The 133,592-nt window shown below is 53.0% G+C and overlaps 1 protein-coding gene and 1 long non-coding RNA gene across 2 annotated transcripts; both read right to left on the bottom strand.

Annotated features, from left to right (window-relative positions):
• Positions 1-16,081: 16,081 nt before the first annotated feature.
• Positions 16,082-22,630, bottom strand: LOC110578289. The gene is made up of 3 exons (XR_002480171.1): positions 22,612-22,630; positions 20,299-20,359; positions 16,082-16,101 (listed from the first exon to the last, which is right to left on the bottom strand). It is a non-coding gene; the product is annotated as an uncharacterized LOC110578289 (long non-coding RNA).
• An 8,420-nt stretch (positions 22,631-31,050) lies between these two features.
• Positions 31,051-67,011, bottom strand: NFAM1 (NFAT activating protein with ITAM motif 1). The gene is made up of 6 exons (XM_021687764.1): positions 66,910-67,011; positions 51,285-51,614; positions 49,766-49,878; positions 42,398-42,493; positions 33,891-33,998; positions 31,051-32,515 (listed from the first exon to the last, which is right to left on the bottom strand). The coding sequence occupies exons 1-6, from the start codon at positions 66,977-66,979 to the stop codon at positions 32,456-32,458; spliced, it is 777 nt and encodes a 258-aa protein (XP_021543439.1). The 5' UTR covers positions 66,980-67,011; the 3' UTR covers positions 31,051-32,455.
• Between the last annotated feature and the right edge of the window lie 66,581 nt (positions 67,012-133,592).

The raw sequence follows: 133,592 nt of genomic DNA, 5'->3' as shown, positions 1-133,592 counted from the left end.
CCCATCTTCCAACCCGGCCCCCCCGGCCCGGCCCCCCCCCCTGCCCGCCCCCCCCCCATTCTAACCAGCCTGCTCCACCTCCCTGCCTCCCCATCACCTCTGTCACCGGAGATCAGAAACTTGGCCCTCAGGCCCAACCCAGCCAAAGCCAGCTTGGTTTGACCCCATAGTATTTTTTGTTTTTAATTAAAAATAATTCCCAACATGTAAAAATCGGGAATTTCCCCATAAAAACCCACATTTCCAGCTTAGTTGGGAAAAGAGGAAGCTCAGGCAGAAGCCTCCCCCCACGCCCCCCACTCTTGATAGACCACTAGCCTGCAGTTCTCCCCAGTCCCCACCAGGCCCACCTGCCTGGCCCCAGAGGCATGTGCTTTCTCTTGCTTGGAGCCTTTCATACCCCACTGCCCTTGCAGGTCCCTCTCCATAGGAAGCCCACCCCCACCCCTTAAGGCCCCTCTTTTGGGAAACCTCCTGGCACTGCTGCATCTCCCTGGGGCCACCCAGCCCCTCCCTGCTCCCACAGCCCCCCAGGAGGTAGTGGCGCCTGCCCCGCCCTGTCTGATTCCTTGCTGGCTGGCACCATGGCCCCTGCGGCTGCGCTCCTGCCACAGGGCTGCTGCTCTCTGGCTGAATTCTCCCTCCCATCCTGGCTCGGGGCCTGGCCCACAGTAGGCGCTCAGTAAGTGTTGGCTGAGTGGCAATCAAAGAAGAACGGGGGATTGGGATTCCGCTAGGCGGCCTGGGCCATGGTGGGCACAGGGCACCAGTCCCTGCAGCTGATGTTCATTTTAAAAGCCTCAAATGTTCATTCAGGGTGGCTCTTGCCAACCAAGGAAGCTAATGATTTCCACGCTTCATTTTTCTCCACCTTAATCCCACTGCCAAGGCTTCAGGGCCTCTGCTGCCACTGCCCTTAGACTGGCATCAAATCCCTCCCAGAAGGTGCAGTCCACCTGGGGAATGTCCAGGAGGCTCAGGGAGGATCCAGCTGTGCCTCCCTGATACCTGTGAGGCCAGAAGAAGCCTCAGGACCACAGGGTCGAGGGTGGCATCTGGCCAGTGCCCATGGGAGGGACAGAGTCACCCAGAGAGCCCTCGTTGGCCAAGGCAGCTGTGATGACTCCCCAGGGCAGGTTCATCCAGTATCCCTTCATCCTGCCGCTTCCTGAGCAAAGAACGGGGGGGGGGGGGGGGGGGGGGGGGGGGGGGGGGGGAGCGCGAGGGGGGGCGGGGGAGCAGGCAAGAGCCACACGTTTGCAGCCGCCAGACACACAACAGGTTTCATTAAAAACGTGTGTCACAAACCCAAGCAGACACCAGGATCCCATTTTACAGAGAAGAAACAAGTTCAGAGAAGATGACCTTGCCAAGGTCACAGGTTGGTAGGATGCTAAGCCAGGAGCCTTCATGGCCCTCCAGAGTGCCCCTGCCCTGCTGGAAAGTGGGACCCCCTCAGGGCTAGTTCCAGAGCTAAGGACTGGTCTGTAATGGAGGAGATGGCAGCGCCTGGATCCCAGAGCTGGCTCTGAGCAGTCCTCCCTCCCAGAACCTTGCACATCTGGGCAAATGCCCAAGACCCTATCTGCCCCACCTCACCCCCAACCATCTCCTGGCCACAGTGGCCCAGCCATGGGCCCTCTGGGTGAAGGGGCCAGAAGGCAGGCCTAGATCAACAGCCAGCAAACACAGGCAAGTCAATCACAAAACACTTTTCTGAGCCTCAGTGTGCCCATCTGCAATATGGGAGAACAGCTAAGCCTCTGGGGGTTTTTCAGGGGCACAAATAAGACAGCAGATGAGGAGGCAAAGAGGAGAAAAGCCAGGAGGTTATGTGCTTGGGTTCTGAGGTGAAGTGGCCTGAGTTCCAATCCTGACTTCCCAGCCTCCCAGCTGTGACTCACCTGTTCAGGGCCTCAGTTCCCTTCTCTGTAAAAAGTGTAGGGCAGATCATAGGAAGACCAACTGACTTAAGAGACTGTAATGAGCCTGATGTGGGGTGATGTGTGTAGAACCACTCAGCAGAGCCTGGCAATCATAAGGCTCAAGGCTTGTGACCTTTATGAGGGAGACAGAAGGGAACGGTTAAAAGTGTGGGCCCTGAGGGGTTCACATCCTAGCTCCACTCTACCAGCCGTATGGCTCTGGGTAACCTCACTGGGCCTCAGTTTCCCTGTCTGTAAAATGAGAATATTGATGGCAGTTCCCATAGCATTGAGTTGTGCTGGGGATTGTCTTAGCTCAGATCCGGTATTCAGAATAGCCTGGCCCTGGTAAGCCTCAAACAGCGTTAGCTCACTTCTCATTACTCTCAAGATGAGTAAAGACAACCAGTCCCAAGCTCAAGGAGACTCCCCTGTTTGTCCTTATGAGACCAAGGGCGTGATTTTCAGCAGCCCCCCACATTGGCCAGATGGGGAACACCTGACCCCCATGGGCCCCTTGACTGTAGGCCCGGGAGACTGCTTAGGAGCATGCATGCCTTGGTCTAGTGATTGGCAGGTCATGGGAGGACCAGCTGAACCCCTCAGGATTGTCCCAGAGGCCATGGAGAGGGGCCCACCTGGAAAATGGGCACGGGGACCCTCAGGAAGGACTTTTCTGCCTCTCTCCCCAACTTCAGCAGTTCCCAATCCTCCCATTTCACTGTCTCTGTAGTAACAACCGGTATTTAAAATCATCTTTATTCTGCTGTGTATTATCTGTCTTCGCCCTCCCTCCCTCCACAAGAGGAGGGAAGTTGTGTGAGGACAGGGATTCTGATTTGTCTTGATCTCTGCTGTACCCCCAGCATCTAGAGCCGTGCCAAGCACATAGTAGGTGCTCAACAAACATTTGACACTGGAGAAAAATTCTCAGATGGTAACATTTAGCTAGAAGGGTAGGAGGGCAGGGCCCTTCTGCCTGTGGGCAGCTCCCCTTCCCAGAAGACCACCCAGTGCAGCCACTGTGCCCTTTGTGAGCTCGGTCCCCTCGCGGTGGGGGTTGGGAGGCCTGCGTTCTCCCCCACTGCAGCCAGGAAGCGTGTGACGGTCACTGCAGTGCCACCGGGCCTCTTGGGTGAGGGAGGGACCCGGGCAATTTTCTGGCTCACGGCTCATTCCAGTGCTGTCTGGTGACACAGACGGGCCCGCAGGCCCAGGAAGGTCCTGTTCCAGCAGATGCAGGCTGGGAGTCCTGCCCTGCAGCCCAGCAGGGCTTGTGCACCCCCAGGACTGGAGGGGCTTCCCAGCTGAGCCCCAGGAGGTGATCTGGGGGCTGGGCTCCCGCCCCCTCCCCAGCCACAGCCCCTCACATGTGCATGGCACTCCCCCGTTACAGTTTACAAAGTGCGTTCACAGACATTATCACATCGGCTCCTAAACGCCCCCTAAAAACCACAATAAATCTCTCGCTCTGGCTCTGGAGCCCACCGGCTGCTGTGTAATCAGTGAGCAGAGGGGCCTCAGGGCCCAGAGCCTGCCAAAGCTGAAGCCAGCAGGGGTACAGGGGGGTCCACGTGGGTGGGTGGCAGGTGGCGGGTGGCAGGCCCAGCTGGGGCGCTGCGGGAGGGAGGAACAAGTCCTCAGGCCCAATCCTGCAGAGGAGAGAAGTGCTGTCTGGGAGAGCCAGCCAGTGGGGCTCGAGGGGAGAGGTTTACAGGAGGGAGAGGTGGGGCAAAGGTGAGGGAGAGGACCAGAGGGTGCCTTAGCACTTAGGAACGCCATCAGGGAGGTGGGCTGGTGGCCAGGCACAAGGGGCGCAGGGACAATCAGCCCCAGCCTGGCCTTTGACTTGCTTCTCTTCACCCCCTAGATAACAGCCCTCACCCAGATCCCCTGTGTGCCAGGCCCTTGTGCATGCTGTCCTCTGTCTGAATGCCTTTACCGCCTTCTTGAAATCCTAACCCTCCTTGAAGGACAGTGCAGAACCCCCCATTTGTCGGTCCCTCCCCAGCTCCCAGAGGCTACGCCTCAGGCCCCCCCCCCCCAGCTATGCCTGGTCTTCCTTTCCCTGAATTGTCAGGCCCCATCTCCTCTTTGTACCTTTTGTGCCCCTGGGGGCAGTGAATTTGCAGTGGCCGAGACCCCATCCCCACCCCTCACACCCTGCACAGAGTCACAAACAATGGCATGAGGCTGGAGGGTCACTGGCTGAGCAAACACCCAGCCCAGAGGGTTGTAGGAGGTTGTGAGACCCCCATATGACCGGCCCAGCAAGCACAGCCCCTGTGTTCTCTGCCTAGCACCCAGCCCTGGGCAGCCACAGAGAAAGAATCCCCCAGATGTCTAAGCCAAATCAGCCAGCAGCCACGGTTAGGTTTTGTGTTTTGTTTTGTTTTGTTGGTTTTTTTGTCATTTTTTTACCATTTCCCTTGATTCTCAAAGTTATAGGAGCTCAACTTACAAACTGTGGAAAGTTCATGAAAGTTTAAATAAGCAGGGTGAGGGAGGGCCTAGCCCCAGGGGGCTGCGGCTGCCCTGGCAGGCGTCCCTCCCACAGCACAGTGCAGCGGGGGCCGCTTCCCCGCCTTCTGCTGCCTGTCCATGGGGTGGGCATCCGGGGAAGCCGCGGGCTCGACCTCTGGGCCGTGGAGGCGGCCAGCCTGTCGCAGCTGGGGTCGTGGCCGTGTTGAGCGGGTGCGGACAGGTGCTAGCTTCTCTGCAGTCACCTCTGCGAGGATCAGCATTTTCCCTTTTCCTTGATATGAAAACCAGCTGCTGGGCCGGGGCCCAGATGGGTGGAGGCACCATGGTCCCTGGGAAGTGTTCGCCATGTGGTGTCTGAAGTGGGTCAAGGCCGTGGAGGCAAGGGAGCTGGAGGGGGAGGGTGACTCATGGTGCAGATGCCCACCCTTCCGGGGGATAAGGGAGCCCCTCCGTGAGGCCCAGGGCACAGACCTTGGGACTAGGAGTGTGGAGCTCAGGGAAGCCCCAGGGCCTTGCTCCTTGGCCTGGTGTTCCACCTCATTTCTCCCGATAAGGGAGTTGTACCCAGAAATACAAAGAAGTCTTACAACTCAACAATAAAAGGACAAGTACCCCAGTTTTTAAATGGGTAGGGAATATGAACAGACGTTTCTCCAAAGAAGATATACAAATGGGCGATAAGCACAGGAAAAAATGCTCAACTCATCAGTCATTAGTCAAAACCACAGTGAGGGGACGCCTGGGTGGTGCAGTTGGCTAAGAGTTTGAGTCTTGGTGTCGGCTCAGGTCCTGATCTCAGGGTCGTGAGATCAAGACCCATGTTGGGCTCCACACTAAGTGCGGAGTCTGCCTGAGATTCTCTCTCCCTCTTTCTCTGCCCCTCTTGCTTGTGCTCTCGTTCTCTCTCTCTCTCTCTCTCTCTCTCAAATAAATAAATAAATCTTAAAAAAAAACACACAATGAGATACCATTTCTCACCTACTAGACTGACTATAATCAAAAGGCAGGCACTAACAAGTGTTGCTGAGGATGGGGAGAATCGGAACCCTCATATACTGCTGGTGGGAATGTCAAAATGGGGAAAACCACTATGGAAAAGGGTATAGCCATTCATCAAAGGTTAAACAGAGAGTTACCACACCCCCAGTGATTCCACTTCTAGGTATATACCCAAGAGAAATGAAAATACACATCCACACAAAAACTTGCACGTGAATGTTTATAGCAGCATTATTCACATTATTCATAATAGCCCCCAAGTGGAAACAACCCACATGCAAAATGTGGAAATGTGGCAATGGAATATTATTTGGCAATAAAAAGTAAGTACTGACTTTTGCTACAACATGAATAAGTGAATCTTAAAAACACATTATATGCTCATGAAAGAAGCCAGACACAAAAGATCACATATTTTCTGATTCCATAATATGAAATGTCCAGAGCTGGCAGATCCATAGAGATGGAAAGTAGATCAGCGGTTTCCAAGGGGGAGGGGGGCACTGCTAGTGGGCACAGAGTTTCTTTGGGGGATGATAAAAGTGTTCTGGAATTAGATAGTGGTGATGATTACACAACCCTATAAATATACTAAAAACCACTGGATTGTACACCGGGGTAAATTTTATGGTATGTGAATTATATCTCAATAAAGCTGGGTTTTTGGTCTTTTTTTTAATGGTAAGGTCCCCACAGGGCCTTCTACCCCATAGGCCCCCAGGAGTTGGTCTATCCAGGCTCAGCTCCTGCCCCTTCCAAGCTGCGTTCCTGGATAGATGGTGGGGTGCCGGGCAGTGGCTACCCTGATGTGGGTGGGCACAGGACTCTGCTTCCTCCCATGGGCCCATGGAGGTTGCTTCTTCCTGAAACATTCTTTCCCCCACTCCTGCTCATCCTCTGGATCTCAGCTAGGAGGGTCTGTACTGTGTGCGCTTTCCTCAGAGCAACGGGAAACCATGAGGATGAGGAGGATGGCATGCCAGACTCAGGTTCTAGAAGGATCCCTTTGGTTCTTCTGCAAGGGATGGAACAGCAGTACAAGGCTGGAGGCGTGAGGCCAGGAGGAGGCCATGGAGAGACCTGGAGTGTAGGCCTGGAGAGGCAGGGCCCAGCCTGGGGCAGAGGCTGCCCAGGTACAGAGAAGGGACATGCTGGGGAGGAATTTGAGAGCCAAAATTAAAGTGACTTCAAGATAGGGGACAGGGAGTCTCGGATGGCGCCGGGTTCCAGCGGTGCAGAGGGCTGGGTGGGGATGGGGCCAGTTCTGAGGTGGGAAGCACTGTAGAAGGAGCACGTCTGCTGTGAGGTTTTCTGAGGTGGCCAACTGTGGAACCCCAGCAGATGGCATCAGCCCCACGTCCAGATCCAACCAGTCACTCCCCACATTCAACCCCCTTGATACTCCCATTTTCTGGGTTAGGTCTCTATACCCTGCACTGGCCAGGGCCACAGCCTTCGCACTGGTCCCCAGCTCAGAAACCATCAGTGGTTCCCCACTGCCCTCAGAACAAAGGCCAGAGGCTCCAGGGGGGCCCACCTGGCTTTGCAGCCTCCCCACACCCCACACTCGCTCAGTCCTCCTCCACACACTCCCGCCACCCCTGCCTTTGGGTATGCCATGTTTCCACCACCTCTCTGCCTCCTTGGGAGCCCTTCCTCCGTGAGCCTCGGCAGCATGGGGCCCTTGGCTCTGCCAGTCTTTTCTGAAACACAAACCAGGAGGCATGACCTGACCAGGATTTCCAGTGATCGTGACTTTATTTGAAGTGACTTAGAAAATATATTACCATGAAATCATGTGTAGTCACAAACTTGTTGCATGATCTTGAATAGGAAAGAACTAAGAGTATCCATGGGTCTTATTCTGTCCTGTGAAGTTGCTTCGAGCCCAGACACACTGCATGTCAAGTCCACGAGAGCAGGGACCCCATCTGCCAAGTTCTTGGATGCAGCCCCAGTGCCTGGGGAAGTGCCCGGATAGTTGGGGTGCTAAGGAGGGGCTGGGAGGGTAGGAGGAAGGACAGTAGAAGGACAGGAAAGAGAGAGGGAGGGACGGGGAGGAGGCCAGGTAGCTGTGTGGGTAAATGGATGGGTAGGAGGCTCAAGTGCACAAGGTTCCTATGGGCGCATAGACCACTTAAGCTCAGCCCCTAGACCAGAGTCCAGAGAGAATGGCTCTTCCTGGGGCTGAGCTGGGATCCATGGATCGCCTGGGGGCACAGAAAGAACCACCTCATCCCAGCCCACTCCCTGGTCTCCAGCCTCCCTGAGGGCCTCCACTGAGCCTCTAGGCCTGGCTGGCCTCTCCAGCAAATTGACCAGAACTCTCTGGAGCCATCCTTGACCCGTCTGCTTGCACTTGCACACACACTCTCCCTCTCTCCTTCTCTTCTCTCTCTCTTTTTCTCTCTCCCACATCCAATCCATCAGCAAATCCTGTTACATTATTTTCAACAGCCTCCTATCTGGCTCCCTGGCTCTGCCCTTGCCCCTCCCCCAGTCTACTCTCAACTCAGCAGCCAGAAGGATCCTTGTAAATGGTGAGTCCAGGAGGCCTCACCATCTGGCCCCCATTTCCTCACTGAGCTCCTCTCCTACCGCCTCCTCCTCCCTCACTCCCCTCCAGCCACACTGGCCTCAGCCTCCTTGCTACTCCTCGACTGTGCCAGGCACGCTCCCTGCTCCACACCTTTGCCCTGGCTGTTCCCTCTGCCTGGAATGCTCGACCCCCAGAGAGCCATCTGACTCACTTCCTCACCTCCTTGCCATCTTTGCTCAAGTGTCACTTTCTCTATTAGACCTTCCTTGGACACACTATTTACAAATGAAAATAAAAATCCACCCCTTGTTTCCTTTTCCTGTTTTATTTTTCTTCTTAGCACTTATCACTCTGGACCAAAATACTTTTTTACTTCCTTATTATGCTTTTTGTCTGTGTTCCTCCATGAGAAGGTGATCTCCATGAGGGCAGGGGTCTTGTCCATTGCTGTGTCCCCAGCACTGAGCACAGGGTCTGCCAGGCACAAATGAGGTGCTCAGTAAACATTTGCAGAATGAATGAATGAATCTCTGGGGTCCAAGCTTGCTCTTACTGGGCTGGTGTGCCCCAGGCCCAACACCCATGCAGGTCCTCATTGCTCCATCACTGCCTTTCCCCTTGGCCACTGACTGATTTAGCCCACCAGGGGTCACTTAAAGGTCCTGAAGTCCCTTGGGGACTGCCTCCCCCACCCCCAAAAGGGCTGCCCATGCTCTCTCAGAGGCTGATAGGATGGGCATAGCCAGGGGTGGCTCCCAGAGTTGAGTTCCAGGGAAGACAATCCAGGGCTGGCCCATCCTGCACTTGGTTCAGAACCATTCATGCGGCCCCTTCCCCGGCCGGCCCACGTGGGCCCTAGCAGCCAGGACTCCTGTGAACACCACCACTTCACAGTCTCCACTCTCCTGTCCTGCCTGAGCCTCCAATCCAGCCTGGCTCGCTAGACAGAGTGGACAGAGTGGAGCTGCGGGGTCACCTGTTCAAAGAGGTCACGTGAGCTGCCCAAGGCCCCCGGCAAGGTTCCAGGCTTCCCTGGTGCTGAGCCAGATGAGATGGGACGGAGTGTGCCGGCTCCTCCCTAGTTACCCCCATGGCACAGGGGACACTGAACTGGCGGTGGGGAGTCTCCAAGCGCCATCAGACCCCAGGAGGGGTGTGCCAACTCGAGCTTCAGTGCTAACAGCTCAGGGACTGAGGCCAACCAATGGATGAGCAGTGACAGCAGGTTTGCGGTTGTAGACACGTGACTCTGGAGACTCAGGGAACTTGTTGGCTGTGGAGGGCGCATGTACACGTGTGCACGTATGTGTGTGTGCATTTGAGTGTGTGTGCGCGTGCGTGTGTGCAAGTATTATAGGGCACAGGGCTCATGAACAGGCAGATTGCCATGGGCCCCCAATCCGTGTCCCCTCACCCCAGTGCCTCCAAGAGGGTGGCCTGGAGATGAAGAAGGGCACCCAGGAAGGAGAGAAGGTCTCTGGACCATTCAGCCCGGGGGCATAAGAGGACAGCATCCTAACCAACACACAGCACAGCAAAGTCAGCCAGACCCAGAGGCAAAACCCGATTCAGCTACCCCACACTGGTCCTCTAAGCCTCAACTACATTATCTGCAAAATGGGTCTCATAATTCCCACATCACAGAGTAGTCGAGATTAAACAAGATGATGTAGGTATCCAATACATGATAACTATTTAGGTTGCTGGTAGTTTTATTAGAGCTCACATTTGAGATGGAGAACAGGCTGCCCATTTGTTCCAGAAGCTATCCCAGAGCCTCCTTTCTGCCTTGCTGTGAGCAGGGCACAGGACACAAGACCCTGCCCTCAGGGGACTCGCAGATAATAATGAGGCGTGCGAACCCATGGGTCCCAGTTGGCTGGCTTTTGGAGGCAGTGTGGTTTCCTGCTTTATGAGCACAACCTCACTTAATCCCCTAGAGAACCCTGTGAGTTGGGGGCTGCTACTGCCATCCTGCAGATGAGAAAGAGAGGTGAAGTAACTGGTCCGTGGTCACCCAGTAGACGAAGGGCAGAGCCAGGATTTGGGTGGAGGATCTTACCACCACACTCAGGCAGGACAGAAAGCTGCGCGCTCTGGGTCGTTGCCCAAATCGAGAAAGCACCTGAGGCTGTGGGAGCACTGGGGAGGGAGGGTGCTGACTGGGGTGGCTCAGGAAGAGACTGACCCTGTAAGCAGGGACTTAAGGCTACAAAGGCTGGGACAGGAAAAGGGGAAGTGGCCAGGCAGAGAGGGCAGCCTGAGGCAAGGCCCAGAGTGAGGAAAGAGCCGCCAACCCTCCCTGCCCAGATCCTGGCTCTGCCCTCCCAGCTGATGCAGCCCACTCACACCCTCTTGCCTTTGTCTATGCAGCCCCCTGTGTGCATGCCATCTTCCTTCTTCCCTCCAGGCCCAGCAGTGGCAGGGCAGGATTTGAAAACAGACCTGTGCATTTCCGGCCCAGCCCTGCTCTGCCTCACAGAGAGGGAGAGACTTAAGCCCGAAGAGACTCAGGGTAGGGCGGAGTCTGCCTGGAAGAGCATGGTGAGCAGGGAGGAACAGACTGTGCAAAGACATGAGGGCAGAGTCTGGGTTGTGCCCTCCTGCCCAGCTCAGAGTCCCCTCATCACACCCCAGGGCTCTGAAGCCAATGCTGCTCCCACTGCCCTGCCCAGGGGATGGCAGGCCATAGACCAGGAATGCTTACACCCAGGGATAGAACTCCGGCTCTCATACTGCTCAACCCAGTTTTTTCCTCTCCCTGAAATATGGCCTTCTCTCCTGTGATGTGAGATCATAGGCCCCACCCCAAGAATTATTCAAGAGGAGGTGAGGAAAGTCCCCAGGCCAGAGTATGTGCTCAACGAACAGCAGTTGCTTGGAGCATCGTGACAGAGCCCATCTGGGTGAGAGTTCCCCAGCTCTCTGGGTCCTGGCATTGAGCCACTCCCTAGGCCAGGAACCAAGCAGCTCTGGAGGGGAGGGAGGCTCTGAGTTTAGCCTGGGTCGGTCTGTAATTAGAGCAGTGAGGTTCTTACAGAGACAAAATGTAAACCCAGACTCTCCTGGAGGCTGGGAAGTCTGTGGTAGTAAGGGGTCTGCTCTGCCCTTAAAGCCATGTTTTCCAAAGTCACTGTGGGGACTCCATCCCCATACTGTGTTACTCCGTCATGGCCCAGCCCATCTGACAGATGAGACTGGGAGGCAGATATCTAGGGCAGTTCACTCCTTACACAGACCCCTCGGCTCCCCAGACAGAGGCAGGGCTGGTCAAGTGGCCCCTTTCTCACTCTGACCTCAGAGCCTGGCCATTATAGAAGTCTGGGAGTCCCAGGAGGGGACAGTGGTACTTACTGGGCACCTTCTTTGGGTGCTTTACAGTGCTCCCAGACTCCTACTACCTCTGACAACTAGGTCTTAATATTCCCATTGAACAGCTCAGGAAACTGAGGCTTGGAGAGGTCAAAAAAATTTGAACTGCTCAGTCCAACAGCCCTTCTGACCTTAACCTTTCCTCCCACCAAATGCAGAGGTTGTTGGAACTCCAGGGATGATGGGGAGCTCACACCAGCAAAGATCCCATCTTGGGCATACCTGAAAGAACATTCTTCTCAGTGTGAGCCGAAACTGGCCCCCTGAAGCTCCCACCAGAGGCCCCAGTGGTCTGCTGCATAGGGAACCAGGCCCTCTATCCCTGAGGCAGGCTTTGGAAATTGAATGTAGCAGAACACCACCAATTAACCAGCATGCCTCCCTTGGACAAGGGCTCCTCTCTGAGCCTCACTTTCCTAAGCTGTACAATGGGGATAACAACAGCCCCTGTGTGAGGGGTAGTGGTGAGGCTTCAGGGGGTTAACAGGGCTGGGAATTTTCCAGGAGCAACCAGAGTCTCATCCAGAGTCTTCAGAGAAGCTCCAGCCAAGGAAAGAGGCTCAGGGGGCTTTCCAGAGGCCTGACTCACCTTCCCCAAAGGAAGGAGTGACCTTGATCAGGGCAGCCTCATGGTGGGGTGGCGGGGCAGGACTCAAACTTGGGGCCTGTCATGATTGGGGATTTCACCCGTACAATTGTTTTTGTTTGTTTGTTTGTTTGTTTTTAAGGAAGCACTACGCCCAACGTGGGGCTTGAACTCACAATCTCAAGATCAAGAGTTGCATGCTCTACTGACTGAGTCGACCAGGCACCCCTTGCCTGTACAATTCTGGCTCCCCCAGACCTGGCACAAGCTCACCTGCCCCACCCAAAGGATGCGGCTCAGTTTTGTTGAAGGACAGCAGAGCTTGGGATCAAGTAGATCTGGGTTCAAGTCCTTCATCTGCCATTTACCAGCTATTTGGTAACATACCTGCCGGTCACCTCTCTGCTCTGAGCCCTGGCTTCTCCAGCTCCAGGAAAGGGCCTGTCTCTCAGGGCTGTGGTGCTCAGCAGGGTGTGAGGTCAGAGCTGGCCATCCCCTTGAGTGCAGAGACAGGTGCACCCCAGGCCCCCACTGGGGACAACCAGTCCACTCCCATCATTTGTCGTCCCTGCCTCTCTGTTCGCTGAGGGAGGCACTGAAGAAATGCAGCCCGGAGACAGGCCCCATGTCTTTCCACATTCTGTTCCCCCTGCTGCCATTCTCTTCCAGGCAGACTTCTCTCTACCCTGGGTCCCTCCAGGCTTAATTAAGTCCCTCCCTCTCTGTGAAGTAGGACAGTGCTGCAGGAAAGGCATGTGGTCAGGAGTCTACTGATGGGAAACGGAGCCCAAGAGAGGAGAAGCAATGCGTCCAGGATCACACAGATGCAGAGGGACAGCGGGGATTCCAACTCGGGCTCCCCCTAACACGTCTCCAAGCAGCACTTAAGACCTTCCGCAATCTGTCCCCTGCCGGCGAAGCTGTGCACATACATACCCGATACATTCCCACCTTGGGAAACGCCAACTTGGAAAACCCACCAGGTTCTTGTTGACCTCGAAGGCCCCACCTGTTCTCCTGTGCCCTCCCAGCCCTGTCCTCAGCCCCTGGAGTGTACTGCCCACCTGTCGACCCAACCCCCCTTCCTCCAATTCCTCTTCCCCCTCTGGTCACCTCGTGTTATCACCTCCTTCAGGAAGGAACCTCCGACCATGGGACCCATTTCTCCTCTGAGCTCATTCCCCAACACCATCCCACTCCACCCACTTTGTGATTTCTTGCTTGGTGTCCGTCTCTCCAAATGAGGGCTCTGTGGGTGGGTGGGATGGAGTGGGGGGGGGTGGTTCTTGTTCACATGTGTCGTCTCAGCACCCAGCACAGAACCTGGCATGGACCAGGTGTTCAAGACTTGCTGTTCCTGCATAGCATCCATCCATCTATCTTTTCATTCAGCAGATGCTTATGGAGAAGACAGGCAGAGCCCTGCTCTAGTGCAGTTAGTTTCCACTAATACATGTGTATATTGTAAAGGCAAGTGGGAATAAGCACTATGAGGAGCAACAGTGCAGGGAAAGGACAATAGAGTAGGAAAGGGATGGGGGAAGGTGGTAAGGGAAAGTCTCTCCGAGCAGGTGACATTTGATCAGATCTCTGAAGCAAAGGAGAACGTGATATACACATCAAAGGAAAGAGTATACCAGGGAGAGGGAACAGCAAGTGCAAAGGTCCTGAGGTGGGAATGCACATGGTATGTTGGAGGAAATGCAAGGAGGTCAATGAGGGGTAGGGATGGCAGGAACTGAGGTTAGAGGGGGGTCAAGCAGGGGGACAGAGGCAGGACTCTGCTTTGACACTGACTTAGCCATTGCAGGGTTCTGGGCTGAGGAGTACAGAGTTTGACCCAAGTTCTACCAGGATCACTCCGGCTGCTGCACCGCGAACGGACGCCAGGGCCCAGGGAAAAGAAGGAGATCCACGAGGAGGCCACTACACTCATACAGTGGCAGGGGACATGGTCAAATTGCTGATATATTTTGAAAGCATAGCCAGTGGTATTTGCTGATGGATTGAATGAGGGAGGAGTGGGGGGGGGCGGAGAGGAGAGAAAGGGAGGGGAGGAGTCAACAATGTTTGCAAGGTTTGGTGCTTGAGCAAGTGCACGGAAAGTGGAGGTGGCGTTACCTGAGATGGGGAAGATGTGATAGTGGGGCAGGTTTCTGTGGGTGACCCCTGAGGCAGAGGGCTCAGCGGCCGTCCACACGGAGATGTGGCAGAGGGCATCGGCTGCATGGGTCTGTAGTTCAGGAGAGAAGTCCAAGCTGGGTATGGGCACCTGTCATATGAGTCTCCATGTTTTGCACATAGCAGGTCCTTAGTACATGGCTGCTGACCTGGCCTGCAGGGCCTTGTGGGCAACACAAAACTGGCCACAGCCCCACTCCTGGCCTCTCGGGGAGGTAGACAAGGGCCCTGGGACCCAGCACAGAGCCACACCCTGAGAGGGACACATGATGACACAGTGGGAGGGTAATCTAGGAAGCTTCTTGGATGGGGTAGTGGGAGAGTCTTGGCAGAGATGGGACAGGCATTGGAAGGCAGGTGCTCCAGCTTCAGGGGTGAGGTGGGAAACAGGTGGAGGAAGGCTCAACAGAGCCAGGGGGGCTGGGGTGAAGTGGACGGGTGTAGGAGCCCAACCCCTGGCTCCAATTTGGGCTCTGTGACCTTGGACAAAGATCCTTGACATCTTTGTTTTTGTCTCTAAAATAGGAATAATAACCATACCCCCTGCATACATTGGTGTGAAGATCAAACGAGTTAAGCCATGGAAAGTGCCCCCAAAGAAAGCAGTGGCAGGTGCTCAAAAAATGTGACCTACCCATTAGTAGCTCGTCCAAAGAAGGCGGTGTCCTCCAGCCTGGGAGGCCCGCTGAACGAGGGCAGAGGACCATGCATGAGCCCCAAGTATGAGGTACCTGGGGCTCAGATGAGGAGGGGAACTTTATTGCCTTCAGGCAATGGGGACCCATGGAAAGTTCTGTGCAGAGCGATGAGGAATGTTCCATTCAGTTCTTGATTATCCCCTACCTGTGCTCAGCTTGACACATCCCCTCCCATTCCAGGCCCAACAGTCCTACCGGTCAACCTGCCTGCAGGGCTCAGGGGCACATCTCATAAAAACAGCTGAGGCTTGGTGATCCTTTACTATGTCAGTCCTCACAATGGCCCCATGCATGAGGTTGGCCTTATTATCATAATGCAGATAGTAGCTGGCCAAACCAGGATGTAAAGACTAGAATCTACACTGGCTTCCCTTGGCTCCAAGGCTGTCCCCGGAGCCCTACAAAGTGGCCGGGCATCAGGGACTCCACAAATCCAGGAGGCGTGGCGGGCATCACACACCCAACCCTGAGCTTCCTTTAACCTGGGCCTGCAGCAGGGGTGAGCTCCCTCAGTCTGGAGCTATTTCTGAGCTCTGAGGCGTGGCGGGGCAGGGAAGACAGTGGATCCCCTGACTTCCACGCTGCCCCTTAACTGTCTGCTCCCCTCTTGACTTTGTCCTTTCAAAGAGGTTTTTCATCCCCCAAACCGCCCTGGCTCCCTGTTCCTGGCTCTGCCCTGCCGAAGGGACACTGAAAAGCAGGCTTAACTGCATCCTCTTTACAGTTTCCCAGCCAGAAAAACCCAGCAGAGGGAAATACAGTGTTTGCAGACCAGGTCAGGTCCAAGGTCACTCTATAAAAATGGATTCCTGGAAAAACATAAACCAGCAATTTACCCCATGAATTTTATTGGCCTCAAAACCAAAAAAAAAAAAAAAGCCCACCCAAACAAACAAAAAAACTACCCCATTTGAATAATGAAGGGAGATAAACCATTCCCAGTTCCTCTTTTATTAGTGAATAAGGACACACAAAAACTCAACCGAAAGCGAACATGCAGCATCAGGTCTGATTTATTAGACGCTTTCATTTCACAAAAACCAGCATTTCTATTAAAATAGGATGATATCCAAAAGATCTGTTTGCTTAAAAAAAAAAAACAAACTGTCTTTAATACAGGACAAGGCTTAGTTTTATTTTTTGTTTTTTTTTAAACAAAGCTCACATTCTCCTGACTTCACGCCTGTTACTACAGCCAGAGGGAAACTGATTTCAGAATCCATCTGATATGTCGGATTTCTTTGTGGCATCTACTTCATCGCTCAGCAGCCAGCCATGATGTCATAAGCCCATCAGATTTCCGGTAGGGGGGAAACGCTGGGGAATTGGAAAGAATGGATGTTTCTTACCCGTCAGGAAAGGGGGAGGGGGGGAAGGGGCTGGGTGTGTTTGGGAGGTGGGGAGACGGGAGGCAGCTCAGTGTTTGTGATATTTAATGTCAGGCAGAAACCTGAAAAATCCAGCCACCCAGATGTTTTCTAAATATCCAGATGTCTGGCACTGAGCAGACCACGCTCCCCCCGCCCCCCCGCACCTCCCATCCCAAGAGGCACCCGACGTTTCAGCTTTGACCTCAGGTTTACAGTGAGGGCATGCTGCCAGGAGCCCTACATCCTCCAGGCTGCCCACCCTCGGGGTTGGGAATTTTTTTCTAAATCTTTACACATGGATGACAGGAGTAACTAGGTCCAGATTTTTAAAAGCTGTTGAAGCAGTGATTTGAAAAGTTCAGTCCCTGGAATTAGCTTCCACAGAATACACTGTATAAGCCAAAAGGGAGGAAAGAGATCCCCTAGCCAACACTCACACAAACATATGTGACTCTTAAGCCATAGGGCTTAAAAACCCAAAACAAAACCAGTGAGTCTGAGAATCGAGGACTCCAGACTGACACCGAGAAGCGATGAGCCCTCCCCCAGGAGCACGCTTCCCCCAAATCAGAAAAACACCAAACAGCTTTGTTCTTCCTGACAAAGCCCCTCGCTTCCAAGGAACAGACAGTACCAACAAAAGCACAGGGTAGAACTAATTTACACTGAGGCTTGGGGCTTCAAGGAGTCATAAAGTACAGAAATGGCTTTGCCGGGGAAGCTGCCTCTCTACAGCTAGCAACGGGGACCCCCTGGCCTGGGGGAGTCCCACAGGCCACAGACAGAGTGGCGTTCAGGCTTCCAGGCACACACGCCCACTGAGGCCACCACCGAGGCCTGTGACATCACGGCTAATTGCTCCTGAAAATGAGCCAAGAACTGCAGGCCCCTGGGGCCCAAACCCTGCGGCTTTGGCTTCGTAGGGAGCCAGGAGGAGAAGCAGCCGGGAGGGGGGCCATCTCCAATTAGAACCGAGCGCTTGGATAATGAAAAAGAGGGTGGCCAAGGGGAGGGTGTCTGGCAGAGGGCTGGAGGAGGTGAGTGGGGGCTCAGGGATGGAGCGGGGGAGGGGGGCTCTGTGGCCCCATCTCCTAGAACAACCTCTATGCTTTTCAGATGGGGAAATTGAGGGCCAGGAGTGGCTGAGTGGCCCGCCCAAGGTCACCAGGCTAATTAGCGGGACAGCCTGTACCGGGGAACAGAAAACACAGGCCTGGCATTGCACAGCTCTTCCCTGAACGTTATCTAATTTAATCCTCACAACACCCTGTGAGGGAAGGATTATCATTAACCTCAGTTACCAGAGGAGCCAATGGAGGCGCAGAGAGGTTAAGTAATTTGCCCAAGGTCACACAGCTTGTCATCAGCAGAACTCGGCCTGAACCTCTGAGTTTCACCAACTCCAAATACAGTGCTCTTTCTGCTGGGTGGGGGAGGGGGAGGGGGGGAGGCGGTTAAGGTTTAACTGGGAGCAGTGAATCTGATTTAAATACATATTTAAAATGCTGGTGATCCCCACAGAACAGAAGGACGTAAATCATTGCAAATTAATTTTTTAAAGCAATTCCAGTCCGGAGGGCTGGCTGGCTGGGTGGGTGGGGAGGCCGCTTTTATTCGGTCCCTGCCAGAGCCTGAATAAAGCATGCAGACATTCTCTCTAGCCGTGCATGGAGGCAACTCCCTGAAGTGGAGGGGGGGGGCGGCTAAAAGCTTTGTTGGGCATCTGTGAGAGCATAATCTGCCACAGGAAAGGTGCCAGGCACACAGGTCTGACAGAGCCAGGGGAGGGAGAAATTCACTGAGTGTGGAAACTACGAAAAATAAGAAGAGTCGATCCTAGGAAGCCTGAGTCCTACTTTCCAGCCAGGAGTTTCAGTGAACGGTGGGGAACCTGGGCAGCTATCTGTGGCCCAGAGGCCTGACTCTGGGTCAGACAGGTGCCACCCAGGGTCCCGTCCCCTCCAGATTGGGGGAGGAGCGGGGGAGGCCATGCAGTTACTATGGCCCTGTGCCCTGGCCATCCTGGGGACCCTGCTGGCCACCACCTTCTCCAGAGTAGCATTTGAAGGAAACCAAGCCTCCCAGAGCTGGGACAGAGGTTGGACTGGGGACTAGGTTGGTCTGAGCCCAGAGAACAGGACAGGCACCTGTCCTCAGGCCTCCCCCTCTGCAGGTCCCTTCCCTTCCACTGGAACAGCCTTGGAGCTTCAGTGGGCCATCTGTGCCAGGCCTCTCCTTGCTCTCTTCCTCACTAGGCCTGCTGGTTTCTTTTACCTTATTTCAGTGAACTGCAAATGGGGTGTGGAGCCCGGGACTCAGTCCAGGGAAGGAAAGAGAAAAGTTTCTGCCATCTGAATGCCCGACCTGGCTGAGCAGTTTATGTTTTTCTGGGGAAATTCTACCCATCCTTTATTCAATTTGTCTACTGTCTACCCAAAAGAGATTCGGGTCCTGCCTTCATGACGCATTTGATAGAGGGAAACAAACATTAACCCAATAATGACACAAAAATGTCCATGGAAGGAATGGTCCCCAGACTATGATAGCCTGTCAACAGGGGAAGTGTCAGGTCAGTGAGGTCAGGGAAGGCTTCCTGGAGGAGGTGATTGGGGCCCAAAGTTTGAGGAGCCATGAATCCCTCTGACTCACTGTCACCTCTCCAGAGAAGCCTTTCCTCACCCAAGCTTGCTTCCCATTCCCATGCCCCATTCCCTTCTGGACTATTATTCATCATCTGTGTCCCTGCACTGGTGTGGAAGTCCCAGACTAGGTCTGCCTTCTTCACCACTGAGTTGCTTGTGCCTGGGATGTTTGATGACTACTTTTTGATCAAAAAAATACACATGTGCAAAGGACCTGTGGTGCAGTAATCAGAGAGCCCAGGAGGGTGTAGGAGTAAGAATGGGGGCAAAAGTCACAGCCAGCAGTGATGGGACTGGGCCACTCCAAGAGCCTCCCTGGATGTGCAGCTATCTCTTCCCTCCTCTGAGCTCCCTTAAGCCTTCCCCCTGTGGCAGAAACTGGGTTTGGGGGTCTTCCTTCTCCTACAGGAGACTGTCACATAGGTACTCCCTCCCACTTGATCTGCCCCAGGCACAGCACCCCTGGGGATCAGGTAGGCGGGGACTAGCATCACCTGCCCAATAGGCTTCCTCCCCACCACTGCCTTCCCTCCTCCATTCATTCCCTCTCCTGGTGCTGAAGGGTCCCCCAAAGCCACAGCGGGAGGCAGATCCAGGAGTCCCAACCCCACACCCAAGTCCCATCTGCACCCCCCCCCCCACTACCACGCCTTTCCCCTCACTGAGGCGGAAGTGACAGGAGAGAAGGAGCTCGGCTCCGAGCTCGGACCAGACCGGGTTTGAGTCCCCTCAGCGTGTGTCGTGTCGGTAAGCTGGCCTCTGCCCCTCAGATTCCTCCCAGGTGAACTGGAGAGACCCCGGGCTCCAGCGGGCACAGCGCGGGCGCTTTGGGAACCTGTCTGAAAGGGCGAAGTCAATCTCCTCTCGTTTCCCTCCCGCGCTCGGTTCAGCTACTCCCTCCCCGCCGCCCCCCCTTCCCCACCCCGAGGCGGCAGCTGGGGCTGGGGCGCGGGGGTCCCGCACCGCGCCGACGGGCGGCGAGCTGCGGACACTCTCCGGCCGCGCGCCCCGGGCCCGGCGCCGCGCTTCGGTCTGCGCCCGGCCCCCGGCGCGCCTGCCCCGCGCACTCCAGCAAACTTTCCGCGGCCGCCCCCCGCGCGCGTCTACACCGCCCGGCGGCCCTGCGGCGCTCCCCCTGCCCCACTCGGCGCTGCAGGGTGCCTCGGTCAGAGTCCGCGTCTCCACGGTCTCACTGCCGCGAGTTACGCGGACTGCCTTGACTACCTCGGGATTTCGCAGGCGCCTCAGCCGGACCGACTGCGCCCGTCTACACCGCCACGGCAGCCCCCGGGTCACTGAAGACTTCTCGGCTCAGGGGCCGCGCGTCCACGTCGCCTCCGAGATGCCCCAGCTCCCGGACCGCGTCTACACCGCTCAAGGCTCACGAGGCTCAGAGCGCGACCCAGGACGCAGACCCTGCGACAGCCGCTTAGTGAGCGGGATGGTGCCGCGATTTCTCCCGGTGCCCCCGCGCCCCACGAAGCCGGCCGGGGGTTGCTTACCTTGCCCGCGCCCTCACGCTCCTGTCCTGGCGGTGCGATCCCTTTCATACATTTTGCAATACTGTCGACAGCGAAAGAAAATATTATAAATCCTCTCCCGGTCACGTGGCTGTCCCCCAATCTCCCCGCTTTCCTCTCTTTTCGGCCTTTGAGACAATACTCGGCCCCAGCGGCCGGCCGCTGGCCAGGGCGCTCCAGGCAGGCGCTGCTGGCCGCGGCGGGGCGGGGCCTGGGCGGGCGGGGGCGGGGCCTGGGCGGGGCGGGGCGGGGCGCGCGGGCTCCAGCAGCCCTCCCGCGGGAAGCCGGGGCCCTGCTACAAGCGCTCCTGTACCAGCTCTGATTGGTCGGCCGGCCGGCGACGCTGAGGCCTGATTGGCTGAGATGAAGAAGCGGCTCAGGCAGTGGGGTGGGGGTTGCGGGTTTCATTCTTTGCCTTTTCTTTCCTGGGGCCGCCGCTGCTCTTTTGGGCCCTCCTGAGATCCGCAGCCTTTTCATCGCTGCTTCCGTGCACCCCATCATAACAACCACCCGAGTATAACTGCAATTCTTTGCCCTTGGCGACCAAATAGGTAGCACCCTGAGGTCGGGAAACTGGGTTTGTGGTGCTCACCCGTGTATCCCCCAGGGCCTGGAACACAGGATGTGCTCAAAATGTTGTTGATTGAATCAATGGGAAATGCGCATACAGGTTTTTGGAGCTATCTTTAAGGCTGGTAACATCCCTACAAAATGGTATTATTATTCTCTTTCAAGAATGGGGAGACTGGGGCGCCTGGGTGGCTCAGTTGGTTAAGCGACTGCCTTCGGCTCAGGTCATGATCCTGGAGTCCCGGGATCGAGTCCCATATCGGGCTCCTTGCTCAGCAGAGGGTCTGCTTCTCCCTCTGACCCTCCCCCCTCTCATGTGCTCTCTCTCATTCTCTCTCAAATAAATAAATAAAATCTTTAAAAAAAAAAAAAAAGAATGGGGAGACTGACGTGTAGAGAAATGCTGTCACCTGGGAGTGATGGCTGAGCTGATACTGGGACATGCTTACATCACTGGACCTCAGATATCTACACAGCGATGCACTGCAGAGTGTCAGGGCCTCAGTTTCCCATCTGTCAAAAGATTAGATTGATCAGAGGAGAAAGTGGTTTGGAAGGTTATTTCAGTGAATATGCTGTAGGTAGCACTGTGCTTGGCAGTGTGAATGAGACATCTCTAGCCTCCATGTTAAATTCTGGGTCCTCTCCTTTCCTGGCACCCCTTCCCCCACAAATCACAGGGGACGTTAAAAGCACTCTGGTCAAACCAGGCTATCTCACCCATCTCTGAGGGTTTGGGGGCATGTGGGAGGATTTTTCTGGGGGGAGCCACAGGGAAACTAACTTGAGCAGGCATGCTATTCTGGGGGGAGGGGAGTCCTTGGGAAACCCCACTCCATCCCAAACTGGTCCTTTTTTTTTTTTTTTTTAAAGTAGGCTCCATGCCCAGCATGGAGCCCAACTGTGGGGCTTGAACTCATGACCCTGAGATCAAGACCTGAGCTGAGATCAAGAGTCAGGCATTTAACTGACTGAGCCACCCAGGTGCCCCCCCCCCCCCCGCCCCCAGGCTGGTCCTTTTGATTGAAGGGCAGTCTCTGAGATGGGATAGAGGAGAAGGTTTCCTCTGATAAAAGAGGGTGTAGGAGCTGCTCCTGGAGTTGGGTGAGAGCATTAATTGACCAGAGAAATGCTACCTAAGATCCTGGATGGCCAGGTTCAGGTATGCAGAGGAGCTGGCTTGGAGGCACAGGGAGTTCTCCCAGTGTCTCCGTCTTCACAGGCCCCCTTATAAGGACACCAGTCATTGGATTAGGGCCCACGCTAGTCCAGTATGACCTCATCTCAACTTCATTACATCCGCAAAGGCCCTATTTCCAAATCAGGTTACATTCACAGGTTAGGATTTCAACATCTCGTTTTGGGGGACACAATTCAGCCTGCAACAAGGCTCAATGAAGAAAGAACACTCTGGTCAGAGGGGAACAGCAACAGCAGATTATCCTCCTAATGCCCACTGCTTTCTGGGGTCTTATCTTCAGCTCCCCTCAGTTCCTGGTACCTGGCAGCTGCTTCTTCTGAGTCAGGAGAGAGCTGATCCTCTGATACGAGGCTTTCTCAAGGCTCTCTTTCCAGCAGAGCCCGGCCTGCCTGTCCCCCCTCTTCCTGCCTGCCTGGTCCCCACCCCCATCCACATCTCACATATGAGATGGACAAGGACAATAAAAGCTGTTTCACAAGCGGGTGGTGATTAATCGCCAAGTTAATTAAAGAGGCAGTAATTACACTCAGATTTCAGAGGAAGGAGCGATGTCTTGGGCAGGGATGGGTGGTCAGCCTCGGTCTCCCTGAAGAGGTGGGGCTGGAAGACAGAAGGCATTTGAAAAGACAGGAAGAAAAAGTGGGTACTTCAACCATAGCTGTAATGTTTTATTTGACAGAGTTAGGTGGCGGGCTCAGACATTAAGCTCGTCTCTGTACTTTTCTGTGTCTTTGAAATATTTCATTAACAATAACAACAACAACAAAATGGCAGGAGGGGTTAAGTTTGGGATTTACAGACGGCCTCAAATACCAGTGTGTCCCACTTTACACAACGGAGAGGGCCTTAAAATTATGTGTAAATCGAATCCCGTTTGCCCACCCAGTACATCTTAACATCGGCGATGCTCGATCTTCATTTCTGATTGATTTTCCCTGGCAGAGGCGCAGAATTCTTTGCTTTAAGTGTCAGGCTCTCTCTGTCAAGTAGTTAATGACCTATAAAGCACTTAAAATGTACTGGAGGAGATGCTATTTGGAGGCACCCCGTGGTGTACCCTCTTCTATTGTCAGTAATCACCCCTCATTTATTTGCTCTTATTGGTTTAGAATTTGCTGTCGGGTTTCCCTAAAATGAAGCCCATCAGGAAAGATCCAATTCCATATGGGCCTAGATGGGTGCTGGGGTTGGTACCCTGAGGCAGCAGCAGCAGATGAGGGAAAGGGCCTTTCCGTAAGAGCCCTTGACCATGGGTGCACTGGTCACCTCTTGGCACACCTTCCCTGACTATCTCCGCAGCTATGGCCACCACAGCCTTCCCAGTTTCTGCTCACCATGTGTCTGCTGCCTCAATCTGTCCCCTGAGTCCTGATCCATTCTTTTGGCTGCCTTTAGGACAGCTCCTCCTGGTTGCTGCCCGGATTTCTCCCTACACTGGTGCTCCACTCCTGTACTTCTGGAAACTTCAGTTTCCTCCTCTGCCATGCCCCAGAGCCGGTGCCTACTCTTGGGCAACTGGAAGATGACACCAGCCTGGCAATGTCAGTGCTGGGAGTGAGAGAAGAGGTCCAAGGTTGGCGTAAACACAGAGCAGCGACAGAACCTCCAGGGTCGGAGCTGTGAGGAGCAACCACAAAGAGCACAGAGCAGGGAGGAGCCACTGACCAGGAGGCCTGGGAGGCTGAATAGGCCTTTCATTCTTTTTTTTTAAAGATTTTATTTATTTATTTGACAGAGAAAGAGATAGTGAGAGCAGGAACACAAGCAAGGGGAGTGGGAGAGGGAGAAGCAGGCTTCCCGCAGAGCAGGGAGCCCCATGCGGGGCTCGATCCCAGGAACCCGGGATCACAACCCGAGCCGAAGGCAGACGCCCAACGACTGAGCCACCCAGGTGCCCCTGAATAGGCCTTTCTAGAAGGGAAAGCATATTAGTTTTCTATGGCTGCTATAACCCAGTTACCACAAACTCAGCGGCTTAAAACAGTGCACATTTATTCTCTAACAGTTCTGAAAGCCAGAAATGCAAAATCAGTTTCACCAGGCTGAAACCAAGGGGTTGGCAGGGCCACGCTCCTTCCAGATCTTTGAGGATAATCTGCCCGTCACCCTTTCCAGCTCTAGAGCTGCATTCCTTGGCTCATGGCCCCTTCCTCCATCCGCCTCCAAAGTTGACAGGGTAGTAACTTTAAATCTCTCTACTTCCATCCTCATATTGCTTTCTGTCCTCCATCTATAATCCCTCTTATAAGAACACCTGTGGATTGTAAAAACCAGGATAATCTCCTCATTTTAAAATCCTTAATCACATCCGCAGAGTCTTTGCCATATAAAGTGGCATTCATGGGTTCCAGGAATTAGCATGTGGACATCTCAGGGAGACCCACTGCTCAGCCTATGGCAGAAGGCAACTGAGCAAAGAGGTTCAGATCACGGGCTCTGAAGTCACTTCTGGGGCCTGAATCTCAGCCTTACCACTTGCCCCCTGTGTGGACTTGGGCAAGTTGCTACATCTCTCTGATACTCTGTTTCCTCATCTATAAAATGGAAACAGTGCCTAGCTCCAGACGAGAACGTAGTAAGCATGTAAGCACACAGTAGGCAGAGAGAACTCCATGAGCCAGAGCCTGGGAGGACTCTTGTGTAAGAGGGAGGGAGGAAGGGCAGGACGGGGGGGCAGGGCAGGCTGGGCTGGAGGGCTGGAGGGCGGTGGACTTGGGCACCATCCCAGGGAAGTGTGTGCGTGTGTGTGTGTGTGTGTGTGTGCGCGCGCGCGCGTGTGTGAGCACAAGCGCATGATGTGTGCTCTGTGCTCTGTCCTGCAGGTCATGAACAGGGGACACAGAAAGTGTTTAAACAGGGCAGTTTGGGGTTTTGTTTTGTCTTATTAAGATATAATTCACATATCATGAAATTCACCATTTTAAAGCGTATACAATTCAGTGGCTTTTAGCATATTCACAAGGTTGTGGAACCATTACCATTATCCCATTCTAGAACATTTTCATCACCCCATAAAGAAACCCCATACCCATTAGCAGCCATTCCCCCTCCTCCAAGGCAGGGCCGGGTTTTTTTGGAGCATCTTAAAGTTCTCGGCAATCTCCCACTCCAGGCTTGAACCCAGGGAGAAGACAGAGGTGCCCTGCAGCACTGAGCTGTGGGTTGGGAGCACCAGCCATGGGACCAGGCCAGCCTGGGATTGTCTCTCTCCTCAGCCTCTCCCAGCTTCCTCACTGTATCCTGGGAGGCAGGATAACCCACCGCACAAGGCTGAGGAGGGCCAAGGTGTGGGAGCTCAGGGCTCACTTGGTATCAACACAGTTAGCATTTTTATTTCTGGACCTGGTCACTCGGTTCCAGAGTCTCCTTCCCTGCCCCCTGGGACTTGCCCCTGGCCAGAATTTTCCTAACAGGTCAAGGGGGCAGCTCTCCTGGCTTCACTCCCAATACACAGCAATTGAGGGCTCCTGCCCACAGGAGGCAGTCGGCCATGAGGCTGATGGAGGCAGGTGGGAGGCATTTGAGGTTGAGTCCAGAGAGGTCAGAGAAGAGGGACTTTTTAAGGCCTGAGCAGCCCTGAGTCTCCCCTACCAATCCAGCCATTGTCTGGGTGGTTCTGACCTGGCCAGGAGATAAGGAACCAAAAGGGGCTTCTTCAGTGCTCCCACGCTGCACCATGCCACGGGATCAGTGCTGCTGGCTGCTCGGAGGATCCCAGGTCCTGCATGGTCAGGGCTGTCTGGCTTAGCCTAGAGGCAGCTGAGGCAGGAGGAACGGCCATCTGGTGAGGCGAGGGACAGTGGTCAGAACATTGCTGAGCCGGCTAAAGCTTCCCCTGGCAGTGACAAGGGCTTCTGGGATCAATTAGCAGAACCACCCTAACAGGGCTCGCAGCCCCTGATGCGAGCTCCACAGGCACGTGTCATCGATCGGAGCCTCTGACAGCTTTGGGAGCCGGGAGGTGAAGCCAGAGGCCGCTGCTTGCTCTCGCTCTCAGCTCTCGCCTTTCTCTTTCTCGTGTGCCTGGGCCTCCAACCACTCCACATGGAGCCTGCCCCCTCCCGTCTGCCTCGCCGGTGCCAGACTTCCAGACCCTGCACGTTCATGGCCTCACCTCTCCTGGTACGGATGGAGCACCATATCTGTTTCAATTTTCACTTATATAAAATGGATCACGTGCTAGAGATCACTTTCTGGAAACTGGAAAATAAAATCATTCTTCCTCTTTCAGTAAGAACGGGCACTAAATCGCCAGCAAAGGAAAAAGTTCACTTATTCTTTTTTTTAAGATTTTATTTATTTATTTGACAGAGAGAGACACAGCGAGAGAGGGAACACAAGCAGGGGGAGTGGGAGAGGGAGAAGCAGGCTTCCCGCTGAGCAGGGAGCCCGATGCGGGGCTCGATCCCAGGACCCTGGGATCATGACCTGAGCCGAAGGCAGACGCTTAACGACTGAGCCACCCAGGCGCCCCAAGTTCACTTATTCTTTAAACAAATGGCTCTTGAGCCCCTCGTATGAGTCAAGCACAAGGAGAAACACACAGCATCTTCACCATGCTCAGGAAGTTCGGAGTCTGCTGGGGGAGATGGCTGTGTGTGAACCGATTCAACTCAAGGAGGTCGGAGCAGTGAGAAATGGATGAACTGCTTGGTGGGGGAGGAGGGTTGAAGGAAGGCCTCATAGAGGAAGTGGCATTTGAGCAGGAATTCCTCAGGCAAGGAATGGGGTGAAGGGCCTTGGGACAGAGAAAATAGGAGGAGCACAAGTTCAGAGGTGGTGAGCTTGGCATCTCGGTGAACTGCAGCTGTGGGTGGGAGCGTGGATGGGGCTTGGGGTGCCTGGGCCAGTGGGAGCTGGTCAGAAACAAGGCTGATGGACTCCATGAGGACAGAAGCATCTGTCTCTTATCCCAGTCTCAGCACAGGCACTGGCACAAAGTTGGAGTTGGACGAGTGTTAAAACAATGAAAGGGTTGTAAGACCCCTAAGTACAGGGCTGAGGAGTCAAGGTTCCACCCTGTGGACAGTGGAAGCCACTGTGAGGTTTTGCACGGGGTGTGAGGTAGGGGTCCAGCTTCATCCTTTCGCATGGGAATGTCCATATCTCCCAGCACTAAAAAGCCTGTTTTTGCCCCTATTGCATTATCTTGGCCCCTTTGTTGAAATGAATAAATGTGAGGGACTACAGGGTTTTGAGAGGGGAGAGGCATGGTCAGCTCTGTGCTATTGAAAGATCAGTTTGGTGGCAGAGACTGGGAAGTGACAGAAGGAGAAGGGGTTGAAGGGAGACTAGATGGGTGGGCTGGACCCAGGAAGGAGGGGGAATTGGGGAGAACAGCTGTCCCCTGATCAGCCTGGGGCTCCTGTGGGGAGCTGTGCCCTGAACCGAGGCCATGAGCTCAGCCAGCCTGGGCCACCCAGGCCTGCCTGTGGCACTCACCAGGGAATCAGAATGGGGTGGGCGAAGGGGCACAGAGAAAAAACCTGTGCTCCTCAGGCCCTCAAGGTCCACAGAGTGGTAAACTTAAATCCTCTCCAGATACAGCCATTGGAAGGAGGTTTTCAGGTAACGAAAGGGTTGTAAATGCAAAACATTGCCAATTACAGCAGCATTATCCTGGATTAGAAAGTTTCCAAGAGGCGGCTCACACCTCTAGGCGTGTTGTGCCCGGAAATTTCCAGGGGAGGCTAGGGATCCAAATGTCTAGGCTGCCTGAAGCCAGGCCCCACAGTGTGTGCTGTCTGCTGGGTGGGCCCAGCTCCACCAACCTCTACAGACCTGCCTTCATTTCCCCGCCAAAGATAGACTGACTGTGGGGAAGAACGACCCCCGCCCCACCCCCTACAATTCTGAGCAATGTAAGGCTAACAGTGTATCTTTGGCAGAAATTTGTCCCTTCAAGGACTTCCCCAGCCCTGGGGGCACTGAGTCTATCTAAGACACTTTGTGCAAACCCCTCCCCGCTTCATCTGACCCATGGAGTCCGAAAGACCACACACGGTGAAAGCAGCCCAGTGCTGCCCTTTCTGGGCTATATGACCTTCAGCCCCTCTCTCTCAATCATAGTTTCTGCTTTGGTAAGTTGGGGAGAGAAGCCCCCCACCAACACTTTGCAGGGTGTTTTCAGGATTAAATGAGAGAGTGCAGATAGAAGCCTTGAAGAATGGAAACAGTACACACTCCGTGCGTGACTACTTGGCAGTGTCTGCTAAAATAGTAAATGTCCACACCCTGGGCCCCAGCGAGTCCTTTTCGTCATTTCCCACGGAGAAAGTTCTGCAAATTATGTCCAAGGATATTCCCTACAGCACCTTCTGTGAGGCTGGAAATTGTAAACAACCAAAAAGGCCATTTATAGGGCCCTGGTTAAATTAGGATCCATGGGTACTGTGAAATCCTTTGCTGTAATTAAGGAGTCTGGCAGCTTCTGTGCGCTGTCACCGGCAGATCCCCACCACGTGGGGCTGCATGAACAAAGCAAGCACAAACAACACCTACAGAATGATCCCATTTAAGCTTTCAGAACCCCGCACAAGCACTATAAATTGTCTATGTTCAGATATATGCATATATGTATGTGGATGCAATGAAAACAGCCTGAAAAAAAAAAACCACACCCCAATGACCCAGGGGTCGCCCCGGGAGGGGCCTGGGATGGAGACTGCGACTGGCAGGAGCATCAGAGGGAATTTTACCGTCTGTGTAGCCCGCTTAGATAAACACACAAAATGCCAAGAGCAGAGAGTAAGGGCCTGACCGGCTGGTGGTCAAGGCTCACAGGCCAAAATTAGGACCGCAGGTCAAGGAAGGAGCCTAGCAAGGAAGGGGGCCCAGCGCCTCCTGCTGGTGCCCCCGACTCGTGGAGTCTGAATCTGGGTGTGAGGACGCCCCTCAGGTGGGTAAGTGATGTCCCCTGGCCTTGTCAGCCTGGTTGGGCTGGGGCCACGGCCCACCTCTCCTGGGTGAGCGGTCTGCCAAGGAAACTATTGAGCTACATAAAAATCCATCCTGGAAATCCCAGAGGCATTCTTAGAATGAGTGCGCCTTTAAATTAGAACGTTAAAAAAAAAAAAAAAAAAAAAAGGCAGAGTTGCCCATAGCTTGATTTCAGGCTCGTGAGGGCTGGTGGCCAAAACGCGGTGGCTGTGCTGGGCCGTGGCCCCCAGGCCATGGTCCCGCAGTACTCGCTGTGTCGGGGAACCCCAGCCCCACCGAGGTTCTGTGTGGAACCGCACGTGTTCCCATGGAAACTCTGCTTCGCAGAATCCTCTGGAAATTGTTGCTGAGGAGGGGCCGCCGCTTCCCACACCTATTTTGTGTTCCTGGGTTTGGTTTCCAGGGATGATTTTTCTCAAGCAAGCACCGAGAGGAGCAGGGGCAGAGCGGGGGCGGGGCTGGAGGCTGAAGACGGAGGGAAGGGGCAGCGCGGGCCATTGCTGAGTGGCTGCCCCAGAGAGGCCTTCGGAGGTGGAGGGTGTCAGGAGTAGCTGAACCGTTTCAGACGCCCAAGGCTCTGCAGGGGGTGACCTGGGAGGGCAGGCAGGCTCTGCTGAGAGCCAGTAGGAAATCCCTATCTGAGCCAGGAAGGCCAGATTGAGACCCTGACAGGCCTGACTGCCCCTCTGAAGGGGTGCCTTGGGGCAGGGTCTGGGTGGGAAGAAGCGGTGCCCGGGGCCTGGCCCTCAGGGGGGGGGGGGCAAGGGGGGGGGCTTCTGCCCACCCTAGGCCCGGGATCCACCCTCAGGATGCTGCCATCCACCCTTCGGGTCTGAGGCTCCCCTCACCCGGGTCTGACCTGTTCCCCCTCAGATCCCCCTCCCTGTGGGGGTGACAGAGCCTGGGACCCCATCCCCGGAGGGACACCTGCTCCTTGTTTAGCGGACCCCCCTCCACACTGTTCTGCGATGGCCTGTTTTTCCTGGAGGATGAGTGGAGAGGAAAATGCACACCCTCTGAGCCTCTGTAGGAGCAGAGTTCCCCATCTGTCCTCTCTGAGCCACACTGAGTGGTCTTGTCACTGCAGCCGAGGCTCAGGAGGTCATGGCTGCTGGGAGGTGGAGCTGGGGTTCAAGAGAGGCCAGCAGCCACCCAGCCCCAAGGGGCTCCCAAGTACGGTTCTTCCCTCCTCCGCCCGTTCAGAGTCCAGAGTCCACACTAGCCTGTCCTCAAGGAGTTCAATGGGAAGCCCTCTCCATCCCCTCCTCCTCCCTTACTACCACCTGCACCCCCTGCAGGAATCTGCCACCCCTTGCCCCTGCACCAGCCCATCGGGCTCTCAGTCCTGCAGGTGAAGGGACAGGTGCTGTCTTCCTTGCTCCACACTGGGAGTCCCAGGATGTTCTTACCCCACCCTTCCACCTTGACCCTCCTCCTCCTCCCTGCCTCTCTGCCTGCTCCTTGGAGACCTCAGCACCCTCCCAGTCTTGCCCCCAACCAGACTTGGCCACTATGTTGGCAATGGCTGTGGGTACAGAAGGGGGACAGGTTGGTTCTGAAGGGCCTCACAGGCCGTGGGGAGGAGCTAGGATTTTGTTCCCAGTGAGGTGGGAACTGTAGAGCACGGGGAGGGATGTGATCCCATGCAGGTGGTTTTTTTTTTTTAAGATTTTTATTTATTTCAGAGAGAGAGAGAGAGCATGAGCAGGGAGGAGGGGCAGAGGCAGAGGGAGAAGCAGGCTTCCCGCCGAGCAGGGAGCCCGATGTGGGACTCGATCCCAGGACCCCGGGATCATGACCTGAGCCGAAGGCAGACGCTTAGCTGGCTGAGCTACCCAGGCGCCCACAGGTTGTTTTTTTTTTAAGATTTATTTATTTATTTGAGAGAGAGAGCGAGTGCATGGGAGAAGGGCAGAGAGGGAGAGGGAGAGAGAAACTTTAGCAGACTCCATGCTGAGCGTACAACCCAATGGGGGGCTTGATCCCACGACCCTGAGATCAAAACCCTGAGATCATGACCCCGAGATCATGACCTGAGCCGAAACCAAGAGTCAGACGCTTAACCGCTTAACCGACTACGCCACCCAGGCGCCCTGATCCCATAAATGTTTTATCTGGATGCCCACAAACTGGTGGCCTGGTACTGCTCAGGGCCAGAGTCGGGGCCCCTCATTGTCCCTGGACATGTTTTGTGCGCAAGGGCCCCTCAAGGACCTCTGGGGCAGCCTGGGGGTGGGAGGGAGGATTTTACAAATGAGATAGTAGAAAGCAGCAGGGATGGGAGAGAGCAGGGGAGGGAAGGAGCAGAGCCCCACAGCCTGGGTGATTCCCCACCCTCAGCCCGTCTGCCTGTGAAATGGGTTCCAGCAGGGCTGCTGAGAGGGAGAAATGAGCACTTGAAGCCGCAGAAATGGTTCTGTTCAAGCATCGAGGGGCCGCCATCTGCCTAGGGCCTGAGCTCCAGCAACACCAAGGAGCCTTCCACGGGTCGGAGGCGCCCCAGGCACCAAGCCCTGCAGCCAGACTGTGTGAGGGAGGAGGGGGTCCTCAAAGCCCTGGGCCAGGCGCACAAGGCCGATCAAGAGAGGAGGGGGTTGGGGTCCAGGTAGGCCAGACTGGGGCTCTGGGGGACTGGGCCTCAGTGGGGGGAAGGAGGAGCAGCTGAGGCCTGGAGGATGGTAGCAGAGGTGACAAAGCAGTGAGTGCAGATGGCCAGGCTGATGGGAAACAACCTTGGGGTTCTTGTTGGGGGATGGAGAGCTTCAGGAGGTTCAGCCCGTCAGCTCAGCGTCTCCCCATTCCCTGCCCCAAACATGCCAGGTCTCCTCCCTTGCCCTCCAGTTTCCAGGCCCCTAGCCTGATGTCCTCCACTCAGACACCTCCCTGGCCCCTAGCTTCATCCTCGAGCCCAGCCCAGCCTCTGCACAGCTCCCGTCTCGCCCACAACCCCTGCCTACCCCTCCTAGCACCCTGCTCCACCTTGCATGGCTGCCTTGTGCCTTCGACCCAGCCGGGCAGGGGCCATTTTTGTAATTGTTCCTTTCTGTGCTCACTCACTGCCGGGAACCTCCTGAGGAGCTCGTGGCTGGTCTTACAGTCTGTGGTACAGGCTGGTGCCGAGAGAGCCTGTGGATCTTGAGAGAGTGAGGAGGGCTTGGGGAGGGGTGGTGTCCGAGAGAGCCCATGGAGACTGGAGGATGGGCTGGCAGGCTGAGGGAAGAGCCTGGGCAAAAGCCAGATGCAAGATGCTCAGTGGGTGTGGCTAGGGCACAGAATGGGGGGTAAGGGGCAGACCCAAGGCCGGGAACACCTTGAATGTGGGGGCAAGGTGATGGGGCACCCCGGGGGCCTCGCTCCTGGTGTGGGGCCAGTCCTGTGGAGGGAGGGGCTGCCGTGGGGCCTTGGATCTATGGGCCAGTGGAGCTCGTCCTAGAGGTTTTCATAGACCATGTTAAATTTGCTGTCATCTGTAAATCCGTGCAATTTCTCCTGGGAAAAGAAAGAAAAGAAAGAAGGAAGGAAGAAAGAGAAAAACAATAGGAAGAGAACAAAGTTGCACTAATTTAGTTTTAGTCAGAGGCCAACAGACAGCTCCCTGCACGGCTTTGACAGGGAGGCCTGTCCTTGTCCCCAAGGCCACCCCGCCAACCTCTTCTCTCTCTATTCCGCCCACCTTGCTCCCTGCCCCCCAGCGCCTTGGGCCTCCCCACAAGCTCTTCCCTCTGTCTGGGGGGCTCCCCCACCCCCACCTGCTCCCCAACTACCTCCTACTCACCCTGCAGAGTTTGGCTCAGTGTCCCTGGGAGCCCCCTCCCCTAGCCCTAGTCGGGTGCCTCTCTGCAGCACAGCCCTCACAGGGGGCTGCAAATGCCTCTGTTTGTTGGGTCAGCGCCTGTTCTTGCAGACCCAAGGCTCCCGGAGGGCAGGGCCACATCCAGCCATCCTGGCCAGCCCCACAGGACTTGGCACAGGGCGGACACTGCCTAGGACGGCCCAGACATCCTTGGGGGTCTCAGCATGGGGAAGCCCTGTTTCCAGTCAGGGCCAAGTTCAGGGCTGAGTATAGAAAGGGCTTTGAGAAGAGGAGAGTCCACAATGTCATCCTGGGTCCCCTGGGCTGGGGAAGGCCAAGTACCAGCCCCCTCACTTCCTGACGCCTCTTCCAAGGTGTCCGTGGACCCACCCACCAGCCGTGGGCTCCTGTACCAGCTTGCTAACCCCTTGCACTTTATGGTGCCCAAAGCTCTGGTGCAGACATTACTTAAGCCGGAACTCATTTGAATTCAGGGCAGCTGGTTTTGCAGGAAAGTGTCACTCATCCCCTTAACAGATGAGCAAACTGAGGTTCAAGAGGGAATCACAATCAGGTGATATGCCTTGGCCCCCATCTTGATGAGAACAGAGGCCGGACCGGGCCAGCCCAGACTCTAGCTTCCACCTCTAGCCAGTGTCAGCCTGGGGACAGCTAGAAGCCTCACAACACCCCCTGCCTGGTTGGCCGGTGTAGACACTGCTCACCCTGCAGAAGCGCCTACTGGTCCCAGGACATTTAACCTTCCTGGCAAATCTCTGAGCGGAGTGCAGTTACAGAGGGAACTCAGGCTCAGAGGGGAGCCCCCTGGCTGGGGTTGCACAGCTAGGAAGGGACAGAGCAGGGTTTCAGACTCTCCAGTCCTCCTAACCGCTGGGCCGCCTGTCTAGGGGAGAGGGCTCGGACTCAGCCGCAGATGGCTCACTCCTGTGGTCCTATTTACCCCCATTTTACAGACGAGGAGAAGGGGCGGATGGAGTCAGAGGAGGAGCCAGGCATGCTGGCCGCCGCCCGCCCCCCCCCCCCCCCCCCCCCCCCCCCCGCCCCGCATACCTGGGAGAGGAGGCTCTGGGTGGTTGGCAGGCTGCTCTGGGTGGTTGGCAGGCTGCTGGCCTCGTTCTGGATGCAGGAGTAGATTTCAGTGTCTCTGTGCTGTAGGGCCTGTGGGAGAGGGCGAGGGTCAGAGGAAGGTGGACCGAGGGGCAGGGACAGGGTCCCAGCAGCCAGGCCTCCCTGTTCATCACCCCTGCCTGCGAGAGCCCAGGGAACAGTCGGAGCCCTCTGGGCCGCAGCCTGTGAGGGGACGGCCACGTCGCCCCGCCACGTCGCCCCGCCACGTCACGCAGCACCACACCACACCTTGGCACCTGCCCTCCTCTCTCGCAGAGCCACCTTGCCCTGTCCCTGCTCGTTCAAGGCGACTCCCCTCTGCGCCCCCTGTCGCCTGCCTCATACCATCTCGAGGCTCTACTAGAGTCCTGTGCTCAGCCTGGGTGGGCCCTCTCCATCCTTCTACCTGGCAGCAAGAGGAAGAGCCCAGGCCCACTCCCACGGTCCCATTGTCCTTAGGCCACCCATCCTCCCCTCTAGGACTCCTTCGACAGCCCCACCCCGGCCTGTGCCCGCAGATGACTTAGGCACCCACTGGGGTCACACACCTCTCCCATCAAGCTGTACCTGGTTTGCCTCTGGGCCACCAAAATGACAGTTTGCTTGGCACATTCAGACAATGGCCCCATACAAACTATGAGCTCCTTGCCCACCGGATTGCGTGTCTTGGGGCCACGCTCACTCTTGGCCCAGCTATGAGCAGCCTGATCAGAGGCCTCAGGAGGGTAGAAAGAACCAGGCTTTGAAATCAGACAAGACTAAGCTCAGCTCTCAGCTCTGACACCTGCCAGCCCAGGGCGGCCCCTGAACCTCTCTCCATCTCCCCATCTGCGAGATGGGAATAATCATATTTCTCTTGCAGTTTCGAAGCATGATTAAATGAGATATTGTATGTGAAGGGCCCAGCTCAGGGCTTGGTAAATAGTAGGCGTTTAATAACTGCTGAATGATCATCAGTTGAATGATCGTCAAGGGGGAGCCTGATGCTTCCCTCCCCTCTCTGCGGTCACAGCCTGGACCCTCCTTCAGACTCTGTCGGGCACCCGGGTCCCGTGCGAGGAGCAAACGCCGTTCTTTGGAGTTGTCAGAGCAGAGCCACCAACAGCCTAAGCAAGAGGCAGGAACCTTCCCTTCCCGCGTGTACTTGTCATATGGATGCCGGCTGGTTGCCAAGGAGGTGGTTTCCCTGGCAACAGGCAAGCAGGGGTTGCCGAAGCAGGCTGGAGAGACAGGTGGTGCTCTGAGGCAAGGGGAGGGGGTGGGGAGGGGAGGAGGGAGGCGCTGAGAGGTAGCGGTGCATGAAAACCCGTGTAATAAACCATTGGCGCTTGGGAGACCCTCACTTCAAGGGCATCACACACAGAGACAGCTCGGCAGCCCTGGGGATCAGTTCAAGGGGCCCTGAGTCAGAAAGAGGGTGGGTCTTGGGAGAGGGGCTTCTGACCTCCCTCCGGGTGGGGAAGGGAGCAGGACTGCCCTAAGGAGAAGCCCCATCTTCAGTAGAAGACTACGTCCAGGGCCTGCTCTGGCCTATCGGGTCTTCACACCTGCCCGGCGTGCCAGCAAGCCGGGCACGCAGAATAGACATCCCGTTGCTCAGCAGCCCTGCACCCCCACCCCCTGCCCACCTGGACCTGGAGACCTGTATAAGGCAGCCCCTCCAAACTGGACACGTCTGATCACAGAGTGAAGGGAAGAAAGGGCCTTCTCTGACACCTCGGCAGGGAAGCAGATCTGGGGTCCCCCTTCTCCCTCATGTCCGGCTCACATGGGCTGCCTGTCGCACATTAGCCCAGAGAGGCTGGGAGATGTCTCAGGTCACACAGCCTCGTGGTGGTGGAGCCAGGATTGAGACTCGGGCCTCCTGCGCCAGCTCTGCATGCTCCCATGGGGCTGGGCAGTGGCTAGGGGATCTCTGAGCTAGTGAGGAGCACCGGGCCCTGGGACCCCACAGGCCTCTGACCCATGCTGGTGGCTGGCCATGCCGAGGGCGGGAGCAGCTGTGGGGCTAAGGGCAGGGGAGGCTGCAGAGGCTGCGGCCCATTAGCAGCTGCGGAGTGAAGCCTTTGACAGGGCCTGACCTGCTGGGCTGCATTTGCATTCAGGGGGTGACCCGCATCACTGGGCTGTGACATGCCTGGCGGCCTTGTCAACGGGACACCCTCTGAGGCTCTGCACCGGACCTTCCTGGCCTTCCTTGGTGGTGATGGGAACTGCCTCCCTCAGGGTGTGCTTGTTGGGAGAAGACTGCCCTGGCCTCTGAATGGGCTGTGCTGGGCTGTGCTGGGCTGTGCTGGGCTGTGCTGGGCTGGGCTATGGTCTGGGCTGGGCTGGGCTGGGCTGAGCTATGCTCTGGGCTGGGCTGGGCTAGGCTGTGCTGGGCTGGGCTGGGCTGGGCTGTGGTCTGGGCTGGGCTGGGCTGGGCTGTGCTGGGCTGGGCTGTGCTGGGCTGGGCTGTGCTGGGCTATGCTCTGGGTTGGGCTATGCTCTGGGCTGGGCGGAGCTGGGCTGGGCTGGGTGCAGCTGGGCTGGGCTGGGTTGGGCTATGCTCTGGGCTGGGTTAGGGCTCTTTGTCTGGGACCCAGGACCTCCAAGTCCTTTGCCTCCTGCCGCTCCGTGGGGAACAGCACTGACCCAAATGGCTGTCAGCCCTGGCAGAGGTGTGAAGTCAGTGGCGAAGCCTCTGTCTAGCCCAGCTGAAGCCAAAGCTGCAGTCAGCTGCTATGGGCCAAGACCTAATCTGAGGGTTCTAGACATTGGTCCCCCTGTAAGACCCACCCCCCTGCCGTGACCAAGGAAACACAAGAGCTCACTCTCGTGGGCACCCACACACAGAGACTTGTACAAGGCACCCCGGGGGCGGAGGGGTGCAATTTGGGGGTGCTGTTCGGAAAGGAGCGGCACTCAGCAGAGAAGAAGTAGGGTAGGGTCCTGGCATGTCTGAAGGGAGCCACCCGTGGTGGGCACCGGAGTCTGGGAGGCAGGGCTGGGGTAGCCATCCAATGAAGGCTGCTCGTCCCCTGGAGAGCCGGCAGCAGGGAGCCCCTGGAGGCTCCTCAGTGGGAAGCGACCGCACTGGTGGTGTGTCAGTGAGGACCCCCTGCCGCAGTGAGCAGGAATGAGGGCAGCAGGACAGCCAAGGCTGGAGCAGAGTTGAGGGGAGGCATCCAAGTGCCGCTGAGGGAGAGTGACCCCACAAAGCTGTGCCCCACGTGTGCCGTGGGGTGCCCCGGGGTGCCCACCCTGAGCCCAGCACGGAGCCCCACGGAAACCCAGGCATCTGGAAGGTAACAAGGGCCCTCCACATGTCCGTGCGGCCCTTGACTGCTGAGCACCTACCGTGTGAGACAAAGCACAATCACGAAAGTAAGAGGTGGCCATAAGGGCTATGGAGGGACACGAGAAGGAAGACTGGGAGGTTGGGGCCATGGAGGGGGTGCGAAGCTTGCAATTTTAGAGGGGAGCTCAGGAAAGACCTCCTTGTGAGGTGCTGTGGGAGCAGAGCGTGAGGCGTGAGGGAGCGGCCCGTGGACGGCTGCAAACGGCAGAGGGCGCGGCCAACACCAAGGCCCCACGGCGACGGCGATGGCGACGGCATGCCTGCTGCTTGGGGAACAGCAAGGAAGCCAGCAAATGACAGGGGGAGATGGGGCTAGGGTGTGGGGAGCTCGAGAGGTTCTGTTGGGGCTCTGATGTTGACTCTGGTGAGGCGGGGACCTTCAGAGGCCTGCAGCAGCTGTGAGAATGTGCCCCACGGAGCTCCAGCTCCAGGGACCAGGACTGACCAGGGGTCCCAGCTGCTGGGCTCTGGAACCCATCCTCATGGGTGCATGGAGGCCAGAGGCCCTGTGCACAGCGGGGATGCCAGCACAGCCTCCCACCCCAGGAGACAGAGACTCCTCTGCCGTGGGCACTCCTGGGCCTTGCTGAGCCTTCCCTAGACTGCGTGGCATCGAGGCTTCCTCGCTGCCGTCCTTCCCACTTCCCTCACTCAGGACCAGCTCTGCTTTGGTCTGACGGCTCACCCAGCCTTCCCCATTTTCCCTCCTAAGTGCTTTCCCTAAAAAGACAATTTCGGGCTCACCCCAGCTTGGTGGCTGCTTCTCGGAGGACCAGGACTCAGCAAGGGCTCTGAGTGAATGGAATCTGTGCTTGAGCAAAGTCACTCTGGCTGCTGCCCAAGGGCAAGAATAATAATAAGCCGGCTGGGGGACGCCTGGGTGGCTCAGTCGGTTGAGCATCCGACTCTTGGTTTTGGCTCACAACCCTGATCTCAGGGTTGTGAAATTGAACCCCTTATTGGGCTCCATGTTCAGCACAGAGTCTGCTAAAGTTGCCTCTCTCTCTCCCTCTGCCCCTCCCTGCACTCTCCCTCTCAAATAAATAAATAAATCTTAAAAAAAAAATAGGCCAGCTGATCAGAAACCAGTTAGAGGACACCAGGCAGGAAATGGTGGTGGCTCCCACCAGCATTAGCACCGGAGGGGTGTGAAGGGGTGGGGAAGGATATGCTTTGAAACAAGATGTGCTGACAGTTAGGGATAAAGGGAAGGAAATGACAACTTCAAGCACTCAGCCTGAGCAACTAGAAGGATGGAGCAGTCAGTCCCTGCAATGAGGACTATGAGTAGAGGCCCCTGGGTGGGTAAAGAATTGGAGCCTGGTCTGAGAGAGAAGGCGGTGACTCGAATGGAATGACTCTGGTGTTCAGAGGATGTGTCTGGCTAGAGACAAAAATGTGGGAGTTGTCAGAATGTAGATGTTCTCAAGCATTGAGGTAGAATGAGATTCTCCAGGGAGGGAATGAAGATCAAAAAGGAAGGGTCCCAGGACTGGACTCCGATGTTTAGAGGTCAGGTTCCACTGGTTCCTAAGAAAGAACCAGTGGAAGGAAGCTAAGGAGGCCTAGTGGTGAATCGGGGGCGGGGGCATCAGGAGGGTGTGGAATGTTCCGGGAGCAAGTAAAGAAAGTGTGTCAAGGAGGAGAGAGAGCTTGATAGTGTCAGATGCTGCTGATTCATCAAAGAAGACGAGGGCCAGGAACTGACCGTTGGATTTAACAATGTGGAGGTCGATGGTGACCTTGAGAAAGAAGATTTTGATGAATACATGGGCAGAAAGCCTGACTGAGTGGGTCAGAAAGGAGAGAGAAATACTGAAGACTGTTGTGACATTTCTGTTATGAGTCGTGGAGAAAGGGCAGGTCGCCAGAGAGGGATGTGGGCTCAAGAAATACAGGACAGAAGAAACTGTAGCATGTTTGCAAGTTGTAAATGCAATATCCTATTGTTAAGCCCTATTTTACAGATTATGGAACAAAGACTCAGGAAGTTTAAGTAACAGAACCTATGAGCAAAAGAACTAGGCTTTGAACCCCAGTCTGTCTGACCCACTCCAAATCCATGCCCTTTAATAGATCACTTTTAAAAAACAAATTGGATTGGCACAGCTTTTTTTTCATGTCACAATATGTCATGAGCATTTTCCCACATGAATAAAGAATAAAATTTGATATAATTAAAAGGAGAAATAAACAAATCTACAATCATTCGGACAGATTTAACTCACTTCTCTTAACATCTGATGGACAAAAAAAAATCATAATAAGGTAATGAAATATTTTAAACAACATGATGAACAAACTTGACCTAATTGGTGGGTGCCTGGGTGGCTCAGCGGGTTAAGTGTCTGCCTTTGGCTCAGGTCATGATCTCAGGGTCCTGGGATCAAGCCCTGCATCAGCTCCCTGCTCAGCATAGTCTGCTTCTCCCTCTCCCTCTGACCTCTCTCCCCTGCTCGTGCTCTCTCTCTCTCAAATAAATAAAGTCTTAAAGAAAACAAAACTTGACCTAATGGACATACATAGAACACTTAGTCAGCCATGCACAATGCAGATTCTTTGCAAGTGCACACAGAATACAAGCTGGGCCACAAAGCAAGTTTCAAGACTTCAAAGGATTAAAATCATACTGAAATATTTTCTGATCACAGTGGAATTAGCAAGAAATAAGAAAGAACAACGACTAAAAAGTAATTAAACATTTGAAAATGAAGCAAAATACTTTTAAACAACCTATGGGGCAAGGAGGAATTCTCAACAGAAAGTTTAAACTGAAAGATAGTGAAAAGACGATATATCAAAACTTGTGGGATGCAGCTAAAGCTGTACTTAAATGGAAGTTCACAGCCTTTAATGCATAGATTCGAAAAGAAGACAGATTGAAAATCAATGATCTAAGTATCCATCCAAAGAAAGTAGAGGAGGAATGTACAAAAATCCTTTTCCGGAGGCTGGGAACAAGACAAGGATGCCCACTGTCTCCCTTCCTACTCACCATCCCACTGGAGGTCTGAGGCAGTGAGAGAAAGGAAGAAAAAAGAAATAAAAGTATGAGGACAGGAAAAGAAGAAATGAGACTTCCATTATTCATGCGTGTGACATGAATAGACTGAATTCATAGAAAATCCAAAGGGATTTGCAGAGACCTATTAGGATTAATGAATGAATTCAACAAAGTCACTGGATATAAAGTCAATATACGAAAACCAATCATATGTCTACATACCAGCAATAGACAATCAGAAAATAAAAGTGAACTGGGGACATCACCCGTAGCCTCAATCCCTAATACGAGGATCAGTGAGGTAACAGGTGTAGACTCCTACTGCAGTGCCTACATCATAGGCACTCGACAGAGGCTCCTGACGTCATTATCCCTGTCGTTAATGCCATTCTTATCTGCTTCCCTTCACTCCTCTTTTCTGTTCTGAAATCTCTTAAAGCCACCCTGCAACTCTGCAGGGCAGTTGAGCCTCTTCCCCACACTCCAGAGAAGTCTGCCTGAGCCTCAGAGAAGTCTAAACACAGGCGGGGAAGACGTCCCATGCAGGAAGGAGTGAGTCTCTTCCATTAAAAGTGCTCTCGTAGAAGGATATTTATTCGTGTAGAAAGATGTTCGTGAGATACTGTAACATGAACAAAAATAGCTGTACTACTCCAAAAAAAAAAAAAGTGCACGTGAGTGCGTGTAGGGGTCTTTTTGTGTGTATTTACAGAAAAAAGACTGGAAGGTATAGAAGTCAATGTTACTAGTATTTATCCTGGAAGATAGGCTTAGAATGATGGTTATTTTCTTTATATATATGCATATGTATATGTGTATATATAGTATATAGATCTATAGATATATCTATCTATATCATATATATTATATATATGTGTGTGTGTAGGTGTATATATAGAGAGAGAGAGGGAGAGGGAGAGATCTCACGTGTGTGCATGTGTGTGTGTGTGGAGAGAGAGAACTGTTTTTATTCAACAGCTGACACCAGAATTCCTCACAGGGAAAATACCATGAGTTTCTGGGAGAGAAGAGAGAATATGGGGAAATCTGAGGCCACGTGGGAAGCAGTGGCTGGTGGAAATCCCCAGGGCGGAGGGGAAGGCTGTGGCGACATCCCCTTTGCCTCATCCCCATCGGTCCCTATCCTCAGTAAACAGGGTCATATTCTGAATGCCCTCGGTGTGGACTCGAGTTTCGTGTGTGTCTCGGTGGTGGGGACAGGAACGGTGACAGCACGGACAGGCAGAACCCTCGTGCAGGGGCAGCCCTCGAACACGCCCCCGGGGGACCCCGTGGGTCCCCGGCAAGGCTTCGCACCTGCCAGGCGTGGAGCCAAGATCCTAACCTGGTGGCTCTAGAGCTCGAAGAGTTAAGACCCCAGCTGACACCGGGTGGCATTTATTCTTCACTTTCTCTACAATGAGCATATGCTCCTTGCGGAACTAAAACACACAGAACTGAAAAAAGAATGTTCATCACCCTCCAAGCCGCTGGGCAGAGGGGCCGCATGCTGGCTGGTGGGCGGGCTCACACCCAGCACACCAGGCTGAGCCTCCCCCAGGTAAACGGGGAGACAGGTGCAGCGGCAGGAAATGCTTATGACACGACATCCCGGGCCGGGCCATGTCTCTGCTTGAGTTTAAGGATAGAAAACAAGGTCTGCGTGTGGGGGGAGGGGGGTGTGAAGAATTGAGAAACAGTGAGTTCGTTAGGGCTTCTGATGGTGCCTGACCTTTTCCTCTTTCTGTGATTCTTGTTGTTGATTCTTGTTCTGTGATTCTTGTGTAATCAAAACAGGAAGGGGTTGGTGAGCTGGTCAACATCATTCGGTCGGATGAAGGAACTTTCTTCATCCCTCGCTGCCCCTTGTTCCAGAAGTGGAGGGGTGAGCTGGGGACGGGGGGGGCCCCGGGGGCACCTCACAACTACATGCCGGCCGGGGGCCAGGGGCCACACACATGTTCGTCTTCACAGAAATTCCACCACGTGGAAATTCTTGTCCCCAGTTTACAGACAAGGAACACGGCTGGTACGTGACCCAGCCAGGGAACCGGGCCCTGCACCAGACCTGAGACAGGCAGAGGGAGCGCAGGCCCCGAGACTCACCATGTAGACGGATTCGTCCGGAGGCTGCTGCTGGCTGTGGGCGCTCAGGTCCGAGCCCCTCTGTGCGGGGTGCTTCTGAGGAGCCTGCATCCTTTTCTGTGAGGAAAGGAGTCTGTCAGGGCCGGGGATGGGCGGCTCCCACCCCACAGACCCCACCAGGGCAGAGAATGGCAGATTGCCAGGAGGCCCCTCAGCACCTCCTCCCCACCCTCCCCAAGGAAATGTGGCAAATGCCTCCGAGACCCACATCACGCCACTCATCTGCCCGCACAGACCGGAAATGGTAGAGACCGCCACGAGGCCTCGCCCACGGACGCAGTGCCTGGCTCAGGGACACAGGGCCAGGTGCCAGGGTGCCAGGGTCCCCGGCTACGGAGCTGACTGCTGGGGGTGGTCCTGAGCAAGTGCCAGCCAGGCCAGATGTCTGGTCCGCCTCTGCCCCTGCCCCTCTCTGGGCCTCAATTTCTTCAGCAAGGAACCCTCCTCCACGAGACTGTAGCAAGGATTCAGGGAGGTGACGAGGGGATAAGTGCATGGCCCTCAGGTGGCACATGGTGGCCCTTGGCTGACTAACACACCCTTGTCGGCCACCTCTGGTTAGCCGGGTGGTGTGAAGAGGTGGACGCCGGCCCTGCCTTCCTGGAACTGAGGACCTAGTGGGGACACGGATGGCGAACTTTCAGTTTGACTAAAGCACGGTTCACGCACTGACTGACAGGACAGAGCCCCTGGCACACTCTGGGGGACAGATGCCTCACCTGGCAGAAAGGGGTGTTTATTTTTTCTAAGATTTTATTTATTTATTTGAGAGAGAGAGAGGGAACACGAACAGTGGGGAGAGGGAGGAGAAGACCCCCGCTGAGCAGGGAGCCGGATGCGGGGCTCGATCCCAGGACCCTGGGATCATGACCTGAGCCGAAGGCAGACGCTTAACGACTGAACCACCCAGGTGCCCCAGAAAGGAGTGTTTGAAACCTAAAGGCTGAGGAACACCTTTGGCAAGAGAGGGAGGGGAGGCAGAGGGACCAGAGTACCAAGGCCTAAAGGTCTCGAGGAACTTAAAGACAGTCGACGTGGCCAGAGAGAGGGGGAAGCTTCCCGGGTCTGGGGCCGAGCTAACAGCGTGGCCGGTGGAAAGCATCTGAGCGGCTCGCGCGGGAGTGGCCAGGAGGGGCCGGCGTCACAAAGCTCTGCTGGTGGCCGTGGAGGCGGGGGCGCTGGGCCCCTGGGGAGGCACCGGGCTCCGGGCGGCGGGCAGCTCCTTCCGAGGCCGAGGGAGGCCTCCCGGTCCCCCCCCCCACCTTGTGCAGGCACCACACTACCAACCGTGCGGCAACGACAGCCTCGTCTCGGGGCAGGAGCTAATTCAAAATCCTGGCTGCCTGCCCGTCCCCAGCCCGTGTACTCAGGATTAGCTCACAGGCAGAAGCCAGAACCACCCCGGTCGCAGCCCGATCGGGGCTCGGGAGAGGGGGCCTCCCCGGATGCCAGCCGGGGCTCGCTCCGAACGCACTGCCTGCCCTATCTCATGTGCTTCTCGACAAGCCTGCGAGGCGAGTCTTCATGTGGCCTCTGTTCCACACTTGGGGACCAGGAGGCTCAGAAAGCGCAGGAGACTTGCCTGAGGCCACAGAACCAGCCGTGGCAGAGGTAGGATTTGAACCCAGGTCTGTGTGATTCACCAAGATGCTGACCTGACCGTATCTGGAGTTTTCGCCCCTCTGTTTTGTACGAACGTGTGGGTCTCATGGACAGTTAGATAAGTGCTGGCCTCCGTATGGCGCTTCACAGTTTACAAAAACCCCCTGAGACTCGCTCTTAGCGTCATTTAATTCTCTTTATAGCCTGAGGAGGTAGACTTCACAGAGGGGTGAACTGAGGCCTGTCCAGCTAGTCGGATGACTGCCTTTGGGTGGAACCCAGGTGTCCTGTTCCAAATCTAGTGTCCCTCCCCCTCACCACCTGCTTCCTGAGGCGTCTGTCACAGTCAGAGGCCACGGCTCACCTCAAGACAGCTGGGGGGCTGGTGCCTCTCCCTTTGCTGAGCCTGTCGGCCTGGACACTGTCAGGGCTGGTGGGTGTGAGCTCGTGGGCAGGGGCTCTTCTGGACCCTGTGTTGAGCAAGCCAGGCCCAGCCTCGTGGTCCTTCTTCTGACACTGGTGGGGCTGCAGGGAGGTAAGTGCCACTGTGGGGTTGTGGGAAGGAGCGCCATGACTGCCAGGGGGCTGGGGCAGACTTCTGAGGGCCCGCCCTGTCTCCCGAAGATAGGAGAAGAGTCTGAGAAAGTGTCGCAGGCCACGGAGACAAGGCACGGGATCGCGTGGGGGCAGGAATATCACACGTCAGGGACATGCTAAAGGATGGACTGTCAGATAGAAAGAGGCCGATGGGAGTAAAAGGTGAGAGCAGATGAGCCGGGAGGCTGGCGAGCGCACTGCCACAGAAGGCAGGGAGATGAGGCCTGGGCTGTGGCCCACAGGGGCTGCCCCCCTTGAAAAATCAGACGGGTGCATTTTGTTGCAGGGGTGAGGATGCTCCACCCCTTGGAGCCAGCCTTGCCCTCCCTGGGTGCCTTGTTCCCTGCCATCAACATTTGCCCTTCCGATTGTGATTTTCAAATGAATAAACCGATCAGTGTGGCCACCAGCAGCTCAGGAAAACTGTAGAGCCTCAATTTCCCCCTCTGTACAATGGGACCAATACTATCACCTTGCCCACCTCACAACCTGGCCACCTGGGACTCATCTTCCAAGTCTCAGCGCTCACTTAACTAAGCCATGCCTCCCGCAACCATTTAGCATGCGTCAGGCTCCCCCCAGCAAGGGGGGAGACTAAGCCCCTGCCCTCTGGGGCTTAAGTTATGGTGGGGGAAACAGTGACAAACAAGCACAGATGCAGGGAGCAGGGCTGGAGGGGACACGAGTGGGAGCAGGGAGACCTGTATTTGGGTGAGGAGTGAGGGAAGCCCTGGCCTGGGGGATGAGGCAGGGTAGAAGGGGCTGGATCCTAGACAGGCTGTGTGCAGGGCTTGCTGTGGGGGAAGACGGAGGAGCCAAGCACAGCTCTAAGGCTTTTGGCCTGAGCATCTGGGGACATGGCACCATCTGCCTAGGCAGGGCAGACTTGGATGCTATGGAGTGGTGCCAGGGACAGTGAGTGCCAATGCCCGTGGGCCTCACATGGTGGACGTGGTCTGGGGCTCAGGGAGGGGCCCGGGCAGCGTCAGGGGTGAGGACCATCACCCCAGGAGCAGAGCAATCACCGGGGAGTGTACAGAGTGGGGAGTGCTCTGAGGAAGGGGCCTGAGATTGCAATGAGCAGAGGCCGCGAAGATGCAGGTGATCAGCACAGGGCTGCCCAGGGGTCCAGGAAACAAGGGAAGAAGTGTGCAGGGGAGGAAGGTACCCTTAGGGGATGAGGATGGACCAGCCATCAAAGTCAGAGGCTGCCTGCTCTGGGAAGCCAACTTTGATCCATCCCCAAGCTGGGGGGGCAGGTGGGGAGCCCTCTGGCCTGCTCTCATGGCAGGAATCGTCTGCCTTTTCTGGGCCAGTAGCTCCCGGCTTCCATTCATTTATCCGCAGCTGCCTGGGCTCCTAGGGTCCTCCGTGCCTCCTCCTCCCTGGTCTTCTCGTCTTGGCCCCCATGGCCTGGTCGCTGGCTGGGGGCCCCCCTGCGTGCTCTGTTCCTGCACTCAGTTCACACCAAGCTGGCCTGCGAGGGAAGGGCCACAGGGGCCCGCCCAACTCTGGAGCGGCATCCACAGGGTCCGCATCCCAAATTTGGATCCAGTTCCAGGGAGCTCTGGGGACTTCTCTGGCCTCTGGCCTTCTGAGTTCTCTCTCCTTCAAGGCCAGGCTCCTGCCCCAGCCCTCCCTCCTCCACGTGCAGGGAGGGAAGACAGGAAGCGTCTATGCACTGCACTCCCACTGTGGGTCAGGCATCCAGCTGGTGCCTCCCAAATGCTGTCTCTTCCCCCCGCTTTCCAGGTGAGGGGTGAAATCCATCCTTAGCCCCATTTCTGGAGGAGGAGAGCAAGGCTCAGAGAGGGCTGTAGCTTGATGAGAGGGCAGGGGCTGCATCTGTCTTGCTTTCCACTGTGTCTGGAACTTAGCCCGGCGCCTGGCATGCACTAGAGACTCAGGAGCTATTCCTGGAAGGAGAGAGGCTAGGAGCCGTTGAAGCTGTGCAGCAGGGGGAGGGGCCAGGCTCGGAAGTCAGGCCGGGCTGAGTGTTATCCCCTCCTCTCCTCCTCCCCAGACTTTACTGAGCACCTACTCTGCGCCGGGTGCCTCCCTGACCTTGCGGGACCCCGAGATCCAGCCATTACAATCCTGTTTTTGCAGAGCAGCTGCTGAAGTGAAGGCTCAGGGTCAAGGTCTTGACCTGACCCGGTTCTGCCCCTCACCTGCTATGCTTCATACCCACGGGAGGCACCTGCGCCTTCACTCGTACAAGCCTGGTGTGGGGGTCCACAGCCCGAGTGTCCTTCACCACCTCTGCCTGACGCACAGTCTCCGTGTCCACACCCAAGTCCCACTAGATGCTCAGTAGTCGCTGAGTGACAAACAAGTCAAGAGCCGTCCTACCGGGGCACCTGGGTGGCTCAGTCGGTTAGGTGTCTGCCTTTGGCTCGGGTCATGATCTCAGGGTCCTGGGATCGAGCCCCATGTTGGGCTCCCTGCTCAGCGGGGAGTCTGTTTCTCCCTCTGTCTCTGCGGCTCCCCCTGCTTGTGCTCTCTCCCTCTCTCTCGCAAATAAATAAATCAATAAAATCTTAAAAAAAAAAAAAAAAGAGCCGTCCTACCTGCTACCGTCACGGGAAGAGCACCAGAGGTGGGGGAAGAAATATATTGGGGATGAGAGCCAAGCTGGGCATACAGTAGGTGCTCAGCACATGTTGGTTGATGGAGGGAAAGTGGGCCTACTGGCGGGTGGGTCTCTGTCCTAAACCTGGGATTCAAGGGAGGCCCAGTGGAGGGTTTCCCATCATCTTCTTGTCTTCACTGCTCAGTCGTCCCCGTGACCAGGCCAGAGGCAGGGGGCCAAGGTCCCCCCGGGACCTCATAGCAGTGCCTGCTCCTTGGGCGGAGCAGAGTGGACTCCCTCTGTGGTTTCTCAGCAGAATGAGCCAAATTAGGAACCGGTCACTCCAGGGTCACACCCCACATCTGCGGTGTCCCAAGGCGGATCACAGGACAGAAGAGGAACTAGAGGGGTGGCTGAGGCTGTCACCAGGCTCCAGCTCACAGATGGCAGGAAAGGCAGCCTCCAGAGTTTTATGGCAAATCAAGTGGCCATCTTCACCTTCTTTTATCACCTTGGAGCCTTTTCTGGAAGAGTGATTATGTCTGCAGCCTGAGGCAAGGTGGGAAACTGAGGCCCAGGTCCAAGTCCCAGGCCTGCCGTGTACTAGTCATGTGGCTCAGGCAAGTCCTTCCTCCCGCTGACCTTGGGCTGCCTCTCCCATTCTTCCATCCCACAAGGGGTCTGCCAGACACTCACCTCAGTGGGTCCTGACCTGGAGGCGCCCAGGCTGAGTCGCTCCCTTGTAAGCAGGGGGCTCTAGCAGACTGTGTCACCTCCTCAGCAAATCTCACCAGCTCCACCTTCAGCCTCTAACCTGCCTTGCTCACCACTTCCCCAGAAGTGCTGTGCCTCGGTCACCTCTGCCTGGACTAATGCAGTAGCCCCTCACAGAGTCTCCCCCTGCTTCTCACAGGTGCCGGAGGGTCCATCGGGATCAATCTGATCCTGTCCCATGTCTCCGCACGCCCTGCAGGGCCTCCCCGCTCACTTAGAGTAAATCCAGTCAATGCTCCCTGAGCTCAGGCCACACCACCCACCTGGGGTCTCCCTGCAGTTCCTGCCTCAGAGCACCCACACCTGCTGTTCCCCTGCTGGACACACCCTTCCTAACGTCTGCCCGTCCCCCTTCCTTCCAGGTGCGGTGTGGGGAGGCCCTCCCTGACTCTATTAAAACCTGCAAGCTCCCTCATTCCCACACTCAGTACTCTCTTCGCTTTGCTGTATTTTCCCCCAACCCTTATCACATCCGTTATGCTACTACTTATTTATATGTTTGTTTATGGTCTGTCTCCCCTCAGCTGGAATACAAATTTGACGAAGGCAGGGATTTCTTGGGGATCCATTTTAGTCATTGCTATAGCCCTGGGGCCTTAACAGGACCTGGAATTCAGTAGGTGCTCAATATGGGTTGAATGAGTCAACACATGAAATCCCATCTCAGGGGGCCCTTCCCTGGGAGTGGATAGGGACCGGCCCTTTGGGTGCGGGGGCTGAGCCTCTCTTGACCCAAGGAACCCCCATGGTGGTGCAGAGCCCTCTTCCCACACTCAGGGCCTTTGCTGACTGAGCTGCTCCCCAGGCTCGGCCCCTATGGCTGCCAAAGAGCAGAGGAGCTCTTGGTCCCTAGATGGTGGGGAGCACTGGCCCGGGCTGTTCCGATTGAGGCTTTCAAGGAGCCAGGACAGGGGTCCAAATTGCAGCCTGGGGCCCTGACAGCCATCTTTGCCCCCCCGAACTGGCAGAACCTGACACCCACTGGGTAATGCATTCTTCTGCCCAACAAACATCTACTGAGCACCCCCCATGCCTGGGCATGCACAGAGCACGGAAACAAGCTCACCTCGGCCTCTGTCTTCAGGGCACTTACTGCCTGGCAGGGGGGGCAGGCATCGAACCACCACCCACAGGGCTGGTGACAACGAGAGTGACAAGAGCCCAGTGGGGAAACAACCCTCCCTGTGTTGGTCCCATTGCAGCCCGAGCAGGAGTTGGCCTGGTGCCAAGCTGGACCAAACTGCCCCATCCACCTGCACTCCAGCCCTGACTCTGCCATGTGACCCTGGGCAAGTCACCACCTCTCTGGGCCTCGCTTTCCAGAGTTGTAAAATGGAAAGAAACGTCCCTCGCAGAGTTACAGTGGGACACAGAGGAGAGCATGGGGCAGGGTGCCTGGTAGACAGTGGCTCTTAGGAAACACTTCGTCCTCCCATCTGGGGTGCTGGGGATCCAGAAAACCAGGATGGTGCCTCCTAATCCAAAGAGCTAGAAATGGGGCTTGAGCCTTGCACCGAAATACTCAGGAGGACCCGTGGCCTGGAAAAGGCTGACGGGCCCTGGTTTCGTGCAAGATCCACAGGACCCGGTGGTGGCAAGCTAGCCTATAGGGGTGGGTGAGGGAGGGGTCCTGGTGCAGGGAGGCCACGAGGAAGACCCCCTCACCGAGGCCGACTGCGACGCTGTGCAGGGCAGGCAGACGGCCCCTCCACTCCTTGGGAGGCACCCGAAGCCACAGTGAATGGGCTGGAGGGGCAGTGCTGCTGGGCGTGCGCATCCCCTACCTTCCTCCAGAGCAGCAGGGCTGTGACCAAGATGCTCAGCACAGTCAGGACGCCAGTGAAGCAAAAGAGCAGGAGCTGCTGGGAGCCCTGCGGGGGCCGTCGGTACCCCGTGTCTAGGAGGAGGGCAGGGAAGCAGAAGGGTTAGTCACCTGATGAAGGCTGGGGCACACCCCACCCCGCCAACCCCCAGGCCCCCAATCCCTACGTTCTCCTTTACCCAGGACTCCACTTATAACACCCCCCCGAAGGAGTCCCCCAAACCCCCACCCCTGCCAAGGTGCTCATTCCCACACTGGCTTTTGGCTAAGCCCCTTTCTAGGTTGGCAGCCTTGATTCTTGTTAAGGGCAAGGAACACATCTTTTGCTTTTTAAGTGTCCCTGCCTCGGAATGAATTGGCCCCACTCAGAGCTGCCTGTGGGACCCCGGGCGAGTCGCGTCATCTCTCAGGCCTTCTGTTTTCCGCATGTGGAAAGGTGGTCACGTGGGCAGGTGTCATGCGGGTGGGGGGATGGGTTTGGCCTGGGCCTAGCAGGTGGCTGGCCTGCACCAGGGGAAGGTGAAGGGCCCAGCCCGGCCCCTTCCCTTGAGCCATCCATCCTTTTATCCCTCCTTCCCTCCCTCCCTCCGTCTATCCATCTGGCTGGCAAAAAACTGCCAAGTGCCAACCACGTGCCAGGCACATCCGTGTCTGTTATTTATCAAACATTTCCTATTACCAGACACCAGCCCTTGCACGCAGGATCTCATTCATCCCCATAAAAGCCCTTGACGGGCAGGGTATTGCCATGAAGCCCGGGCCCCTAGCCACATCCGGGCCAGCCCAGCTCCACAGCGTCCCCAAATCCCAGCCCCTACTGGTGGGAAACACAGAGACAGGTCAGAGCCTCATGGCTTTGCCGATGATAACTTTTTAGAGTCATCACTCCTTTGGGGATGTGATGAAACTAGGAACCTTTCCCAGAAACACATGCATGAGCCAAGTGCTGCCCCTGACACACATGTGCGTGAGCCCAACTGTGCATGCACCCCCCCAACCCACACGCACACGCACGCACAAGGTGCCAGAGACTTCTCTCAGGCACCTGCCAGACGTGACCAGAGACGTATCTGCATCCCAGGCTTCTGCCCTTCCCAAATGAAGGTAGATGTCAGCACACCTGTGCAGCCAGGGGCTCCCCGAGGACACTTGTGTTTTGCCAAATCTGATCGATGAGGCAGATATGCCCCGCTTTATTTATTCATTTTTAAAGATTTTATTTATTTATTTATTTGACAGAGAGAGAGAGCGAGAGAGGGAACACAAGCAGGGGGAGCTGGGGAGGGAGAAGCAGGCTTCCCACCGAGCAGGGAGACCGATGCGGGGCTCGACCCCAGGACCCTGGGATCATGACCTGAGCCGAAGGCAGACGCTTAACGACTGAGCCACCCAGGTGCCACCCAGGTGCTCCTATTCCCCTCTTATATCCTGTGCCCCAAATTCTGCTGTGTGAAACCTCTGGGTCCTGCAGGAAGCCTCACCTCTGACCAGGATGAAGACGCCTTTGCTGATTCTCTGGATGTTTGGCCAGACCACGGAGCAATAGTAGGTACCAGTGGCCGATGCATTGGGCAGCCGGGGGGTGACCAAGCATCTCAGAGTGTGCGTCTGGTTCTCGTTGCCCAGGTCGGGTGGGCACTTGATCTGCTCACTGGGGCTCTGCTGGTTCTGGAGGTCCACAAAAAAGTACAAGGCTGTGAAGTTCTTGAGTCTGGGGTTGTCTGGGTAGGTGATTTGGCAGTCGAAGGAAATGGCCTTGTTGGCCAGAGAGACCAAAATGGGGGCACCAGTGTGGGTCACCGACTGCTTTCCTGCAGGGGAAGAAAAAGGAACGAGTGGGAGCTTACCCTCCGGGTCTCTTCAGTCCCTTCTACCTCCTCCCGAGGACCTTGGCTCACACTCACACCTTTCATGCAGTCACTGTGTGCGGGCACTGTGCCAAGTGCTTTACACAGAGAACTCTCCATCTCCCAACACACCCAAGGCAAAGTGTGTAAGAGCTCCACTTCACAGAGAGAAGAGCCCGAGGGTCGGGCAGGTCAAGCTGCTAGCTTTCGCTCTCTCAGCAGGGATAGAGTAGAGCTACAACCCTGCCCAAGGCGGGCAGACTCCAGACCCCACAGTCCTAACCACTCTCCTGCTCAAAGGCCAAGAAGCCACATTGGATAAAAGCCCCAGTTTGGGAAGACCCAAAGCTGCTGAAGGATGAGAAGTAAAGAGGAAGGAGGCAGGAGACAAGATAAAGAAACGCTTCCTGGCAGGAAGAAGAACTTCTCGGCAGTGGACACACAGAGAGGAGCCATGGCTCCCCCCAGCCTGAAGGAGGAGGCATGCCAGGCATCAGGAGAGACAAGCCTTGCCCTGAATCGGAGCTCGGAGAAGAATTTGTCAAGTTGTTGTAGACTGTAACGAGCAATGCCCCAAGAGCAGCTTTCCAACAGCACAGAGGTAGCCGTTGGGGCCACGACCAGGACGTTCGATGACCGTTACAAAGGCAGGTACCTGTGGGAGCCTCCTCCCTCCTGGACACCTGGACACCCCTCCTCATCACAGGCTCCTAGGAAAACAGTAGCACCTGCCCGGCTGGGCCTCCCACCCTCCGGCAGACTCCCGGAGGCACACAAGCCCCCTCAGCTTCAATATGCCTCGTCCCCCAGCACCTTCCTTCTCCAGCAGCCGAACTGTTCTAAATTGAGGTCGGCAGCAAGCAGCCAAGAACATGCCGGCCAGGCTGTTAATCAGGAGAAGATCACGCATTTGAGTTACTCCGAGGGAGCTGCCAGATTTATTTCATTGGGGAAATAGAGGGCCCCCTGCCCGGGGCCTGGTGTGAAGCCAGGCTGGACTCGTCTCTGGGCTCTTCCGCTGAGCCCTGCACTGGGTCCCCAGGGGAGGTGAGGCCAGGGCCTCTGGAAGACTTGGGGACAGGACAGAGGTGGCCCTCTAAACCAGTCAGCCCCCTGAAGCTCCGGCCACACTGGTATTTTGAGCTTCCTGTTGAGTAACTAAAGAGATCGCCCCTCCTCCAAAGAAGGAAAAGCAGTGTCATTTCCAGGCAATGGGCTGGATGTCCCAGCGGACCGGCTTCGTTGTCCTGCATGAATATGACGATGCTCACACCTGGAGGAGCCCCTGGGCTGGGACCCAGGGCTCTCCTCTGCTGAGTGGGGCGGGAAGGATTTCACAGGTCCTTGATGTCTCTGGGCGCGACTGCAGGATGGTCGTTGTGGCTTAACTACAACACTATGTTCATACTGTCCTAAAAACAAGGAGCACTGATTCAGGGCTGAAGCTTGCCTGGGACACGGCGGCCAGGGCAGGGGTGCGGTGGGTGGAGGAAGGGGTCATTGCGTGATCCCGGGTAAGGACAAGGGGCCAAGGGCTGAGATGGACTTGATTTGCCCTCCCCGGCAAGGCCACACTGCAGTCCTTCCCCCCTCCCAAAGGGCCACTTCCTGTGCGCTGCATCCACCCCTGCAGGCACCCCTGCCTGGGACTCCCACCTAGTCCTCCAGACTCAGCTCAGGACCCACTCTGACTTCGAGCCACATTCTCCTGTTTGGCACTCCAGGCGGCCAGTGCTCCCTGCTGGGGGTTGGGACGTGGGAACCTGACCAAAACCACCAGGAAAGTGACCACACCGGGGCTGGCACTGAGGGCTCTCCTCCCCCCGCCCGGGGCCTCCTGCTTCTCTTCTTCTTGGTGTGTCTAAGAGGCCTGGGGAGGCTGGGCGCACTGGCCATACTATAAGGCTGTTTGTCCTTCCTGTTTGTCCTGGCAGGAAGCCATCCATCCACTTGTCTCAAGAAATTGTCTGCATTTGAGGTATCCTTCTAGAAAAGGATGGAATGTGTTAGTGTGATTAAGCCAATCTTTACAATTTGGGGGAAATCTTTAAAAATAGATGACTGTCGTTCCGTATGCTTCCAGGATTCGTTATTTTAAGGTCAGAGGTTTAGGATCATGACCATGCATGGCCCCGGCTTGGGTCTGCCCTAGAGGAGAGCCTCAGACCTCGGGAGAAACCACAGTCTCCGTCCGAGTGAGGAGGGAGGCAGTCTCTGTCGATGGGGGAAGGACAGCCAGTCTGGGGACAGCAGGTGAAAAGCAAGGAGAAGGAGGCCTGCCATTGCCGAGAAGGAGACTGGTTCTGGCCCGATGGTGCATCCTATGGCCTCCACCGCCCCTTCTTTTTTGGGGGTGTTGGCACCCCAGAGCCTGGACCACCGCAGCCTAGCTCCCACCCCCATCCTGGACCGTCCCTCCAAGACGCCCCCTCTGGGGTGCAGGCTGGTCCAGCTGGCTGCTAAGTACCCCCCCATTAGGGTTCAGTGCTACAGAGAGATTCATAGTAATTCCTGTGTCCACAAATTGCTTGCGGATACCATTTGTTTACTCCCACGAACATTTAAGGAATACCAGTTAGGTCACAGGTCCTACCCCCGGCCTGGAGGGGCTCCCTGCCTGGCAACAGGGAAGCAGAGGGAGCCAGGGCTGGGAGGGCTGGTGGGAGGGAACCACTAAGCCTGTCTAGGGGTGTCGGGGAGCGACATGCTGGTGACCTGGAGGTCCGTTCATCAGTGAACGGAAAGCAGGAACACACATGGACAGCAGGTTAGAAATAGCCCAAGGACAGAAGGGCAAGAAAAGATAAAGAAAGCATACTCTGGCTGGGCATGACACAGGCCCATGTCAACTGAACGCCACGACAATCCTTCGAGACGACATCTGCAGTCCCACTGTGCAGACAAGACCCGAGGGGGTCTTAGAGGCCCGAAGCCACAGAGTTCCTAAGTGGTGGAGCAGGATTTGAGCCCAGGCTCGTCGGTGCCAAGGATGTGACACCAGCCCCCCGGGCCGAGCCGCGGGGTCAGGGACACAGTCGAGCGTGGCCTGGCACAGGGCGGGGAGCACTCACCATGGCACACAGCACAGGGGACATCAGATGCCGAGGACAGGGGTCCGTCAGATTCCTGGCACAAGTCACAGCTTATCCCAGTTTTAGGCCAGGTGGCAGCATGACAGAGAGCAGGGGTGCAGAGAGGCTTGGAGAGGGCTGCAGGGGCGCCTGGCCTGCCCTTCGGGCACCTGCTTCTCACCCCAGACCCAGAGGGGCTCCAGCGGGACCCTCCCAAAGCTTGTGGCGTGCCCCCTGAGTGCACGGGGATGGTGCAGTGGCTGGTGTCCATTGCACCTGGTGGTGGCTGTATCACCATTTGTCCCTTGTTCAGGCCAAGGCAGCAGGTCTCCCGTGGCACACGGTGGGCCGGGGCAGAGTGAGCCGGCCGGGGGATCCTCTTAGATTCTGCTCAAGGGCCGCCAAGAGGGGCACACAGCCCAGGGAGGAGGACTGGGGGGAGGGGGGACTCGGATTCCTGGGGCTGAGGAGGGAGGGAGAGCCATGGGAGGCCGGTTGGCACACCCCAGTGACCCACGGAAGTGCCCGAGGGGGTCCGCTACAAACCCTGCGAGTGCCCGGGGCACAGGGCCAGCTATCCACAGCCCCTGACCAGCAGGGCTCCTCTGCCCTCTTCCTGCTCTGTCCCTGTCCCTCTCCACGCAGCTGACGCATGGGGAAGGACCACCAGGGAGCCTGGGGGGAAGAAGGGAAGAGGGCCCTCCACCCCTTATTCTCATACAGGTCCCAGACTCCGCCTCCAGCATGCATCAAGTTCAGCCTTTTGGCTGTCACTCTGGTTGGCGATATGAAGAAGCAGGACTTGGTTTTGACTGTGAGTGACCATAGGGCAGAGGCGCCGGAAGAGCTCAGGCTGGCTTGGCTTTCCGTCCAGGTGCTGGGGGACGTGTCCCCGAGACCAAAGGCCTAAAGGGCCTCAGGAGCAACACAAAGTTGCTCTTCGGATAATTCTCCAGGAGGCGGGTGAGTCCTCGGCGCGGCCTAGGGCAGGACGGGCCCAGGGTGGAAAGTGTCGCCAGGAGCCTGGTTTGTTTTCTGCAGGGAGATGGATTCATTCAATTCGCAGAGCTGCCTGCCTGAGAGGGAGAAGGGCCTGGAGGCGGCCATGTGCTGTGAGGGCAGAGATGGGGTAGGTCAAGGAGGGGATGAGAGTGAGGACTGCTGGGCCTCCCACCTGCCCGAGTACACCCCTCTTTCCAGTGCAGGTCGGAGAAGAGAAGAACTGTGAAGGGCAGTTCCAGGGGGAGGATGGGAGAAGTGTGAGCCAGAAGTGGGGCACCCCTGCCTGGAGGGTCAGGTCCGTGGAGGGAGGAGCGCGGGGAGCAGGGCCAGCCCGAGATGGGATTGGGAACAAGTTGTAGGACGGTGCCTGAGAGGACACTGCTCCCCGGGGCCCCCAGCCCAGCCCAGCCCTGCCCCAGAGCTTGGTTACTCATAAGGCATCCTCGAGCCCCCTGCCGCCCGCCCCCCCGCCCCCGCCCGCCGCAAGCACAGAGAGTTCCACTGGACAGCACGGGCGACACCGCTTTGCAGGAGAGTGTTTTGAGGGATGGCGTGTCCTCCATCCCTCACTTCTCAGCAGCTCCAAGGACTGCTAAGAAGTCTGGGACCCTGCCAGGAATATGGGGTGTGGGGGGCTGCCTGGGAAAAACCTAGTTTCTTGAGGCATCAGGCCTGGGTTTGGACCCCGGTTCTGCCACCCAAAAGCTGTGCAAACTTGGGCAGGTGGCTTTCTTTCTCTGAAGCTTGGTGTCTCCCCTGAAAAAGAGGAGAGCAACAATGCCAACCTGACCGGGTGGTCATGGGACGAAATGGTCCCGGGAACGTTCTGAGGCAGCCACACGGCCAGGCTGCCTTTCCCCAGCGACAAGAAAGAGGCAAGGAAGTCAGAGGAGTCCTGAGTCTTCGCTGAGTCTAGAAAGGCAAATGCCAGCCTGAGCCTTCTGCCTAGAAAGTACCAGGCCCACCGGGCAGGGCACACGTGACATGGGGTGGCCTCCACACATGACAGCCTCTCTACCGCCTTGGGCCCTGGCCCGGCCACAGGGGAGTGGGTGACCCCCTGGGCTGCAGACCCCGGGCCTGGTGCACCAGGCTCCCCTGCCAGGTGTCCAGTGTGCGCAGGCATGGAGAACCTGCCCCCCCCAGCAGCTTCCTCCTGCCCCCCCCTTCCTGCTTATCTGTTGCCCTTGTTGGGAAAGATTTTGTCTACTGCCCACTGGCGCCAGATCCTTCCTTTTCCAGTTCTTCTTTTGAATCTGTGGCCACTTGAACTTCAGTCTTGAGAGCTGGTTGGACGGGCCCCACTCCCACCCTGGCCCAGGGACCCCATGCCAAGTCCCTGGGGGGAGGGATTCACAATCAAAGAACTTGCCCAGATGTAGGAAGGATGCCCACCCTATCTGCCCCCCCGCACCCCCTACACAAAGCACCCTGCATCCACCTGACAGCTCCAGAATCCGGGCTCCTCTCCCTGCGCCCCCACCCCGCCAGAGAGCTGCCTGGCTCCGCTGCTTCCCAAGGAAACCACAAACCATCTTGCTGACCCTGCTGGGGTGCCCCAGCAGAGGGGACCCAGGAAGGAGACTGAAATCACTTTACATGGTGAGGACAAGCAGTTTAAAAACATAGAACCATGGAGCATTTTGTGGGTAATAAGGGTGCTTTTTGTGACCTGGTTTCAGGTATAGTCAGACAGCTGGGTTCAGACAGGGTCGTGCTGTAACGCGCATTCCTTAACTTTGGGTCACCTTTGGGGCGCCGGGTGGCTCAGTTGGTTAAGCGACTGCCTTCGGCTCAGGTCATGATCCTGGAGTCCCTGGATCGAGCCCCACATCGGGCTCCCTGCTCCTAGCGGAAGCGTGCTTCTCCCTCTCCCACTCCCTCTCCCACTCCCTCTCCCACTCCCCCTGCTCGTGTTCCCTCTCTCGCTGTGTCTCTCTCTGTCAAATAAATAAATAAAATCTTAAAAAAAAAAAAAAAGCCACGTGATGATAAAACGCTACTGTCCCTGGGGGCACACTCCCCTTTTGCAGAGGAGAAACCCGAGGCTCTGAGAAAGGAAGAGGTTTGCCCAGCAGTACAGCTAGTCCGTGGCGGGGACGGGATTTTAAGCGGGGTCCCTTTGGGTCCTTAACCGCACACTCTTCACCGCTGCCCTATGCCGCGATTTAAAATCGGAGAGCAGGAAAAAGAAAACATCTCTCAAACAAAAGAGCTGCGCCCCTTTAAAGGGAGCTAAACATTCAGAGGCCATTTCTCTAGATTTGGGTCATCTAATAGGCAGACACATCAGGCAGCCTATGGGATCTGGGGACAAAGGTCCTCACCAGAACTGACCTTGCTGCTTAAGGGGGACAGCCACTGATGTCCAGCTCAAGGAGAGTCTGTGGCTTCCAGAGAAGAAGCGAGTGGTCCCATGAGCCCTGTACAGACTGGTCCTGCCGCAGCACCAGCCGTGTGCCCAACGGGCCAGCCAGCGCCCCTCCTTCACTGCAGCGAAGACATCCCCCGCCCCCAGCATCAGGCACGCCCTCCCTCCCCGCTCTCCCCAGCTGCCCCGGCCTCCTCGCGGCCCCTCTGACCCACCTGGCCCAGGCCTTGGCCCCAGCTCTTCACTCTGCCTGGAACTCAATCCCTTCTGTGGCCCCCAGCATCAGCATCGACAGCCAAGGGTGTGAGTCCAGACGTGCTGATCAAAAGTATCCATCCCCCCGTTAGGTCGATTTTAAAGGAAAGCACTTTGATTCTCCAGCTACAGAAGAAAGCAGTTCCCACGGTCCTTATTTTAGGCATGGGGTTTTGCCCTCCAATTTAATTCTGGCATCTCTCAGAGCCATGCCTTTTTTTTTTTTCTTTAAGACCCATCTGAAGGGCTGCTGGGAAGCCACAGATGTGGGGCTGCTGACTTTATCACAGGGCTCTGGCCAGTTGCCTGAGCATGAATCCCAGGATGCCACCGAAAAACGGGGGAGTCCTTCAGGACCCGCGCATCAAACACAGCGGCGCGTGGCCAAGTGGCTGATTAGGGAGAAGCGTGTAGCAGGCGTTGGAAGGCAACCTTTGAACAGAGAGTGTGTATTATGAGGCTTTTAGTGCTGATGCGCTCGGACACTGCTATCAGACCGGCTGTCACATCTTTCAACACCTCCGAATTACAAAGATGCCTAGGGATGTGGCTTGCCTTGGGGGCCATTTCCACAGCCTGTCTGCATTCTGTTCTAAAGCCTCCAGACTCTGGACCCTGGGTGCACTGTGGCCACGCGGGGACAGTGCAGAATGTCAAATGTTTGGTCCCAGAAACGTAGACGCTTCGTGGGTATTAACTGGCATTGGTATGGTCACCTCTCCTTCAGCTGGTTTGAAAAGGCAAGTTTCTCCAACTTTGTAGCTCGTTTGAGGGTGTGGCCTACGACAGCTGGAGACTCAGTTTCTCCCTTTATACCCTCCTCTGCCCTCAAAGAAGGGTGTCGGGATGGGGTGGAGATGGCGGTAGGACCAACCAGGGAGAGTGAGGGACAAGGGAGGTCCTTGTCCCTGGATGGGTGTAGGAGAAACGGAGCGAGGGGGCGGACCCCACCAGGGCACTCCCTTGCAGTGGGTGCTCACCCAAAGTCCTGCCAGGGAGGGCCAGGCCCTGCCACTGGGCAGAGCTCACTGATGAAGCTGGAATGTGGGAAGATAAAGGGAAGTCACAGAGCCCGCAGAAACCCAGAGCAGGCCTCCCAACCCAGCTGGGAGGGGGGCAGAGGATTCCAGGAGGTGTGACCCTTGGATTGGGTCTTTGTTTTTTTAAATTATAATTCTTCAGCCGCCCCCCCCCCCCGCATTATAAAAGGGAAACATGCTCACTGTAGGAGTTCTAGACACCACAGAGAACGGTCCAGAAGAACATTGAACTTGCCCACCATTCTGCCATGCTGACATCATGGCTGTGGACATGGTGATGAGTCTCCCACATCACGTTACCCAGCTGGACTTTGACGGAAGAGTAGGAGGCAGCCAGGTGGGGGAGGGGTGCAGAGAGGGGGGTTTAAGCGCAAAAAGCTCTTGGATGAAGCTTCTAGAAGTCTTGAAACAAGATACCCGCCATCATTGGTAGTTGGGGGACTCAAAAGGTGCTGTGGAGTTGTAAGGTTTGGGGGAGCTCAGGGAGGTGGAGGGGGGGCAAATGTTGACCTAGAAACCCAGGGGGAGCTTCTGTGGGCTTCTGGATCAGGGATTGACAGGATCACATTTTGTGTTAGAAAGATAACAAGAGAGGGGTGCCTGGGTGGCTCAGGCGGTTAAGCGTCCAACTCTTGATTTCGGCTCAGGTCGTGATCTCAGGGTCGTGAGATCCGAACCCCGTGTCAGGCTTCTCTCTGGGCATGGAGCCTGCTTAAGATTCTGTCTCTCTCCCTCTCTCTCTGCCCCTCTCCACCTCGAAAGAAAGAAAGAAAGGAAGGAAGGAAGGAAGGAAGGAAGGAAGGAAGGAAGGAAGGAAGGAAGGAAGGAAGGAAGGAAGAAAGAAAGAAAAAGAAAAACAAGAGAAATACTACAGAGTCTCAGTCTTCTTCAGCTGCCTAAAACCCTTGCATCAGTGATTCATTCTGAGGGCTTGGGACCCCTCCCCCTCCAGCCTCCTTTTAAAATATAAATGCTTCTGGCTGTCAACACACTAACCCTTCCTATAGAGGCCTTCGCCAGATCACTTTTATCCTGACTTCTCTTAATCTCTATGTCCCCAAAAATCCGGCACCCTCCGGGCACAAAATCACTCACTGCCCTCTATCCTCCCCAGCCTCTTCCTCCCCAGCCCAATGGCCAGCCCTGTCCCTGTCCCCTCCCACGGCAAGAGGAGGTCAGCAAACATCTTGGAGGCTAAGCTGTGGCTCCCGCTGCTTCTGGCCTTGACCCTCACCTGCAGGTGCCTCCCTCTTTGACCTTTCCTCCTCCCCTCAGAGCTCCCCAGCCAGCACCTTCTCTCTCTGCCCTTTCTCTGGCTTTTCGCACAGAGCCCACCTCTTAAGGTTGGGTACCTGTTCCTGGTGCTGTCGGCACCCTCAGCTGCCTCCGTCATGCCCTTCGTACCTCTGAGCTCCTGATGCTCAGAACCACAGGGGAACACCCTGGCGGGGCAGGGCTGGCCATTGGGTTTGTCGGGGGCATGGGAGAGTGGGCACCACAGAGAAGGTTGCCAAGTTTGATCTTGACCGACAGGTTGGAGTCACCAGGTGGGCAAGTGAGAGGACCCCTTCCAGGAAGAGGAAGCGATAGGAGCAAAGGCTTAGGGGCAGACAGTCATCCAGCATGGCTGGAAAGTGGGCTGTGGGAGTGGGAGGCAGGAGCCAAGAGGCAAGGGTCGCTCAGGGCCAGGGGGCGGGAGAGGGTCTTATCTAAACCCACTGCAGCGAGGGGCCAGCTGATGGCCGCGAGACAGTCTGCTGCTGTGCTCCATGGGCCCACGAGGGATCGTCCTGGTATGTAAAGGTTGTCCGGTCCAAAAGAGGGGAGTTAGTGATTCAAAGGGCATGCACCCCGGGGGGCGCTTGGGTGACCCAGTCGGTTAAGCATCCAACTCTTGATTTTGGATCAGGTCACGATGTCAGGGTGGTGAGATCGAGCTCCTGAGTCAGGCTTTCTGCTCAGCGGGGAGTCTGCTTGAGATTCTCTCTCTCCCTCTCTCCCTCTGCCCCTTCCCCTGCTGGAGGGCGCACACACTGTCTCTCTCAAATAAATACATAAATCTTCCAAGGGCAGGGATCCTTTTAAATTTTTAAATTTTGATCTGAGTTGCCAAGTGGCCTTCAGAACTATGCCGTGGACCCTGTAGCCGGGGCTGTAGGCAATACCCCTGCTGACCGAGAGGAGCTAGCCTGCCTTGCCTGGGGTTATGCTCACGTGGCGCCCCCTTCCCCTAGCCCACCGGCGGCAGGCACAGATCTGGCCCTGAGCCTCAACGGGGCTCTGGCTTCTGATCGCACTTTCTTCCCCACAGCCCATGCAGTCCTGGGGTGGGGGGAGCAGGTACACCCCAGCTTCACCACACCTCCCCTTGCAGGCACCCCGTCCCCATGGTTGAGGCCCCACGGGCCCTCCCTGACGGGTCCCAGGTGCCAGGTCCCAGGGCCGCTGGTGGCCCTGGATGTGCCTTCCTGCTCCCCTGAGCAAGAGGCCTGCATTGGAGGGTGCCGAGTACCCCGAGAGGGAAGCGGGGGATGAGTGGTCAGGTGACTTGGCCAAGTCTCCCACAGCTCAATCCCAGGCTGGCCAGACTGTCCTCCCCAGGGGGCCAGGAGCTCCCCCTGCCAGTTGCACACCCACTCCTTTCCCCTGCCCCTCTCCAGCTTCAGGTCACCCCCCTTCCCTTCCTCGGCTTCCAGCCCCCACCCCAGCACCCAAGGCCTATACTCCCACTGCAGCCTCTAGATCCACAACAAGGGTCAGATCTCCGGTGCCGGGGCCCATGTGGACACAGCATTCCTGGATCCACACTCTCATTCCCAAGACATGAGGGTCTCCCTGCTCCACCCATGCCGAGAGGAGCCCGAGGCCCAGGCCCCCCGCCATACCAGACGGACCCACCTCGTACCCCTGGACCCACGTGCCTCTCCTGGTGGCGTCACATCTCCACCCCGCCCTCTTGGAACTCCTCCTGGGGTTGTCTGTGGCTGAGGAGCTGAATCCACCCCGCTCTCTTTGGTATCTGCTGGGCATCCCCTGGGTGCCAAGCTCCGTGCTAGGAGTCGAGGATTCGAACCAAGAAAGTGCACACGTTTCCCGCCCCCTGAAGCTCACAGTCCGCCCAGGCGGGCAGACAGCTTGGGAAGAAGCAGCCTCCATGGGAACATGTGCTCCCAGAGGCACTGAACAACGTGGGCCTGGGGGCCACCCAGGAGTGCCCACAGCTACAGACATCGAACGCCTAAAATGTCGATCACAGCTAAAGAAATTGCAATACATTCCTTCAGTGGGACACTCCACAGCAGGGGCTGACAAACGTGCTCCGTAAAGGGCCAGGTAGTAAATATTTTCCGCTTTGCGGGCCATATGGTCGCCCTCGCAACTGCTCAACTCTGCCGACGGAGGCTGACAGCAGTCCTAGACGGTTTGCGAGTGAATGAGTGTGGCTGTGTTCCAATAAAACTTTATTTATGGACACTGAAATGTGTATATTGTATCATTTTCACGTGTCGTGAAATAGTCTCCTCTTGATTTTCTTCCAACCATTAAAAACATAGAAAAAAAAAAAAACCTCTCCTATCTCGCAGGCCATACCAAAAGGCAGCGGGGCTGGATTTAGCCCCCCAGGGTCGCTGTTTCTGATCCCAGCTCTTCAGCAACGAAAATACACAAACTACAGCCACGCAGGCCACTGGACAGATCTTGCAAAACGTAACTTGGCGTGAAAGAAGCAGGTCGCGAGAAGAATACACAGCATCACTCTGATTATACAAAGTTCAACGACAGGGAAGATGAATCCATATCGTTCAGGGACACATACTGAGGGATAAAACTATAAAGAGATGGCAGGAAGCAATTGCCCCGAGAGTTGGGATGGGAGAGAGGGGTGTCTAGGTGGCGGCCGGGGGGACCAGGGGCTCTGGAGCCCTGCGGTGTTCTCTGGATGGTGGTCACACAGCACTTTGTTTTATATTTATTGTACTTCTCTGTATAGGTATTATAGCTCACAACTTAAAAAGAGAAAGCAATGATAATAGGGCCAACTGGAAGAGCATCTGAACCCCTACCTGACAGGCATTTATAATCCACCTGGAATAGAGCCCAGTGGGATTCGGATCCCACTGCTCCGCCGAGAGACCCTCCCCTCCAGTCAGACTGAACCTCTCTCCGTCCCCTCCCCCTGGCTCTGCCTTCTGGCCTCCCAGTCTTTATTCCCGCTGTGCTTGCCACCCACCCACCTGCTCTGCCTCCTCCCCCTCTCAGCTCCCTTGCCCCCGCCAACACTCCCCCTGCCCCACCTCCAGCAGAGAGGTGCTTCTCTCCACCTGGCTCGGAAGCTCTTTACTGGGATTAGACAAAGATGAAAAGCAGAGGCCAATCCCGACAGAGGCTCGGAGCTGCAGGAAAGAAGGCAGGAGGCTCCTGAACATCTTTTGGACGACAAAGGGAGCAGTGACACCTGAGTCCAGAGCAAAGGGGGAGGGGAGCAAACCTGCATCGGTAACTCTCTCCTTGGGTCATGTTCTGTCATGTTCTCTGGGCAAGTCTCAGCGTTTCCACCAGGCTGAGTCGGGGTTGTTCACCTCCAGGTCTCCCCCCACCCCAGTGCCCAGAACTGGCCCTCCTCCATGGATATTTGAGAAATAAATAGAGCCCAGAGTTCTGGAAAGGCCAAGAAGAGAAAGGGGACTGACATTTGTTGAGGACACAGAGGCTCAGAAAGGTTAAGTAATTTTTTTTTTAAAGATTTTATTTATTTATTTATTTGAGAGAGAGAGAGAGAAACAGCATGAGAGGGGATAGGGTCAGAGGGAGAAGCAGGCTCCCTGCTGAGCCGGGAGCCAGATGTGGGACTCCATCCCAGGACTCCGGGATCATGACCTGAGCCGAAGGCAGTCGCTTAACCAACTGAGCCACCCAGGCGCCCAAGGTTAAGTAATTTGTCAAAGGTCACACAGCTGTCAATGGAAGAAGGTAGAACTTGAACCTGGGGTCTGCCTGGCCCCAAAGCCCTCGCAGGTGACTGAAGCCTGGTGGAAACAAGGCTCGAGCAGATGTACAGCTTCTCCCAGGAAAGCTGAGTCTCAGGTTTGCACGACTCACCTCTGGGGGACAGCAGTTGCCCGCCAGACCACAAGTGGCTCCCAGACCCTTTGAGAAAAGTGGAATTCTCAGAGAGCTCAAAAGACTGGAGGACAGCAGGGCTGAGTCCCGGCTCATGACAGAAGGAGGAGGGCTGGGAGCAAGAGAGGTCCTGAGACACCAGCCCATAACGTGCCAGACGCCCCTGGCAAGGTCAGAGAGACCCCAAGGAACCTGTGGGCTCGCTAAGACATCCACCTGGCCAACTGGATCTTGACTTTTGATTGGCTCTGCTAGCCCGGCAGGTAGCTGGCGTTCTCTGAGCCCCGACCACGTGCCCCAACCACTCAGGCTCAGGGTGTGACACCAGGCAGGTACTACTATCGCACCCATTTAACAGATGAGGCAATTGAGGCACAGAGACATTAGGAACCTGCCCAGGGTCCTGGGGTGAATCGCAGAGCTCAGATAGAAAGTCAGGCTGAACGCCCTGGTGTATGGACTCAACCCTGCATCACACCGAGGCTCAGGGAAGTGGTGCGCTGTCCCTGGGCTGGACTTCGGCGACAGAGAGAGCCAGGCACCCGCAGGGCAGGACCAGGAGTGACTGTGTTGTCTGCTGCTCCGGAATGTTCTCGGGGACCACGAGGGTTTTTCACCTCTTGTGAAAGAGCAGAGTTTCTATTTTGTACAACCTTTACTGCAATACTGGGGGGGAAATGTGCTGTATGTTTACAGTTGAGACTGTTACAAAAGCACTTCTCACCGCAGCATCCCGCAAAGTGTCATCCACTGTTACCCGGCTGTGCTGGGTCCCTTCCGGGGAGGAGGAGCCACACAAAAAGAAACGATGAGAATTTGAGGGATATTAAGTTAGAAATGACCGAGTCCGACGCACTGTCACCAACAAACTGCATTTCCTCGGGACCATCTCTGCACCGGCCATGGGGGCGGGGGGTGCAGGAGGGGGCACAAGGTGTGCAAGATGAAAGGAAATGATGTCACAAGGGGCCCGGCCCAGGAAGCCTGCAGTCGGTACCACAGCCAGCTGTTGTCTCCTGGGGGGAGGGGAGTGACATTTTCTATGAGGAATATTCTTTACAAAGAAGGCGCCTGGGTGGCTCAGTCAGTTAAGCATCTGCCTTAGGCTCAGGTCATGATCCCGGGGTCCTGGGATCGAGCCCCGCATCGGGCTCCTTGCTCAGTGAGGAGCCTGCTTCTCCCTCTGCCCCTCCCCCCGCTCATGTGCATTCGTGCACGTGCACTCTCTCTCTCTCTTTCTTTCTCAAAAATAAATAAAATCTTAAAAAAAAGAAAAGAGCTGAGAGGAGCCCTGGAGCCCACTGCCAAAGATCCTGGCCTGGGGTTCAGGCTGACTTGGGACTAAACCTGACCTCCACTCACCCTCTAGGTCTTGGGCAAGCTACCTGGCCTCCCTGGGCCTCAGTTTCCCTGTTCTTAAGTGGTGCTGGCCGTGACAGCACCCCAAGGGTGGCTGGAGGGGGGCTGACGGTGAGAGTAAAGCCCAGAGCAAGTGCTCAAAGAAGCTAATTCATGATAGTAAGAAGAGCCGTTATTGTTTATGGTATAAACGAAAGGCAGAGGATGAAGCAGAAGTGGGGGGCAGCCCCCCGGAAGCCTCAGAAAAGTCTGGGTGAATAGGAAGCAAAGCATCCAGGCTGCACAGTGAGGTGGGGGGACCCTGGGAATCCCAGAGGGCCCAGGGATGCCCTGGGAGAGACTGAGCTGGAGGGACCGCCTCGTGGGCAGCCCTGGAGAGACACACTCCTGGGGGTTCCCTGGTCTGGATGAACGTGCCCCAAGGCCACACAGCATGAGGCCTGGCTTGGATCCAGGCTGCCCTGTTTCTGAGGGGACCTGGGACCAGCAACGGGGGCATGGCGTTGGCCCCCGGGGAAGGCATCAGCTCCTGTTGCAAGGTGGCCTCTGGTTGCACGCCAGGAAGTGGGGAGTGCCACCCTCTCTGCAATAGCGACGATTTTGTGTCCCAGGGCACAGTGCTCCTGGGGGCCAGCCCTCGGCCGCCCCGGTCTCCCCTGCTAACATGGGGAACAAGGCCGAGGCCGGCCCTGCCGCTTAGCAGATGCAGATTCCGGGGCGGGGAGGGGTGAGCTCCCCACCAACCCCACACCAACCCCGCCTGCCCTTGGCCGCAGCAACGCCCACCCGCCGTGTCTGAGGGCCAGGGGTCAGGCTGGCAGAGGAAGGCTGCTAACACGGCGGTGGCGGAGGAGGGGGGGGGGGAGGCGTCAGCGAACCATCTCCCCGATCCCCGGAGGCTCTCCCTGGGAAGTCTGCAATGTTCAGACACAACCGGCACACCTCCCGAGACAGGTGCCCAGGACTCAGCCGCACGGGCGGATGAAAGCCGCCCTGATGTGCCAGCCAGAGGGCTCGCGGGAAGAAGGAAGGCAGCGTACCTGTGAGCTGCAGCATCCAGGGAAACAGGAGCAAGCCCAGGAGCCAGGGGCCCGAGAACGTGTCCGCCATGGAGGCCGGCTCTCCACTGGGGCCTCCCTCGCGGTCTTCCTCTTTTGTCTCAAGTTCACAGGAGGGGACGGCCTGCTGGCCACCACAGTTCCCCTTTGAGTCCCCACAAAGCTCCTCCCTGGCCACGCTTCTGCTTCCTCAGGGCCTCGCTGGGTCTGCTCCCCTTAGTAACCCTGGACTTTCTAAGCAAGGAGTGGGAACAGCCCCAGGGTGAGGAATCTGGGCTGTGCACCCCTCCTGGCGGGGCATCCCTGTCCACCCCGTGTTGGGGTGCTGCTCCCCTCCTCAGTCCCCTTCGAGCTGGTGGCCCATCCGGTAGACACTGGTGACAGAGGGGACACAGGATTCCCATGAGTAACTCTGGGGTTTCGTTTAGCTGCTCACAGCTGAAACTTTTAAAACTGTGCTCACAGGCTTCCCGTCAGACATCGTCCAGGGGCCCCTGGATTCATGTGCTCATCCCAGCGTAGGGTTTCCGGGGGGTGGTGGAGGTTGGGGGGATCGGCTGGGGGCAGGTGCGTGATGGAGAAGGGGCAGGCAGCTAGGCTGAGGGCAGGAGCCCGGCACCCCCTTCCCCAGCAGACTGGAGCTTTTTACCCTTGGCCTTCTGGACCCCAGCCCTGGGCTGAGCTGGATACGGTAGGGCGGTAGATGTCTGCCTGCAGGCCCGGGGAGGTAGAGGGCAGGAGTCTGGGGGTGGAGGGGAGGACCCCAGCACTCGGGCAAGCGGAGGAGGCTGGGGAAGTGCGGTGAGGGTTGGCACGCATTCGCACTTCACCTCCTTTCCCCATGACTGCCCATTAACCCTCAAGGCAAACGAGATTATCCCAGTTTTACAAAAGAGAAAACTATGCCCCCAAGAGGCAAAGCACCTTGCTCGAGATCGGGGCAGCTACATGGGGCCAGGATTCAATGCCCAGCCGTGTGAAGCCTGCCCCTCTGTCCCCACTCCATGCAAACCCCCACGATGGCATGGAAGGCGTCCAGTTTCGGTCCTTCTTCCAAATGCTTTCCCCTCAGCCACTCTGCACATGCACGATGAAAGCCAGGAGATGCCCCCCCCCCCAGCAACACCAGGAGGGTGGCAAGGAGGAACAGGGCTGCCCACCAGGTGAGGAAGACATATAGACGCCAGCCACTTCTTACTGGCTGGGGGGCGGCGGGGACCCCAGTGGTATCGACTGTTGATCCATCACAGTGATACATGATCGCGTATGTCACAGTGAGACACAGATAATCTGCTTCACGTTGTTTCCGACCTCCGGGGGGAGCAGGTTGTCTAAGCACCTCGAGGCCATAGTGATAGACATCACGTTAATGCCTCTGTGCACGGAGGGAGCGTTCTAAAGGCATCGGTCTGTGCCTCTAGGAGGCTCTTTAAGACTTGGCCCTGGGAGGCGGCTGAGCGCCAAGCCGCCTCAGAACACGGACACGGGCTCTGCCCGCTCCCGTCCACGCAGGTGCCCCCTGCCTCCTCCACACACAAAGCCCTCAGCCCCTCAACAGTGCAGCCCACGATCTGCACCCCAGGGCAGCCCAGATCTGCACCCCGGAGCCCTGGGAGCATTGCAGCTTCTGGATGTGGGTCTGGCGTATGGTCTCTGGCCTGTCTGGGGCCGCCTCTGTGGCCTTCACCTCTGACTGCCCCCGGGCTCGGCACAGTGCACGCACCTTAGTATGTGCTCAATAAATATCAGTGTATGAATGGATGGATGGATGGATGGATGCATGAGCTTCAGATGGGGTAAAATGCCTTCCTCCCAGGCTTGCTGTGAAGGTGGCGCCTACCATGGAGCCTGGCACACGGCAGGATCCCAACAGGCTACAGTGGGATGGCTGCTCCTGCTGAGAGGCAGGGACAGGTCTTGGGCAGGGAGCCAGGGGGCCCAGGCTGGCCTCTCAGACCCTCAGGAACCAGGTGTTGGAAATGAAACCACAGCACATTGTGAAACCTCATTTTCACCAACACTTTCCACCTGCTCTCACCCCCATGGGTGCCGAGCTGGCAAGCTGCTGGACTTGGATCTGATGGCTTTTCCTCCCCCGAGCTCCTGGTGGGGGCTTCGGGTAAGCGGGGACGGGAGGGGCAGGGGATGTGGGCTCTGGTGGCGCCCCCAGTGGGGAGCCGCGGGGCCAGGCCTCCACAGCTGAGTTTGCAGGTGAGGTCCCTAGGGGACGGCACCCTTCAGGACTCCTGTTCGTCCAGACATCTGTCCGAGTGTCCATCCATCTGTGCCCTCACATTTTGCTGAGTGCCTAGCCCGCCCTGGGCACTGGCCTCAGTGGGAGGATGCAGAAGTGAGAGACCCAAGCTTCGAGGAGCCCATGTCTGGGTGAGGAGCAATCATCCCAGCACAACTAAGCAATAACATAGCACTTCAGAGCAGTTAGGAAACACCAGACACTATTCGAGACGCTCCGAATCTGCAAATCAACTTACTCCTCACTGCAATCCCATAGGTAGGTACTACAACCAATTCCATTTTACCGATGACGACGCCGAGGCACAGGGAGGTTAAAATAAAATTTGCCTCGGGCACCTGGGTGGCGCAGTCAGTTAAGCTTCCGATTCTTGGTTTCGGCTCAGGTCATGATCTCAGCGTCGTGAGATCGAGCCCCATGTCGGGCTCCTCGCTGGGCGTGGAGCCTGCTTAAGCTTCTCTCTCCCTCTGCCCCTCCCACTTGTTCTCTCTCTCAAATAAATAAATCTTTTTTTAAAATAAAAAAATATAATTTGCTTAAGATCACAAAGCTAAGGAATGTGTCCAGGGGAAGTGACTCTGAGGATAATCCCAGGCTCTGGGGTTCCATCCACTCTTCCAGCCTGCCTTATAGCAGAAGTGTGTACAGAGCCAAGAGGGGGGCACAGGAAGAGGTTATTTACTCAGGGTGAAGGGAGGAGGGAGTGCCAAGGAGGGCTTCATGGAGGAGGGTGCAGCCCTGAAGGAGGAGGAAATGGGAGAGCGCAGATGTCCTCAGCAGTCCCAGAGGTGCCTTATCCACACGAAGACTACAGCTTTCCAAACTGGACGAAAATTACTGGCTTCTGTTCTCAGTTTAGTTCCCATGCACACTTATTAAGTGCCTACTGTGTACCAGGCAGTGGAAGCACAGAACATAAGTCATAGTTTTGCCCTCAAGTTGCTCCCCATCTAGAGAAGAAAACAGAACCCCCGGACAGGATTTCCAGCTACCCTGAGTGAGCAAAGGTGAGCGAGCAAGTGACTGTGAGACCCCTGGCCTGGCCGCTTTGGTGCCCATGCTCAGGAGCTGCCTGTCTTCTCTGTGTTACCTTCCTCAGCCCCAGGAGGTCATTTCTTTTTTTTTTTTTTTAATTTTATTTATTTATTCATGAGAGATAGAGAGAGAGAGGCAGAGGCAGAGGGAGAAGCAGGCTCCCCGCAGAACAAGGAGCCCGATGCGGGACTCGATCCCACGACCCTGGGATCATGACCTGAGCTGAAGGCAGACGCTCAACCGACTGAGCCACCCAGGCGTCCCAGGAGGTCGTTTCTTTTCTCCCTACAGACTCCAGCACCAGAAGGAGCCCATCAGTTGGAGGCCCCCCTCAAAACAACCCTCTGCACTGGCCTGGTGCTCAAGATGGACAGCGTCCACTCCATCGAGCACCCCACCCCCACCCGGAGAGGGCTTCTGGGGAGGGCAGCCTCCCTCCCCTCCCAGCACCACCCATCTCCCTTTCTGCAAGGGAGGGGGCAGTAAGCCTACTCCCAGGAGTAGACCTGACCCCTAAGCCAGGGGCACGATTCAGCCTGAGAACCGGCTTTGACTCTGTTGAGGGGACCCTTCTAATCCTGAGCTGGGCTGGCCCACAGTAGACTGGGCTCCTTTCTCTGAGAAAATGAGCTGTCACTAGAGGTGTGCAAACCCACCTGGAGGCCATTCTCCCTGCAGGCTGCTCAGAGATCCCTGCCCTTCTTGTAAGGTTGACTGGGCCCATCTCCAAAGTGCCTTCCCTGTTCAAGCCAGAATTTTTGCCTGTTTATTAGGTATTTGTTTTATGCCAGATACGGTTCTAAAGGCTTTTCATGTGTTGACTACTTCAGGCCTTGAAAAAACCTCATGTAGATAGGTATTATTATTGCCCCTATTTTATAGATGAAGAAACTGAAGATCAGAGAGTGCAAGCCACTTGCCCAAGGCCACACAGCAAGTAGGCAGTGGAACAAGGACGTGAGCTCCCGTGATTGCACTTTTAATCATTATGTTCTCCTGCAAAATTCACTTGATTCTCCCAGCAGGGCTGGTATGATAACCCTCATCGTACAGATTTAGTGACAGAAAAAAATCGTGCAAATGACCTGCTCATGGTCACAGACAGGATCAGAGGCATACCTGGGAGCAGAGACCAGGGTTTTCCTGATAGACACATGCCAGAGTTAGACAAGACTCTGCTAGTTCTGTTGGGGGAAGGCAGCAAGGAGGCAGTGCCCTCTCCTCAACCCCTGCCACACGGAAAATAATCCTTAAGATCTGGGGGGAGAAAAAAACAATAAAAAACAAAGATGGCATCATTTTTCAGTATTTATCCATGATCACCATGTGCCAAGGCCTTGTTAGACTCAACCCCTTGGTACGACTGTGTCTCTGGGAGAGAGAAGCACCGACCAGGAGGCTAATCAGTGGAGGTCCTCAGGTGGCAGGCACCGGAGCCTTGGTCTTGAACTAATAGTACCACCCCTGTCCCCACCAGCCACACGGGACAGCCCCGGGTTGTCCTGTGCCAATGGCGCCACCTGGTGGCGCACAGGGGAACGCTCACCCGAGGTGTCTTTCCCTGTCCCTTTTTTCCCCTCTAGGGTCCTGGGCTGCCAGAGGCTGCCACCCAGCAAGCCCGGGCGGGGGCTCGAGAGGCAGCATGATGGAGTGGCGGGAGCGGGACCGGGGGTGGGGGCCGGGGGGCCTGTGGGAACGGAGTGCAGGGCACGCTGGCTGTCTCTGCAATGCCCTTCGCGGGGACAGGAGCGTCCTTTAGAGCATGCCCCCCTGGGTTCTAACAAGCTGCTTTGCTGGGAACACTTTATAAAATCCACTTGGGGGAAACTTCATCGGAGCCAGCTATTGGCCACCAGGCAAACCAGTCCCACGGTTTTGCAGTGACAACCGGAGACTTTTTGAGCAGGGCTCCCACAGTGAGTTCGGCCAATTAAGGAAACAATTAGCCTCCCCTGAGGCTAATTCATGCATTGTCACCCCACACAGTTCCGTGGTTTTATGAGCCACAGGGCCTCAGTGTCCTGTGCACAGAGGGGTGTGTGTGGCAGCCAGTAATTATGCGGATTTCTGGCCCCGCCCCAGAGATTCAGCTCCGAGAGGCCAGGGGATCTGTATTTTAACCTCCTGTGGTTCTCACACTGGAGAAACTGCCTGAAGCACTTTCAAGGCACATTCCCAAGGCGCTGTGGGCAGGGCCGGGGAAGCTTTCCAGGAGGCCTGCTCCGAGGGGGCCAGGAGGAGCCCTTCAAAGAGATTTGATCCTTCCTCCTTCCCTCTCCTCCTTCCCCCTCCCTTGGAAGGCCAGCAGTTGTCCTGGGAATAGGGAACAAGCCCCCTCACGGTGCCTCCCCACCTTACCTCCTAAGCCAACAAGGGCAGTTTCTTCATCCACCATCTGGGGTGAAATACCTCCCTTGTATGGATTTGATGAAAAATAGTTGGGAGTGACAGAGGGGAAAACACTTCGCAAAGAATACGATGTTGGTGGAAAGTGGCTGTTCTGCCTTACACTCTTACTGAGCCTCCTTCTTGTATAGGTCTCCATGTGGGGCTTGGGGGATGGGCAGAGAGCAACAAGGGTCCAGCGACATCCAGGTACAGACATCCGGGGTGTGTGGTTAGCGATGAGGAAATCTGTGGAGGGTGACAGGTCTGGGAGGGGCAGCAGGGAGACATTTGGGAAGGGTAGGGAGTGGGAACGGGAGGAGGGGCAGGAGAGGAGACCCCCAGTGGACTCCCGTCTTGGAGTTGACCCCTGTTAGGGCTCCGGAGATGGGGTCAGGGGGGCTGGGCAGGAGCAGGGGAATCTCCAGGGTCTCTCCCATCAGCTTGGCCTGATTCCTCAAGAGAGTTTCTCGCCTCTCCTGCTCTTCCTCTCCTCTCTGCCCAGAAGGTTCTCTACCTCCCACTTCTCTTCAGTGTACTATGCTAGGCTACGCCATGCCTGGGGAGCCCTACGTCACAGGCAGAAGGCCCTGGTTCCAGAGACAGCAAAGAATCCAGGCTAGTACCTCTAATTCTTACAGGAGTCTAGAAGTGCCTCCACTGACCCACCAGAAACTTTGGATCCCTCTATCATTCATTCAACAAACCTCTCGGGGGCATTGCTCTGGGCCATCCTGTCCTGGATGCTCTCCATCTAGGGCAGAGCCTGACTCGCACACACCTGAGTCACAACCCCGTGGGAATCCAGTGTGAAGGGGACACAAGCCCAGACCAGGCTGAGCCTGCCACGGAAGGCAAGGCCACGGCATTCACAAAGCCTCAGTGAGAAGCTTCTAGGAGGAGAGAATGACCCAGCGGGAGGGATGGGGGGTGTGAGGTCCTGAGCAGCGGAGGCAGGAGAGGGGCCCAGGGGAGCCAGACCTGGAAGGCCTTCCTCCTCCCCATCCTTTGCTGAAACTACCTTTGCTCTCAGGTGACAATGGTCAAATGAATAAGACCATTTATTTTTCTGTTAAAAAATTACTGGTAGGGCCACCAGTATCAATTTCTACTGTTTTCATTTCGCATGTACAGATTTTCAGCTACATCTGAGTTGAGCCGCTTTCCGGCCGTTCGTGGAAGCCCCGGCATCATTTATGATAGGGTTTCTGAGTGGAAAGATTTTTCTCGGGAAGTTGAGACACTCCCTGCATTCACTAGGGTGAAAATCCCGTTCTGTACAAAATGCCCAGCAATCCCCCAGAGATGCTGCCTGTCTTTCTAGGACCGGAAGTCTCCAGAGGATGCGCAGATCAACAGTAACCACAGGCTGTTCTGCGTCCAGATAGAAGGAGGAAGAGAAAAACATCAGCCTTGGGCTTGCAGTCCCGTGACATTTCCTGTAGGTCACAGCAGACATGGCACCCCGGGGGGTGGGGGAAGCAAAGATTTCCCTCCCCCAGAAGCCTCCTGGGGAAAGCCCCCCACCCCAACCCAGGGCCAAAGGAAAGCATTTTCAGGTTTTTTGCATCTGACTTGGAAGAAAGTCTTCCTTAGGCAGCAGCCCTGCATGGTGGGGAGGTCTCTGTGTCAGCATTTTCCAGAGCCGCCCAGAGGACGCGGCCATCCCTGAGCTGCCCAAGGGATGGGGCTGGGCTCCTTGCTCAATGCCGCTGACCTCAGGGGAGGCAGGAGGCCCTTTGTCACCTGGACACACATCAGGGTCCCCTCACTCCTCACCCACAGCTTCCTGTGACACCACCACCCACGGGGCGGGGCGTGCAGCCAACAGGCAGCAGGGCCTGGCCAGCGTCTGGAGGCGAGGGGGAAGGGGAGGGGGGGCAGCCCCAGGAGGAACTGGGAAGTCATCTTTGCCAGATGCTGGCCTTGCTCTCGGCCACCCTGCCGGGTCAGCTCTGTTGTATCCACCTCTTGCAGACGAGGAAACTGGTGCTCAGAGACAGGAAGTCACTTTCCTAAGGCCACACAGCCCATGAGGGCAGAGCTGGGGTTTGGCTCCAGTTTGCCAGCTGGGGCTGCCTTGGGACAACCTTCGGGGGTGTCTGCACTCCCTGGCTGGATTGTGAGCTCCCTGCCGGCCTCCCCCAGCGCTCACCTGCTCCACCTGCGGCAGCCCTCCCTTCCCAGGGGGTGACACGTCCGCTGGGCTGGTGCTCAGGCCGTGCACATGTGAAATGGGCCCCACAGGGAATTCTAATCACGTTAATAATCCATCAGTGACTTTGGCCATGACTTGGGGGAAGTGCACGTCAGAGTCTGAGAACAGAATCTGGGCCTACTTAGGAAAGAACCAGCTGACATGTGGGACTCTAAAGTAATAGGAAAGTTGGCCTCACAAAGGAGTTCTTCCTTCAATCCAATTCTGCACCTGTTTGAAGGTTGCTGGGGGTCCTGAGCTCGGTGCTGAGAATATAGGGAAACTAAGACCCCTCCCCCAGCCCTTCCCTCCTGTCACAGACACCACTCTCAGGGACACAGTGCAGAAGCTGAGGGGGAGGGAGGAGACTAATGAAGAGTCTGGGGGCCTGGGCTCAGTGGGCCTCCTGGGGTCCTGGCCTGGGTCTCCTACCACCTCCCCTCCCTTTCTCTTGTACCTCTCTTGGCCCTCCCCCACCACTCCTTTCTGCTCCTATCCCCAGTGACTGGAGGCTCTCAGCTCACTGAGCAGCCCCTCCCTGGATGAACACTCTCCCCTTGGGGTTTTTCCTCCAGGTCCTTCTCCCTTTCCTTGCCACAGCCGAGGACAGGGATGTGTGGCCCCCAGCCTCCCCTTCTGCAAGCCAAGACATCCATAGTCCTGTTCATTCCCCCGAGCTGGCTTCCAGACCTTCCCCACAGAAGGCTCCTCCAGCCTGCATGCCCCTGGTGCCCAGGTGGGGTCTGGCCAGGGCAGTGGTCAGTGGGACCATGCCCCTCCCTCATTCTTGAGAAGCCTCCTCAAAGTGCCTAGCTCCTTTTGGGTCCCCCATTTTCTTTTTTTTTTTTTTTTTAAAGATTTTATTTATTTATTTGAGAGAGAGAATGAGAGAGAGAGAGCATGAGAGGGGGGAGGGTCAGAGGGAGAAGCAGACTCCCTGCCAAGCAGGGAGGCCGATGCGGGACTCGATCCAGGGACTCCGGGATCATGACCTGAGCCGAAGGCAGTCGCTCAACCAACTGAGCCACCCAGGCGCCCTGGGTCCCCCATTTTCTCCGAGTTGCTGGTTGACCCTTGCTGTACCCCCTCTAGGCCCCAGGAAGCCTTTCCTGTCCCCAGGAATGTGGGGAACCCCCGGACGTGTGTCCTCTCTCCTGGTAACCCACGGTGCTGACTAACATTGGCTTCCCACATGGCAAAGCCTTCCGCTTTCTGGAAGAGGCCTATCAGGATGGCCTGGTTGGGGAGAGACTTTTCTGGAAGATGGTCTTCCTTCCCTTCTCCCAGCCCAATGCCTTGCATCCATGGCTGAGATTGTCCACTGGTGATTTTGATTTAGAAAAAGGCTTTCTCAGGGGCGCCTGGGTGGTTCAGTCAGTTAAGTGTCTGCCTTTGGCTCAGGTCATGATCCCAGGATCCTGGGATAGAGCCCCACATCGGGCTCCCTGCTCAGTGGGGAGTCTGCTTCTCCTTCTCTCTCTGCAACCCCCCTCGCTCATGATCTCTCTCAAATAAACAAACCTTAAAAAAATAAAAGGCTCAACACCTGCAAACTTTATAGAAACGTATGACCATGCGAACACATTGCAATTACATATTTCAAGTCAGTGGCAAAAAAAAAAAAAAAAAAAATTTGTTTTTCCCCGAATGGCACTGACTAAGCGGGCGCATCCAGGCAGGTGGAGGCAAGCCACTCCCTGGCTGTTCCAGAGGCAGCAGCCAAACTCCTGCTAGTTTGTGATCTCACTCATAAGGCCCAACCTTCGAACAATGTGGATGGGTGGGGGTAGCCTCTGCCTTATGGGGGACCTGAGCCTGGATTGGGAGGCAGGGGATCTGGGTTCAAGGCCCGGGCCTGCCACTTCCTACCTGAGGGGTCTTGGGCAAGTCATGAGGGCCCTCTGAGCCTCTCCTTCCTCCTAGCTAGGCACTCCTGAGCAGTGCATATTTTCCTGCTGGGCCAGGCTGAAGAGAAGAGGAAAGGCCATCAGGGGCAGAAAAGTATGCCTGTGGGCTGTAAGAGACCACGATGTGTAGGGGGCTATCCTCCCTAGCAGGCAGCTGGCTCCTGCCTGGAGAATACTGCCCTGTAGGGCTCTCTGTTGGGGTGGAGCCCGGGAGCTCATCTACCTCCCCAGGTATGGAGAAAGGATGATATTTCTGAATCAGGATTCTGAGCCAAATTCCAGGCTGGACTGTGGTTTGCCAGCAAGCCGGGCCCCCAAAAACCCCGTCGCCCTGGCCTGAGCCTGCCTTTGTATACCCTGGCTGCTCTGCCCAGCCGGCCCATGCCAAACTAGCAGCCAGGCTCCAAGGAGAGACAGAGAGGCCCCATTTCATTCTCCCCTTCAGGCTTGACAGATGACGGGAGACTCCTCCTCCCACTGACGAGAACTCCAGCCCACACTTTGCCTCCAACTCAATCACGGAGGACTCGGCCCTTCATCCTGGCATCAAAGTCTGTTTGATCAGCTTTTCATCCATTTTCCGAAAATGTGGGATTTAGGGATGGATGTTCTGAATCTTGCAGGACTAGAAGTGCGGCGCCCTGACAATATATTGGGGTAGCCCCCAAGCTGCCATAGGGTGGATGCCTTGCTCAGTGCCAGCCCCTTCCCCCCACCCCTCTGTGGGAGCCTTTAGGAGGGAGTCGGGAGAGGCAGGGGGACCTGTCCTTACTGGGTGGAGATCTAGTGCCCCCTGGAGGTCAGAGAGGATGGGGTAGGAGGGGGGTTGGGGTGATGCAGGATAAGGGGGCCTCTCTGTCCGTCCTGGATCCAGCTGCCCTACTCAGCCTTCCTGACACTAAAGGGGACAGTGCTGGTTAAGTGTTCTGCATCCTGTGTCTTTAATAAGCAGCTTTCTCGTTTGCTGGCAAATCCCAGTTTTACCGAGCATTTTTTCAACCTTTATCTCCCTTGAGCAAGAATCCTGTTGGGTGGCAGTTCCCTATGTTTTCAGAGAAGACAGCGGGGAATCTGAGAGACTGCCAAGTTCATGAGTCACGATCAAGGAGGGCCACGGGTCCGCTGGTCAAGTGATGGGCAAGGCCAGGGGTACCTGGTCGGGTGCAGGCCTCAGGGCCAGGGAGCCTGGGGGGTCCTGGCAGGCAAGGCTGTGGGTGGCTCTGGACCAGGGCTCAGGGTGAGGAAGGAGGCAGAACAGAGCAGGGAGGACACCAAGGACCAAGCAAGGGTTGCTAAGAGGCAGAATGAAATCAGGGCTCAGAATGTGCAAAACGCAAAGACCGATAAAGAAAAGCTAATCACCCCCACGCTCCCACCCCCCAGTCCCTCTCCCCAAAAGTGTCTATACCCTCAAGCTCGCCTGCTGCAACTCTCCTGACTCTGCACACAAAAAAAGCCACAGTCGGGGATCTGGGCCTGTTTGCTTTTACTACAACAGGGCCATCCTTGCTCTTTTTACTGGAATGCGTCTTGCTTGGGGCTGCGCCTGGCAGGTCAGCTAACTCAGGTGGGGACGGCCAGGTAAGGCTAGGGAAGAGCCAGGATCTGCTCCACCCAGCAGCGGGGAAGGACTGGAGGGGGCAGAGGGAGGGGAGCTGAAAGAAGCCAGAGGGAGGAGCTGAGGGTGGGGGCTCCGCCCAGCCCCACTAAGTGACCTTGGGAGGACCAGAGTCCCCACCAGAACATGGAGGCTGTTTCTGGGGGTGAGGGAGGATGCTGGGGAGAAGAAAACTGGCAGAACCACTCCACTCATAAAAAGATGTGTTGTCAGGTACTTTTCTTTTTTTTTTTTTTTAAGATTTTATTTATTTATTTGAGACAGAATGAGAGACAGAGAGCACGAGAGGGAGGAGGGTCAGAGGGAGAAGCAGACTCCCCGCCGAGCAGGGAGCCCGATGCGGGACTCGATCCCGGGACTCCAGGATCACGACCTGAGCCGAAGGCAGTCGCTTAACCGACTGAGCCAGCCAGGCGCCCTCTGAGATACAGTTTCTTTTTTTTTTTTTAAGATTTTATTTATTTATTTGAGAGAGAGAGAATGAGAGAGAGCACATGAGAGGGGGGAGGGCCAGAGGGAGAAGCAGACTCCCTGCCGAGCAGGGAGCCCGATGCGGGACTCGATCCCGGGACTCCGGATCACGACCTGAGCCGAAGGCAGCCGCTTAACCGACTGAGCCAGCCAGGCGCCCTCTGAGATACAGTTTCTTTTTTTTTTTTTTTAAGATTTTATTTATTTATTTGAGAGAGAGAGAGAATGAGAGACAGAGAGCACGAGAGGGAGGAGGGTCAGAGGGAGAAGCAGCCTCCCCGCCGAGCAGGGAGCCCGACGCGGGACTCGATCCCGGGACTCCGGATCACGACCTGAGCCGAAGGCGGTCGCCTAACCGACTGAGCCACCCAGGCGCCCGTCGGGTGCTTTTCTAATGCATAATACCTCCCTCCCTCTGTTTCTCATGGTTGGGGCGGCAGCCCTATCAGCTAGTTGCACGCTGGGGAGATTGCTGGGAGGAGGGAGAAGCAATGGGGCTTTTGAGGAAAGGTGAATTTGTGATTCTCTGCTGCTAAGTGGCAACTCAAGCTCACCTCTCCAAACCCTGAGCGTGACAGCCGAGGAGAGGAAGGGCTGCAGCCCCCCAGTGAGCACCAAGGCTCAGCCTTGCCTCTGCCCTAAGAAAGTCTCACTGAACGGAGCTAAGCTCAGCTGTGTTCCCTAGAAGACAGGTTCAAGCACTAACCCCTCCTCCTGTGAATGTGGCGTTATTTGGAAAAAGGGTCTTTGTAGATATATCTCAAGATGAAGTCATCTTCGGGCGCCTGGGTGGCTCAGTCGGTTGAGCGACTGCCTTCGGCTCAGGTCGTGATCCTGGAGTCCCGGGATCGAGTCCCGCATCGGGCTCCCTGCTCGGCGGGGAGCCTGCTTCTCCCTCTGACCCTCCTCCCTCTCATGCTCTCTGTCTCTCATTCTCTCTGTCTCAAATAAATAAATAAAATCTTAAAAAAAAAAAAAAAAGATGAAGTCATCTTCACCCGGTTTAGGGTGGGTCCTGAATCCAATGGCCGCTGTCCTTCTAAGAACAGAGGGACAGACGAGATCGGGCACATTTGGCGGGGGTATATATATACAATGGAATATTACTCAGCCATCAAAAAAATGAAATCTTGCCATTTGCGACGACGTGGATGGAACTAGAGGGTATTATGCTAAGCGAAATAAGTCAATCAGAGGAAGACAATTATCATATGATCTCACTGATATGTGGAATTTAAGAAACAAAATAGAGGGGGTTGCCTGGGTGGCTCAGTCGTTAAGCGTCTGCCTTCGGCTCAGGTCATTATCCCGGGGTCCTGGGATCGAGCCCCGCATCGGGCTCCCTGCTCGGCGGACAGCCTGCTTCCCCCTCTCCCTCTGCCTGCTGCTCTGTCTACTTGTGTTCTCTATCTCTCTCTGTCAAATAAATAAATAACATCTTTAAAAAAAAAGAGAAAGAAACAAAACAGAGGATCTTAGGGGAAGAGAGGAAAAAATAAAGCAAGATGAAACCAGAGAGGGAGACAAACCATAAGAGACTCTTCATCAGAGGAAACGAACTGAGGGTTATTGGAGGGGAGGGGGGTAGAGGGACGGGGTAACTGGGGGATGGACATTAAGGAGGGCACGTGATGGAATGGGCACTGGGTATTATATAAGACTGATGAGTCACAGGCCTGTACCTCTGAAACCAATAATACATTATATTAACTAATTGAATTTAAATTAAAATAAAAAATATATAAAAAGGAAGAGAGGGACTCAGAGAGAGGCAGGAAAGATGGCACTGTGAAGATGTGGCAGATGCGGGGGGGGGGGGGGGGGGGAACGGCCTCAGGCCAAGGAACACCTGCAGGCGAGCTGGAAGAGGAGAGGAAGGATTCTTCCCCAGAACCTTCCGTGGCAGCGTGACCCTGCTGACACCTTGAGCCTGGACTCCTAGCCCCCAGAACTGTGAGAGAAAAGGGCAGCTGCTTGCAACCATCCAGCATGGGGGGCTTTGTCATGGTGGCCTCGGGAAACAAATAGGCTGAATCAAGAAACCAGGCAAGCACCAGCAGAAAAAAACTACTTCCCAGGCCACAACAGGAGCAACTCTTTTATGAGCTATGGGTTGTTGGAGGGAAATAAGTAACTTTTTATTGTGAAGCCACATAACCTTATGAAAAGCCTGGCAAACAGAAGCAAGCGCAAACCCGTTATCCCATAATACCCTCGGGACTCTGCAGGCCCCGGTTCCAATCCCTGCTCTGTTATCCTCCTTTTGACTCCACTGGGGGGTAAGTCACTTCTCTGAGCCTCAGTTTATTCATCTGTAAAGTGGGGGTAGTAATCTGCCCTCCCAAATTTGTTAGGGTTAAATGAGGAAACACACTCGAGTCCCCAGCCTGTGCCTGGCCACCCATCAAAGCTTAGTAAGATGCTCCGACTTCTAGTTCCTTCCCCTCTCCGATAAAAAATTCCAAAATGATGAAATATGATTTGTTTAAAAATCCCTAAATTTGGATGTATCACAACTTTCTTCTTTATTTGGAAACAATGATGGTGGGTTTTTTTTCTTTTCTTAACTTTCAAAAATTTATTTTTAAATTCACAGGCAGTAAAATGCACTCTCTTTGGTGTAGTTCTCTGGGTTTTGACAAATGTGTAACCGCGACCACCAACCACGGTCAATATAAACAACACTCCATCACCCCCCGAAAATTCCCATCTTTGTCCCTTTGTGGTCAGCTCCTCCCCCCAGCCCCTGGCCACCCCTGATCTGTTTTCTTTTTGCCTTTATCCAGTGTCCACAGAAGTGGAACCACAAGGCGCATGGCCTTTCGAGTTTGGATGCTCTCACCGAGCACAATGCTTCTGAGGTCCACCCAAGCTGTTGTGTGGATTCCTTCTTATCATATATGATTCCAACTGAGGAGTCAGTGAGGAGACTGTGTGGACCACTATGGTTGGCTTGTCCCTTTGCCAGGAGAAGGATGGGGGCTGTCCTCAGATTCTGGTAATGATGAACAGAGGGGCTATAAACATCCACGTCTGGGTTTCTGTGTGACCACAGGTTTTCATTTCTCTTGGGTAAACACCTGGGTCCCAACCAGGTTTTGAATGACCTCCACATTGGCCTTGCTAAAAGGTTTGGTTGGGGCGAACACCACCTCGTTGGCTCTGGATCCCTGTCAGCAGCGCGAGGATGACAAAGGTCAATCACTGCGGAGTGAAAGAATGTTCGTGGTCACTTCAGCCTCCTCCCATTCTGTGCCTTTTCCCTCTGAATGTCAAATCGTTTTGGTTTCATTTCATTTCCACTGACGTGAAGAAGTGCCCAGGAGCAGTGAAAGGATGCAAAAGTGGATCAAAACAGCCCAGAAAAGGGTTCATGGTCCCCAAGCAGGATGGTCCAATCTCAAGTAACTGGTAATCAATCTTAAAAGCCAAAAAGTCTTTAAAAAAAAAATCATCCTATCCTGATTTTTTTTATCATAAAACATTATATGTACTTCCATCCCGCCCTGAACATGACAGCAGAGGGACCCTCTAACGGTGAAGAGGCCGTGCCCCCAGTCGGATGAGGGCACGTCACCATGACAGCAGTGGGCCCGGGTTGGGCTGACTGCGCAGAGCTCCTGGACGACGACACTTGGGCTGCTGGACTCACTCCAAAACTGCAGCTTGGAAGCCACGGCCGTCTACACAATTGCCCTGAGCCCCGATTCTGCCCAAACCCGGCGTGGCCTGGCTCAAGGTGGGGGCATCTGGCCTCCCTGACTTGTCTGTCTCCACAGCTCTGGCCATTTTTCAAACCATCCTTATTGTTAGAAGAGTCACAGAAACCGAATTAGTCTGGATTCTCCAGAGAAACAGAACCAATGGGGGTGGGGTGTGGTGTGTGTGTGTGTGTGTGTGTGTGTGTGTGTGTCTGAAGAGATGTATTATAAAAAATTGGCCCACATGACTACGGAAGCTGAGAAGTCCTGAGACCTGCAGCCATCAAGCTGGGGACCCAGGAGAGCTGATGGTGAAAGTTCCAGCCTGAATCTTAGTCCGAAGGCAGGAGAAAACCAATGTCCCAACTTGAAGACGGGCAGAGAGAGCAAATCCCCCCCTTCCTTTGCCTTTTTGTTCTATTCAGGCCTTTGAGAGATTGGAGGAGGCCCATCCACATCAAGGAGGGCCATCTGCTTGACTCAAGTCTACTGATTCCCATGTGAGTCTCCCCCAGAAACACCCTCCCAGATGCACCCAGAACCATGTTTGACCAAATATCTGAGCCCCCCACCCCCATCCCATGGCTAGTCAAGTTACATGTAAAACGAACTATCACAGAAACCAGGGGACCCCTACCTGCCCAGTCGGCTCATCGGTGGGGCAGCCCTCCCGAGCAGTGCGTAACCAGGTGCTGCTTCCTCAGGCCTGGCTGTTGGCAGGGTGCCCGGGGCTGCCCGCAGGACAGCAGGCCGAGGCGGGGAGGAGGGTAGCGGTCAGCCAGGGACCGGCTCTTGTCAGCAGAAACTCTGCAGCCAGCCCCGTCTACTCAGGGAATACACATGAGCCTCACAGGGCTATTCATCAGGGTCCTGCGGAGGCCTTCTTGGCCAGGAAGCCCTGCCTCCTCCTAGTCTTGGTGCTCCTGGGCCTGGAAACGGAGTCTGCCATCCTTGCTCCTCGATGCTGCTTCTGGACTCTTCTCCACCCTCCCCACAAAGCAGACCTCTGAACCTCCTGTTGCCAGACCTTCTTACCGGCCACCTCTCCTTGCCTCAGTCACCCACAGATCTCCAGGCCACCTACTCTCAATCCTTGAAGATCTTCGTGCTGGGCCACCTGTCCCCTTGCACCTGCATGCTTCTTGGCGGTTCCAGCATCCACGCAAATGGTCTTTTGACCTCAGTCCTTCACCTCCTCTCCTCCAATGGCTTGTTCCTCCTCCTAGCTCAGCAACTGGTTCCTGAGGGCACACACTGGGCCTGGCAAGTGTGCCCAGATCCTTCAGACCCCCAATTTCCAGCCCTTTCAGGCCACCACCTCCTACTACCCATTTCTTGCTTCCAGATTCCTGCCTCCCAACAGTCCTTGACCTCCTCAGCCCCTGTGAACCATGGCCCTCTGGCGCTCTCCCCGGATCCTCACTCCTGGACCCCTCTCCCACCCTCATCCCACTGCCGGGGGCTGAGGGGGGAACCCCGCCTCTGCTTAGGTCCCGCCCTCTGCCCTACACTCCTGAAAGTGGCTGGGGACACACACATTCCCGCTGACCAGTCTCATTCACCGTCAAAAGTGCTCACCTGGATGGGCCCCCAGGCCACCTTCCTGTAACTCACTGCCACCTGGCCCAGTCCTTGCCCTGCTCCTTGGAGGATATTCCCACCTGCCCCAGCGTGCTTCCATTTCACTGAAGAAAAGGGGAGCCCATCAGCCAAGAGCTCCCTCAGGCTCTCCTGACTACATCCCTCTGTTTGTTCAGATGAGCCTTGGCACCATCTCTCACACCCCCAGTCACCTTTACCTGCAGAATGTCACCAGGATACAGCCCCTTGGCGCCCCTGCCTCCCACCTCCTGCAAGGCTCCCTATCTCTGCCTCTGTGTCCTTCCCCAGCCTGTGCTCGACATAGCAGCCAGAGGGATGGAGTTCAACACAAGCCGGGTGACATCGCATCATATCCACGAACACTTACAATGGCTACTCCTCTCCTCCCCTCCCCTCCCCTCCCCTTTCTTCTCCTCTCCTCTCCTCTCCTCTCCTCTCCTCTCTTCCCTTCCCTTCTCTCTCTCTCTCTCTCTCTCAGGGTCAAAGCTCCCTCGGGCTTTGCCAATGCCCTGCCAATGCCCCAACCAGGTTACCTTCTGCCCAATCTCCGCCCCTTCTCTCTCAGGCTCACCTACCTGCCAGCCTCCTTCCTGGCTCACCAACCACCTGCTCCCATTTGAGCCTTGCTGTTCCTCCTCCTGGAGCCCTGCCCCACCCTCAGACCCATGAGTGTCCCTCCTGTCACCGTCTGCCCAGCTCATATAAAATGTTACTCTCCTAGGGAGGCCTTTGCTGGCCACCCCACCTAAAATGCATCCCTCCCTAAATCCAGCATCTCCCTCCCTGAACTGGGTTCCTCCTGGCACTTAGTGACCTTTTTAAAAATTTTATTTACCGGGACACCTGGGTGGCTCAGTCAGTCAAGCATCTGCCTTCAGCTCAGGTCATGATCCCGGGGTCTTGGGATCGAGCCCTGCATCAGGCTCCCTGCTCGGCGGGGAGCCTGCTTCTCCCTCTGCCTCTGCCCCTCCCCGCTGCTCGTGTTCTCTCTCTCTCAAATAAATAAAATTAAAAATTTTTTTATTTACCTTGTTTTGGGTCCACCTCCCTGTACAGTAACGGAAGCCCCGTGAGAGCAGGGAGTTTTCGGTTATTCACTGTTGACCCCCAGTCTACAGCAGTGCCTGGCACCTCCATCTGGGTCCAGATCCGAGCCCTTCTTGCTGACTCCAGCCCGGTGCTTCAGCAGACAGCCCCGCTCCTGCACCATTTCCCTCTCGCTACAGGCTCCTTCCCAGCAGTGTGCAAACATGCAAACACACTGTCATTTCTCCCTTCTTACAAAACAACCACCACAAACCCCACAAAAGCCTCTCTTGGCCCAGCTTCACTTTCCAAGAAGTGTGCCAGTTCTCTGATCTAGAAAATTCCTTCGAAGAATGTCTGCATTATCTGTATCACTCCCCTTCCCCCTACTCCCTCCAGATCTCTCTCTGATGGGCTGTCATTCCCTCCTCTCTCTGAAATGCCCTCAGCGAGGCCCAGTGATCTTGGTGCTGTAATCCCGCAACCCAGTCCCAGGCCACAGCCCCTTGGCACGGGATCTCCTCCCGCCCGGTTTCCCCTCTCCTGCTGGCTGCTCCTCATCACCCCAACCCCCAAATGGGGGCAAGTCCAAGGCTGACCTCAAACCTCCTCTCTGCCCACACTCACGCCCACTGGAGGGCTTGGACTCTCAGCCTTAGCCCTCTGGCCAGGACCTTGCCCTGACTCCAGACTCGAACACCCAGCGTCCTACTCAAAACCTCCACTTGGGGTCCAGTGGGCTCCTCTGACCTTCCACTGCCAAGCCCATTGTCATGCCCCTCCCCCACCAACTCTCCTCCCCACCACCACCCCTCCCTAGCAAAGGACGAGGTCTTCCTTCCCGCCAGGCCAAACACTTTGGGGTCTCAGCCTCACACTTTCCTCCACAGCTTCTGGCCACACCACCGTCCTCACCGGGTTGGAACACACCAGACATATCCTTGCACTGGCTGTTCTCCATTTCTGGAATGCTCTCTCCCCCACACCCCCACCTATAGCTACACAGTTTGTTCCTACAAGCCCCATCGATGCATTTCCTCCTTGGCAGGCTGTCACTGTCTCTCACACTTTATGAATGATTGACTGATTAGTTGATTGATTGACTTTCTCCCCCTACTAGAAAGTGCCAGAACGCCATCTCTTTTGTTCACCACCGGAACAGTACCTAGTACATAATAAGTTCTCACAAAGATGTACTGGATGAGAAGAAATGACTACAATTGTACTTGAGGATTTAATGTAAACGATTGAAAAGTTTAAACGCCAGGCATCTCTGCAGGGCACATGGAAAGAGCAGTTTTATCTTTTCAGATTAACTCAGAAATTAGTGTTCTCTAGAAAACACCATCCAGCTGCGACTCTCCGCATCCTTGGTGGGGAAGGTGGGGACCAATGGTTCTGATGGAAATCTAGAACCGGACATAAATCACAGAAAAGTCGAGACTTGAGTGGGTGCTCCACCGAGTCAGGTACTTTGAGATACGTGATCTGGGTCGAAATTCCAAGATGCTTTTATTCAAGTGGCCGGTTCACACCGCAGAACCAGTACCTAGAGCATCTGCGTGATCCTTGCTGATACTCCCCTGGAGCCAGGCTGCGGGTCAGACCCAGCTCCGCCACCTCCTAGCTCTAGAACACTTTGTAAATTGCCTACACTGTCCGTGCCTCATTTTTCTCATCTGTAAAGTGGGGACAGTAATACTTCCCTCACGAGGCTGTTGTGGTTGTTAAAGAGCTAAAGCATAGGTAGGAGGCACCTTCTAAAAGGCTCTCGGCAAACCCCCCTCTTCCCCCATCACAGCCTCGTGTAATCCCTTCCCTCGTGTAGGGGCTGGATTTACTGCCTACTTCTGACCAACAGAACGTGGCAGAAGTGATGGGGTGTTACTGCTGAGGTCAGGCTCTAAACGAGTGACTTGCTCACCCTCTCTCCCTCCCCTCCTCCCCCCTCCCCCTCCCCCACTCACTTGCTTACTCTGATTTTTATTGTGAGCTGCTCTAAGGAGAGGAAGAAGCAAGAAACTGAGGACAGCCTCCAGCCACCCGCCTGCCAGGAACTGAATCCTGCCAACAACCACATGAATGAGCTCGGCCATGGGTCCTTCCCCAGCCAAGCCTAGAGATGACCATGGCCTTGGCGACATTTTGATGGCAGCCTCATGGGACACCTGGAGCCAGAAGACCTACCTAAACTGTGCCCAGACTACTGACCCACAGAAACCAGGAGATAATAAATGTCTGTTGCTTTAAGCTAAGATTTTGGGTTTTTATTTGTTACACAGCAAGAGGTAACTAATACAGCATAGAAAATGCTCAGCCTGGGGCAAGTGGCTGGCTCAGTTGGAAGAGTGTGCGACTTTTGATTTCGGGGTTGTGAGTTTGAGCCCCATGTTGGCTGTAGAGATTACATAAAAAAAAATCTTGGGGCACCTGGGTGGGTCAATCAGTTAAACATCTGACTCTTGATCTCAGCTCAGGGTTGTGAGTTCAAGCCCCATGTCGGGCTTCACACTGGGTGTGGAGCCTACTTAAAAAAAAACACATAAATGAAAAATAAAAATCTTTTAAAAAAAAAATAAATAAATAAAATGCCCAGTACAATGCCTGGCTCAGGGCATACATTCAATAAATGACAAGTAATGACCATTCTGTGTATACAAGGGGAATTTAAAATACATAGAATATAAACCTAGTTACCAGGCTCTTGACATGGCCATTTAACAATGAACCCATGTCCTTTGCCACTTTATAAAGCCATAAAACAGGTGCATTGAGTCTAGAGGAGAAAAATGTATATTGTATGCCACTGTAAGAAGGAGAAGTGGTCCAAGTATATAAAGGTATTTGTTTATATTAAACAAAGAAAGAAAAACCTAAAAGCCAAGATCACATGGAGGGGGAGAGAGTGAACAGTGTAGAGAGAACACGGGTAGAGCTAGACTTCTCTAAAGACACCCTGTTTTGTATAGTTTTGACTCTGGGACCATGTAAACGCTTTATTCAATTATAAACCAAAATTAAATTGAAATGAAAATAATCCCCTAAAAAACAGAAGCAAAATGAAACAAATAGATGTAACTGTATATAAAAGTTGGTGGCTCAACCACCCAGATGGGACCTATTTCAAGAGTAAGTAATTTTACCATACATCCCAGAATGAGATACCCTATTTTTTTTTAAAGAGCAAATAAATGGGGGTGCCTGGCTGGCTCAGTTGGAAGAGCATGCAACTCTTGATCTCCAGGTTGTGAGTTCAAGCCCCACATTGGATGTAGAGATTACTAAAACTAAATAAACTTAAAAATAAATTAAATAAATAAAAATTTAAAAATAAAAAGAGCAGGGATGCCTGGGTGGTTCAGTCGGTTAAGCGTCTGCCTTCAGCTCAGGGCATGATCCCAGAGTCTTGGGATCGAGTCCCGCATCGGGCTCCCTGCTCAGCGGGGACCCTGCTTCTCCCTCTGCCTGCCACTCCCCCTGCTTGTGCGCACTCTCTCTCTGACAAACAAATAAATAAAATCTAAAAGATAAATAAAAAGAGCAAATAAATCTTAAGTTATTTTCAGTAGTTATATTGTTAGCAATAATATTGGTAGTTTTCCAAAATATATAATATAAATTAATATATGCTATAACACATATTATATAATATATATTACATATAATTATACATATGGATAAAACAAGTAATATGTTAATGTTCTCAGGAACCAAGATTTTCAGCCTAAGAGAAAAAAGAAACAGAAATCAAAGAAGATAAGTAAAAACCCTATAATCCTAAATTTAAGCTAAAAATATGAACATAAACTCATTGTGCATTTTCTATTTCAAAAAATATTTTATTTCTTTTTAAAAATTAAATTTGATGAACATATAGTGTATTATTATTAGTTTCAGAGGTAGAATTTAGTGATTCATCAGTTGCATATAACACCCAGTGCTCATTACATCAAGTGCCCTCTTTAATGGCCAATTACCCCATCCCTCCACCCACCTCCCAAAAATATTTTAACTAATGTCTACACACAACGTGGGGTTCAAACTCACAACCCCAAGATCAAGAGTTGCATGCTCTGCTGACTGAGCCAGCCAGGCGCCCCACATTTTCTCTTTAAAATGAAAAGTATTGGGGTGCCTCGGTGGCTCAGATGGTTAAGCGTCTGCCTTCGGCTCTGGTCATGATCCCGGGGTCCTGGGATCGAGCCCTGCATTGGGCTCCCTGCTGGGCGGAGAGCCTGCTTCTCCCTCTCCCTCTGCATCTCTCCCTGCTCATGCTTTCTCTCTCTCTCTCTCTCTGTATCTGTGTCTCAAATGAATAAATAAAATCTTTAAAAAAATAAAAATAAAATAAAATAAAAAGTATTTCCCAGCTCTATCCACTAAAGACACTTAAAAACTAATAACCAACCAGTAGCAAAGCACTTGACTCCCAGACTGTGGTCTCTAAACACCATTTTTGGGGCACCTGGGTGGCTCAGTTGGTTAAGCATCTGCCTTCGGCTCAGGTCATGATTCCAGGGTCCTGGGATTGAGCCCCCACATCGGGATCCTGGCTCAGCGGGGAGTCTGCTTCTCCCTTTCCCACTCCCCCTGCTTGTGTGCTCTCTCTGTCAAATAAGTAAATAAAATCTTTAAAAAAATAAATAAACACCATTTTCCACTAAAAGGAGCTAGGGCTTCTTGGTTGATTCCAAGTCTGGGCAAAAAGGACAGGATGAGTCTGGAATATCTGGTCATGCAAGCAAGAAAGTTCTCATAGACTAATGTAGCTCTTCCTCTTTCCTTCCCTGCTTTAGAAAATACTCATTGGTTTTTTCCCCTTTTTTGTCTATAAAAAAGCCACTAGGCAGATGTGAACAAGTTAGGCTGTCAGGAGCAGGCAGACCCTAATGGAGTTGAGGGGGGGTGTCAAGTCCCACACTCAGGTGAATGGCAGCCCACAAAGTCTGGAGGTAAATGTCAAACAGAGGAATTGAAATAACGGAAGCCCAGTTTCTGTCTGTCGGAAAAGGGAGATACAAATATGGGAAGGGGAGAAGCTAGAATAGCTTTAGTTCTCCCGGACTGGAATTGTCAGTAATGCTGAGACTCAAGTTTTTTTTAATAGATAGGAGGGGAGAAATGGAGGAACTATTGTAAGGTGCTTATACTTTCCACCAAGCAGTATATTCTCACTTAAAGGTAGACTATGATTTCTTTCTTGTTTATTTATTTTTTTAGTAATCTCTACACCAATCATGGGGCTCGAACTCATGACCCTGAGACCAAGAGTCGCACACTCCTCTGGCTGAGCCACCCAGGTGCCCCAAAGTAGATTGATTAATTGAAGTTGTATTATAAATCCTAAAGCAACCATTACAATAATAAAAGTTATAATAAGCCAACAAATGAGATCTAATAGAATCATTAAAATATTCAATTAGGCCAAAAGAAGACAGAAAAGAGAAAAAGGGAAACAAAAACCAGTAAGACAAATAGAAAATTAATAGCAAAATGTTAGATTTAAACCTAACCATAGGGGTGCCTGGGTGGCTCGGTGGTTTAAGTGTCTGCCTTCGGCTCAGGTCATGATCCCAGGGTCCTGGGATTGAGCCCCATGTCAGGCTCCTTGCTCAGCAGGGAGCCTGCTTCTCCCTATCCCTCTGCCACCTACTCATGCTCTCTCTCTCTCACTCTCTATCTCAAATAAATAAATAAAAATTCTTTAAAATTAAAAAAAAATGTAACCATAACAATGGCCATGTTAAATATAAATGGTTTAAATATCCAAATTTAAAGGCAGAGATTGTCAGACTGAATAAAAAAGAAAGATTCAGCTGTATGCTGTCTATAAGAAACACACTTCAGAGGCGCCTGGGTGGCTCCATCAGTTGGGTATCTGACTCTTGATTTCCGCTCAGGTCATGATCTCAGGGTTGTGAGATCAAGCCCTGGATCGGGCTCTGGGCGGGGTGTGGAGCCTGCTTAAGATTTTCTCTCTCTCCTTCTCCCTGTGCCCCCCGACCCCACTTGAATATGCACACGCACTCCAAAAACACACACACACTTCAAATATAAAGACACAAATAGATTAAAAGTAAAAGAATGGAAAAAGATATACTGTGCTATCACTAATCAAAACAAAAAGCTGGGCTGACTGTATTAATATCAGACCAAGTAGATCTTAGAGCAAAAGATATTACCAATGATAAAAAAGGTATATAATAATGATAAAGGGGCCGATTCATCAAGAGAACATAACAATTCTAAATGGTTATGCACATAATAACAGCTTCAAAATGCTTAAAGCAAAACCTGATAGATCTACAAAGAGAAATACAGAAGTTGACAATTATAGTGGAAGATTTCAGTACCTTCTTTCAATAATTGATAAGCAAGATTTGACATTATCAACCAACTCAACCTAATTGACATTTATAAAAACTTTACCCAACAACACCACAACGTACATCCTCTCAAATTCACACAGAACGTTTACCAAGATAGACAATATTCTGGGCCATTAAACAAGTTTCAGTACAAAAGGATTCAAGTCATACAGAGCATTCTCTCTAACCACAATGAATTAAATTAGAAATTGATAACAGAAAGATGTCTGAAAATTAAATAGCACACTTCTAGATAACCCAAGGGTCAAAAAAGAAGTCGAAGGGAATTTTGAAAGTATTTTGAACTGACTGAAAAGGAAAACATGACATACCAAAATTTGTGGGAGTATTAGCTATTGATTTTTTGTGGATGCTCTTTATCAAATTATCCCTCTGATTCCCAGTTTGCTGAGAGTTTGGGGTTATTTTAAATCATGAAAGGGTGTTAGATTTTGTCAAATGCTTTTTCTGTATTAATTGATATGATCATATGCTTTTTCTTCTTTAGCCTGTTGATCTGGTGAGTTACATTAATTGATTTTTGAATATCGACACAGCCTCGCACACATAGACTGTGACCCACTTGGTTGTGGTATGTAATTCTTTTTTATGTATTGCTGAATTTGACTTGTTAGCATTTTGTTGAGGATCTCTCTAAGTTCATGAGAAATATTGGTCTGTAGTTTTTTCATGCTTTTTCTGATTTTGATATCAGGGTAATACTGGCCTTATAAAATAAGTTGAGAAGTATTCTTTCCTCTCCTATTTTCAGGAAGAAATTGCGTAATATCGGTGTCAATTTTTCATTAAATTTTGGTTTAATTCTCTTTGAACCCACCCTGGACATAGACTTTTTAAAAAAGATTTTATTTATTTATTTGAAAAAGAGAACACGAACAGGGGGAGGGGCAGAGGGAGAAGCAGACTCCACACTGAGCAGGGAGCCCGAAGTGTGGCTCAATCCAAGGTCCCTGGGACCATGACCTGAGCCAAAGGCAGACACTTAATCGAATGAGCCACCCAGGTGCCCCCATAGACATTTTTTTTAAGTTTATTATTTTTTTAGTAATCTCTACACCCAACATGGTGCTCAAACTCATGACGTCAGATCAAGAGTCACATGTTCTTCCAACTAAGCCAGCCAGGCAACTCTGTAGACATTTTTTTATGGGAGACCTAAAATTATGAATTCAATTTCCATAACAGTTATAGGACTTTTCAGATTACGTATCTCATCTTGGTTGAGTTTTGGTGGCCTGTGATTTTAAGGAGTTGGTTCATTCCATTTAAATGATCAAGTTAGGAGTGTAAAGTTGTTCATAGTATTCTTTTATTACCAAGTTTTAATGGCTGTAGGATCTGTAGTGATACTCGTTTCTTTTTCTTTTTCTTTCTTTTTTTTTTTTGAGAGAGAGAAAGTGAGTGAGAGAGCATGAGCGGGGTTGGGGCGGAGGGAGAGGCACACACGCTCAATCCCAGGACCCTGGGATCATGACCTAGGCCAAAAACAGACACTTAGCCAACTGAGCCACCCAGGCACCCTGATACTCCTTGTTTCATTCCTGATATTGGTGATTTGTGTTTTCTCTCTTTTCACATTGTCAGTCATTCTGGAGGTTTATAAAATTTTATTCATTTTTTTTTCAAAGACCTGATTTTTGTTTCATTGATTTGCTGTCTTGTTTTCCCATTTTCAATTTCATTGATTTCTACTCTTTATCATTCCTTCCTACTGCTTGCTTTGGATTTCTTTTATTCTTTTTTTTTTAATCTAGTTCTTTGCAGTAGGAATTTAGGTTATTGATTTGAGACTCTCCTCTTTTCAAAGGTAAGCACTTTGTGCTATATATTTCCCTCCCAGCTCTACTTCACCTGCATCCCACAAATTGCTGTATATTTTCATTTTCAGTACTATGTACTGAAGTGGTACCAAGATATGTCTGGAGGAGACAAAGACAGCTATCTACCAAACGTCCATGCTCCAACCCTCAACAGCACAGAGGTATTGCCAGGAAGTGGCTGTCTGGCCATGTTTCCAAGTTGTGCTTGCCCTTGGTGAGGCAAGATCAACAGTTCTTGCCAATGGAGTATGAGAAGCACTGCATGTTTCTTCCAAACCAATGCAGTGAAGAAATAAATATTCTTTGTCCACCCTCTCTCTTTCCGCTGATGGAGGCAAGCAGTGATGACAAAGCCTTCGGGGGTGGAGCCAAAAGATGGAAAGAATATAGGTCCCTAAATTACTGTGTCTTGGAGAAAAGCCTCCCATCATATTGGTCTGTTAAATGGGTGAGACACATGCCTTTTGAATTAAGCCATTAAGAGTTTGGAATGTACGTGTTAACAGCAGCTAGTATGTCTTTGCCATTAACCTCAAAAATCAGCCAGTGTACCTTGAAAGATGCCTGCTAATCATACATTATGGACACAGCATCCGTGAACATACTTGAACTTACTGATTTTATACAGAAGCCATTCTTGGGTATTAAAGGCCTTCAGTTTATTGCCTTGTTATATCTACTATACTGAGAACATTATTTAAAAAAAAGAGAGAAGAAGAAGAAGATTTTGGACATGAGGCCTGATCAGAACTCCCAGTTCAAAAGCACCAGGGAGTGATGTGGAGAAGCGCACCTCCCGAGCTCTCATCTCTGACAATGCCTACTGGACCTCTGCTATCTCCCCACTGATGTCTGCTGAAGACAAACATCTGGAGAAAGGAGAATCCCTGAACTGTCTCACCAGATTGTTTCTGTTTCCTACCTCCCCACGATGGGCACGTAGACGCCCTGGGAAGGAGCTGGTGCTCCTCGGCACTGAGCCTCGTTCTCTGGTCTTTACGCTTCACTTTCGTATATCAGAGAGGACCGGGTCCAGAACCGTATACAAAATGCAACCCCAAACTGCCTCTCTGTCCTGCCTGCGATTAAAACAACCTGCTCTCGTCTTAGATCGCTTTTGTATCACTTGCTGTATCTGTCTCATTGGCCTCCTCTTTTTTTTGCCAAAGGTATTATATTTAAAATAGAAAGCTGAGGGCGCCTGGGTGGCTCAGTTGGTTGGGCGACTGCCTTCGGCTCAGGTCATGATCCTGGAGTCCCTGGATCGAGTCCCGCATCGGGCTCCCTGCTCGGCGGGGAGCCTGCTTCTGCCTCTGACCCTCCCCCCTCTCATGTGCTCTCTCTCTCTCATTCTCTCTGTCTCAAATAAAAAAAAAAAAAATCTTAAAATAGAAAGCTGAAGTGGTTATATTTTTAAAAGAGAAATATCCTTCCTCCCAGGCCAAACGGGGGTGCTTTCCCCCATCTTTTCTCTCTGCACTTCCTCTCACATGAAAGCTACTGAATTTGAGCTCTATTAACTCCTCTCTGGTATATGAGCTCTGATTTATAGGACAAATTACCTGTGTAGCGCTCAGGAAGGAACTGGTCTGTCGGAGAACACTGGAGTTTGATTTTGCCGCCCTGCCCCCATGCCCGTTTATTCATTCATGGCATGGAGAGATCCAGAGGGCCAGAGCAATTTCATCAGCCCTCGGAATTCACGTACTGTGAGCCTCCTCTCCCCAGACCAAACCGTGGCCATAGACATCACGTGGCTTCCTTTGATGATAAGGTCAGAGGAAACGAGTGCACCGGGAGAAGCCTGTAGGAGAGCTAGAGCTCTGAGTTCCAGTATAAAACCTGAGCAGTGCTAGTCTTCTTGCCTGGGGGCTGGATCAGAGAGGAGGGGCAAGCAGCAAGAGCGGGGTTCACCTCCCGAGGGGACTCCCCTGGATGCCTGAACCGTTCCCTGACTCCCAGCACCGGTCTGTGCCCTCAACCATCTGTGCCACGGGGGGTGAGGGGGGTGAGGCCTGCAGCCGGCTCCCCCCGCCCCACCTGCCTCGCCAGGCTCTGGGGCTCCCCTGGTTCATTTTCTGATAGAGCTGTCAGTTTTTATTGCTGATAGGAGAAATCGTTTTCTCTCTTAGCTGAATGTTAATTGGCCTTTCCCTTCTCTCATTCAGTTAGTACTCAGCGTCCCCTAGTCCCCAACCCCAAGCAGAGGAGCATTCCAGAAAGACAAGGAAGGTGGTTCTTTTGAAACTGCTAAACCAGAGGTTTAGACGAAGCTGAACAGGAGTGCACAGAGGGAGTTTTACCCACGCGCTCCGTAATTCCCCAGGAGCTCTGCCCATCACGGGCTGCAGCTTCTACGTGCTGGGGAGGCCTCGGATTACATAGGCAGATCTGTGAAGCCTGCTGGGTCTAGGTGAAGCCTCAACTGAGCATGTTTGAGGCACCAAGACGGGTCCTAGAGAGGCAGACTGACTAGGGAGACCCAGGAGACAAACTGATACACTGGAGCCATCGGTTTGATGTGACCAGAGCCGTGGCAGAGGTAAGCCCGGGTACCAGAGACTCACAGAGGATCAGAGAGCCGCCCTGGAGAAAGCCAAGCCACAGGCCCACCATACAGATTAACCAGGGTTCAGCGGGACGGGTGTCCCATGGGGAGGGGACAGTCTATGCAAAGTCACGGGTGCATGGAACAGCGGGGCACACAAGAGGAGCGGTGGGGAGCCTGGTTTGGCCGAAGGTTAAGGTCATGTGGGGGACCAGGTTCAAGCAGCAAACCCCACAGCTGGTCTGTACCAATGAAAGGGCAGGGCCTCTGTCCTCAAAGGCCCTGTAGGGTGACCAAAGTGCAGTCATCGTGAACCAGGGCGGTGACCAGGTGCCTCCGGGTAGCACAGCTGGCCCATTCAAACCCGAAGTCCTTAGTAAGGCAGGACCAGGGAGAATGGGGGCCTCCATGCTGTGGCTTTGGGGGCAGTGGGTCTGATCTGAGCATCGTGCTATGATAATTGTATCTTTTTTTTAAAAAGATTTATTTATTTATTTGAGAGAGAGAGTGTGTGAGTGGGGGGCAGGGTGGGGAGGGACAGAGGGATAGAGAATCTCAAGCAGACTTCCCACTGAGCATGGAGGCTGAAGTGGGGCTCGATTCCACAACCCCGAGATCAGAACCTGAGCTGAAATCAAGAGTCAGACACTCAACCGACTGAGCCACCCAGGCACCCCAGTTATTATTATTTTTTTAATTGCAAGTAAGAAACAAGAACAAAAGCAAATGAAACCAGCTTTCACAATAAAGGGGACTCAGTTCTGAGACAATCTTGACTAGGATCATGTGAAAAAACTCTCCCTACCAAAACAGAAATGCATGATAAAATATAACCACACAAACAGATTGTAAGTGTGTGGGGTGTGATTTGACCCCACAGCTGAATCTGGAAGGGATGCCAGAGAGGGGTGGAAGGATATCAGAGCCAGTAATCCAGGGCCTTCGGCTTTGGCCTCCACGTTGAGATGAATTTAGAGATCGAAAGTAAGATCACCAGCTGACAGGACATAGGGAGTTGAAACTGTGACTCTGGGAAGCCAGGCTTCTTAGAGATCCTCTAAGGGCTGATCGCTCAGTGAAAGGGTGGGCTAGGAAAACCCCATCACCAGGCTCAAGGAAGCTTGTCTACCACAGCATGGGCAAGAGCAGCGGGGTCTTCAGAAAGGATCCTCTGAAAACTGCAAACTGCCTGTCTGTGTTTTGAGTGGGGTGGAGGTCCAAATTTATATTGCATGCATGGTCTGGGATGCATATGTCAAGAGAAAAAAAATTGATCTCAAGCTGGTGATAATCCTAGACCACCTGGTAAAGCAGATGCAAAATAGCTTTAGAGAGGCACTCTTACAACTCAGGTAATTGTCTCCAGTTCCCACAGAAGAAACAAGCCCCTCCAAAGATGAGCTCACAACATCAAATCCCAGGATGTATGAAGAAAGAGGTCATCTTGAACACACCAGCAGGTGCCACAAACAGGAGGATTAGAGCCCTAAGACTGAGAGAACAGAACAGCCCACAAAGAAGAGTATGCATGCAAAATGTTTATAATGATTGAAAGCCAAAATGAAAGAGTCAGATGCTTAAGGAGATAACAATACATAGTGAAAGCAAGAACGAACAGATCTGTACAACATTTACAGAAGGAATGACGTGGTGCCTGAGATTTGGGAAGCAGTCTGTGTACAACAGGAATAGCTGTGGGTGGACACTTGTTGAGGGTGGAGAATAATAAGTGTATCAGGGCTTTTTATTCTATTGTCTTTAATTTTATATACATTGGAAAATGTTCATAAGGAAGATAAAAAACAAACAAATACAGATCTCCAGATAGAACTTCTAGAAATGCACAATAGACATGAGATGTAAACGTCAAGACAGGTCTGATGGCACATGGTACACGGATGAAGAGAGAATTGATGAACTAGCAATATGAAAAAATATCCAGAGTGCAAAGTAGAGAGATAAATATATGAAAAACTTCAAGAGAGATTAAAAGACACAGAGGATAGACCATCCCATTAGAGAGCAATTTGGTATCATCTAGTGACATGCTAGGACCCCCCGTTTTACTTCTAGGCAAGTATCCTAAGGAACGTAGGCAGGAGCACTAGGCCACGTGTAAGAATGTTCACAGCAGCACTATGTGTAATGGTGAAAAGATGGGGATGAACTAAACGTCCTTCAGTGGCAGAGAAGATCCGTCAGTTGCATTTTATTCATATAACCGACTACTATGGAGCAGTAAAAATAAACTGCAGCTAATGTGTCTACATGGATATATCTCAAAAATGTAAATTGCAAAGGGATACTTCAGAATGATAACTTTTATGTAAAGCTTACAAATATAAAAAACTACATATTGTTTAGGGGTACAGACTCTTCTAATAAAATGTACTGTTAGGAATAAACGGGATTGTTGCATACAATAATAAAGAACATCAAGAAGACGTAAGAAGTCTGAAGTCTTACGCACCCAGCAATGTGTCAAGGATGGTCAGAATTACATGGAGAAGTTGACAAATCCATTGTGCTGGTTTAGATCATCCAAGACACATGCCCACATGGAGTGAGATGCACAAGAGATTTATTGGGGGAAACGTCTGTGGAGGACCACGGGGAGAAGGTGCAGGAGCAGGCTGGAGAGCCTCAGCCCACCTGTGCAGGTCTGACATGAGAGAGAGAAGGTGGAAGCCTCACATTGTGGTGTGACTGAGAAGCTTTGGCCAGGCAAGTGGGTTACCCCCAAGCAAAGACTGGGCCAGAAATGGTCCTGCTCGGCTCTCGTACCCCGTGGTGACTAGCCACTGGCTGGGAGAAGCCCAGGGAGGCGGGAGGTGGGAATGTGGTTTGGGTGTAAGTGCCCCAGCAGGTCTGAAGGTGTCCCGGTTGGAAGCTCGAGGCTGACTATACTCCCTGCAGCCGGTTCCTCTAATGGGGAATCTGAGCGGCACCCATCCATGGCTGCCACACGTACCGTCACAGTGGAGTATCATAATATACATCAGATACAGCCCTCAGCGACTGATAGATCAGGCAGGCAAAAAGAGAGATATTCCCCTAAAGCTTAATGGGCAATAATCAACGTCTATATCCAGGAATTAGGGAAGAGACCTTGCAAAGCACACATGGGACTTTTATAAAAATCACACACGTAGTAGGTCCCAAAGTCATTGCCAACCCATACAAAGAACTGAGAGTTGGCCATGATAAAATAAGATTAGAAATAAATCATAAAGCTGGTTTTTGGGGGCGCCTGGGTGGTTCAGTCGGTTAAGTGTCTGTCTTGGGCTCGGGTTGTGAGTCCTGCATCGGACTCCCTGCTCAGCAGGGAGTCTGCTTCTCCCTCTCCCTCTGCCTCCCACTCCTCCTGCTTGAACTCTGTCAAGTAAATAAATAAAAAATAAAACCTTTTTAAGAAAAAAATGGTTTTTTTAAAGTCATAGATTTTGGAATTTATTTGTTTGTTTAATTTTAAGCCCAATGCAGGGCCTGAACTCACAACCCTGAGATCAAGATCTGAGCTGAGATCAAGAGTCGGACACTTAACCGACCGAGCCACCCAGGCGCCCGTTTTGAAATTTAAATTCATGGATCATCCAATATAAGGGTCAAAAAATGTGATAGGGGAAATCAGAAAATATTTAGAACTGAAGGATACTTAGATCACTATGGGCTGAAAGTAGACAGACATCACTAAAAGAGCATGCAGAGGGAGACTGATAGCCTGACACACACATTAGGGAAGAAGAAATATTCAAAATGAATGAGCTATGCGTCCACTTCTGGAAGAAAGAGAAAAGAATAAAACAACAAAAACAAAAGCAGAAGGGAGGAAATAAAACCATAAGAAACAGAAGTTAAAGGAAACAATGAGAGGAAACACAGCTGGATCATGGAGAAGACTGGTAAACCAGGCAGATCTCTGGCAAGAGCGGCTGAGGACATAAAGGACATAAAGGAGAAGGCACGGGGCATGTCAGGAACGAACAAAAGAACCTAACACAGCTAGCGGATAGCTCACACGTATAGTTGGTCTTTCACACCTCATTCTCTAATGCAGTATTTATTTACAGTTTAGGCTAAAACACAAATTCTTTGTGTGTAGTAGCAGTGATGGGCTAACACTTATAGAGGACTCCCTGCAAGTCATTCTCTGCACCTGCTCTGTTCTGTCTGGCCTCCATACCTTTGGTCAGACTGTCTCCTCAGCTTAAAACACCCTTCTCCTCTTATGTCTCCTTCGGGGTTTGGCTAAAATGCAAGTCTTCTAATTGTTCCTGCCAGTAGCATGCCCATTATCCACTCTGTCCTTCTTTACCAAGAGAAACATAACTTTGTTCAGGATAATAATATGCCCCATTTAAAATGACCACACCTACAATACTATATTCCCGGGCTCCCGTGCATCTCAGGGTGGCATGTGACACAGTTTTGGCCAATGAGATATAAGTAGACATTCGCTAGGCATATTTTTTTAAGATGTTTTATCTATCCATCCATCCATCCATCCATCCATCCATCCATCCATCCATCCATTTCTAAGAGCCTATAAAGTGCCAGGCACAATATTTAGGTACTTGACACAGAAAATGAGTGATATTTGTCCCCTGCCTTTAAGTAACTATACTCTATTTGCGAAGACAGATAAGGAAACAGTATCTATACATTTGTGGTAAGCGCTATGCTAGAGGTAAAAGAGGAATATATTTTTTAATATATTGACCTTTTTTCCTTCTCTTATTCAGCCAGAGGGATCTGTTTGCCTCAGGGAGGATTATGATTTCCATAGGAGGAATGTAACAAGTGAAAAAAAAAAAATGACCTTTTTTGTCTTTTGAGTATTAAGACCAACTTTGTGTACATGAGACAATAGTCTTGAAACTGAGCTTGTTTCAGAGAAGAAAGGCACTTTCTAAATTCTAAAGGCTTCCCTTTAAGAAATGATAACCGGGTCTAGTGGACTTGGACATGAGCAGGGTACAAGGCCAGAGAATATATATGATTTGGGGAAGTTCCCATGAGGTAGGAAGAGACAGGAGATCTGACAGGACGGCCCTGGTTCCCTCCTCCTGGTCAGAACAGCAGTGGGAAGGCCCAGTGTGAGTGTGGGACCAGAACTGGGGACTGCCCACGCTGTGGTTTCAAAGGACACTGGTGGGAACCCGAGAACCAGGCAGGACAGCCTGCTCAGTGAGCCCCAGGACAGGCTGCCAGAACTACCTCAGCCCCACGTCTTAGAGGCAGGAGCCAGGAGCCTGGGCCCCATCTGGGGAAGCAGCAGGAAAAGCAGCCCTGACAGGGAACCTGAACCTGAATGTACTTGAACTACTATCTTGATGCATTTGCGTTAACGCAGGAGTTTTTGAAGCCTGAAAAGACAGTTAGCTTTTATTAGCAAGTTCATGGTGTTTTGTTTTGTTTTAAAGATTTTATTTATTTATTTGACAGAGAGAGACACAGCGAGAGAGGGAACACAAGCAGAGGGAGTGGGAGAGGGAGAAGCAGGCTCTCCGCTGAGCAGAGAGCCCAATGTGGGGCTCGATCCCAGGACCCCAGGATCATGACCTGAGCCAAAGGCAGACGCCTAATGACTGAGCCACCCAGGCACCCAAGTTCATGTTGTTTTTTTTTCTTTTTCTGCCCTTAGTGAGAGTGGGGACTTGGGAGCAAGACAGAATCAGTTATAGACCATTTTCAGTTACATTTCTGTGTACCTCTGCTCACAGCATGAAGATATTTATCCCATGACAGTGGGGTGCACAGGGGGCTAAGGAGCAAGAGGGGCTGGGTGTCAGGGGCCAGCTTCATGGGCATATAGCCAGGACAGCCAAGCCGGCTCAGAAGAGCCTGTATTTAGAACTTCATGCTCTGTGGTCACTATCTTGAAATTCTTTTTTTTTTTTTTAAGTTTTAAATTTTTTAAAAATATATTTTATTTATTTATTTGAGAGAGTGAAGGAGCACAAGCCGGGGGAGCAGCAGAGGGAGAGGGAGAAGGAGACTTCCTAACACGGGGCTTGATCCCAGGACCCTGAGATCATGACCTGAGCTGAAGGCAGACACTCAACCGGCTGAGCCACCCAGGCGCCCCACTATCTTGAACTTCTTAATAATTTTACCTTTGAACTATGTTTTATAAGTGAAGTCTGATGGGACAATGGAAGTGTGGGGACTTGGGGTCCTGGCTCATAGGCAGTCCCCACCTCCTATGTGCTTTCAGGACTAGATGGTTCTCAGCCACCTGCCGCCTGGCCTCCCCCTCCCCACCCCAGCCTGCTCTGCCCTCAGCCCAGTCATGCTGATGGGGGGCAGGGGCGTAGGGGAGGCTATCGCCCTCTGTTCCCAGCAGAGGCCTCAGGGGGGACACGGTGGCAACTGTCTTTGCCCTGGGCTGCCTGAGCCATGGTGCGCTTGACTCGATGGGCATGTACCTCTGCCCAACCCCTTATCCAGGCACCAAGTTGCATTCCCTTGGGGTTCCCGATCCACTGTGAGCTGGGGTGGCAGGCCCATGGGAAGGAGAGATTGACTTCCAGCCCCCAGCCAGGGCACTGTGGTCCCCACTACGGCAGGAGGGGGATCCTGGCAGCTCTGAGGGTCCACACTTGCCCTCTGAGTGTCTTCACGCTCGAGGTGTACCAAAAGCATTATGTCAGGCTCTGGAAGAAAGGGGAAAGCTTTATATGTAAGTGTCTTTAATGGCACTTTTTCCTACTTTCTGAACAGGCCCGCGTTTCCATTGCACATTGGGCCCCACAAATCACAACAGCCGGCCCTGGCATTAGGGAGGATCTGCCAGGAAGAGGGGCCACTGGGCCTTCAGCAGGGTTGGTGTATCACTAGCAGGCCTCCCTGATGGCCAGAACCCAAAAGGCATCGCCCTGCTTCCTAGGCCACCGTCAAAGCGGGGGCCCCAATTTCAGAAACACTGAGGCCGGACTCTGGCCCTGCTCATGACATTTCCAAGGTCCACCAAATACTTCAGGCTGGCCAGGGGCATCTCACTTATTCTCAAGCACAATTTTCTCAGCTACTGCGTGATTTTTGCCATCTTCCTTCTCTTTTTCCTGGGAGGGCTGCCTTAGGAGACGTCTGCAGCCCTTGAAGTCCAAGAGAGTATTCCACCACTGGGCGCCTCCATCCTCCTCAGCACAAATAGATCACTATATTAATAGTGAAGACACCTGCTGGGCCTACTGGGTGCCGGGCACCCCACTATGCACTGACTCATTTAATCCTCTCATCACCCCAACGAAGTATGGGTTTAGCTCTGCCATTCTGCACGTGGAGGGCGTGGATGAGTAAGGGTGGTGAGGGGTTAGTTAGGATTTGAACCCCGGCCACAAAAATGGCAATTTTAATGATAAAACACAGGAGGTGACAGATGCCTGGAACGGCATGCTGGAAACCTGAGGGCAGGGGCTGAACTTGGAGCTTCACCTGCCCAAAAAAATTTGACTAGCCAAAGGGAAACGCTGAGTCACTAACATGACGATGACAGGGCGCCCAGCTTAGAGAGCTTCAGTGAGGTTGGGCAGTTCCCCTGGGATGGAGAAGGGCAGGGAGGGCGTCTGGGACAGAGGAACACAGGGTGGGACTAGAGCGGGTGGCGTCAGATGGCTGGGGGCACAGACTGTTCGAAAGCCGGGATCAGATCGCTCACCTGGGTCCCAGGCCCTTAGGATTCCAAGCCCAGGGAGCAGCCCCATCTCCGGTGCCTACCACTGCCGGACCCCGACTCTAGGCTAACAAGGCCACTCGAAGGAAGTCATAACACTAAATCTGGTTGGCTTAGAGGCCACGGTGAGATTTTAAATTTTTAATAAAAATCTTATGTACTTGGCCGCAGCTGATTTTTTTTTTTTTTAAAGATTTTATTTATTTGAGAGAGAGAGAATGAGAGCGAGCACATGAGAGGGGGGAGGGCCAGAGGGAGAAGCAGGCTCCCTGCCGAGCAGGGAGCCCGACGCGGGACTCGATCCAGGGACTCCAGGATCATGACCCGAGCCGAAGGCAGCTGCCCAACCAACTGAGCCACCCAGGCGCCCGCCGCAGCTGATTTATTGGAAGGCTACCTTTATTTCTTCCGGTCACGGGGGCCCATTTCCATTTTCAAGGTTAACTAGCTCCCCCTCCCTCCCAGCAACTAGCACTTCTCGGAGCCTTCTCTTTCCCCATCTGACCCCAAGCCCCTCTCTGCATTTCTCCCGTGTGGCACCAGGAGCCTTTGGGGTTTCTGCCCACGTGTGGTTTGTGACTGCCACAGGCCTTTCTAGGAACAGACAAAGACCTGTGGCCTCCAGCCTGAAGCCTGCGGTGGGGAGTGCGGTCAGCCCTCGTTCACCACTCAGAGCCGGCACCGCCCCTCCTTCCGGGCCACACATTTGCAAACAAAGCAGAGGCCACACTTGGAAGATCACGCTGCAGAGTGACCTTTTGGGAGTACAGTTGTTTCTGGAAAAGTGCCTGCCTTTTGCTCAGGCGCCCTTATCCTGAGATCTTTGCCAAAGAATCCTGGAATTGAAATTTGGGCATCTACAAAATAAAACTGATTTTTGAAGTAATATCTAACTCCGTGCTGCCTGTGTGTACATGCACTCATGCATACATATTCCATGCACGCAGGCACGTGCATTTTAAACCTCATTATTCTTCTGTTAACTGTGGAAGTAAGTGAAGACCCACCAAAGGAGAAAAGCAAAGGCCGTTCCTTCCGAACTTGCCACAGCAAAGGAGCGGGCCAGTGTCCCTTGTGCTTTGGTGAAGATTCAAAGGCAGGCAGAGTGGGGAAGGCTTACAGTGGAGGAAGGGACGGATCTGGGGGTGCCCTGATTGGAGCCTTTAGCCCTGGGAAGCTGCAGGTGGCTGACTACAAGGGGGTGTCCCTATGTGATGGGTTAGGAGTACCTACTTGGTTTTCTCTAGTTGGCCCTAAATTGGAAGCGGGGACAAAAATTAGGGAAGCTGTCAGTTATTAATCTAGATCTGGTCATTTTGGGTCAATTGTTATGGAAGTTGTTTAGCTTCACGGATTGTCACTGGAGCTAGGAATCTGGCTGCTTGCAAGTCTGATTTACGATAGCCTGGCTTCCCGGGTTGTTTATTGTGGGTCAGGCGGTTGGTGTCCCGGGCAGGTTGCCGCAGCCTGTGAGTCAAAGTTCTATTTTTATATATGCTCCAGCATTGTCCATTTTTATATTCAGCTTCTTGGGATAATTATGTAAGAATTGGTCAAGTAAGTCCATCCCTTTCTCTCTGAAGTGTAAATCCGTCCCCTCAGCAGGTTTAAAAGGGGACCTTATCAATGAGTAGCGGTTATCTGCTTAACACTGTCAGATCTCAAACAACATCATGGAGCAAATTCGCCAGAAATACGCATTACTAAAGCGTAGCCGCCTCCCACACAGAACCAAGCTTGTGTTTGGCAACAGCACGGAGACCGTACTGGAACTGGACTGGGAGAGAAAGTGGTGGCATCTCCTCCTAACGCTGAGGGTGGCTCCTTACTTCCCACCCTCCCTGCCCGGACTCCGCGCAGTGTCTCACCAGGCAGCATTCCTGAATGAATCCTGTCGGAGGACAGAGAATTAAGGAGAGAGGAAAAACGGCTTAATAGGATTCAGAAAAACTCATGCTTTCCTCCTAAATGATTGGGACAAATAACTTGGCCAGACTGCCCTCCGGCAGTGGGGATGAAGGAGATCACTTTGGAAGACCCATCCTCAGTCTCCTGCCCATCTCCACGGCGGGAGCCGAGGCGATGCTCCTGAGGCTGGTGCCCTTTCGCCGATCAGCTCTTCGAGCTTTTCTCTGAGAGCAACTCTCCATCCTTGGTGCCTCTGCCTCCGAACCTGGGCCCTCCCAAGGCCATTACTTCGCTATGGCACTGAATTTCAAACAAAGGCAAGGAAACAGGCCAAGGAGGTGAGGCAAAAAGGCCCCTGGCCAGGTGCTGCAGAGGTAGCATTGGGAGACCGCTTTGCCCCTGAGCCGATAATGACTTTGGGCAAACCAGTTGTTTAATGCACTGTGTTTCAGATTTCTTACTGGCACATTGACAATGAAGAGACCAGTTGCTTTCCATCTATTCTGTCACTCAGATGCCCAGTCTGTGCCAGGCATCATGGGCTGGGGCCGTGCAAGACAGACAAGGTCCCCGCCCTGCAGACCTTCCAGCTACAGAGAGGCAGATGATAAGCACGTGAGCAAATCAGCAACTTGCAGTCTTGAAGCAAGGAGCCTGACACGGGGCTTGATCCCAGGACCTCGGGATCATGACCTGAGCTGAAGGCAAACACTTAAATGACTGAGTCATCTAGGTGCCCTGAGAAAATCCTTTATAGCATAAGCCCAATCATATTATTCTGCTCAAAAGTCCCCCATGTTCTCCTGGGTGGTCTTCCAGCTCCCCCAGAGTGACAGCTCACGTTCTCACAGTGACCTGCAAGGTCCTGCCAGACCCGCCCCCAGCCTCTCAGACCTCATCCTCCTCCCTCCTTCATTCCCTGTGGTCCAGCCTGCCCAAGCCTCCCTGCCCAGGGACCCTGCCATTGCGAGGTGACCTGTGTCCAGGTGTGTGACCGTTGGGCCGGCACGATTATTAATGGTGCCACTTTCCCTCTCAGAGGCCCCGGTTTGGATGATGCATTAGATGGCCGTGCCAGCCTCCGCACTTGCTGTCTTCTCTCCTCGGCCTGGCCTGCTCTTTCCCCAGATAGCTGCTGCCTTCCCTCCCCTGCTTGGGGTCTCTGCCCACACGTCACCTTCAGTGACGCATCGTGACCATGCCATTTCTGTGGCACATGTCCCCTACCCCAGCACGTCTCACCGGCTACCATACTGTCTGGGGGTGGGCGGGACAGGTAAACTGGCCTTCTCAAGTTTCGAGAAGCCGTCCACATTCCTTGGCTCACGGCCCCTGCCTCCCTCTTCAAAGTCTGCAAATCTTTCTCACGGTGCCATCTCTCTGGTTCTGAATCTTCTGCTCTTCTCATCCCCATTCAAGGATCCTTGTGATGATGCTGGGCCCATGCAGAAAACCCAGGGTTATCTCATTATTTGAAAGTCAGTTGATTAGCAAACTTTATTTCATCTGCAACCTTAATTCCCCCTTGCATGGAACAAGGTGAGGTCTTGTGAAGGAGTCACCTTCCATCTGGGGAGGCTGCACTTGGGTGGTGCCACAGACCCTGGTGGAGGAGGAAAGAGGAAGGGGATCCCTGGAGTGTCCAGAGGTGGGGAGTCTGTGAGACACAGATGTGGGCTCCCCCAGCTCGCTCTGAAGATTCCTCTCCTTCTGGGTTAGTTTCCTTCAGCAGCTGCTGTAATCATGACCACAAACTGGGTGGCTGAAAACCATAGACATTCATTATCCCACAGTTCTGGAGGCCAGAGTCCAAAATCAGGGTATCACGAGGGCCATCCTCTCTCTGAAGGCTCTGGGGGAGGGTCCTTCCTTGCCTCTTCTAGCTTCTGGTGGTTCCTGGCTGTTATGGACCAAATGTCTGTGCCGCCCCTGCCCCCCAATGCATTTGTTGAAACCCTAACCCCCGATGTGATGGTATTAGGAGGTGGGGCCTCTGGGAAGTAAATAGGTTTAGATGAGGACACGAGAGGAGGTGGAAGCCCAGGATGAGATTAGTGCCCTTATAAGAAAAGACGTGAGCAGGCGCCTGGGTGGCTCAGTTGGTTAAGCGACTGCCTTCGGCTCAGATCATGATCCTGGAGTCCAGGGATCGAGTCCCATATCGGGCTCCTTGCTCAGCGGGGGATCTGCTTCTCCCTCTGACCCTCCCCCCTCTCATGTGCTCTCTCTCTCTCTCATTCTCTCTCTCAAATAAATAAATAAAATCTTAAAAAAAAAAAAAAAAAGACGTGAGCTCAAGGACGCAGCAAGAACACAGCCGTCTGAAATCCAGGAAGAAAGCCCTTACCACATGCCAAATCTGCCAGCACCTTTATCTTGAACTTGCCAGCCTCCAGAACGGTAAGACATAAATGTCTGCTGAAGCCCGAGGTCTATGGTGTTTCATTACAGCCGTCCAAGCCGGTGGGACACCAGCCATCCCTGGTGCTCCTTGGCTTGCGGTGGCATCAGTCCCATCTCTGCCCCCATCTTCACTCGGACTTCTTCCCTCTGTGGCCATGTCTTTGTGTCCGAATCTCCCTCTTCTTCTAAAGACACCAGTCATTGCATTGGAAACCCTCCCAATTGCAGGGGGACCCCATCATTCACTTGCAAAGATCCTATTGCTAAATAAGATCACCTTCGCAGGTTCGGGGTAGACATGCGTACTGGAGGCCTCCTTGCTTGCCTCCCTGGGCCACCCCATCCCACTCTCCCGGAGCTGCCCTTGCCCGGAGCCACCTTCTCGGACTTTGTGTGTCCGCATACAAGGTGTCCCTCCTCTGCATCCTCATCACTCTTCCTCCAGACTTCGACCACAGTCACAACTTTTTTTTTTTTTTAAGATTTTATTTATTTATTTGACGGAGAGACAGCGAGAGAGGGAACACAAGCAGGGGGAGTGGGAGAGGGAGAAGCAGGCCTCCCGCAGAGCAGGGAGCCTGATGCGGGGCTCGATCCCAGGACCCTGGGATCATGACCTGAGCCGAAGGCAGACGCTTAACGACTGAGCCACCCAGGCGCCCCCAGTCACAACTATTTTTATCAATGAGTCTTTCCACAATGCAGCTTCCCAGCAGACTGCATGCAGATACCTCCTTTCAGGGCCCCTCTCTCTGTAAAGTGCTTATCTTAGAAAATCTGGGTAGAATCTGAATTTGATCTTTATACCAGCTAACTAGTATACACTCAGGCTCGCTCAACGGAATGGTTATAGCTGCCCTAAGCTGCTGGCTGACTTCAGGCCAGAGTACAAAGAGGCACCAGGAAGGAGGAAGGTGCTGAATGCTATGTATTGTTCTCTGCCATTCCCCAGGGCACGCTGGCCCTAGAAAAGGCAGAGGCCGCTGGCCGTCTTCCATTTGGAAAAGGAGGCAGTTAGGGCCTTGGGAAAAAAAAAAAAATTAAGATTTTATTTTTAAGTAATCTCTACACCCAACAAGGGGCTTGAACCTCCAACCCCAAGATCAAGAGTCCCATGCTCACACCGACTGAGCCAGCCAGGCACCCCAAGGGGCCTTGGAAGTTTATGGGACTTCTTCAAGGCCATAACAAGTATGTGATAAAAGGAAGACTCTGGAATCATGCCTCTAGTTGTCTTTCTTTCTAATCTCTTACCCTGCCCGAGCTAGGGCGTGTGCACCCAGGTCTTGGAAGGACTTCCCACCAGCTAGTCTACATTGCGCTTCTAACCGGCAAAGGTCCCACCTCCAGCTAGCTCAGGTCCTATAAAATGTGCCAATCCATGGCCTAAGGGATGTGGTTATCATTACCCCCCACCCCCACCCCCCAGGTGCTTGGCAGACAGTGAGGAAAAGAATTTACCAGACGTTTGAATCACACTGCACGCGGGCCCCTGGGTGGCTCAGTCGGTTAAGCCTGACTCAGGCTCAGGTCAGGATCCCAGGGTCTTGGATAGAGTCCCCCATGGGGCTCCCTGCTCCGTGCGGAGTCTGCTTCTCCCTCTGCCTCTGCCCCTCCCCCCAATCAGGCTTGCTCTTGCTCTCTCAGATAGATACATAAAATCTTTCAATCAATCAATTAATCATCAATCACGTTGCACGCCTGCAAACACTACCAGCTTCGCTTGGCAGCTCAGTATCGTTCAGCTCCTGTCCTTCGGGTCTCCCAAACTGGCACATGAACTGCGTGGCACTAAGTCCCTCCACAGGCAAAGCCGCGATGTCCTCAGCAGGTGGACGCACAGCGCGTGGAGAACCTGTAATAACCCGTGCTTGGCAACGAGCACTTTTTCTTTCTACTCATTATTGCCGCGCTTTAAGAGAAGGGAGTAACACTCTCCCCTGGTTGCAAAGAGACACTTGGAATCGTGCTGCGAGAGGCCACTGTGTCACCGGGAAAGACAATGGAAGACATTTTAAATGTCTTTCCCGTGCTCCATGCTCTGCCAATCGAAAGCATCGGAACCCTTTGGGGAATTCACTTTACGAGGAAGGAAAACGAGGCCCCGCGCCTCCCGCTCCGCCTTGGGTGCTGCGTGCGCTCCCTCCGCTGGGTTCCCGGGTCCGGGTCCGGGTCCGAGGTCCCCAGCGCCCCAGGTCGCAGAGGCGGCCCGAACGCGGGCTCCCAGCGGTTGCGTGGTTGGGACGCGCTCACAACGCGGTTGTTCTCTGCAATGGCTCTGTTTATGCCCACTGAACCCACACTCCGCAGAGGACGGACACAATTAGAGAGTCCCCAGAGCGCTGTCCTTCACTCTTCTTTATTCCCCACCGGACAGGCCCTGAAGGCTCTGGGTCCCTTTGGCGCACAGCAGAGGACCTGGTGCCACGGGGACCCCCACTAATGCTTGAGGGACGGATCCCTACGCTGTCTCCAGCGTGACGTTCCCAAGGGAATGTCCATTTCTCGCGCTTTGTAAATTCCTCTGGGGGTGTGGGGGGAGTCACCACAGATTCCAGCCAGCAGGAACTTCAGAAATGGAGAGCTTCCAATTATTTGCTCTAAACGTATTGCTAAACAAGCAAGGCCATTCTGATCATTGATCTGCAGGAATTAATGCTGGCACTAAACGCTGATGACAGTGGTGTCCGATGATTTGGCAACTTGACCCACTTAGGGAAAGGGCCAGGCTGAATAGATGAAAAGTCTGAATCAAACAAAGTGTAATAAAATGTAACCATTTTGGGGGCACCTGGGTGGCAGTCGTTAAGCATCTGCCTTCGGCTCAGGTCATGATCCCAGGGTCCTGGGATCAAGCCCCGCATCTGGCTCCCTGCTCTGCAGGGAGCCTGCTTCTCCCCCTCCCACTCTCCCTGCTTGTGTTCCCTCTCTCACTGTGTCTCTCTCTGTCAAATAAAATTTTTTTTAAAATGTAACCATTTTTTCCCTAAAGATTTACCTATTTATTTGAGAGAGAGAGAGAGTGCTCGAGCAGGAGTGAGGGGGCAAAGGGAGAGCGAGAGGAGAGAATCCTAAGGGGACTCACCCTGAGCAGGGAGGGGGGACAGTGAGGAGGCCAGTGCAGGACTCCATCTCACCACCTGAGATCACAACAACGGAGAGTCCGATGCTTAACGCATTGTGCCACCCAGGCGTCCCCAAATGTAACCATTTTAAATGATCTCTTTACAACTTTATTTTAAACTATTTGTGCATACTATAAAGAAAGGGTTTGTTAAGGTAAATTTGAGGCCGGTACCTATCTCTCAGAAATGAATGAGATGATGTTTTGACTCATGCTATAAATACAATTGAGGACCAAAGTAAATCATTTCAACTTCATATGGTTTCTATCACCCAGGAGGAATGAAGGTGCAGTATTTATTATCAGATAAGACACTCAAGTAAAGAAAGTTTTTCTTTCATTAACAAAATTTATAAAACAATATAACAAAAGATCTATGAAAACATGACCAAATGATCAGTATTTTTTTTTTTAAATCAGTATTTGGCTATTTAGGAACCAAAGTATCCTTTCATACCCAGAATATAAGGTTCCTAATACCAGAAAAGTCATTTTAACCATGATATTTGACCATCTAAATGTTGTTTGCAGGTAGGACTTTCTGAGAATGTTTCGATCTGGACCTAACTTGTGCCATTTGGACTTCTGCAGAAAAGCTTACGAAGGCAAAAATCAATCCTGAATTAACACCAAGACTCTTACCAAGACTGACCACCCCCTATGAGTTGCAAAATATTTATCAAACACCTTTAAGGGAGGGACGCCTAGGTGGCTCAGTCTGTTAACTGTCTGCCTTCCGCTCAGGTCATGATCCCGGGGTCCTGGGATGGAAGCCCGTGTTGGGCTCCCTACTCAGCACGGAGTCTGCTTCTCCCTCTCCTTTTGCCTCTCTTCCTGCTTGTGCTCTCTCCATCTCTCTCTCTCTCAATGAATAAATAAAAATTAAAAAGAAAAAAGAAACACCTTTAAGGGAAAATCATTAAGTCCACTGATACGCATTACAGACAACCAAAAGGGACATGTTTGTGGTTTTTAAAGTTTATTAATTTGGGGGCACCTGGGTGGTGCAGTCAGTTGAGTGTTGGATTCTTGATTTCAGCTCAGATGGTGATCTCAGGGTGGTGAGATGGAGCCCTGTGTCAGTCTCTGCGCTCAGCAGGGAGTCTGCTAGAGAGTCTCCCTCCCTATCCCTCTGCCCTTACCCCTCCCCCAAAATAAATGAAGAAATATTTTTTAAAAAATTAAATAAAATTTATTTATCTAATTTTTAGTAATCTCTACACCCAACACGGGGCCTGAACCCACAACCCCGAGATCAAGAGTCTCATACTTTTCTGACTGAGCCAGCCAGGTACCCAGGATTGTGGTTTTAAATTTCAAAAATACTCACATGCAAAAGAAACATTTTCCAGAATCCTTGTGCCTAATTATTGTGGGCCAAACCCTGCTTAAAATTGTTACCTTCAGAAGACATTTTGGAGAGAGATGATGGGATAATTCATATCTCAGTACCTAACTATTCCCAGGTTATGGTTTTGGTCCCTTGTATTTTCTATTTGCAGAGTTCTCCATCAGCACCCATTTTATAGACAAAAGAACTGGAGCACAGAGGCCATGCACAGAACCAGGGACAGAACTGGTCATGACCACATGAACGGTCCTCTTCTGCTGTGAAGCCACAAGCCCTCGGGGCTCCAAACACCTGCTCGTCTATCCATAGGACTAAATTAGATACACGTAGAGGTGAACGATTCAGTATCTACATTCAAGCTTGTCTTAAAAGGCTGCCTAAGGTTGCATTTAGTTTTTAAAATCTTATTTGATGTGTAATATGTAGTAAATATTGATTATTAGTCATATATTGAGGTTTTAATAAAAAATATATACAAAACTGGGACGACTGGGTGGCTCAGTTGGTTAAGCATCTACCTTCAGCTCAGGTCATAATCCCAGGGTCCTGGAATCGAGTCCCACATGGGGGGGGGGGGGTCCTTGCTCAGCGGGGAGCCTGCTTCTCCTTCTGTCTGCCACTCCCCCTGCATGTACTCTCTCTCTCTGGCAAATGAATAAATAAAATCTTTAAAATATATAAATATATATCAAATACAGGCTTGCCCATGAACACATGACACACAAAGCATGGAGTTGATAAATGTTTCCTGTGAGTACGATCCGTATTGTAAGATCAGGTGACTATTTTGTGCTATTTCCTTGCATCTTAGGGTTTGGTACAGTATTCATGAAATACTGTACAGATTACCACGTAAGAGTGATTATCATATACTAATAGTAATAACTACATACATGGGTTTCACATTTCTACAAACCTATACTTTTAGAAAAAATATTGCTAACGTAATTTTTTAAATTGGGAATGCATAATGATATCTCACAGAGGTAATATTCCATGAAACGCAGTTTGGGAAATGGTGTTTTCATATAAATCCAATGAGTTTTAAGAGTATGAAATTTTGGGGCGCTTGGGTGGCTCAGTCGTTGGGCGTCTGCCTTCGGCTCAGGTCATGGTCCCAGGGTCCCAGATGGTGCCCCACATTGGGCTCCCTGCTCAGCGGGAAGCCTGCTTCTCCCTCTCCCACTCCCCCTGCTTGTGTTCCTTCTCTCACTGTTTCTCTCTCTGTCAAATAAATAAATAAAAATCTTTAAAAAAAAAGAGTATGAAAATTTTTCCCTCTTCCTCCCAATTTTAAAAAACCAAATTAAGAATACAGCGGACAAGGGGCACCTGGGTGGCTCAGTCTGTTAGGCGTCTGACTCTTGGTTTGGGCTCAGGTCACGATCTCAGGGTCCTGGGATGCAGCCCTGCATCGGGTTCCTCGCTCAGCACGGAGTCTGCTTGTCCCTCCCCCTCTGCTCCTCCCCCTGCTCATGTTCTCTCTCTCCCAAATAAATAAAATCTTGGAAAAAAAAAAAAAGAATACTGCAGGCATGGTCTAAGAGAAAAACCTCCAAGCTGAAGTCAGGAGACCCTGGATAAATCATTTCATTTCTCCAGGCCTTAACTTCTTGCTCCCCAGGTTCCAGGGTTTAGCTCACACCAGGATCTACAACCTTACCTTTCTGTCCAACTCCCAAGCCTTACTTGAGAAAGCCCGCTCAAAATCACTTTCCCTTTCTGCTTCAGGTCAGTCTCATGCTATGGGCCGCCTCCACAGGAACAAGGCTGCTCCCACGTGGGCTCAAAGCATGTTTGCTGAATGAATCAATGACCCTCGAAAGCACACACAAATGACTATGATCTGGCGGTGTGGTATTGTGAGGAAAAAGGAAGAGGCATCTACTTTAAAGCATTGCCATTAAAGAGAACGTTTGCCGGACTTCTAAAGCATTTCACCTTTCCTATCTTTTATCTGCCTGTTAATATATTTTGCAATATCCTACTTGGGGCTGACTTGCCGAGTTTGCTAAAAGCAAAGGAGAGAGGGATGGTGGGAGGTGAGAAACCCGTACAGCTCTGCGTGTCTTCCACTGACACCAAAGGTTTACCCTGAGATGGACACCGGAGCCCAATCGCAGCTTGCCACGAGCGTCCTGAAGCACACACCGTCTCTGGCTGTCTGAGAAAGGCCCGTGAGGAGCTGTCTTTAATAGGAAAATGGGGTGTACCAACCACTGATCAAGTCCTACATAAAAGTTCATTCCCCACTGTTTCTGGTCTGTGTCTAATTCTGCAGGTATGTATTAGAAAAATACACCAGCACTCACAGAGTCTCCCTCTTGCCCTTTCAAAGGCTATAAAGGAGAAAAGGAATTAATTATGCTGAAAGTGGAGTCATAAACCCTCAATGGGGATGGCAGGAGGGGCCCAGGATGATCTACTAGGATCAAACAGATGGCTTCAGCCTTTCTTCTGAAATCGTCTATGCACAGCCACCTTTAAAAATATAATAATAGTGGGGCGCCTGGTTGGCTCAGTCGTTAAGCGTCTGCCTTCTGCTCAGGTCATGATCCCAGGTTCCTGGGATCGAGCCCCTCGTCGGGCTCCCTGCTCGGCGGGAAGCCTGCTTCTCCCTCTCCCACTCCCCCTGCTTGTGTTCCCTCTCTCGCTATGTCTCTCTCTGTCAAATAAATAAATAAAATCTTTAAAAATATATATATATAATAATAGTCAAAAACAAGGGGCACTAATGTAGAGTGCCCCACCTAGCGATTGATGGCTAAGACAAAGAAGCAGGTCTCAAGTTCACTCTCTGCCTGGCCACCCCCCCACCCCCAGTCTTGGATCAGCAGGTCTCTTCCCCCACACAGATGAAAGGCAGCAGCTTGCCCTAGCTTCTTGTCCTCCTAAGGCCCAGGCTCTGGCCCCCCTCCACCCCTGCATGCATGGTGCTCACCTACACCCCCAGCTCCGTGGAGACAGCTGTTTTGAGTTGCTTCCATAACCCTTTCCAGAAGCCTCCCCAGGCAAGCAGGCAGACAACGGTTAGCCCCTTTGGAAGGAAGTCCAGAGGATGGAAATAGCAAAAGTCATTACAACCTAGCCTGATGGATAAGCATACTGACCAAAATAACTCCTATCATTGAAGATCAGAAACAAAACAAAATGCAAATATGGCCACAAACTAAGTAATCTGTTGCGTAGTTTGGACTACCTCTGAGGCTTCTTTTTAAGAGAAGTTCCAAAAGTATTTCTTCATCAATGATATGACCAATGTAAATATTTACAGATCACCGTAAAAGGTTTATAAAGGTTCATATTTTACACATTCTTCTGCCTAATTTTTAACAGACTTCCAAGAACCAAGCCTTCTGAATCAGCTACTCACTGAAGTGTAAACTCCTGGGGTTGGACACTTGGCACAGTCCTGTTCTCTGGGACAGTACAGATTAGTTGTAACGTTTCCAGAACTGAGGCTTGTGCATTCTGAGCGGGCCCTTCACACTCAGTGCTAACATGCAATATCCAATCACCTTTCCAGTTGAAACAGAAAAACTTTCTATAGGACATTTTGCATTTCTTTACTATTAGTAAAGAAAGCCCTAATGTGTATATTCACACTGACCACGTGCCACGGGATAGCCTAAATCTTTATGTGAATTCACTTGTGCGGCATGACTCATCCCCACTCTGTGATGAAGGAAGTGAGGCTCTCAGAAGACAGAGAATTCATTCAGAGCCACACCACAGGCCCCACTGGCCTAGGATCCAAACCCGGGCAGTCCAGCTTCCAATCCTGGGTTGTACCCTTGCTGCACGTCCACAAAATAGCTTTCAATAAAGTTACTGAACTGTTTCAGGGCGCCTGGGTGGCTCAGTTGGTTGAGCGACTGCCTTCGGCTCAGGTCATGGTCCTGGAGTCCCGGGATCGAGTCCTGCATCGGGCTCCCTGCTCCGCGGGGGGTCTGCTTCTCCCTCTGACCCTCTTCCCTCTCGTGCTATCTCTCATTCTCTCTCTCAAATAAATATATAAAAAAAAAATGTCAAAAAAAAAAAAAGTTACTGAACTGTTTCAAAGTGGGGCCCCAGGGGCAGAAAGAACCAACAGTGACATCCCCGGGTGCCAAGGTGGCAGGTGGTCAGCAGCCCTCAGTAGGCACATTTGGGTCTGTCCTGACTCAGGGCTCCTTCCCCCACTCTAGAGGAATTTCTCCTTATCCAAAGTTTTAGGATTTATTTTTTAAAGATTTTTATTTATTTATTTGACAGAGAGACAGACAGCAAGAGAGGGAACACAAGCAGGGGGAGTGGGAGAGGGAGAAGCAGGCTTCCCGCCAAGCAGGGAACCCGATGCGGGGCTCGATCCCCGGACCCTGGGATCAGGACCTGAGCTGAAGGCAGACGCTTAACTGGCTGAGCCACCCAGGTGCCCCAAAGTTTTAGAATTTTTGATTCACTAATTCCAATACCCGAAATGTCTGGAATAATAAATCACTGTTTTCTTCAAGATCAAATGTCCTGGACATCCTTGCCTCCTTCTATTCCCCACCCCCACCCCAACACAAAACCACGCTGAAATTCTGAGAATAAATCCGTCTGAAACCCAAGGTTTGATCCCGGTAAGGAGCTAGTGCTGAAAGCAGGTAGGCAGAGCCCGAGATGACTGGCCCTGAGCATCACTCATTTGTTCACTCAACTTATTAACGGGCTATAGGTGCCGGGTGCTTGGAATACATTTGCAGTGAAACAAAGACCCCCTCCCCTTGCAGAGCTTTGGTTCCAGCAGAGGGAGACAAACAACAAATAATAGACATGAAAAGCAATTAAATGGGCTGTGTAGTAAGTTACAAAGTGATAACGGGCGCAAAGAAAAAAGGAAAGTTCAAGGGAGATGAGGGGTACCCAGATGTCGGAGCAATTTTGAGTCAGGTGGTCAGAGTGGACCTGGTTGAGGAGGTGGTACAGCCGGTCACTTGGATAACTTGCAAGGGTGCGCTCCCATTGTGTGTGGGGGGGGTCCTTCCTGTGTAAGGACAGAATATGCTGGGCATGTCCCCCGAGGCCGCGTGGCTGGAGACCAACAAACAAGATCAAGCTCAGCAGATGAGCCCAGAGAGGTACTGGGGCCAGGAGCTCATCCAGAGGGACCCGAGAGGTCATTGGCAGAACCCTGGCATCCTGGAGGGAAAGGAGGAGCCGCGGTGAGGTTCGGAGCAGGGTAACACTCCGGCTGCTGGGTTGAGAACAGATTCCAGCAGACGAAGGAGAAGCAGGCTGACAGGTGCAGGGACTAGGGCAGTGTTCCAGAAGGGAGACAGAGGGTGGCACCAACTGTCCGGCAGCACCGACATGGAGAGGGGCTGACGGACTGCATTTATTTTGACGCAGAGCCAATGGTGCCTCGTGGCAGCTTGGCTCTGGGGTGAAAGAGACGGAAGAAGGGATGGCTGTGGGGTTTGAGGCTGAGGAGAGCTGCGGCCAGCTGAGCAGGGTTAGGCTGAGAGGTGAGCAGCCTGTGGGTAAGATGAGGCAAGGGGATCGGGACAGCTGGAGATGCGCACATGCAAGCAGGGAGGCTGGGACGGCACCTGAGCAGAGGAGGGCGCTCGGGGAGAGATTCCTGCAGAGATAGAAGGGGGGGGTGCATCAGTGGCAAAGCCCTGAGAAAGTTCTAGAGAGAAAAAAGTAAAAGAAAAAATTAATTTCTGGCTCATGCAGAAATGTTAATTTCACCCAAAGAAAATAGAAGGCCATAAATATGTTCATTAGGTCTTTGGCGAAAATCCAGTTATCACGTACAGATCTGGTACAAGCTGTAATGGAGTGGATGATACTTTCAGCTCTTTGTTGGGCCTCTTTCCCTTGATCCTTTTTTTTTTAAATATATATATATATATATATTTTTTAATTCAAGAGAACAAGAGAGCAAGGGTGAGGGGAGGTGAGAAGAGGGAAAGGGACAAGCAGACTCCAGGCTGAGTGTGGACCCTGAGGTGGGGTTCGATCCCACGTCCCTGGCATCATGACCTGAGCCGAAACCAAGAGTCCATGGCTCAACCAATGGAGCCACCCAGGCGCCTCACCCCTTGATCCTATTCTTACCAGTATTTAAAAAGTATAAAACCTCAGGTAGCATCTTAGATTGTCCTCGATGGTGGGATTATCTGTCCACTCTATGCAGGTTACAATTATGCTGGCCTCTGCAAGTGACCAAAAAGAGTGTACATTTCTTTTTTTTTTTAAAGATTCTATTTATTTATTTGACAGAGAGAGAGGGAACACAAGCAGAGGGAGCAGGAGAGGGAGAGCCAGGCCCCCCACCGAGCAGGGAGCCCGACGCGGGGCTCGATCCCAGGACCCTGGGATCATGATCCGAGCCGAAGGCAGACGCTTAACGACTGAGCCACCCAGGCGCCCCAAGACTATACATTTCTAACATCGAATCAGGGAGGATGAATATTATCTATTTGAAGATAAAAATTGGGTTCTGAATGTCACTAGACATCTCATTTCAGAACTTGCATTCTTGTAGCATTTCATAGTTTACACCCACGATCTGATCTGACGCTGAAAACCCCCGTGAGGTGAATAGGAAAGCACTGTTCGCCGAATGCCTGACCCACTTTCCTGGGCACGGGAGGGGAAGCCGGAGGATTCAGGGACCTGCCCGAGCAGCCTCCGAAGGCTCCAGCCAGGCTCCCTGGCTCTGGGCCCAGTTCTCTATTTCTTGTGGTTCTTCTTGACTATGTTTCTGTCTAGCTAAACTCAGCTACCTGAGGGCAGAGTGCATCCTCTGCGTCTTGGGTACCTGCAGTAGGCCTCATGTGGAAGGCGTTCGAAACATTTGCCTTTGGTGATGCCAACAGTAGGTACTCTGAAATACTAACTAGGGGAAGAAAACACTGCTCCAGAAAGTGGATAGCCATCTCTATTATTTGGACAAAGCTACGAGCAAAGGAGGGGCTGAAGGATGGGGAGCTGGTGTGTAACTGGGGAAAGAGATTCGGTTTGGGAAGAGGAAATGTCCTGGAGAGGGACGGAGGTGGTGGTCACACAGCAATGGGAATGTACTTCGTGCCATGGAAGTGTATGCTTAAAAATGGTTAAAATGGGGGCACCTGGGTGGCTCAGTCGGTTAAGCGACTGCCTTCGGCTCAGGTCATGATCCCAGGGTCCTGGGATCGAGCCCCGCATCGGGCTCCCTGCTCTGCGGGGAGCCTGCTTCTCCCTCTCCCACTCCCCCTGCTTGTGTTCCCTCTCTCTGTCAAATAAATAAATAAAATCTTTAAAAAAAAAAAAATGGTTAAGGGGCGCCTGGCTGGCTCAGTTGGTTAAGCGACTGCCTTCGGCTCAGGTCATGATCCTGGAGTCCCGGGATCGAGTCCCGCATCGGGCTCCCTGCTCAGCGGGGAGTCTGCTTCTCCCTCTGACCCTCCTCCCTCTCATGCTCTCATTCTCGCTCTCAAATAAATAAAATCTTTAAAAAAAAATGGTTAAAATGGTACATTTGGTGTTATGGATATTTTACCACTATAAAAAACAAAAACAACCCACCACAAGCAAAGGCAATGAGGGGTAAGTAATATGTCTTAACAACTTTATGTCTTTATAGCCAGACAGGGATTTACAAAAATGTAAAACTCCACTCCACATGTTTTTTGTTTGGGAAAAATAGTTGTTCTTCATAAAAATATGCTATTTATGTTCATATTTAATGGGCTTATTGTAATTTTCAAATGCACTAATACATACTTTAAAATTTCTCAGCTTTAATATCAACAGCTGTAATCTACAGAGAGGGTCCTTGATATTTACGAGCAGAAAGGGGTCCTGATACCAGAATGCTTGGGAACACTGGCTCAGGGGAAGAGACAGACAAGCAAATGGATAAACAAGCAACCAGGGCCAGGAGCGCATGTTGAGAGAAAGGGAAGGTCTCACCAAGAAGCTGAGCCCCGGAGACAGGAAGGAGTCTGGCTGCAAAGCACACAGGTCAAGCAGGGGTTGCAGGAGAGAGGCTGACACATCCTTAGGCCCGATTAACATATACATTAATTTATTTAATCTTTACAACAAACACGTGATGTAAATACGATTCTTAAAGATTTTTATTTATTTATTGAGAGAGAGAGAGAATGATAGAGAGCATGAGTAGGGAAGAGGGTCAGAGGGAGAAGCAGGCTCCCCACTGAGCAGGGAGCCCAATGCAGGACTTGATCCTGGGACTCCGGGATCATGACCTGAGCCGAAGGCAGTCGCTTAACCAACTGAGCCACCCAGGCGCCCCGTAAATACGATTCTTGTGCCCACTTTACAGATGAGGGAACTGAGCGACAGAGTGGTAAAGGACTTGTCTGAGATCACACCCCTGGTAGCAGCAGATGCAGGATACAGCCTGGGATTTCTGGCTAAAATCAGCCTCCCCACAACAGGTACCCAGTAACTGTTTGCTATGGGAATGAACGTGTTCATAAACACAATAGTGCAGGGGATTTTTTGTTGTTGTGTATTTGTTTATTCAACTAGTCTCTACACTCAAGGAGGGCCTTGAACTCACAAGCTCGAGATCGAGAGCTGCACACTCCTCCAACTGAGCCAGCCAGGTGCCCCGCCTTTTCTTTAAGTTTATTTAAACAGTGCGTTTTGGTTTTTTTTTTTAAGTTTTTATTTATTTATTTGACAGAGAGAGAGACAGAGAGAGCAGGAACACAAGCAGGGGGAGTGGGAGAGGGAGAAGCAGGCTTCCCGCGGAGCAGGGAGCCCGATGCGGGGCTCGATCCCAGGACCCTGGGATCATGACCTGAGCCGAAGGCAGACGCTTAACGACTAAGCCACCCAGGCACCCCAGCGCATTTTAAAATAATGGAATCAGAAAAATGATACACCGTCGGCATTTCTGATTGTCGTGGGGCAGTGATATACTCTCTATCTGCTGGATGTTTCCACCCAGCTCAGTCTGATCACCACAACCCATTGGGAATAACTGCAGAAAACAAATATTTATTGAGTACCCGGCGTGGTGCTAGGTGCTGAGGATGTAGTAGTGAAAGTGAAAAAGTCCACAGGCTCAGGAAGCTTCTGTTCTAGCAGGGGGACAGACTGTAAATCCAGGAACCAGGAAGAAGGGCCCTCGCATGTGGCAAGTGCTGGGAAGGGGTGTGGGGATGTAGGGGGTTCGGCCTTAGCCGGACCAGCCAGGAGCCAAAGCAGCAAGCTCCCGCAGAGCCCCGGAGGCCTTGGTGAGGAGCTGGACTCAATTCTGAGTAGCTGGGGAGCCGATTGAAGTGTAGCCTGGTCTTACCTTTTATTTATTTATTTTAAAGATTTTATTTATTTGAGAGAGCTCGCGCGCACACTCGTTCATGAGTGGGGGGAGGGACAGGGTATAAGCGGGTTCTAGTCCCATCAGCAGATCCCACTGGCCTGATCTTCCGAATCGATCCCAGAGTTGGTCCATTCTAACCCACCCGCCACTGCTACAGCCTGGCCCCTGGACCAGGGAAGTGGCCTCTCACTGGTCTCTGTACTTCTAGCCTGTTCTCCCCAGGGCAAATGGAATGATCCTTATAAAAGGTAAGACCAGGGGCGCCTGGGTGGATCATTCGGTGAAGCGTCTGCCTTCGGCTCAGGTCATGATCTCAGGGTCCTGGGATGGAGCCCCACATCACACTTCCTGCTCAGCGGGGAGCCTGCTTCTCCCTCTGCCCCCTCCCCCTGCTTGTGCTCTCTGACAAATAAATAAAAAATAAAATCTTTAAAATAAATAAATAAATAAAAGATGACTCAATGCGGACAACTCAAATTCTCAGCAGTAGGGGAAGGAGTCTATAAATTATGGTACACCCATGCTCCGAAAAACTACAAAACTGTTAAAAAGGTTGAGGTAGATCTTTATGTACTGATAGGAAAGAGGTCTGCGATATATATTTTTTCAGTGAAAGAGTAAACTGCAGGGGCACCTGGGTGGCTCAGAGAAGTGTCTGCCTTCAGTTCAGGTTGTGATCTTGGGGTCCTGGGATTGAGCCCCAGTCGGGCTCCCTACTCAGCGGGGAGCCTGCTTTTCCCTCTGCCCCTCCCCCACTCATGCACATGCGCTCGCTCTCTGACAAATAAAATCTTTTAAAAAAATCTTTAAAAGCGGGGCGCCTGGGTGGCTCAGTTGGTTAAGCGACTGCTTTCAGCTCAGGTCATGATCCTGGAGTCCCTGGATCGAGTCCCGCATCGGGCTCCCTGCTCGGGCTCCCTGCTCGGGCTCCCTGCTCGGGCTCCCTGCTCGGGCTCTCTGCTCGGGCTCTCTGCTCGGGCTCCCTGCTCGGGCTCCCTGCTCGGGCTCCCTGCTCGGGCTCCCTGCTCGGCAGGGAGCCTGCTTTTCCCTCTGACCCTCCCCCCTCTCATGTGCTCGCTCTCTCTCATTCTGTCTCAAATAAATAAATAAAATCTTAAAAAAAAAAATCTTTAAAAGAGTAAGTTGCATGAAAATATGTATGCTTTTCATTTTTATTTGAAAAGACGTGATATGCATATTTGCACGGGCAGAGAACAGAGTCAGAAGGACACACACCAAATCCTGAATGGTAAGTCCCCCCGAGGTATGGGAGGGCAAAAGGCAAGCAGGAGGGACCGTATCTCTATCTCTGTACTGTCGTACATTTTTACAATGATTCAGTGTCATTTTTATAATAAAAAATGCCATCTTTTCCCAAGATCCCACTGGCCCTTGCAGGCGCTGGGGAAACAGCTCTGCCCCTCCACATGCACCCCCCCATCTCCTGCTCTCAATCCTCACAGTGCTGTGCCCCGCTCCCTTCCCCACTCCCCGTCCTGCCACACAGTGCCCTGCAGACTGTGTCTCTGGCTCCCAGCTTTTGGCTTCCCTCCCTGGACTCCACCTGAAGAAGGCTCTCTTGTTTCTGGCAGAGCCCACAACCCTGTGTGGGGACAAGCCTTCAGCCCAGTTCCTACCCTGCCAGCCCAACCTCCCACTAAGTATTCCCACGCTCCCTTCTGGAACCTGGTCTCCCTGCGCTTGCCCTCCATGTCTGTAAAATGCGGAGCAGCTTTGAATCACTTCCCTACTGGGAAACTTCTAAGGCTTGCATTGCCTAAGAATAAAATCCACTCTGGCATGGCAATGAAGGTCCTTTGCAAAACTTGGCTCAGGTTCCCTGCCCACTTCCAGCCATTCCCTTGGTCCCCGGCTCCCGTGCTGGAGCCACACCAAATCCTCCCGGTTCCAAACAAGCCACAACCTCCAGGTTGGCCTTCCTTTGTGCCTTTGCTCAAGTGGCCTGGAACAGCTCAGCTCCAGACTGGTCCTCATCTCCCCACCCCCTTCAACTGACACCCCCCCACCCCCGCCCAGCAAACAAGTACTTAACCTTCAAAGCCTGTGTGTAATTCCCCTCCTGCAGGAAGCATCCTCCGAACCTACCCAGGTCCTGCAGGAACAGTTAACCTCTGCCTGCCCCATTTCCTTGCATTTTGTGACTCCGTCTAGTATAGTCCTTTCTAGGAGTCAACACACTAAGGCCCATGGCCCACATCTCCTCTGCCACCAGCCTTTACATGGCCTATGAGCTAAGTATGGTTTTTACATCGCTAAATGGTTGAACAAAAATTAAAAGGAGGGTATTTCATGACACTCAACAGTTGTATGAAATGTATACCGAGGGATGCCTGGGTGGCTCAGTCGGTTAAGCATCTGCCTTTGGCTCAGGTCATGATCCCAGGGTCCTCGGTTCGAGTCCCACATCAGGCTCCCTGCTCAGCGGGGAGTCTGCTTCTCTCTCTCTCCCTCTGCAGCTCCCCCTGCTTGTGTGCACTCTTTCTCAAATAAATAAATAAAATCTTTTTAAAAAAAGTATACTGAATTATGTGAAAATGATACTGAAATTTCGGTGTCCATAAGGAAGGCCACATGCACATATTTGGTGAGGTATATATAGTCCATGGCTGCTTTTCAGACCCACGATCGCAGCGCTGAATGACCCCAAAGCCTAAAGTATTTACTGACTTTTTACAAAGTTTGCCGACCCCTGGCCCACTCTACTTACATATTTAGAGGTCAATTTTCAAGGAGACAGAAGCCCACAGAATAGACTGCACTTCCCTGTCATCTGTTGCGCTTTATTGGGGCAGCCAGCGTGGCGTGGGATCTCAACATTCAGGGAACGCCACGCTGTTCAGTCATGGCAATGTTTTCTTGAAAGGGAAAATGCGCCAGGTTCCTGATTTGTGGAGGGAACACAGCCATAAAAGAAAGGCCAATGTCAGGGACGCCTGAGTGGCTCAGTTGGTTAAGCGACTGCCTTCGGCTCAGGTCATGATCCTGGAGTCCCAGGATGGAGTCCCGCATCGGGCTCCCTGCTGAGGAGAGAGTCTGCTTCTCCCTCTGACCCTCCCCTCTCTCATGTGTGCATGCTCTCTCTCTCAAATAAATAAAATCTTAAAAAAAAAAAACAAAAAAAAACCAATCAGTTAAAAAAAAAAAAAAAAAGAAAGGCCAATGTCAGACATCACTGGGGTCGGGAGGTTTGCGTTTTGTTTTTTCATGAAGAGAGTAAAACATGTTACAGTCTCAATTCCGCTCACGATTCCTCCGGACTGAGGACGAAAATGAAGACCTAAGTCAACACTTAAAAGGAAAACTGCTTCTCATGAAAATTTCCCAGGCCCCCAGATCCGTGGATCTTATTATCCTCACACAGGTTCCTGTGGTGGGAGGCTGTAATTATGCAAGACGTTGCTTAAGAGACGCAGGGGCTATTTCCTCTCTTGTCCTATCTAAAGAGGTGTTTAGTTGCCAAAGTCCCCCATAATTTGCTTCCACCCTACCCCTCCGACCCCAAACAGGGATTTCCCCCCATACGCAAGTGTGGCTCCTCGCTCTCCCGGGGAACCTGTCTCCTGCCAAGGTCACCTACTGATGCAGTTTTGGAATGTTGGATCCCAGGACTCTGGGATGAAGACCTGAGCTGAAGGCAGATGCTTAACGACTGAGCCACCAGGCGCCCCGAGGACTTTCATATATTAAAGGCTCAGGATCCTGGAGGAAGGTTATAATCTGCCTATCTCAAGTACTTGTCAATGGGCTGCAGGTTAAGAGGACATTTAATTTTATCTACATTTCCTTCTGCCTTTGTTCCCCACATTACTATCAAGCTCCAAGCATCCTTGAAGACCTACCTCAAAACCACTCCTCCTGGGGGGTGGGGGCCTGGGTGGCTCAGCGGGGAGTCTGCTTGAGTTTTTCTCCCTTGGCCTCTCCGCCCACTCCCACAGATGCACGATCTCCCTCTAAAATAAACAGATAAATCTTAAAACAAACACTCCTCCTTCCCTGAAGATTCGGACTCCTCCAGATTTCCAGGACATGTATTAGCACCAAAAGCCATGCTTTCTGGCACTGGGCGGGGTTCTGCAATCTAGTAGCCACAATGGAAGGGTGTATTTTGCAGAAAGACTCCATCTTACCCTGTTTGTGTGTCCCACACAGGCCTAGACCCTCAGCAAATGCTTAACAGTTTACGAGCCGAGGAGTCAGAGAGATGAGTAGCCGAGAGTAGACAAGAACGCCAAATCTGTAATACGTGGAGAACTAAACTTGGTAATGAAGATACACCTGTGTGCTAACGGCAAGTCAGGGGCATTCGGAACAGGTAGGTGCCTTTGAAATAATCACCAGTGAATGCTGGGGAGGCTTTCAAGATACAGGAACGCGAGGAGCGGAAAGGTATTCCAGACTGAAGGTAAAAAAGCACAACATTGCAATCCTCGACCCTTCCTGACCCTCCTCCAGGCTGGGGTGTGAGAGGTAAGAAAGAATCCGATTAAACTGGTTAACAATTATTAAGGGCTGGACATGGATCAACTAAATTTTTACAACAACCCTATGACATTATTCCCCCTTTTACAGACGTGGACATGGAGGCACAGAGAGGGTGTAGGCAGAAAGAGTTAGGGGTCCCCAGAAAAAGAAAGTCAAGACACAGCTTTTTGAACATAAGAAAAGTCATTGTAGGCCCCTGGCCATCCTGTGAAAGAATGTAAGAACAAACAGCCACTCTCAGACCTGGACATACCCTAATCATATTCAAAAAGTGAAGACTGGGGGCCCCTGGGTGGCTCAGTGGGTAAAGCGTCTGCCTTCGGCTCAGGACATAATCCCAGAGTCCTGGGATCGGGTCCCACGTTGGGCTCCCTGCTCAGCGGGGAGTCTGCTTCTCCCTCTGCCCCTCCCCCTGCTCTCTCTCGCGCGCGCTCTCTCTCTCTCTCTCTCTCTCTCGTTCCCCCTCAAATAAATAAAATCCTTAAAAAAAAAAAAAGTGAAGACTGGGGCACCTGAAGTGTGCGACTCTTGATCTTGGGGTCATGTGTTCAAGCCAATGCTGGGTGTTGGTATTACCTTTTTCGGGGGCAGGGGGAATTACTTAAAAAAAAAAAAAAAAAGTGTAGACTGACCTACCACTCTCGAGCAATCTTTGCAGGATTTAAACCCCTCTGAGCACCCAGATACCAGACTGACCAAAGCCAGCGAATTAATGATGCCCACTCTTGCCGGCCCTCGGCACTTTGATCTGCACTGTCACCTTAGATGACTTTTGCCCCAATTCAGTGCTGTCTTCCCTACTGCACAAGCCCCTTCATGAATACGGGCGCACCCTTAGCTTCAAACGTCCCCAGTTTCATTGTTCGGGGAGACAATGCTTTGGGAAATATCCCCAGTGTTCTCCTTCCTTGTTGCAAGTAAAACCCTCCCTTTTCCAATTCTCTGGCTGGGTTGTGTCTTTTTTTTTTTTAAGATTATTTATTTATTTTTAAGATTTTTATTTATTTATTTAACAGAGAGAGAGAGAGAGAGCACAAGCAGGCAGAGCGGCAGACAGAGGGAGAGGGAGAAGCAGGCTCTCTGCCGAGCAGGGAGCCGGATGTGGGGCTCGATCCCAGACCCTGGGATCATGACCTGAGCCGAAGGCAGCCACTTAACCGACTGAGCCACCCAGGCGCCCCAAGATTATTTAAAGATGTTATTTATTTCTTTGAGAGAGCAGACACACCTGCGTGTTAGCGGGGGAGGGGCAGAGGGAGCGCGCCTTCAAGCGGACTTTCCACAGAGCTCGGAGCCAGACTCGGGGCTTGATCTCACAACCCATGAGAGATCCTGACCTGAGCCGAAACCGATAGATGGGACACTTCACCGACTAAGGCGCCCAGGTGCTCCCGGGTTGTGTTGTTTTTGGCTGATGCCCAGAAGAGGAGAACCCAGTTTCAGGTAACAAGGGTAAGAGTAACTTGTCACAACCGCACAGGGTATCAGTGGCAGGACCTGGATTTATGCCCAAGCAGCTGAGCACAGAGGCTTAGGTAAAAACTGACACCACACATACGAGGTTAGTCCTAGGGCAGGGATAACAGTTCAGGAGCCTTAGAAAGAACTCAAGCTCAAATTGATTATTCTACCATTTCTTTACATGCTGCATTAATCGTTTTTTGAAAAATCAATTTCCATTTAATATTTGTTTTCTTGAAAACAGCTTGGGTTTATAAAAGCTTCAACACACTATCCCCAAACGTCCATCAACAGGGGGCCACTGGCCATGAAAAGGACCGAGACGGCCCTGCTGGTTGCCAGAGAATGTGACAAAGACTCTGTCCTTGACTAAACCCTGGTCCTCGACCGTGGCCTACAATACTGCAATTTTCAGTGTAGTCCCTTTCACCCACCCCACAAGAGACTTGAACAAACAGAGGCATGGTTTCTAGCTGCCCACCACTGTCCCTAGGAATGACGACCTCAGCCCCCCCTTAAAATGCCTGCTTGACAAAGCTCAGGCCACCCATTCCAGCCAACACGTAAAGCTAGGCCTCCGAACCCCCTGAGAGCAGTTACTTGAGAAAGTTTACGATTTCAGTCCTTCCTCTGTCCCTCTCAGCCGGACATGTATCCCCCACACCCAGGAGTGTCATTCTCAAAGGCCATCCCTTTGAAATGTAATCATCCAGGAGGGACAGGCCCCCTGTCTCCCCATCTCTGTGGGAGGACAGGAGCCTAACTTGGATAATCACCAGTCAGCTGGCCCAATGGCATCAACACTGACCAATCCTCGTACTCACTGTGTAGTTTTCATGTGTCTCTCTCCCTCTCCCTACTCCCTCATTCGCCCTTTATTTATTTATTTTTATTTATTTATTTTGATAGAGAGCACAAGTAGGCAGTGCGGCAGGCAGAGGGAGAGGAGAAGCCGGCTCCCTGCTGAACAGAGAGCCCGATGCGGGGCTCGATCCCAGGACCCTGGGATCATGACCTGAGCCAAAGGCAGACGCTTAACCAACTGAGCCACCCAGGAGCCCCCCCTCATTCTCCCTTTAGTACACCCTGTCACCCTTGCACAAGTTGGAATGCAGGTTGGCTTTTCCCTCCACACGCAGTGTGGCTTTATCTTTGATAAGCGATCACCAAGATACGCTGTCGACTGAAAAGTGCAAGGTGTGGGACGGTGGCCAGTGACCAGGGACAGTGTGGGAGAGGCCACACACCCCCAAGTGCCCCTTCATGCTTGTCAGTTTTAAAGCATCATGCTCAGCCATGGTTTTCAAAGTCAAGGCACAAATACTACAATAATTTTAGGTAATATTTATTGACTGCTGGGCACAACCAGATTAATTCATTCCCATCCTCATGGCTCCTATAAAGTGCTACTTTTATCAAACCCATTTTACAGGTAAGAATCTAAGGCAAGAGGGGTGCCTGGGGGGCATAGTCAGTTGAGCCTCCAACTCTTGGTTTCGGTTCATGTCATGATCTCAGGGTCCTGGGATCGAGCTGCACTCAGTGGGGAGTCTGCTTGAGATTCTCTCTCCTTCTCCCTCTGCCTCTTCTTCCACTCACAGACGGGCATACCCACCCCCTGAAATAAGTAAATCTTAAAAAAAAAAAAAAAAGAATCTAAGGCACAGAAGGGTGGAATACCTTGCTCAAGATCACAGAGCTAGTGGGGCACCTGCGTGACTTTGCTCAGGTCATGATCTTGGGGTCCTGGGATCAAGCTCTGGGGTCAGAGTCGGGCTCCCTACTCAGCAGGGAGCCTGCTTCTCCCTCTCCCACTGCCCCTCCCCCTGCTTGTGCTCTCTCCCTCTCAAATAAAATCTTTAAAAAAAAAAAAATCACAGAGCTGGTGAGTGGCTGAGCCAGACCCAAAGCTCACATTGTCTCTGGCAGAGCAAGTCTGTTCTAAGGACTTGTGGGTACAGCATCTACAGCCACTTGGTAACAAATTTGTTATGTTTGAGAAAATAAAGTAGGAGTGCATAGAAATTTTAAACCAAATATAAAACATCTACTGCTTAAGCTTCTGTAGATATATTTCCAAACAAAGAGAATGAAACAAAAAGATAAAGGGGCGAGGGGGGGGGGGGGAGTAGACAGCCAAACTGCACAAAAGTTTCTCCCTCACAGCCTTCCTGTTGGAAGATTTCAATTTCTCTACCAAAAGAAAGTGAAACAAAACCCCAAATTCATAGAAACTGGATACATTTGGCATTTAAGTAAACACGCTTCCTTTGTCATAACTAGGTTTATCTTTACTTATGAAATGCGTTAATTTTTTTAAGATTTTATTTATTTATTATTTATTATTTATTATTTATTTGAGAGAGAGAAAGCACAAGCAGGGGGAGTGGTAGGCAGAGGGAGAGCGAGAAGCAGACTCCCCACTGAGCAGGGAGCCCGATGCGGGGCTCGATCCCAGGACCCTGGGACCTGAGCCGAAGGCAGCCACTTAACGACTGAGCCACCCAGGCGCCCCTCAAGAATATTTCTTAATAAGTTGTCTCTCTCATGGGTATTTTTATTTCAACTGTTTATTTCAGAGGTCAAGCTAATAACAGTGATAATTAATAACAATAAGCTGCCACATAGTGAGCACATCCGATAGCAAAACTGTGCTAAATACTGTATATATATTAGAAAAGTATTGCATATTAAAATAAATCAATACAAATTAAATAAGTATTTTATTTAATCCCACAATAGGTTTTAGGTATTTAGTTTATTATTTTTTTTTAAGATTTTATTTATTTATTCATGAGAGACAGAGAGAGAGAGAGAGGCAGAGGGAGAAGCAGGCTCCCAAGGAGCAGAGAGCCCGATGCGGGACTCGATCCCAGGACCCTGGGATCATGACCTGAGCCAAAGGCAGACGCTTAACCATCTGAGCCACCCAGGCACCCTATTATTATCTTTTTAAAGTTGGCTCCATGGGTGCCTGGGTGGCTCAGTCGGTTAAGCGACTGCCTTCGGCTCAGGTCATGATCCTGGAGTCCCAGAATCGAGTCCCGCATCAGGCTCCCTGCTAGGCGGGGAGTCTGTTTCTCCCTCTGACCCTCTCCCCTCTCGTGCTCTCTCTTCCATTCTCTCTTTCAAATAAATAAATAAAATCTTTAAAAAAAAAATTTAAAGTTGGCTCCGCACCCAGCGTGGGGCTTGAACTCCCGACCCTGAGATCAAGAGTCACATGCTTGGGCGCCTGGGTGGCTCAGTTGGTTAAGCGACTGCCTTCGGCTCAGGTCATGATCCCGGGGTCCTGGGATCGAGTCCCGCATCGGGCTCCCTGCTCGGCGGGAGGCCTGCTTCTCCCTCTCCCACTCCCCCTGCTGGTGTTCCCTCTCTCGCTGTGTCTCTCTCTGTCAAATAAATAAATAAAATCTTTAAAAAAAAAAAAAAAAAAAAAAAAGAGTCACATGCTCTACCGACCAAGTCAGCCAAGCGCCCTGGTATTTAGCTTCATTTAGAAAATACCTATGCATTCTAAATCAATTACACCAAAATATAAATGTTCAAATGAAATGTATACAGCTTCACAAAAACTTGACATTCTTAAAATACATCACACCAAGAAGCTCAAAAGGCAGTTGAAAATGCATTTTGAACACTGTAGGTCAGTTTTCATCTACATAGTGAAACAGAAGTGTTTTGACCGTGTATATAAGTAGTGCTGCCAATAGGCTTAAGTGGCATTAAGAAGTTTTCCATCTGTAATCTTTCTCGTTGAATAATTTTTTTTAAAGATTTTATTTATCCATTTGAGAGAGAGAGAGAGAGACTGTAAGTGGCGGGGGGGGGGAGGAGTGGAGCAGCGGGACGAAGGACAAGCATACTCTACCCTGAGGGCTACGCGGGGCTCCATCCCAGGACCCTGAGATCATGACCTGAGCTGAAGTCAGATGCTTAACTGACTGAGCCACCCAGGCGCCTCACTGAATAATTTTTTAAAAACGTATCTGTATCTATCATTTATTCAATGCATACAAAGTTCTAAGAACCGTGCTGGACATAGCAAGTGCTCGGTAAATGATGGCTATTACGCTCTCGATCTTCACATACCTACTAATTCCTAATGAGGGAAGGATTATTATGCGTCACCACAAAGGACTGCATAGTGCTCTATCCAAAGTGACCCAGCTGGTCAGTGGCAGAGCCCAGCAGAGGTCAGGTTTCTCTCTTCTTACACTTGGTGGCTCATCAAAAAATATATGCATTAAATTTAAGTCCAGTTCAGGGACGCCTGGGTGGCTCAGTTGGTTAAGCATCTGCCTTCGGCTCAGGTCGTGATCCCGGGGTCCTGGGATCGAGTCCCACATCCGGCTCCTTGCTCAGCAGGAAACCGGCTTCTCCCTCTGCCTGCCGCTCCCCCCTGCTTGTGCGTGCTCGTTCTCTGGCAAATAAATATATAATAAAAAAATCTTTAAAAAAAACTAAATAAATTTAAGTCCAGTTCAGACACATGACATCATGTAGATTCCATGTGGTCCGGAGAACTCATTACCTCTGGGAATTGGAGGTGATTGGGGCGAGAGGGGACACGGGGTGCAGACTGCCAGAAAACCCACGAAAACTGGCCCTACCTTGCACACAGCCGTCAAGAGGGCTCGTGCCTCCAGGTTTGCTCAGAGCCAGTCTGCACCAGGCACAGTACCGAGGCTGGAGAACCAGTCAGCCGTTGTTGACCGCCCTGGAGAGCTAACATAACAGACAGGTGGCAACACAGACAAAGACAAAGTAACTGCAAACCAGGATAAGGGAAGCAAACCGACAGGGTGCTGAGCCAGGGACTAGGGTTACAACTTCAGAAGTGCAGAAAGCAGTTTCTTCCAGTTTTCCTATTTTCCTAGTAAATGTTATATAATCAAATCCTATAGACAAGAGACGCTATATGCTCTCCTTTTCTTTCTACCTGGAACTTTCCATAATGATAAACCGGACGGGTGAGGCCAAGGAAATAGGAATCTATTTCTATCTAGCCCTTATCGATCAACCAGCAAGTATGTTCTAAATGATACAGGTAAGGTGGGTCTTACCACTAAATGGGTCCCTTTCTGCCTTCCATTACTTTGATGAAGTTTATCAACTATTTATCCCACTTGGACATAGTTTTAGAATAACTAGATCCCAAGACCGGCAGGGGCTGCAGTAAGGTGGGGGGCTGGCAGGAGGTGCTGCAGGTCTGCCTGGGGCGGGGGTCAACCCCGGCGCCCTGGGTCCCCCCTCCCGAGCTCTGCGCTGTGCCGCGCGCTTGAGGTTCAAGCCGCGCCCCATCCAGCGGCCCCCTGCACCCTCGTCCTTCCCCCTTTGGTTCGCGTTCACCCTAAACCCCGCAGCGCCCGCCTCGGTCCTTATACCTACGAACCGCCTGCCCGGCCCGAGCCGCTCAACTGGGCTGAATTCGGGGTCTCCAGCGGCGGGTCTTCCTCTGCCTACCTCCCACCCATCAAGGGCAACAAGCCGCCAGCAGATGCCGCCCCGCGGTCCTCATTTCAGGAAGTTCTTTCGCCACACAAACAAGTTGCACAAGCCTCGACCAGGATGGAGATGCGCACCGCACCCGAAGGAGTTCTACTGGGAGGAAGACTGCGGGAGGGGCGCGCAGTGACACACACACACACACACGGCGCAGTGAGGACACACACACCCCCCTCTCCTCCGCGGCGGTCCCCCACCCCCACCGGAGATGCGCCCCGCACCCGAAGGAGTTCTACGGGGAGGAAGACTGCGGGAGGGGGCGCGCAGTGAGGACACACACACACACACACCCCCCTCTCCTCCACGGCGGTCCCCCACCCCCACCCGCTCCTTGGGCCCCCGCCGCGCCGCCCCGGAGCGCGTGCCCACCGCGTGCTCTCGCCACACCTCTTCCCCCCCCACCCCGCCCCGCAACGACCCCCTGGGCGAGCGTCTGCCCGCGCGCACTCGTCCCGCCCCGCCGCCCCCA

Source organism: Neomonachus schauinslandi, chromosome 5 (genome assembly GCF_002201575.2).
Source record: "Neomonachus schauinslandi chromosome 5, ASM220157v2, whole genome shotgun sequence".
Lineage (NCBI taxonomy): Eukaryota > Metazoa > Chordata > Mammalia > Carnivora > Phocidae > Neomonachus > Neomonachus schauinslandi.
This window is presented reverse-complemented; position numbering and strand designations above follow the sequence as displayed.

Bases quoted from the DNA above. Each gene is read 5' to 3' on its own strand.
- NFAM1 (XM_021687764.1), bottom strand. From the start codon at position 66,979: ATGGCGGACACGTTCTCGGGCCCCTGGCTCCTGGGCTTGCTCCTGTTT. The intron at 49,879-51,284 runs GTGAGGCTTCCT...CCCTCCTCCTAG, and splicing joins CGTCTTCATCCTGGTCAGAG to ACACGGGGTACCGACGGCCC. The intron at 32,516-33,890 runs GTATGCGGGGCG...TTCTTTTCCCAG, and splicing joins CCCAGAGCCTCCTCTCCCAG to GAGAAATTGCACGGATTTAC.